Source organism: Oncorhynchus nerka, linkage group LG9a (assembly GCF_034236695.1).
Source record: "Oncorhynchus nerka isolate Pitt River linkage group LG9a, Oner_Uvic_2.0, whole genome shotgun sequence".
NCBI classification, from domain to species: domain Eukaryota; kingdom Metazoa; phylum Chordata; class Actinopteri; order Salmoniformes; family Salmonidae; genus Oncorhynchus; species Oncorhynchus nerka.
Genome location: NC_088404.1, coordinates 62,458,934 through 62,603,112, shown reverse-complemented (window position 1 = coordinate 62,603,112; position 144,179 = coordinate 62,458,934). Strand labels below are relative to the sequence as shown.

General features: G+C 41.3%; 1 protein-coding gene and 1 long non-coding RNA gene across 3 annotated transcripts; both read right to left on the bottom strand.

The window, feature by feature from the left end:
• Positions 1-47,380: 47,380 nt before the first annotated feature.
• On the bottom strand, positions 47,381-55,293 carry LOC115134822 (uncharacterized). 2 transcript variants are annotated; one of them, XR_003864391.2, is made up of 3 exons: positions 54,167-55,293; positions 52,511-52,671; positions 47,381-49,387 (listed from the first exon to the last, which is right to left on the bottom strand). It is a non-coding gene; the product is annotated as an uncharacterized LOC115134822 (long non-coding RNA). The 2 variants fall into 2 exon arrangements; XR_010464764.1 differs by having other exon boundaries at positions 54,474-55,293.
• Positions 55,294-65,343: 10,050 nt separating this feature from the next.
• On the bottom strand, positions 65,344-125,920 carry tmem86a (transmembrane protein 86A). The gene is made up of 3 exons (XM_029668827.2): positions 125,758-125,920; positions 94,597-94,861; positions 65,344-83,527 (listed from the first exon to the last, which is right to left on the bottom strand). The coding sequence occupies exons 1-3, from the start codon at positions 125,776-125,778 to the stop codon at positions 83,100-83,102; spliced, it is 714 nt and encodes a 237-aa protein (XP_029524687.1). The 5' UTR covers positions 125,779-125,920; the 3' UTR covers positions 65,344-83,099.
• Positions 125,921-144,179: the final 18,259 nt, after the last annotated feature.

Sequence of the window (144,179 nt, the reverse complement as noted above, 5' to 3'; positions counted from 1 at the left end):
CCACACTGTCTACATCCACAACTTCACCAATGCTGGTTGTCAGGTATCGTTCTGAGTGGTCCAGTTTCCTTTGAAGGCAAACTGACTGATGGTTGAGTCATGCACAGACACCAGGACCATATCCGCCTGCACTATGACAAAGAAAATACAACGTTTTCAGACACAGCAGTGGTAGAGCACAAGTTGAAACACCACAGGGAACAGTGTCTGAGAAGCAGGGGCATCACTGGCTCCAGGAAAGGGTGATGGACTTTCTCTTACAAACATCCGACCCACTCCTGTGCCCTCAGACACAGCTCCACTGGGGCAGGCCTCACTGTGCTAGACACCAGGTGTTCTGTGCAGATCACAGCATGATCACAAGGCTCCTGACAGACTGACTCTATAGTTGAGACTAGGAGACTCGTGGTGTTCGTTTTTGAACATAACAATTCAAAGAAAAATGTATGTTAACTTTGTTTGTTTACAGTAACACTGGCACAAGTACTAAAGTATCGTGAAGAAAAGAAGAGGAAACACTGTTGTTGATTTAAATTAAAGGGGGAGAAGTGTTATAGTGTGGGTATACATATCCCGAAAGAAAGAAATGATCTCAATACAATACATTTTTATAGAAAGTTACCAAAAATGTATAAGATCTTGCTACCATGGAAAGAAAAATACCTGTCTATTTGTGTAAAAATCACTCTGATAAACTCTTTAGTCACATCACAGTTTACCTATTTGCTTATGGTTTTGCCTACACCTAGTGACCTGCTTTTGAAATTATATGAACAAAAAATATTCAATTTTATTTGGAACGGCAAGCCAGACAAAATTAAAAGGGCCTATTTGTATAACAAATATGAATTCGGAGGGCAGAAATTATAAAATGTTAAAGCATTAGACCTCTCACTAAAGGTATCAGTCATACAAAAGTTTTACTTAAATCCAAACTGGTTCACTAGTAAATTGGTAATGTCTCATCCTATGTTTAGGAAGGGCCTTTTTCCCTTTATTCAGATTACAGGTGCTCACTTTCAGTTGTATTTTTTAAACAAGCCTTATATAAAGTTGGTTGTAAATTTCAGTTTAATCCACATGAAAAGACAGAACAAATAATACAACAAATATTGTGGTTAAACTCAAATATACTAATTGATTAAAAAGAAAACGTATTTTTCAAATAAATGTTTAAAAAATGTATAATTTTTGTGAATGATATCATACATAGGACTGGTGGAGTTATGCCACACATACAGCTAACACAGACATATGGAAATGTCTGCTCTACCCAAAATTACAACCAACTACTTGCAGCATTACCACAAAAAATGTAAGAGGCAAGTAGAAGGGAGAAAAAGTAAGGAACTTGTATGTCGGCCCTGTACTAAAGAACATAAATGGTTAAAGAAAAGTTGTGATACATATACCAATTTCATTTGAGGACCAAAAAACTGACACCTGTGCCATATATATTCCAAAGTAGTTGGGAAGAGATTTTTGATGTACCCATTCCATGGCACATGGTTTATGAATTGATACACAAAACAACAGACGCTATACAAACCATTCCTACTGAAAAGATGGTGTACTTAACTGCAGAGTAGTATTATTAATATTCATGGGAGCATTGTTATTATGGACACTGGTGTTGACCGTGACCGTGACCTTTATCCTCCTGTGATGTCATCACCCAGTATTAATGTATAGTATTAACATGACACTACCTCATGTTGAGTTGGGTATATCGCTCTCCTGTTTTCTACCGTTTGTATATGGCTGTACCCCTTTATTTTGTAGTTTGCAAATACAGGCAATGAACATTGAAACACTTGTGGATATTCCATGTAAAGTTACCACACTAGTGTGTGTGTGAGCCTGTTTGTGATGCAGGGCACAGAGTTGTTACGTATGCAGTACTCTCTTGGAAAATGCGAGCAGAAGTGAATGGGAACTAAGTACATGCTGTGCATCTCCATTGTGGGACTTGATGATATGTATACATACACCCTAACAGTCAGAGAGAAGAGCCTTTCAGCCAAGCTCACTGTCATTGGCAAGTTCATTACTCTCACTCTCACACACTAAATCAGGCTCATAACATCCTTATTAATTGGGTAATCGGGTAGTACTGTCAAGATCTGCGGTATGCTTTTATTTTGAAAGTCATACTTTTGGCACACCCTGCAATGTTGGACCCCATTATGAGGCCTCCCTAATATGTATTGGTTAATAAACAGGCAGTATAGTCTCTGTTGTTCATTTCTGAGCTGAAGCTAACATCAAAATAACCTTCAGATAAACATACTCTCTCCTCCTTCCCCTCTCATCGCTCTCTCTTTCTCTCATCCTTCTCGCAGACAAGTCTCTTAGGTTTGTTTCTGATCTGAAGCCCATGCATGTGAGAGAGCGCCAGACGGCTGTGTTCGAGGTGTTTCCCTCCGGAGGGAATTGGTCTCCTAACCAATTGTGCTATTATGTGTTTTAAATGATTTTGTACATTATGTTTCTGCAACCGTATCTTACAGGAGAAAAGAGTTTCTGGATATGAGGACAGCGATCACTCACCTCGGATTAGACAAAGATTTCTTCAACAACAACAACAAGCAGGAGACACACAACATTTTCCATGCACCCCACAAGGCAGACATCCCAATTATTCACAAAAGGAAGCGACGCAGAGGACGAAGAGCCGGATGCCTCGTCCGGAACCGCAGAAGGCAACTAGGAAAGCTGCCGTTACCGTCAATATTACTCGCCAACGTGCAATCATTGGACAATAAACTAGACGATGTACGATCACAAATATCCTACCAACGGGACATCAAAACTGTAATATCCTATGCTTCACGGAATCGTGGCTGAAAGACAACATGGATATTCAGCTAGCTGGATACACGCTGCACTGGCAGGATAGAACAGCACACTCCGGTAAGACGAGGGGGGCGGTCTGTGCATATTTGTAAACAACAGCTGGTGCACGAAATCTAAGGAAGTCTCTAGATTTTGCTCGCCTGAAGTAGAGTATATTGTGATAAATTACAGGCCACACTACTTGCCTAGAGAGTTCTCAGCTATACTTTTCATGGCTGTTAATTAACCACCGCATACAGATGCCGGCACTAAGACCGCACTCGGCCAGCTGTATAAGGAAATAAGCAAACAGGAAACCACTCACCCAGAGGCAGCGCTCCTAGTGGCTGGAGACTTTAATGCAGGGAAACTTAAATCAGTTCTACCAAATCTCTATCAACATGTTAAATGTCCACCAGAGGGGAAAAAAATCTAGATCACCTGTAGTCCACACAGAGAATTTACAAATACAAAGCATTTGGTAAATCCGACCACAACTCTATCCTCCTGATTCCTGTTTACAAGCGAAAATGAAGCAGGAAGCACCAGTGACTCGGTCTATAAAAAAATTGTCATTTGAAGCAGATGCTAAACTACAGGACTGCTTTGCTATCACAGACTGGAACATATTCCGGGATTCTTCCGATGACATTGAGGAATACACCACATCAGTCACTGGCTTTATCAATAAGTGCATTGAGGACGTCGTCCCCACAGTGACTGTACGTACATACCCCAACCAGAAGCCATGGATTACAGGCAACATTCGCACTGAGATAAAGAGTAGAGCTCCCACATTCAAGGTAACCCAGAAGCTTACAAGAAATCCCGCTATGCCCTGCTGCGAACCATCAAACAGGCAAAGCGTCAATACAGGGCTAAGATTGAATCATACTACACCGGCTCCGATGCTTGTCAGATGTGGCAGGGCTTGCAAACTATTACAGACTACAAAGGGAAGCACAGCCGCGAGCTGCCCAGTGACACGAGCCTACCAGACGAGCTAAATCACTCCTATGCTCTCTTCGAGGCAAGCAACACTGAGGCATGCATGAGAGCATCAGCTGTTCCGGATGACTGTGTGATCACGCTCTCCGTAGCCGACGTGAGTAAGACCTTTAAACAGGTCAACATATACAAGGCTGCGGGGCCAGACGGATTACCATGACGTGTGCTCCGGACATGTGCTGACCAACTGGTAGTTGTCTTCACTGATATTTTCAACATGTCCCTGATTGAGTCTGTAATACCAACATGCTTTAAGCAGACCACCATAGTCTCTGTGCCCAAGAACACAAAGGCAACCTGCCTAAATGACTACAGACCCGTAGCACTCACGTCCATAGCCATGAAGTGCTTTGAAAGGCTGGTAATGGCACACATCAACACCATTATCCCAGAAACCATAGACCCACTCCAATTTGCATACCGCCAAAACAGATCCACAGATGATGCAATCTCTATTGCACTCCACACTGCCCTTTCCCACCTGGACAAAAGGAACACCTATGTGAGAATGCTGTTCATTGACTACAGCTCAGCGTTCAACACCATAGTGCCCTCAAAGCTCATCTCCAAGCTAAGGAACCTGGGACTAAACACCTCCCTCTGCAACTGGATCCTGGACTTCCTGACAGGCCGCCCCCAGGTGGTGAGAGTAGGTAGCAACACATCTGCCACGCTGACCCTCAACACTGGAGATCCCCAGGGGTGCGTGCTCAGTCCTCTCCTGTACTCCCTGTTCACCCACGACTGCATGGCCAGGTATGACTCCAACACCATCATTAAGTTTGCTGACGACACAACAGTGGTAGGCCTGATCACAGATAACGACGAGACAGCCTATAGGGAGGAGGTCAGAGACCTGGCCGGGTGGTGCCAGAATAACAACCTATCCTTCAACATAACCAAGACTAAGGAGATGATTGTGGACTACAGGAAAAGGAGCACCGAGCACGTCCCCATTCTCATCGACGGGGCTGTAGTGGAGCAGGTTGAGAGCTTCAAAATACTTGGTGTCCACATGAACAACAAGCTAGATTGGTCCTAACACACCAAGACAGTCGTGAAGAGGGCACGACAAAGCCTATTCCCCCTCAGGAAACTAAAAAGATTTGGCATGGGTCCTGAGATCCTCAGAAGGTAGAGCTGCAACATCGAGAGCATCCTGACCAGTTGCATCACTGCCTGGTACGGCAATTGCTCGGCCTCCGACCGCAAGGCACTTCAGAGGGTAGTGAGTACAGCCCAGTACATCAGTGGGGCAAAGCTGCCTGCCATCCAGGACCTCTACACCAGGAGGTGTCAGAGCAAGGCCCTAAAAATTGTCAAAGACCCCAGCCACACCAGTCATAGACTGTTCTCTCTACTACCACATGGCAAGCGGTACCGGAGTGCCAAGTCTAGGACAAAAAGGCTTCTCAACAGTTTTTACCCCCAAGCCATAAGACTCCTGAACAGGTAACCACATGGTTACCCGGACTATTTGCATTGTGTGCCCCCAACCCCTCTTTTACGCTGCTGCTGCTCTCTGTTTATCATAGTCACTTTAACGATACCTACATGTACATACTACCTCAATGAGCCTGACTAACAGGTGTCTGTATATAGCCTTGCTACTCTTTTTTTCAAATGTCTTTTTACTGTTGTTTTATTTCTTTACTGACCTACACACACACACACACACACACACACACACACAACAAACCACTGGTTAGAGCCTGTAAGTAAGCATTTCACTGTAAGGTCTACATCTGTTGTATTCGGCGCACGTGACAAATACACTTTGATTTGATTTGATTTGATGCCCCGCTGGTCTGGAAGGTACAGGAACCACACAGTTCCACACAGTAGCCACACAAAGTATTGTCTAAATGTAACTGTGCATTCTGCAAAATGTAGTCTTTTTGACTGCGAGCATGAATGAAATAAATCAAATGAAAATTGAATCAAGTGTCATAAAAACCTTTTGTCCCGTGGTCAGAATCGCCATGATCACTGTGAAAATACCAGGATTGTTTTTCAACGTAAATGTTTTGCAAAGGAAAACAAAAATAAGCATTTCTTATTTGACACATCCAAGCGGTCCCTGATTCTCTGATTCAGTCAATTTTATTCAGTTTGGTGCCTAATGAACATGCCCCAGGTCTACTATCCTCAAAGGGTTAAGCTTCCAGTTTTCAGAATAAAAAACAAGCAATTGTTGCTACCTTGTACTCTTCGTGTGGTATCAGGTGAAGGGCAAGGAGGTGAAGAGGGGTGAAAAGTTTGACATGCCAGTGTCCAAGGATGGCCTGACCTATACCCTGAAGATAAAGGTTGTGAGGCCTAGCCATACAGGAGACTACACCATGAGCATCAAAGACCTCACCACTCTTTATAGAAAGTAGGTCTATATCTGGTGGCTGGTGGGTGGAAATATCTGAGGACGGGCTAATTGTAATAGCTGGAATGGAATAAATGGAAAGTCCTCAAACACATAGAGACCAATCCAGGAATTATGATGAGCCCGTCCTCCTATGTTTACCCTTACCAGCCTCCTCTGATATGGACTGGAGCAGGGTCACATGTACTTTTCTCAAAAACTTTTATGTATACTGACCAAAAAATATAAATGCAACGTGTAAAGTGTTGGTCCCATGTTTCATGAGCTGAAATAAAACATCTCAGACATTTTCCATTCTCACAAAAGCTTATTTAAATTAGTTTACATTCCTGTTAGTTAGCATTTATCCTTTATCAAGATAATTAATCCACCTAACAGGTGTGACATATCAAGAAGCTGATTAAACAGCATGATCATTATACAGATGCACCTTGTGCAGGGGACAATAAAAGGCCACTCTAAAGTGTGCAGTTTTGTCACACAACACAATGCCACATACTGTCTCAAGTTTTGAGGGAGCATGCAATTGGCCTGGTGACTGCAGGAATGTCCACCAGAGCTGTTGCCAGAGAATTGAATGTTAATTTCTCTTCCAACGTCGTTTTAGAGAATTTGGCAGTACATTCAGCCAGTCTCACAACCAGGGGTGTGTGCTGAGGAGTATTTCTGTCTGTAATAAAGCCTTTTTGATTAAGATCAGGTGTGGCGTAAAGATGGCGGACTGAACACAGCGGTGCAGCTCGCCCCAAGATAAAAATGTAATATTCAATATCTATAAGTTTGACTAAATATTAGCACTTCACTCCACATACTCGTGGGTAATAACCTTCAATCTGGGTAACAACACAAAACAAATGATAAGGCGAGAGAAATTTATCGACTAATATTACCGAAACAATCAACACCCAAACATGACGGAGAGTAAACATGGAGATTCAATCCCCAAAAGACAACGAGACTTCTCGACAGACATAGATGATTTATTATTTTCACCAACCGGAATGGTAAGGGTGAAAACCGATCTGTTGAAGTTGATAATGATAAACTGGGCATACTTGAATTAGTCAGTAAATATATAAAGGAGTTGAAGGCAAGCATCGAGATGAGTGATGAAAAAGCTGCGACAATGGAGAAAGAAATAAAGAAGTTTAAAGGTACAGTCAATAAGATGGAAACGGACGTTAATGAACTTAAGAAATAGAATATGTTTCTGAGAAGCCTTACTTGAAATACAGACTAGATCTATGAGAGAAAATATGGTACCTACTGGTATCAAAGAAAAAGAAGGCAAAAATCCTGAAATTAAATTCAAATTAAATTACAAAAAATATTTACTTTTCATGAACTCACAAGTGCAATATAGCAAAACACAGCTTAGCTTGTTGTTAATCCACCTGGCGTGTCAGATTTCAAAAAAGCTTTTCGGCGAAAGCATACCAAGCGTTTATGTAAGGACATCTCTCTTAGTAGACAAACCATTACAAACAGCTAGCAGCCAAGAAGATTTGGTCACGAAAGTCAGAAAAGCAATAAAAATGAATCACTTACCTTTGATGATCTTCGGATGTTTGCACTCACGAGACTCCCAGTTACACAATAAATGTTCCTTTTGTTTTATATCCAAAATACCTCCATTTGGTTGGCACGTTATGTTCAGAAATCCACAGGCTCGAGCGGTCACGACCAGGCAGATGAAGATTCCAAACAGTATCCGTAAAGTTTGTAGAAACATGTCAAACATTTTTTTATAATCAATCCTCAGGTTGTTTTTACAATATATAATCGATAATATTTGTAGCTTCTTCAATAGGAGAGAGAGAGAAAATGTCTGCTCCATGTCTGCTCGTTTTGCGCATGCAAAACGCTGCTGGCACCCAGCCATACAATGACGCGATGTGATCTTTCTCGCACATTTTTCAAAATAAAAGCCTAAAACTATGTCTGAAGACTGTTCACACTAAGGGGAAGCCATAGGATAAGGAATCTGGTTGATATCCCTTTAAATGGAGCGAAGGCAGGCAATGGAACAGAGAGCTTTCAGGAAAAACAGCACTTCCGGGTTGGATTTTCCTCAGGTTTTCGCCTGCAATATTAGTTCTGTTATACTCACAGACAATACTTTGACAGTTTTGGAAACTTTAGAATGTTTTCTATCCTAATCTGACAATTATATGCATATTCTAGATTCTGGGCAGTAATAGGCAGTTTCATTTGGGTACATTTTTCATCCAAACATCAAAATACTGCCCCGTAGAGAGAGGTTTTTAAAGATAAAATAATGTTTAAAAGCCTGGGTTAAAGACTTGCTGTCACGAAAATAGGAAATATTCAGTTCCCAAAAGAAATTGCAGAATGGTGCAACGTTCTGTACCCACTCTTCAAGGAGAATAGATTAAAAGGCAAACGTGTAGCTCTCGTAGTTGATAAACTGTATATTGAAAACCAAATGTTCCGAGACACCAAGACTACTCCATGGCTATTCTAAATATTACAAAGTTCCCATAATGGAGTCAAATAATGGAATACACAATACTATCCATGGTAGAGATTGTAATAAAAAATATATATTAAGGTATAAGAATATTTTGAAGATAAATACACAATGCAGAGGATGAGAGGACTAAAAAGTAGAGTACTAATGGTCAGTAGGGAATTGTAAATAGGAGTTCAGTTCAACAGCTGTTTAGAATCTGTGGAATGTCACTCCAGAACTCAGAGCAACGTGTGCTACGCGTGCTACGTTCTGAACATTGACTGCTAACATAGGAAAACAAAATACAACAATTGATAAAGAAATAAACTACATCTAGACTAAACGATTCAAGATAGGGAATGTTGTAAAATAATTAGTACTCGACTTTCTATAAAATTAGTATTTAGTATTTCATAAACAGATAATACAGCATTACAAGAAAGGATAATTAGCTAAATAGTACATCTTCAAATAAGAAGGAACTAGAACACAAAAGTACTCAGAATCAACATGGTAGGGACAAAAACACAGCAAACAGAGGACATAGAAGGCACAGTATGTGTTGGGGGGTGGGGGGTGTTGTATGGAAAAGTGTGGAGTTAAGTGAGTGAAAAAGGAAAATGGTTGTGAATACCAGAGCCCGTGTGTGTCTGCGAGCAGAGGCTGTGAGGGAGAGATTTCAATTTTGTGCAGATATGGGATATACATTTTAAAATAAATTATAAATATAGTTTATTTATTTATTGTCCAATCATGATGGATCTGTCCCCAACCCTATCCTCTAGACACTCACCTAAGCAACCCATGTGCTAAGGAGAAGTCCCTTATCTGTTTTATGGGCCTACTGTAAGTAGCCTATACGCATCCAAAAAAGAAAGATGAATGTGGTCAGAGACCCATTAAAGCAGCACCGCCCCTCAATATTCTGAGCCTGCCTGGCAGGGTTGGTCCTACAAAGCCAAAGCCCTCTGATGGGTGAGCATAATATGCAAGGAATTGTGGCATTGCTGGCAACACTAGCTGCAGTAACACATGGGGAGGGGTTCACACTCAAACAATCAGAGAGGGGGCAAATGACTGTGGCCCTGGTGGCATGAAATAATCAAAGGTCTGACTGCACAGAGATGCTTGGGTAAATGGTAACAATGGGGGACCAGCGTGTGTGTTTCAGGGGAAGGGGTTGTACCTGATCTCCATAATCTAGGACTTGACATTGGTTAATCAAATTTCCCAAATGTTGTCTATTTGCTCAATTTTACATGCCTTCTCAAACAGCTGCAGCAGTACAGCATATGCATTCACACATCAAGTCCTTTCTTTAGTTGGGGAGAATATACTTCTCCATTGGGTAAAGAAAGTCAAAAGGGGTGATTATATTAATGAACTATAATTTTGATCCGAATATGCAAATTGCAAAACAGATCCGCAAGGTAGATGGATGATTTTACATATGTTATTTGGCCATAAACATAAATGGCTCAATAATCTATACGGTCCAACTAATGATGATCCATTTATCTTTGAAAATATATATAATAATTTATCAAACCTACAAGCGAAACAACACTCTACCATACAAGCCTGATTGTTGGAGTGCTGCAGAGATGATTGTCCTTCTGGAATGTTCTCCCATCTCCACAGAGGAACTCTGGAGCTCTGTTAGAGTGACCATTGGGTTCTTGGTCACCTCCCTGACCACCTGACCAAGGCCCTCTCCCCAAGTTGCTCAGTTTAGCCAAGCGGTCAGCTCTAAGAAGAGTCTTGGTGATTCCGAACTTCTTCCATTTAATAATGGAAGGGGCAGGTGTGTGCCTTTCCAAATCAATCCATTTAATTTACCACAGGTGGACTCCAATCAAGTTGTAGAAACATCTCAAGGATGAATAATGGAAATATGATGCTGAGCTCAATTTCGAGTCTCATAGCAAAGGGTCGGAATACTTATGTCAAGGTATTTCTGGGGGGTTTTTATTCTAAAAACCTGTTTTCTCTTTGCCATTATGGGGTATTGTGTGTAGACTGATGAGGGAATAAAGCATTTGATCCAGCATAGCCTAGTGGTTAGAGCGTTGGACTAGTAAGCGGAAGGTTGCGAGTTCAAACCCCCGAGCTGACAAGGTACAAATCTGTCGTTCTGCAACCTGAACAGGCAGTTAACCCACTGTTCCCAGGCCGTCATTGAAAATAAGAATGTGTTCTTAACTGACTTGCCTGGTTAAATAAAGGTAAAATTAATTAAAATTTTAGAACAAGGCTGTAACGTAACAAAATGTGTGAAGAAGGAATGGGTCGGAATCCTTTCCAAATGCACTGTATGGAGGCTTAAATATCCTGACCTAGTGAGATATACACGGCAGAGGCTCAATCAAGCTAGACGACTTTCTTATGTCATTCTCACTGGCACCAAAAGTTTAAAAAGTGTTGATAGGTGACAGAATGCGGTCGGACCATCAAATAATTGGCGTATATTTTACTCTTACAGAATTTCCACATGGGCGAGGATATTGGAAATATAATCAAAGCCTATTGGATGATAAATTGTTTTTAACTAGGACAGAATAATTTATAACAGACTTTTTCCAACATAACATGGGTAGAGCAGATCCCCTTATTGTATGGAACACTTTTAAACGTGTCTTTAGAGGCCATGCAATTCAGTACTCATCTCTAAAACAAAAGCAATTTAGGTCAAAAGAGTCCATGTTAACAAAGGAAATGGGAGGACGAAGAGTACAGATAGATAGCAATGAAAACTGTACCATGGAGGCAAAGAATAAGTTAGAGGAAAAACAAAAAGAAATGGAGTCATTTATTCAAGAAAGATCAAGTGTAATGTATTATAGAAAATAAAGCGAACTGGATGGAATATGGGGAAAAACGCAGCAAATTATTTTTTAATCTTCAACATATAATTGCTACCAGAAATAATTTGCTGAAACTTGTTACAAATGATGAGGTCACCCATGATTCACCAAACTATATTTTGAAAGAGGAAGAAAAATACTTTAAGCATATGCTTGTTTCAGTCTCCCCCATCTCCACTAGCTGAAGTTAATTGTAAGGATTTTTTTCTACTAATAATGTAAAATTAACATCTGTACAGAAAGGCTCATGTGAAGACCAAATCACAGAGGAGGAATTTCTTGATGCAATAAAATCAAATAATATTAAATGTTATTTGTCACATGCACTGAATAAAACAGGTGTAGACCTTACAGTGAAATGCTTACTTACAAGCCCTTAACCAACAATGCAGTTTTAAGAAAATACCTAAAAAAAAGTAAGAGATAAGAAATACAAATAATTAAAGAGCAGCAGTAAATATCAATAGTGAGGCTATATACAGGGGGTACTGGTACAGAGTTCAATGTGTCAATGTGTGTGGGGCCCTGTGTCAAGGTAATTGAGGTAATTATGTACATGTAGGTAGAGTTATTGTGTCTATGCATAGTGTCTATGCATAGGGGGCGGGGCAATGCAAATAGTGGGTAGGCATTTGAAAAAATGGGTAGCCATTTGATTAGCTGTTCAGGAGTCTTATGGCTTAGGGGTAGAAGCTGTTTAGAAGCCTCATGGACCTAGACTTGGTGCTTCGGTACCGCTTGCCATGAAGTAGCAGAGAGAACATTAAAGGACAAGGGTAGCTGGAGTCTTTGACAGTTTTTAGGGCCTTCCTCTGACACAGCCTGGTAAAGAGGTCCTGGATGGTAGAAAGCTTGGCCCCGGTGATGTACTTGACCGTACGCACTACCCTCTGTAGTGTCTTGCGGGCAGAGGCCGAGCAGTTGCCATAACAGGCAGTGATTGCAACCCATCAGGATGCTCTCGATGGTGCAGCTGCAAAACCTTTTTGAGGATCTGAGGACCCATGCCAAATCTTTTCAGTCTCCTGAGGGGGAATAGGTTTTGTCGTGCCCTCTTCATGACTGTCTTGGTATGCTTGGACCATGTTAGTTTGTTGGTGATGTGGACGCCAAGGAACTTGAAGCTCTCAACCTGCTCCACTACAGATTTGTCGATGAGAATGGGGGCATGCTCGGTCCTCCTTTTCCGGTAGTCCACAATCATCTCCTTTGTCTTGATCACGTTAAGGGAGAGGTTGTTGTCCTTGCACTACATGGTCAGGTCTCTGACCTCCTCCCTACAGGCTGTCGCTGATCAGGCCTACCACTGTTGTGTCATCTGCAAACTTAATGATGGTGTTGGAGTCATGCCTGGCAGTGCAGTCATGAGTGAACAGGGAGTACAGGAGGGGACTGAGCACGCACCTCTGAGGGACCACAGTGTTGAGGATCAGCGTGGTGGATGTGTGGCTACCTACCTTTCAGGGAGTACAGGATCCAGTTGCAGGGGGAGGTGTTTAGTCCCAGGGTCCTTAGCTTAGTGAAAAGGTGTGAGGGCACTATAATGTTGAACACTGAGCTGTAAACAATGAATTGCATTCTCACATAGGTGTTCCTTTTGTCCAGGTGGGTAAGGGCAGTGTGGAGTGCAATAGACATAGCATAATCTGTGGATCTGTTGGTGCGGTATGCAAATTGGAGTGGGTCTAGTGTTTCTTGGATAATGTTGTTAATGTGTGCCACGCCCAGCCTTTCAAAGCATTTCATGGCTACAGACATGAGTGCTACGGGTTGGGACTATGGTGGTCTGCTTGAAACATGTTGGTATTAAAGACTCAGACAGGGAGAGGTTGAAAATGTCAGTGAACACACTTGCCAGACATTCAGCGCATGCTCGGAGTACACGTCCTGGTCATCTGTCTGGCCCAGCCGGGCTTGTGAATGTTGACCTGTTTAAAGGTCTTACTCACATCTGCTGCATGGAGCGTGATCACACAGTCGTCCGGAACAGCTGATACTCTCATGCATGTTTCAGTGTTACTTGCCTCAAAGCGAGCATAGAAGTTATTTAGCTCGTCTTTTAGGCTCATGTCACTGGGCAGCTCTCGGCTGTGCTTCCCTTTGTAGTTTGTAATAGTCTGCAATCCCTGCCACATCCTACGAGCATCGTAGCCGGTGTAGTACAATTCGATCTTATTCCTGTATTAACGGTTTGCCTGTTTGATAGTTCATCGGAGGGCATAGCAGGATTTCTTATAAGCTTCCGGGTTAGAGTCCCACACCTTGAAAGTGGCAGCTCTATAAATGTATCTTGTAAGCAGGAATCAGGAGGATAGAGTTATGGTCAGATTTGCCAAATGGAGGGCGAGGGAGAGCTTTGTACACGTCTCTGTACACAGCCAATCTGTAAATAGCACACTCAACTACCTCATCCCCATATTGTTATTTATCTTTTTGCTCTTTTGCACTCCAGTATCTCTACTCGCACATCATCATCTGCACATCTATCACTCCAGTGTTAATGCTAAATTGTAATTATTTCGCTTCTATGGCCTATTTATTGCCTTACCTCCTTAATCTTCTACATTTGCACACACTGTACATAGATTTTTCTGTTGTGTTATTGACTGTACATTTGTTTATGCGTAACTCTGTGTTTTTGTTTTTATTGCACTACTTGGCTTTATCTTGTCCAGGTCGCAGTTGTAATTGAAAACTTGTTCTCAACTGGCCTACCTGGCTAAATAAAGTTGAAATAAAAAAATAATAGTAAATAAATAAAAGAGCCGGTGTAGTACGATTTGATTTTAGTCCTGTATTGACGATTTGCCTTTTGATGGTTTGTCGAAGGGCATAGCGGGATTTCTTACAAGCTTCTGGGTTAGAGTCCCGCTCCTTGAAAGTGGCAGCTCTGGCCTTTAGCTCAGTGCGTATGTTGCCTGTAATCCATGGCTTCTGGTTGGGGTATGTACGTACAGTCACTGTGGGGATGACATCATCGATGCACTTATTGATGAAGCCAATAACTGATGTGGTGTACTCCTCATCTCATCTGTTTCATCTGACCACTTTTTTCTTGATCTAGTCACTGCTGCTTCCTGCTTTAATTTTTGCTTGTAAGCAGGAATCAGGAGGATAGAATTATGGTCAGATTTGCCAAATGGAGGGTGAAGGAGAGCTTTGTATGCATCTCTGTGTGTGGAGTAAAGGTGGTCCAGAGTTTTTTTCCCCTCTGGTTGCACATTTAACATGTTGATAGAAATTTGGTAAAATGGATTTAAGTTTCCCTGCATTAAAGTCCCCGGCCACTAGGAGCGTCACCTCTGGATGAGCGTTTTCCTGTTTTCTTATGGCGGAATAGAGCTCATTGAGTGCGGTTTTAGTGCCAGCCTCGGTCTGTGATGGTATGTAGACAGCTTTGAAAAACACAGATGAAAAATCTCTAGGTAGATAATGTGGTCTAAAGCAGTCCAAAGGGTCCCAGCTACAACATGCATGGTCGTTTTGTTAGATAAAATCCTTCTTTATATCCCAAGAAGTCAGTTTAGTTGGCACCATTGATTTGAGTAATCCGATTTGAGTAACGTGCAGACAAAGGAATCGAAAAAGATATCGCTAAACTTTGTAAAAACAAGTCAACCTGTGTTTCTATATAATCCTCAGGTACCCTAAAGTGTAATTGAACTATAATATTTAATACGGAATGAAGTATGTTCAATAGAAAAGTAAAATTAGCAAGTGCGCGTCCTCTTCGCCGCGTTCCCACAGACTGATTTCCAACTGTGACTCCCAGTACCAAAACTCCAAGTACCAAAAATTATTCCTCGTTTGACACAAGCCTGAAACCTTGAACAAAGACTGTTGACATCTAGTGGAAGCCATAGGAATTGCAATCTGGGAGCTGGAATTGCATAGGACCCATAGCTTTCTATTGTAAGAGCATGGGGTCTCAAAAAAGAAATGTCCGGTTAGTTTTTCTTTTGAATTTTTCCTACCATATCAATTGTGTTATAATCTCATACATTATTTTAACATTTCTACAAAAAAATCTAAGTGTTTTCTATCCAATGGTACCAATTATATGAATATCCTGGCTTCTGTGCCTTGTCACGGCTGGCTGAAGGACTGGAGCATGGTAAGCGTACATTTTCTTTTTATTAAAAATGACACCGACAAAACAAAGAACAAAACCAAACTGTGAAGCTTTGGGCTATGTGCCCTGAACAAAGTCAAAGTTAACTTCCCACAAAACAGGTGTGGTTCTCAATCAGAGGCAGCTGTCTATCGTTGTCTCTGATTGAGAACCACACCTGGCCAAACACATAGAAATAGAAAATCATAGAAAATAGGACATAGAATGCCCACCCTAGTCACACGCTGACCTAATCAAAATAGAGAATAAAAAGCCTATGGCCAGGGCGTGACAGGCCTGAGCAACAGGCAGTTTACTTTTGGGCATGTCAGTCAGGTGGAAATTCTGAAAAAAAGGTTTATTAAGAAGATTTATTAAGATATGTTAAAATGTTTCCACCATTCCTATAAAAATTGTATATTACCAGAAACTCAACAAAAAGGTCTGATTTCATTATTACTGAAACAGGATTCAAGTGGTAAATATAAAGATCCGGTCCATTTAAAACATTTGAGGCCATTTACACTTCAGTGTTGTGATGCGAAAATTCTAGCAAAATGCATAGTGCATAGAATAAAAAAGGTATTGTCGGATATTATTCATTCTAATCAGACAGGTTTTTTATATGGACGATACATTGGAGATAATATCAGACAAGTACTGAAACAATAGCAAACTCCCGCGCTCAGGTCTGTTCAACACCGTTCCGACCAATCTGATTCCACGCTTCAAGACTGCTTCGATCACGTGAACAACAACATTGACAAATACGCTGATTCGGTGAGCGAAGTTCATTAGAAAGTGCATTGATGATGTCATACCCATAGCAACGATTAAAACATTCCCAACAGCTCAGACATGGGAGGTATGTGGCAGGGTCTACAGTCAATCACGAATTACAAAAAGAAAACCAGCCCCGTCGCGGACCGGGATGTCTTGCTCTCAGACAGACAAAATAACTTTTTTGCCCACTTTGATGACAATACAGTGCCACTGACACAGCCCGCAACCAAAACCTGCTGACTCTCCTTCACTGCAGCCAATGTGAGCAAAACATTTTAACGTGTTAACCCTCGCAAGGCTGCAGGACCAGACGGCATCCCCAGCCACGTCCTCAGAGCAGGCGCAGACCAGCTGGCTGGTCGAACATATTCAATCAATCCTTATCCCAGTCTGCTGTTCCCACATGCTTCAAGAGGTCCACCATTGTCCCTGTTCCCAAGAAAGCTAAGGTAACTGATTTAAATGACTACTGCCCCGTAGCACTCACTTACGTCATCATGAAGTGCTTTGAGAGACTAGTCAAGGACCATATCACCTCCACCCTACCTGACACCCTAGACCCACTCCAATTTGCTTACTGCCCAAATAGGTCCACAGACGACACAATCGCAACCACACTGCACACTGCCCTAACCCATCTGGAAAAAGAGCAATACCTATGTGAGAATGCTGTTCATCGACTACAGCTTAGCATTTAACACCATAGTACCCTCCAAACTCGTCATCTTGATTACCAACAACGACGAGACGGCCTACAGGGAGGAGTTGAGGGCCCTCGGAGTGTGGTGTCAGGAAAATAACCTCACACTCAACGTCCACAAAACAAAGGAGATTATTGTGGACTTCAGGAAACAGCACAGGGAGCACCCCTCTATCCACATCGACGGGACAGTAGTGGAGAGTGTAGTACGTTTTAAGTTCCTCTGCGTACACATCACGGACAAACTGAATTGGTCCAACCACACAGACAGCATTGTGAAGAAGGCGAAGCAGCGCCTCTTCAACCTCAAGGAGGCTGAAGAAATTTGGCTTGTCACCAAAAACACTCACAAACTTCTACAGATGCACAATCGAGAGCATCCTGTCGGGCTGTATCACCGCCTGGTACGGCAACTGTCATCCAGAAGGCGGGGTCAGTGCAGGTGCATCAAAGCAGGGACCGAGAGACTGAAAAACAGCTTCTATCTCAAGGCCATCAGACTGTTAAACAGCCACCACTAACATTGAGTGGCTGCTGCCAACACACTGACTCAACTACAGCCACTTTAATAATGGAAATTGATGGAAATTGATGTAAAAGGTATCACTAGCCACTTTAAACAATGCTACTCAATATAATGTTTACATACCATACATTACTCATCTCATATGTATATGTATATACTGTACTCTATATCATCTACTGCATCTTTATGTAATACATGTATCACTAGCCACTTTAATTATGCCTCTTTTGTTTACATACCCTACATTACTCATCTCATGTGTATTTTCTGTACTCGATACCATCTACTGCATCTTGCCTATGCCGTTCTGTACCATCACTCATTCATATCTTTATGTACATATTCTTTATCCCTTTACACTTGTGTGTATAAGGTAGTAGTTTTGGAATTGTTAGGTTAGATTACTCGTTGGTTATTACTGCATTGTCGGAACTATATCTATTTATTGTCGCCATTTAAATGTTTGCTATTAAACTCAGGGGTTATAAATCAAGGGCTTAAAATCAAAGGTGTCGTTGTTATGCTGATAATATCCCTCCACAGCCTCATAGAGGATCTAGATACTTTTTCTAACCTCTTTGGATTACAACCAAATTATGTTAAGTGTACTAAATTACATCACTAAAAACTTTTACATTATCGTGTAGTTTACCAATAAAATGGTCTGACGGTGATGTGGACATACTCGGTATACATATCCCGAAAGAAAGAAATGATCCCAATACAATATATTTTAATAGAAAGTTATTAAAAATAGACACAATTTTGCTACCAAGGAAAGGAAAATACCCGTCTATTTGTGAGAAAAAAATCACCCTTATTAACTATTTAGTCATATCCCAGTTTATAGCCTGGTTCCTCTCTAGGTTTCTTCCTAGGTTCTGGCCTTTCTAGGGAGTTTTTCCTCGCCCCCGTGCTTCTATACCTGCATTGCTTGCTGTTTGGTGTTTTTGTCTGGGTTTCTGTTCAGCACTTTGTAACATCAGCTGATGTAAGAAGGGCTTTATAAATACATTTGATTGATTGATTGATTGATAAATATTTGCTTAGAGTCTTGCCTACACCTAGCGACCTGTTTTTCAAAAAATATAACTTTTTATTTAGAACTTCAAGCACTACAAAATTAACCTTTCTGAACCACCCATCCCGGACCCGGGATAATTGTCATCAGCAACGCTGAATAGCATAGCGCCACAGTCAAATAATATTACTAAAAAATATTCATATACATGAAATCACAAGTGCAATATTGCAAATCCACCTGTCGTCTCAGATTTTGAAATGATGCTTTACAGCGAAAGCAATACAAGCGTTCGTGTATATGTATCGATCGCTCGACAAAACAATAAGTACACTTAGCATCAGGTAACTTGGTCACGAAAATCAGAAAAGGAATCAAATTAATCGTTTACCTTTGATGATCTTCGGATGTTTTCACTCCCAGTTAGGCAACAAATGTTCCTTTTGTTCCATAAAGACATTTTTTATATCCAAATACCTCCGTTAGTTTGGTGCGTTATGCCCAGGAATCCACCAGAAAGAGCGGTCATGACAACGCAGACAAAAATTCCAAATGATATCCAATAATCCACAGAAACATGCATACATGGCGCCAACTTGCGGACATGCTGACTAACTTGTCATTTGTTTGATAACCTGTATAACAGTAGTTAAGAATAAACCTAAGAATATTCTAATGATTAATTAGCCTAATCTTGCAAGTAGTAATGTTAGTATATATTTTGTTATTTTACAATTGTTGTTTGGGTGTAATGAGATGTTATGTCAATCAAACCATGTTCTAAAAATACATTTTGCAGTTAGATAATTAACAGGTTTGCCGAGACAGCACTTATATCTTGAATTCCTAATCAGTTCTAGAATAATTTGTTAATAATTAATATATTAACTAAAGTGAATAAAAAATGTTAACGTAATCCAAAAGCACTATTCCTTCAATGGATGAAGTGGAACTGTAAGTACTGCAGATTTAGCACTCAAGAAGCATTTGACTCAACACCGAAGAAATGTTCATGAAACAGTTACTGCTTGTATAAAATGTGACCTGTGTATGTTCTCTGAGCCCTGTAATTTGAAGCAATACTTTTCTCATTTGAGAAGTAATTTCAACAATAAGGATTATATGTAAGAAGAGATTCAGAAAATAAGTCCTCAGTGGGTAACTGTTGATGCAGGAATGATGACTACTTTCTCATTAAGAAGAAAGGAGATTGTGGAAGATGAGCCCCTTGTGATTGACATCTAATCTAGATGGCCAGCGCTGTTCACAGACAACGTAAGTGCTTATTTAAAATCTGCAAAAGGTCCAAAAATATTTTCTGTGATTGTTGAAATTAATAATATACACAGTTTCTCATACCTCAAGAGCTTGTCTCCCTTCAGATCTTTGTACATTTTGATGTTTTTATTTTATTTATTTATTTCACCTTTATTTAACCAGGTAGGCAAGTTGAAACAAGTTCTCATCTACAATTGAAACCTGGCCAAGATAAAGCAAAGCAGTTCGACACATACAACAACACAGAGTTACACATAGAGTAAAACAAACATACAGTCAAAAATACAATAGAAAAATATGTATATATACAATGTGAACAAATGAGGTGAGAAAAGGGAGGTAAATGCAAAAAAAGGCCATGGTGACGAAGTAAATACAATATAGAAAGTAAAACACTGGTGGTAGATTGGTAGATTTGCAGTGGAATTGTAGATTTGCCGTGGAAGAATGTGCAAAGTAGAAATAGAAATAATGGGGTGCAAAGGAGCAAAATAAATACAGTAGGGGAAGGGGTAGTTGTTTGGGCAAAATTATAGATGGGCTATATACAGGTGCAGTAATCTGTGAGCTGCTCTGACAGCTGGTACTTAAAGCTAGTGAGGCAGATAAATGTTTGACCAGAGAGATATACCTGCTGGAGCGCGTGCTGCAGGTGGATGCTGCTATGGTGAGAAGCGAGCTGAGATAAGGGGGGACTTTACCTAGCAGAGACTTGTAGATGACCTGGAGCCAGTGGGTTTGGCGACGAGTACGAAGCGAGGGCCAGCCAACGAGACCGTACAGGTGGTGCACTGTGATAGACTGCATCCAATTTATTGAGTAGGGTATTGGAGGCTATTTTGTAGATGACATTGCTGAAATCGAGGATCGGTAGGATGGTCAGTTTTACTAGGGTATGTTTGGCAGCATGAGTGAAGGATGCTTTGTTGCGAAATAGGAAGCCAATTCTTGATTTAACTTTGGATTGGAGATGTTTGATGTGAGTCTGGAAGGAGAGTTTACAGTCTAACCAGACACCTAGGTATTTGTAGTTGTCCACATATTCTAAGTCAGAACCGTCCAAGAGAAGTGATGCTGGATGGGCGGGCAGGTGCAGGCAGTGATCGGTTGAAAAGCATGCATTTAGTTTTACTTAGTTTTACAAAGTAAATTTAGTTTTACTATTTAAGAGCAGTTGGAGGCCACAGAAGGAGAGCTGTATGGCATTGAAGCTTGTCTGGAGGTTAGTTAACACAGTGTCCAAAGAAGGGCCAGAAGTATACAGAATGGTGTCGCCTGCGTAGAGGTGGATCAGAGACTCACCAGCAGCAAGAGCGACATCATTGATGTATACAGAGAAGAGAGGAATTGAACCCTTTGGCACCCCCATAGAGACTGCCAGAGGCCAGGACAACAGGCCCTCCGATTTGACACACTGAACTCTATCAGATAAGTAGTTGGTGAACCAGGCGAGGCAATCATTTGAGAAACCAAGGCTATCGAGTCTGCCGATGAGGATGTGGTGATTGACAGAGTCAAAAGCCTTTGCCAGGTTGATGAATATGGCTGCACAGTAATGTCTCTTATCGATGGTGGTTATGATGTCGTTTAGGACCTTGAGCATGGCTGAGGTCTGAAACCAGATTGCATAGCGGAGAAGGTACGGTGGGATTCAAAATGGTCGGTAATCTGTTTGTTAACTTGGCTTTCGGCGACCTTAGAAAGACTGGGTAGGATAGATATAGGTCTGTAGCAGTTTGGGTCTAGAGTGTCACCCCCTTTGAAGAGGGGGATGACTGCGGCAGCTTTCCAATCTTTCGGAATCTCAGACGACACGAAAGAGAGGTTAAACAGGCTAGTAATAGGGGTTGCAACAATTTCGGCAGATAGTTTTAGAAAGAAAGGGTCCAGATTGTCTAGCCTGGCTGATTTGTAGGGTTCCCGATTTTGCAGCTCTTTCAGAACATCAGCTGACTGGATTTGGGAGAACGAGAAATGAGGAAGGCTTGGGCGAGTTGCTGTGGGGGGTACCGTGCTGTAGACCGGGGTAGGGGTAGCCAGGTGGAAAGCATGGCCAGCTGTAGAAAAAATGCTTATTGAAATTCTCAATTATAGTGGATTTATCGGTGGTGACAGAGTTTCCTATCCTCAGTGCAGTGGGCAGCTGGGAGGAGGTGTTCTTATTCTCCATGGACTTTACAGTGTACCAGAACTTTTTTGAGTTTGTGTTGCAGGAAGCAAATTTCTGCTTGAAAAAGCTAGCCTTGGCTTTTCTAACTGCCTGTGTATATTGGTTTCTAACTTTCCTGAAAAGTTGCATATCACGGGGGCTGTTCGATGCTAATGCAGAACACCATAGGATGTTTTTGTGTTGGTTAAGGGCAGTCAGGTCTGGAGAGAACCAAGGGCTATATCTGTTCCTGGTTCTACATTTCTTGAATGAGGAAGGCATTTTTTTAAATAACCAGGCATCCTCTACTGACGGGATTAGGTCAATATCCTTCCAGAATACCCGGGCCAGGTGGATTAGAAAGGCCTGCTCGCTGAAGTGTTTCAGGGAGCGTTTGACAGTGATGAGTGGAGGTCGTTTGACCGCTGACCCATTACGGATGCAGGCAATGAGGCAGTGATCGCTGAGATCTTGGTTGAAAACTGTCACGTTCTGACCTTTATTTCCTTTGTTTTGTCATTATTTAGTATGGTCAGGGCGTGAGTTGGGGTGGGCAGTCTATGTTTGTTTTTCTATGATTTGGGTATTTCTATGTTTCGGCCTAGTATGGTTCTCAATCAGAGGCAGGTGTCATTAGTTGTCTCTGATTGAGTATCATACTTAGGTAGCCTGGGTTGCACTTGTTTGTGGGTGATTGTCTATGTTGATGGCTTGTTTCAGCGCAGCTCGCATTAGCTTCACGGTTGTTATTTTGTTTACTGTTTTTGTATAATGTTTCAGTGTTCAGTGTTTTCTTTATTAAAATTCATGATGAACACATATCACGCCGCATTTTGGTCCTCCGATCCTTCTCGCCTCTCCTCTTCAAATGAAGAGGAGGACGACCGTGACAAAAACAGTCGAGGTGTATTTAGAGGACAAGTTGGTTAGGATGATATCTATGAGGGTGCCCATGTTTACTGCTTTGTGGTGGTACCTAGTAGGTGAATTGATCATTTGTGTGAGATTGAGGGCATCAAGCTTAGATTGTAGGATGAAGGTGATTAGAGGACACAAGGAACTACATACATTATGAATGTAATACGCTTTCCAAAAATGTATTCCTTTTATCTGTACTGCACTTAGGCTGAGTGTAAAAATCATAACTCTCTGACTGTTAATAGGTCACACAAATGCAGGGCTCTGTACAGTGTAAACATTTCACTCAACTTTTCTGAAGTCAATTATGGCTATAAACCACAGTTGTCTTCAAAGAATTTCTGTCATTTAGTTTCATAGCTTGACTCTGAATCCCTTAACTTTATTTAACAATGAGCGCAGTGGCAGTCACAGGCTGTCATAGACACATTTTATATTATCCCAACTGAGACTTAGCTAGTTTTCATGTTTCCTAGCTTTGTATATTTTAATCACAAGCTTCCTGGTTTTTCAGTGTTAGTTTCAGTTTAAACTAAAAAGTCTAGATGTATTCACCCCAAATCAGTATAAGTACTGTAGCTCCATTACCATGGTAACCCTTTGGTCTGAAAGTGGCAGCGGATCATTTGAATCACTTTCCTACATTAAATGCTTATAAGGGTTTTTTAACAAGTGTTTCTTTTGAGTTTTGTCACAATATAATTGGCTATTTTGCTTGATGGCCTTAGTGCCCTAGCTGATTTTGGTGCGCTGGCAGATTAGGCACCCCCTTAAGTCATGGTGGCCTTGTCCCTAAAATTCCTTCCCTGGTATGTTATGCTCTTCAAACAGGTTGCTCTGGAGTTCACAATACTGGTGTCTATGGACCTCAGGAATACATTTTATGAAGGCCTGGACAGTCATCTTTCCAAGCTTCTTGAATTCTACCGGGCCAAGAGTGGTGGAGGGATGGAGCTAAAACACCTTATGGATAGTCTTGACAAAGACGTAGGTTAGATTATATTGACGTAAAAATCTTCTGTACAGTTATTACCTACTTTTTATTAGGGATGAGACCTTATCATTGACAACCACATTAACAATGTTGTAAAACAGTCAATTGTGCTTTTGTTGTTAGAGTTCCAATCAACAGAAAAGAGGCTGTGCTCCGAGGCTTGCCATACTTCCTGCGAGAAGACCCTACCAATTTTATGATGACGTGAGGTATACAATCCTACAACATAACCTTATGCTTTCTCCCAGGACTGAAATTTCCTATGAATCATGAAGCCCTGCAATGTTCAATGGAGTCAAGTTAAATGTCTGTCGCCATCTGAAGTGATTATAACACACAGGCCAAATCAAATGTGAACCAACTACAGCATATAAGGATGTCTCTTTTAGCAATGTTTTATTTGTTTTACTCAACCTTTCTCCCTTGTTAGACATTCAGTTGAGAATAGTGATTTAGCATGCTTTTTGTCCAGAAGAAACTAAGTCTTTATCTTGGACAACTTCATCTTGGACTGCAAACCAAAAATCAGGACCATACATTAAACACAATACTAGGTTTGCCCAATAATACCTAACTACCAATGTAGACTACTTTCGATAGCTGTTGTCGACGGTTGTGAAATGTAAGTATGCCCAAGTTTTAGCATGTTTGAACGTATTGCTTCAAGATTGTTCGTCAGTGGGCTCGCGCCGGTCCGTCTTCAATATAAACTTAGCATTTTAGAATGTGCTTTTGTGTTACAAAGAGTTGCTTCTTGTAGGGAATCATTGTCCGATCTAAATAACTTTTTATATTTTTTTAAATATCTAGAAATATAGTTTTTACAGCTTTCGTAAGCTGGTCATTTAAAAAGAAAGTAGTAGAGGCAGAATTCTACACAGTGCACCTTTAATATAATGAAAGTTGTGGAAAGAGCTGATTGCCAAAACAGCACTGAATGATAGATGAGGCTTTACATGGTTTCCCACCCTCATTTTCAGTGTTGTATGACCATGGGCCTTTGAAGGCGCTATAGCGGACAATCAATAGTTTTTTGCATATAGGAAAAGAACAGACATATTTAACCTCAACTAAGAACACATTCTATCTAGACCTGAGAGCAATCATGGTTGACTGACGTGTTTAAAAGGACCATGCTTGTTTACTGGCGCAATTCTCTTAACCACTAGGCTACCTGCCACCACACTTGCCTGCAACAGTACATGTTCAGATAGTTTCACAGAAAAAGTGTATCAGAGGATGTTTTGTAGGGCAATGCCTCTAATCGTTGTCTATTTTTGTTCTGTTTTTCAGAAGACAACTGATTCTGAGGAAGTCACCCGCGGAGTGAAAATCGGTGTCGTTGTGGATGGAGCTGCAGCAGATGACCCAATGCCAGCTGACAATGTGGACGTTGCCCTTGTGATAGAAGAACAGGTACATGAGCTTCACAATGTCCCAAATGCCTTTTCCACTTTGATTGGACTTCTTTATTGTTTGTAGTGTGATTTCCTTTACGGTCCATAGATGTATTTAAAACTGTATTAAAATCCCCCACCATAACAATAAAGTCTAGTGTTGCTTGTAGAGTTGATAAATTCTTATATACATTTTCAAAGAAGCTTGGATCATCATTATTTGGACCATATAGGTTAATAAGCGATATCTGTTTATTGTCCAATAACATATTTAAAATAATCCATCTCCCTTGATGATCTGTTTGGACAATTTGCACATTTGGATCAAAATTACTGTTAATTAATATCATCACGCCTTTTGATTTTCTTTGCCCATCTTTGCCCCTCCCCCAGTCCTTTTTCACAAAACTTAATCGAAAAATGTTGAATGAATTTCCTGTAAACAATAGATTATATTATTATTATATTCCTTCTCTTTTAGCCAGGTAAATACTGATCGTCTTTTCTTATTATCTGCTAAGCCATTACAATTATAACTGGCTATACTTATTTCATCACTTACCATAATGAGACAAGTTTCAAATCTATTTATCAAAGATGTTTGTAAACGTACCACTAAAACGTAACATGATGATTGAGTGTCTATATAGCTGTACCATGATATTTGCATTGTTACTAAGTAAACCTTCCACCCGCTAAAAGCCCTCCTCATCCCAAGTTGGGTCGGCAGACCACCCCCGACCCCAAAGATCCCATAGCCCCGGAGAGACCGGGACCCATCCTTCGAAAAGAGCACACAGTGCCACCTACAGAACAGAAGTAGATCAACCGGCAAATGCATTTCCATCGCCCTCACCTCGATTTGTATTATATATCGCCATTAAATACTGTTTCTTATTTTCCATAATTAGCTATTAATATTTGTAGTTTGTAAAGAATTTTTACCTCTCACCAGTCTCGCCATTACCAAAATTACATTATGGCAAACAATTATTGTGAATCATCCTATATTGTCCCTAACATCTTTTACTCCTTGTGGAATAGTTGTGGGATACACACACACACCCACACACTCATACACACTCATTCACACTCATACACATTCAACTCATACACGAGTCAATCACCACCTTCCGGAGACACCTGAAACCCCACCTCTTTAAGGAATACCTAGGATAGGATAAAGTAATCCTTCTCCCCCCCTCCCTCCCCCCCCCCCTTAAAAGACCTAGATGCACTATTGTAAAGTGGCTGTTCCACTGGATGTCATAAGGTGAAAGCACCAATTTGTAAGTCGCTCTGGATAAGAGCGTCTGCTAAATGACTTAAATGTAATGTAAATGTAATTCAACCCCTTTCCCCCACAACAACCATAGATTCAGATTCTCAACCGTCTATTGTTAGTCAAAATAAATGTAATAAAAGCTAGGATAATGTGAAATGTGAAGTACTCTGAGCTTGAAAAAGCCACGCAACTAGGTCACTGGAAATAATAAATTCAAACAACAAATAATGTTTTACGGTACTGATTTGCATACAGCTACTACTGCTTTTTCCACTTCAAACAACCATTATCTGCTAATAAGTTACAAAATTCTTCTCCGAAGATGGTGAATCCTCACCGCAGTACATAAAAAAGGCAATCTAATAATTTGACCAGGTACATTTATTTATGTGCATATCATAAATTGACATAATGGTAGCCTACGTTTGGGGCTTTACATTAGAGATTAGCAATTTCTTCATGGTTGTAGGTCGATTTTCAAGCATTTTGAAGGAAGAGTCATTTGGGAGTCAAACGATGCAGCTGTTTTACGTAAACGGAGCCAAATGATGCAGCTTCATTTAATATAATCTATGCAAATCCCAAACACGACAACAGGCTCATTCATTACAGGCCTGATTAACAAGAGGTTTACTAGCCCAAGGAACACGCTAAAGCATGTAAATATCTGCACAAGGACATGAGCTGATCCTCTGGGTATTCAGCCACAGTGATTGGGGTGGTGTTAATTAAGTTATTCATCATTAGACTATCTGTGTTACACATAGACACTAGTGCGCACACATGCACACGCACACACACACAAGCACGGACACACACACAAGTGCCCGCACACATGCATGAAAGCACACACACACACACACACATGCATGTAAACACACACACTTGTTTTCTAGCTCCAAGTGCCACTTCAAAAGGAGAAGTGCTGTGTTCTTAACCATTTTAAATGGCATATTCTTGTCAGTCTTTCCCTCATAAGCATTCTTCTGAAAGGACTCCATATACTGTTGTTTGAACACTTTAGGCTTTCACATACATAGGAACACAGTTCCTCCAGTCATAAAAGAAAGGAGACAAAGGCCATATTTATGTAAGCCATGTTTATATCAAGATACTTGTGAGGTGGAACAGAAGGTAATTGTTTCATATTTAATTCAGTTAAATTCCATTCTATGCTGGCCCTTGGCCTTGTCCTTTTTGGTCCTTTTCTATCCTCCCTCTCTCCAAGGATCGCCATAAAATATGCAAGCCACCTGAAGAACTTGTGCGTGAAGGAGAAGGGCAAGGCCCGGCTGCAGTGCGAGATGAGCTCTAAGGACCACAGGAGGTTGGTAGCACCTTAATTGGGGAGAATGGGCTTGTGGTAATGGCTGGTGTGGAATTAGTGCACTCTAACAAATTGTTGTAGTTTTTACATAAAAAAAAAAAAAAAAAATCCCATTAACAATATACTATTGTAGACTGCAATGCATCTTGGGTTGCCAAACGATTACAGTTTGTAACAGTGAATGTCATGTACACAAAATACAGGCATGATGATTTACAGCTAGTAATGGTTAGTCCTACAGTAGGGACATTGGATTATGGGATTGCGAGGTCTTTTCAGGTGAATTTTTGTACAAGACCTCTACACTGAAGCATCCATCAGGTGGGTTAAATCATATTTTACATTCATCAGCCATACATTGAGAAGACAATTTCTCACTAGGTTACGGCTCCCGATGTAAAATAGCCTACAGAATCATATAGCCTATTGTAAAATAATTGGCCATTTGGGCACATCGCACTTTCCACATGCCTGGGCAGTCTCGTGATGGAAGCGAACATGGTCAGTAGCCTACATCAAATTTGTTGAAATTTGACAGGAGATTTTGCATCGGGAGCCAGTGAATTGGTTTGAAAACGTCCAGTGTCCCTGTGAGCCTTCAGTCTAAAACTGTTACAATGAATAACCTATTCCATGTTCTGTTTTCTCCAAATATGTTTGTACGTGAGCTAATAGCTAGCTGTGCCCTCCCTTAGCTAAATATTGGAACGTTCTTTGAATCAAGATGGAATAGATTCTAGATGTATTTTCGTTATGTCCATTATGGCTTGATGGTTCGAATGTGTAATCAATCTGTCAAGTTGGCGAGCTTGCTGCATTACAGCTGTCATTTGAGCTGAATTTAGGTGAGCTATTCTCAGCCACAAACGTTAGCTTGCTATTCTGAATTGAATTGTTTATATATATTTTGGTTTTGGATTCTAGAAGTAAGTACAGGCTACTGCAGCTTGAACTGAGACAGTTGATTTGTTTAGGTTTTTTTAATTATCCAGAATCAACCTTACACAGTTAAAATGTTTCATTGCAAATCATGTATGCATGAATATAATACAGTTCGTGCAGCACATGAAACTTCCTAGAAATGCACCCAATTTCTCTTTTAATTGTGGCGTGCCTAAATGTTCATGTGCATTCGGGCAATTTACTGCCTTTAAGTCTCACTAATACAGAGACCACAAAGGATATCAAAGGTCTGTGAAAAGTGCTCAATTTCAACAAGCCGATAAAATGTTGATTTGTCCTACAGACATTTGTCAGTTCAGATGTTTACATTTGACTGAATTTAGGGCAGATAAATTAGTTGTCCTTTTATGCGATGTGAAAAAACATGCTGTTAAATCTACATTTGCATCTCATATATCCATAACACACAAAAACAGCTCCGTCAAACATGCATATGAGACAGTGTTGGAAACACAAACTGAAAAAGTTACTGAGACCCCTGGTGTGTCTACAGAGAATGACTTTTCCGAGAACCTGGAGGCAGGCGGCCCCTTGGTCAGTGTTGATGAAGCTTTAAAAAAAATGTTTTAACCTGTGCCCTTGTATTTAGGCACTAATGAATCTGGGAAAGAGTGCTTTGCCCAGTATGTCCCTATGAATTAAACACTTGGTTCCCTTTTTGAATCAGAGACATTCAAGACGCAGTAAGAACTGTGCACACGCTCACATCTCTGATAAGGAAATCTTTCAAGATTCTTGGGAGGACAGAATATTGCAGACAATGCTTTATTTAAAACAGAAGCATCATCTTTAGCCTTAACACTATATCAAGATGCATTAGAGGTTGCAAATCATTTTGGATTCAGGGAAAAATAAACACAAGGTGCTTGCTTTCTATTTTACTCTAGGTAAAATGCTGTACAAAACTGGTGTCTGTTGAGAATACTTGGATCAAAAATCCACCAGATAAGTGTATGGCAGTTGATTTTGCGCCTAAAAGAAATCGTCTGATATATATGTGCATTAGCCATTACTGCTGACCAGGGGGCATATCTTCAAGTCCTCAATGATGAATATATCCATTTAATAACTAAGAATTTTCCCGACAAACCCCTCAAGCCAAAGCATCATTATCTCTGCCATTACCCCAAGCTTATCGTTAGGTTCGGGCCACTTATTCGCTTCTGGACGTTGAGGTTCGAAAGTAAGCATACTTACTTCAAGCAGTGTAACACGGAAATTAAACAACTTTAAGAAACTACATTATGTGGGACTCCAGCAGAGAGACACCAACTGTTCCAAGCCTATTTATGTGCTGGCAGTTTATTGCCGCATCTCATTCATGTAGAAAAGTTAACTGACTTTTGATTTTTGATTACAACAAGAAGATTGAGGATTTAGTCGCTGCATTTCACTTCAAATCTGACAAGACAGTTGCCGAAGCTGGAGTAACTACCGTGCAGCCTCTCTCCCGGACAATGGGGCATTGAAAACGTTATTTACCGCCACAAACTCCTCCAGACTGAAGCATATGGCCGACTGTTGTTCCCATACTGCCGTAGCCCAGGCAAGAGCCCTCTCGGACATCAGCTTGATGAGGTACTCTATCGTAGAGCGGTCAAGATGGAAGGAGGAGGGCTGCAGCTCGATGATGAGGAAACACTGAGCGAGAAATGGCAGACAGGTGTCCGACTCTCCATCGAAGCACAGCGGGGGAGGCAAGCTGGGTTTATGGTAGAGTGGCCAGACGAAAGCCAATCCTCAGTAAAAGACACATGACAACCCACTTGGAGTTTGCCAAAAGGCACCTAAAGGACACTCAGACCATGAGAAACAAGATTTTGTGGTCTGATGAAACCAAGATTGAACTCTCTGAATGACAAGCGTCACGTCTGGAAGAAACCTGGCACCATCCCTACGGTGAAGCATGGTGGTGGCAGCATCATGCTGTGGGAAGGTTTTTCAGCTGCAGGGACTGGGAGACTAGTCAGGATTGAGAGAAAGATGAACAGAGCAAAGTACAGAGAGATCCTTGATGAAAACATGATACAGAGTGATCAGGACCTTAGACTGGGGTGAAGGTTCACCTTCCAACAGGAAAACTACCCTAAGCACACAGCCAAGACAACGCAGATGTGGCTTCGGGACAAATACTGAATATTCTTGAGAAACAGAATGAACATCTCTGGAGAGACCTGAAAATAGTTGTGCAGCGACGTTCCCCATCTAACCTGACAAAGCTTGAGGTGATCTGCAGAGAAGAATGGGAGAAACTCCCCAAATACAGAGGTTTCAAGCTTGTAGCGTCATACCCAAGAAGACTAGAAGATGTAATAGCTGGCAAAGGTGCTTCAACAAAGTACTGAGTAAAGGGTCTGAATACTTATGTAAATGTAATATCTCAGTTTTTTATTTTTTATAAATTTGCAGACATTTCTGAAAAACAGTTTTTGCCTCGTCATTATAGGGTATTGTGTGTAGATTGATGAGGGGGAAAAACGATCTAATCAATTTTAGAATAAGGCTGTAACGTAACAAAATGTGGTAAAATTGAAGGGGTCTGAATACTTTCCGAATGCACTGTGCATGATACATCAGGCCGATGAGAGCGTTTGCACATGGGCAAGCTGTCGCCGAGACATCGGCATTAGATCGCGTTTGCCCTAGAGCCGCTGTTCGGATGACTCATGTCAAAGCTGCTCAATGATACTAGCACTAATAAAAAACAATATGATTTACATTTTAGTAGGTAAGACTTGCAGTAGTGAGTGCATATATTTTCACACTTTTTTTTCTTCTCATACTTGTCCACTGTGGGAAACGATCACACAGCCCTGTCATTGCAAATGCCATGATCCACCAACTGAGCTACATGGGACTATTCTAGACTATTAGTGATTTTGTTAGAGGTTAAAATGAGGGAGAAGGTTCAAATGAATGTCAAGTTTATTAGGCTATTGCTATACCATCACGTTCTTAAAAGAACTCCAGTACAGAGAAGAGAAAGAAGCCTTGAATAACTAAACAATAAATCAACCGCAACGTCGGCGAAAGCAATTGAATTCAGGAATTGATTCAACTGTTTTTAATCTTGGCTGTACTAAAGACTTTAAAACCTTTTTTGTTAGAACAGACTATATGGGCTAGATTGTTTTTGTAAATTATTCATTGTGTTTGTTGTGTTTACGCTGTTCGAAATGGTCCGAAAAAGATATGAATCACACATACTGTAATGAGCACGATCATGACTGGTCTGTTCAAGTCAGGTTACTGTGGACCACACTTCTACAAGAGATATCTCTCGCACCCGCCAGAGGGGGAGAGATCGAGAGGTATGGAGGTAGGGGGTTTTATGACACCTCACACCCATTGTAAATCTTAAGGCAGCAGACAATATCCCTTTGTCCTCTCACTGTGGAGGAATGGAATGTATGATGGGCCTATGGAGAACTTACCTCAGAACAGTAACATCCAATAAATTGACTTTGGGACAATTATTTTCGTCAGCCAAAATGGTGGTAATGTCGATAGATGGAATATGAAATTGAATGTGGTTTATTAAAAGATAAATGACGACGTTGTAACGAAAACATTGTAGTAGTTTTGACAATATGTGCCTGATGTTTGCATATTGTTCGTTGTGTGGAAAATGTCCAGATCAAAGGGAATGTTTTTGAAAAGATGAAATGTGAAGTTAGTTGTCTAAATTGGATCTGAGAAATCCAGACCTAGCCTCGTAACTCGTTACACCCAGAGAACTTGCCCTAAAGGAGGAAATGCCCATTTCTGACCCGAGGGTATAAAACATGTGAGTTTAGAATTAACATTATGACTAGTTGACCATGAGCTGCAGCAAAGGTCCAATTAGTTGCAAACCCAAAACGCAACACAAGTTTGAAGAAGACAAAGGAACCTTTCTATGCTAATCTATGCTACGGATGAGTAGTTGTGTCTAAGAGGGTGAATTCAAGCAGGACCAGCTGGTTACCACTCTCCAAGGAATCGTGTCTACACGGCTTTCATTTCCACGCTGGAGCCACCTATATGGCTGATTAGCTGTCCTCAGAAGACCCCTCTTTCAGAACAAGGGCGTGGAAACGGACCACTAAGAGAAAGGACACTTACATCGTGTGGACAGCCAGAGAGTTACACCCGGTAACAACAGAAGCGTCTCCATCAGTGGAGAAGCTGAAACTCGGCCCACAAGGAGATACCCCATCGGAGACCTTCGACACGTAGTTACATCATTATACTCTGAGCCATAATAGTGTGAGTACGGGACAAGGTTAGGGTTAAACTAACCATTTAGGGTTCAACTAAGCATAGTTTACAAATGTACCCAAGTGTGCTTTTCTCTCTTTCTCTCTCTTTTTAAATCCCCATTTTGTGTAACACGTGTCATATTGTGTTGGCCCGCTAGGGACCTGTTTCATTGTACTAAGTTCTAATCAATAGCCTAGAACGTGTGTTTGTGTATCTTATATTATAATTTTAGTTTGTTAGTAAATCAATAATTAACTAAATTGGTGTGGTACAGACTTATTTAGTGGGACTCGGGTTTGTGCAGATTCTCGGATTATGCAACGTTCAGAATGAGACTGTGGAGGAAATTCATTAGCGACGTTTGTTAAATCGATATTCTGATATTCTTTGAGTTAATTTGGGAAATAGAAACTCAATAAAGCCAAACTTTCCCATGGTGCCCCAGGTTACCGAGTTAATAATTACCTGATTCATTTAAACACGTAATTATAAACAGTTAATCATTCGATGAAGTTGTCACATTAATCAATACAACGTCCCGACAGCACGCAGAGCTTGCTCCTCCTACTCTCCTTTTTGATATCCTTATTCATGTCATTATCATTAGTAGGCAAACATCCATTAAACAACCATTAATACATTTAAAGTCCCTAAAAATCAACTTGGCAGGAGTCTATTGTCCTGCTAATAGCCAATCAATGGTGGATGGCTTCTTTTGTATTCCAATGCATTGAAAGAATGTATTAATTACAGTCATTACCGCTCTCATTCTCGGAGTGGAAACATTGTTTACAGAGTTCACAACCTGCTACCCTTGTAAAAACTGTTTGAAAACCTGTTTTCAAAATGCTCCAGCTCACATTGTAAAGTGGTGGGTGATGCACTGATAGCCTGTTGCCTGCACATGAATGGTGAATGAGCTTTAATTACAAGTGGGAAAATAAAATAAGTTATTATAAAGACCGCTAAGGATGACGGTCAAATGTATTTACACCCAGACATAAGAGCCAGAAATTGAGGGATTTTTGTAGGGTGGACAATGTGGATTCTAATACATTTTCATATTTGTAAGGATTGTACAGTATAGCCTACATATTCTACATGCCTAATTCCTTATATAAGGGAGAGCAGGCCATGTCCAGACTTTCTCGGCAACCTCAAGTACTCATTAACTCTTTAATGCTTTTTCGGGTTGCATCGCTTATGGACAGAAACCTTTGGGACACAGTATTCATTATGAACACTCGGAGGTTCACTGGTAAGCCAAATTTGCCTCGGAATCCATCCCAGTTGGTATTCTGTGTTCACTCGTGGCATCACTGGTGGTGAGCAGTTCGTCAAGTTCTGGTGTCAGAAGAGGAAGAGGAATGGAAATGGGAATGGGTGAACCGACAACCTAACTAACCCGCCACAATTGTTGTCTCTGCCTGTCAGAGGTGGAGTTCCAGAGCTCACATGTGTGCCTGACATAGATAGTGACTTCATCATCTCATCCCTCACCCTCTTCAATGTGTCATTCTCCGCCTGACTCTCCACCAATGCCGCCTGACTCTCCGTATCACCCGTATCTCGGGTAGCACCATAGAAAGAAGCTGGCTTGCTGAAAACTATGTCCATTCCGTCTCTCTTTGGTCTCAATGAAAACATTCTGAGATAAACAGATAATTTTTTAATGGTAACTGTGTTAAGGGCGGTGTTCAGGGTTGGGTGAGGAATACCGGAAAGGTGTGACTCCAGGTTACAACAGGCCATAAGTTAACAGCAGACCTCCCACTGTCCTTACTTCAATTATGCTGTAGCACATACTGTATCTATGACGATGAGCAATCTCTCTCAAATGCAGACAATGACCGAAACACCCTGCTGCCCGGTTTGACAGGCAAATGAGGACATAAACTGGGTCAAGATGTCAGCAGAGGAAGTAGACCTACAACACTTTTTCAAAGCACATTACTCAACACTAGTGAGACTCACCTTGCCTAAAGTAGGCCTACAATGTATCTAAAAAAAATGTATCTCTAGATGTAGGTCTGTCACACCCTGATCTGTTTCACCTGTCTTTGTGCTTGTCTCCACTCCCTTCCAGGTGTCGCCCATCTTCCCCATTATCTCCAGTGTACTTATACATGTGTTCTCTATTTGTCTGTTGCCAGTTCTTTTTTTTTCATCAAGCCTCAGCGGTTTTTCCCATGCTCCTGTCTGTCACTAGTTCCTGTTTTCTAGCTTTCCCGGTTTCTGACCATTCTGCCTGCCGTGACCCTGAGCCTGCCTGTCGTTCTGTACCTTGTAAAACCACCCTGGATTACTGGCCTATGCTTCCCTGACCCTGAGACTGCCTGCATTTCTGTTCCTTTTGGACTCTGCTCTGGACTATTGACCTCTGCCTGACCTTGACCTGTCATTTGCCTGCCACCCTGTTTTTGTAATAAACTGTTGTTACTTCGAATCTGTCTGCACCTGGGTATTCCCCTGAGCTTTGACAGTACGAACTGGCCCTGATGGACGCAGTAGACTCGGATCAGATATGCAATGCCGTCTCCTCCCAAAGAGCCACCATTGGAAGGCATGAGGAGTTGCTTCGTGGTCTTATGGAACGGTTCCAGACCTTGGCCGAACGCCATGACCGCGCATTGAACACTTTGCTGGAGCAATTCCGCGGGTTGTCTGTCAGGCAGCCAACCGCGGTGGTAACCTCCCAGAACCTCAGTAACCCCGCTGTTAGCAGTGCGGCCTCCCGGGCCACCCTGGTTCCCCAAAAGCCCCGCTTACCTCCCCCGAAACGCTTTGTTGGAGAGTCAGGAACCTGTTGGTCGTTTCTCGCGCAATGTTCTTTCATCATCAAGCTGCAGGTCTTCTCCTTCCCCTCGGACCGCTCGAAGATAGCGTACCTAGCCCGGGAGGGCTCTAGCCTGGGCTATGGCCGTGTGGGAACAACAGTCGGCCATATGCTTCAGTCTGGAGGAGTTCGTGGCGGAGGTGAAGAATGTTTTTGATTCTCCATTGTCCAGGAGAGAGGCTGCCCGGAAGCTAATCCAGCTTCGGCAAGACTCCCTCAGTGTGGCAGACTATGCGGTGGATTTCCGCACGTTGGAAGCTGAGAGTGCCTGGAACCCAGAATTGCTGTTCAACACGTTCCGGCATGGAGGAGGTTAAGGATGAACTAGCAGCCCGGGAACTACCGATGGATCTCGGCTTGGTCATTACCTTGACCATCCAGATCAATCAGCGGTTACAGGATCGTAGGAAGGAGAGGAGGTCCGATTCCACCTCTCCTCCGAGGCATCCCAGAAGTCCCCTACATCTCTGTTGCCGAGAGGACCCGAAGCTACCAAATTACTCAGAGAGTCTCCGAAGTCTGACGATTCACCTCAGCCGATGCAACTAGGCAGAGCTAGGCTGTCCCCAGTCGAACGTCTATACCGGCTTCACACGAAGAGATGCCGTATTGCGGGTCTACTGGTCATTTCATGTCCTACTGTCCAGGAGCAAGTACTCTGGTGGGCCATACGGAGAACGTTTCCTCTCCCTTTACTCGCACCCCTTTCCATGTCACCCTGTTGTGGGGGAACCAATCGAAATCTCTCTGGGTACTCATCGACTCTGGGGCCAATTAAGGTTTTATTGACGCTACCCTGGTGTCCAAGCTGGGCATCCCGACTCAGCCACTCTCCATTCCCATGGATGTTAAAGCGCTGGATGGGCACTCTATAGGCCGGTTCACCCACAATATACCACTCCCATCAACCTACGAGTGTCAGGGAACCACAGCGAGGCTATCCAATTTTTGCTGATTAAGTCTCCTCAGGTTCCCATGGTATTGGGATTCTCTTGGCTCCAGCGAAACAATCCCCTTATTGACTGGACTGCTGGTGCCATCATGGGCTGGAGCCCGTTCTGAAATGCCCATTGTCTGAAGCCCCGGGACGTCTTCCGGTGGGCTCTGAAGTTGCCCCGGACCTCTCCGCCATCCCTGCGGTTTACCAGGTCCTCCGGTAGGTTTTCAGTAAGGCCCGGGCCACTTCACTTCCTCCGCACCGACCCTATGACTGCGGGATCGTCCTTCTCCCAGGCACCACACCGCCCCAGGGATGACTGTATTCTCTGTCGGGTCCAGAGACCAAGGCTATGGAAGAACCGCTTCCCACTACCACTCATCGCCTCGGCCTTTGAGCCGCTCCAAGGGGCCACCGTTTTCTCCAAGTTGGACCTGTGGAACGCCTTCCGCATGGCGCGGATGGGGGTGGGAAGGGGGACGACGACGACGAGCCTTCAACATGGCCAGCGGTCACTATGAATATCTGGTCATGCCATTTGGCCTTACCAACGCGCTAGCTGTGTTCCAGGCTCTGGAAAATTATGTTCTCCTGAACATGTTGAACCGGTTCATCTTCGTCTACCTCAACGACATCCTCGTGTTCTCCCACTCAGCCCAAGGACACGTGCTACACGTCCGACAGGTTCTCCAGCGTCTCCTGGAGAACCAGCTTTTTGTGAAAGCGGAGAAATGCAAATTCCAATGCTCCACCATTACCTTTATTGGTTACATCATCTCTGCAGGGAATTTACAGATGGATCCCGGGAAGGTGAGAGTGGTGGTGGATTGGCTCCAGCCTACGTCCAAAGTGCAGCTGCAACGTTTCCTGGGATTTGCCAACTTTTATCAATACTTTATCTGGGGCTACAGCACCCTGTCCTCCCCCCTGTCTGCACTCACCTCTCCCAAGGTTCTGTTCACGAGGTCCTCAGCTGTTGACCGGGCGTTCCGGGACCTCAAGCACTGCTTCACCACAGTTCCCATATTGGTTCATCCTGACCCGTCTCGTCAGTTCATGGTGGAGGATGTGGGGGCTGTCCTGGACCTCAAGCTACATCCCTGCGTTCTGCCTGCCCTGACCCTGTGCCTGCCTGCCCCCCTGTTTTTGTAATAAAATGTTGTTACTTCAAAACTGTCTGCATCAAGTCTTCTCCTGGGCCTGGGCCTTGACAGGTCTCCTGATTTAAACCCAATCAAACTTTGGCATCAACTGAAAACATTCATTCATAACTCTGCCAAGCAAAGATGAGCTGTTGAAGGCCATCGAGACGCGTTGGCTTGAGAAACTGACGATACAACAATGCAACAAATACATTGATCATCTCAGCAAGGTTTTACCCATTGTTGTGGAACTGGGGGGAAGTGTAACTAAAATGTAGTTGAGATGTAGTTGAAATAAACATCTGCAATTTGAAAGTCTTTTTATCATTATTTTATTGATGAAAATATAAAGATGTTGATGAACAAATTCTGTATATGTGTCTTTCTTTTGGAAATATATAAATCATTACCAATTATAAGGTTGATTTGATTATTATGTGGATTATAATAAATTGACATATTTGTAGGGAGTTGATGCATTTTTTGTTAGGGCAAATCAGGTCTGTGATATTGATACATTTCTCCCTTTTATGAACTGTTGAACTGTTGTGTCCTCACATTTGGTCTGATAATTACCACATCTCCAAAGTGTTCTCTTTCAATTGCTACTTCAACATATATCATTCATTCGTTCAAGCATTTTTATTTATCAAACAAAAACAAAATAACAAAGGGAGCCTTGAATGAATGAAACAATGAATGAACCACAACACAATCTGAGGCCGTTTGGAGTTGCCTGTACTCTACGTGATTGGGGAAAGTAATAAGCTTACTCCTTACTTATTTAGGCTACATTATTCCACAGCCTAATTGTAACCTAACCAATATCCTAACAGAGATTCAGTGTACAGAAAAATCTGACATTGTCATCAAGGGTGGGTGGCTTCTTTTATATTCCAATTTATTGGAAAGGCTGCTAAACCATTTCCACCTGTCCCACAGCGTTGTAGGATACTTACAGTACAGCGCACTTTCATTCCATGCTATTGTTATTATCTATTTGGTAACATTCCACAAGTAATTAATCAAACTAATCAATTAAATAGCTTAGGTCTTGAAAATATGTGAAACTTTTTTTTTCTTTGTATTTTATCTGTGCCTAGTAGACGAGGCTATATGACTGCTCCATCAGCTTGTTTGTTTAACAGACATCACTTCCTGCTTATATTCAGTCAACACATATTTTAAGGATATCATTTTTGTTCGGTTATACTACAACAACAGTTTTAGTAAGTAATATGCCACAGTCCGGTTACAGATTCTTCTGACGAAGTACAAACCCAAAAATATTGTATTTTTTTCATGCAGGACAGAAATATCAATTCTTACATTATTGTGCATATATTCAATCACCCTCTTCTTCTTCATCCTCATCATTCAGTTCACATTAGCTCCTTGGGACCCAAAAGCCCAATCAGCGCTCTAACTCCCCTTCGGGGGGGGGGGGGGGGGTCCGGAGCAATGAAGCAGTGACGCAGGGTAATGTACTAAACCACAAATTACCTCTAAATCCCGCGCATTATCTCAACTTTTAATTGAGGAACCACTGTAGGGGTCTGCCTTCCTCCCTTAGCACTCGAGATGTTAACTTGTTTGTTGTCGTCTTTTACTATATCAGAAGTTATTATCCTGGGTGACCTAAATTATGATTGGGAAATGCAAGCTTCAGACAATCTAAAAGACGTATAATGATCTAAACCTTGCCTGCGTTTTTGGGCATGTGAGTATTTGCTTTTAGAGTATACGACGAGATGGAAAGTTTTTCCCACAAGGGCAACTACGAGGAGTTTGCAGAGGTAATTGCACGTTACGATGCTTTACTTGCTGAACATATCAAACTTTCGACTGTCTTTTCTTGGATGTCGAAAACAATTCCGAATGATTTGATAGCTTCCATCCATTTAAAAGATTAAAGAGAGAGTTTGACACAGAGCATTTATTCACATGCGCTTAAGTAGGCTTTCCACTTTCCTCAGATATTTATTTAGCAAAGATGATAACACATAATCACTCCGAACAGACACAAGCAGAAATGTATGATAGAAATGTTGCAGCAGCCTAGGCTACACCTAAACATTAGAAATCTGACGTGATGTAAAAGAGACCATTTTTTCAGTCTGATCAACTGTCGGCTACTAATAAGAGCAGCTGCATTCAGCCTATGCGCCCTGTCCATCTGGTCAGGGTAAACTAATTGGTAACGTTATGTATTTATAGTCCATTTGTGTGTCAGGAGAAAATGTGAATGTGATCAAATGTAGTTTCTATTCAGAATTGAGCTGGCTAGGCTGCCTATACGTTTTGAATCCATAATGAGTAACTGGAATGAATGAATCAACATAATAGTAATGACGGATGTGAGTAAATGTTCTGTAAGGCCTATAGTTGCATAGGCCTGCATGAAGCAAACATGGATAAAGAAAGCTCAGCCCTGTGAGTTCTATTGCCCATCAGTTTTTGTCTATGTGTCTACAGGAAATCCCCCACCTAATCTAGTCTAAATATCATTTATGTGAACAAGTATAAGATAGCTGCAGTTTGATAGGGTTTCCATCCCCACCAGGGCCAGGTTTTTTTTTTCAGAAGTAAAAAAATAAATAATGTGACCTGATTAGGAAAACCGGTCCCATCATAGCCCGTTTAAAACTTTTCACAACTCATCAATCACTGTCATACCTTATAGGGTCCAGAGTTTTCCTAGTTAGGTTAACATAAATTCAGCAAAAAAAGAAACGTCCTCTCACTGTTAACTGCGTTCATTTTCAGCAAACTTTAACATGTGTAAATATTTGTATGAACATAAGATTCAACAACTCAGATATAGACTGAACAATGTTTCTGACTCATATTATTTTAGAGGGGGCACGAAGTACGTAAGGATAGAGGGGGGTGGTTAGTTGGAGAATTTAGTATTTTTCAAACACCGGAAACAGCTTTTTCCTGCAATCTAGAGTCATAATAATTACACCTAATTACGCCAAAACATAGAAATAGAAAGTCATAGAAACACAAAACATAGAATGCCCACCCCAACTCACACCCTGACCAAACCAAAAATAGAGACATAAAAAGGATATCTAAGGTCAGGGCGTGACAGTACCCCTATAAATGTTTATCTAATTCCTGTATGTAGAGTCAATCACATACACAATCACATTGTTAAACATCAGTGATTTTACTCCTTGCTTGGACTAACTCATTCTTAGCACTTCTGTCTAACTGTGTAGTGTGTTGTGTTATTGTTTTTTGTCTTCCCAGTCAAATTCTGTACTACACTGGTCAAGCCTCTAAACACCTCAACTCATGCCTCATACCCTCATTCAATCACTGCTGTGATCCCTTTCCCACACGGTGTAAGTAGCCCTCATTCCCATTCCCCATAATATTCTACTATAAATGTCTTTTAAACGCTTTAGGGTGAAATAACACACTTTGTTGTCTCCATGCGTTACGGGCCTATACCATGGGTCTCCCATCCTCCTCAATTGTTTAAGTCACTCCACTGGTCTCCACCAATCTAGGTAAACATGCTTTTAGTTTTAATGCACAGTATTGCTGGAACAAAATAGTAAATATATATCATCTTAATGTTTAGAGTATTGATTGGGGAATTATTTGTGGAGGAAAGTAACTGTTTTTCTGGGTGATTTGTGGTGTTCTACTTGTTCTTCCCATGACTGTGTTTTCATCTTTCAATGTGTGTATATATACAGTACCAGTTAAAAGTTTGGACACGCCTACTCATTCAAGGGTTTTTCTTTATTTTGACTATTTTCTACATTGTAGAATAATAGTGAAGACATCAAAACTATGAAATAACACATATGGAATCATGTAGTAACCAAAAACGTGTTAAACAAATCTAAATCTATGGTATATTTTAGATTCTTCAAAGTAGCCACCCTTTGCCTTGATGACAGCTTTGCACACTCTTGGCATTCTCTCAACCAGCTTGATGAAGAATGCTTTTCAAACAGTCTTGAAGGAGTTCCCTCATATGTTGAGCACTTGTTGGCTACTTTTCCTTCACTCTGCTGTCCAACTCATTCCAAACCATCTCAATTGAGTTGAGGTCGGGTGATTATGGAGGCCAGGTTATCTGATGCACCACTCCATCACTCTCCTTCTCGGTCAAATAGCCCTTACACTAGAGGCGTGTTTTGGGTCATTGTGCAAGTTGCAAAACAAATTATAGTCCCACTAAGGGTTGCACATTTTGAGGAATATTCAGAGGTGGAAACTTTCCGTGGAAATTAACGCGAATATATGGGAATTAACGGAAATATATGCAAATTAATATTAATACCATTTAAATGTAGATGGTTTTTGCATTGGATATATATACCATATCATAAGGAGACAGAAACATAAACCTTTTACCTTATCATAAGTAGACATCATAGATAATTAAATCCTTCTAATGGAACAAAAACTATTTCGTTACGAATTGAACTTTAATTAAAGGAGTTGACTCTTCACATAGGAGGATTTCACTGAACAACAAAATAAAGGGAATATTGAATGATCCCAATGATCCATCGCATCTCCCAAAAATGTTTTCAACATACGTCTGTAAAAAGATAGTCTAGAAACTAAAGCTTTGGTGGTCTTCCTCTCAGGTTTCCTTGTCTTCTCCCTGGAACTCCTCAATGTCCACCTCTTGAATATCAGACTCTGAGGTCTCATCTTCACTGTCACTTTCCAACCTTGTTGAGGATGGCTCATTGTCAGGCTCAAACAGCCTCAAATTTGGCAGGATGGCCACCAATTCTTCAACCCTTGTATTGTTCAGCTTGATGCATACTATCAATACACCCAATCACTACAAAGATACAGGTGTCCTTATCTCAGATGCCGGACAGGAAGAAAACCGCTCAGGGATTTCACCATGAGGCCAATGGTGACCAAAGAGGCGCTGGTGAGCGTAATGATGGTGACACGTGTGCACAATGATGGGCAGCCTGGCGCCCTCAAGCGCCAGAGAGGAGGAGCGGAAAGCAGGCGTGACAGTACCCCCCCCCCCCCTCTAGGGGCACCACCTGGCATCCCTGACGGGCCAGCCAGGACACGGGAGCCAGACTAACCAACATAATGCTGACACGGGGATCAAACCGAGGAACAGACAGATATAGGAGGGGCAATCAACAAAGTAATGGAGTCCAGGTGAGTCCAAAGAGGCACTGGTGAGCGTAATGATGGACAGCTTGGTGCCCTCGAGTGCCAGGGAGGGGGAGCGGGGACAGGCGTGACATACTTGGTTCGACTCTCCATATTTTCAAGCAGAGTGGTGGCTGCATCAGGTTATGGGTATGCTTGTAATCATTAAGGACTGGGGAGTTTTTCAGGATTTAAAAAAAATGGAATGGAGCTAGGCACAGGCAAAATCCTAGAAGAAAACCTTGTTCAGTCTGCTTTCCACCAGACACTGGGAGATGAATGCCCCTTTCAGCAGGACAGTTACCTAAAATGCAAGGCCAAATTTACACTGAAGCTGCTTACCAAGAAGACATTGAATGTTCCTGTGTGGCTGAATTAGTTTGGACTTAAATCTGCTTGAAAATCTATGGCAAGACTTGAAAATGGTTGTCTATCAATGATCAATTTTGAAAGGAATAATGGGCAAATATTGTACAATCAAGGTGTGGAGCAAGTCTCACAGCTGTAATCAGAGCCAAGGGTGATTCTAACATATATTAACTCAGTAGTGTGAACACTTATGTAAATGAAATATTCTGTGTACACAATACCCTATAATGACTAAGTGAAAACGTTTTTACATTTGTTGGTACATTTTTGGAAAATGGTATGCTTTCTACTAAATGTTGGAATATTGCTACGGGGACTTTCATTCAGCCACAAGAGCATTAGTGAGGTTGGGCACTGATGTTGGGCGATTAAGCCTTGCTCACAGTCTGCGTTCCAATTCATCCCAAAGGTGTTCGACTGGGTTGAGGTCAGGGCTCTGTGCAGACCAGTCAAGTCCTTCTTCACCGATCTCGACAAACCATTTCTTAATGGACCTCACTTTCTGTACGGGGGCACTGTCATGTTGAAACAGGAAAGGGGCTTCCCCAAATTGTTGCCACAAAGTTGGAAGCACATAATCGTCTAGAATGTCATTGTATGCTGTTGCGTTAAGATGTCCCTTCACTGGAACTAAGGGGCCTAGCACGAAACATGAGAAACAGCCCCAGACCATTACTCTTCCTCCTCCAAACTTTACAGTTGGCACTATGCATTCGGGCAGGTAGTGATCTCCTGGCATCCGCCAAATCCAGAATTGTCTCGGACTGCCAGATTATGACGGGTGATTGATCACTCCAGAGAACATGTTTCCACTGCTCCAGAGTCCAAAGAGTACAGCCGACACTTGGCATTGCGCATGGTGATCTTAGGCTAGTGTGCGGCTTCTCAGCCATGGAAAGCCATTTCATTTCAATCACCAACGTTTCGGCATCATTGTGCATTCTTCAGGGTAATGTCATGAATACTGGAACCAAGTTATGTAGCGTGCAATTAGTGCAACCAATGACAATAGTGAGGGATGTGTTGTAATGATTTTAATTGATTTTAAGTTAATTAGAATGAATTGAGTGAAACTTAAAAAACAATAGTTTATGACATTAAATATATTAGGCTATTGTTATCATATGGAAACATAATTGAATATTGTACATAATATTACCATCAACATTCATTTTTGTTTAATTAAATTTCACATATTTAATTGCCTCCTATACCATTTTGTATTTGTTACATGTAATCTTTTGGTTAAAAAAAGGACATTTCTTTTTTTTGCTGGGTTTAGAATAGAATTAGGTGTAATTATTATTCCGCAAATCCGACCAAAACCCCTGGTGAGACAAGGAAAGGCATCTTCAGTGCCCTAAGTTTTCATAACTGTGACCTTAATTGCCTACCGTCTGTAAGCTGTCAGTGTCTTAATGACCGTTCCACAGGTGCATGTTCATTCATTGTTTATGGTTCATTGAACAAGCATGGGAAACAGTGTTTAAACCCTTTATGATGAAGATCTGTGAAGTTATTTGGATTTTTACGTATTATCTTTGAAAGGCAGCGTCCTGAAAAGGGGACGGTTATTTTTTCGCTGAATTTATATGTCTATTTTTCTGCATAGATTATCTAAGCATACCTCTTTACCTGTTCATTTGTAATTTAATGAGGATGTCATCCTGACCATTCTAAATCATACATCTGAATATACTGCACTTACAGTGGGGCAAAAAAGCATTTAGTCAGCCACCAATTGTGCAAGTTCTCCCACTTAAAAAGATGAGAGAGGCCTGTAATTTTCATCATAGGTACACTTCAACTATGACAGACAAAATGAGAAGAAAAAAATCCAGAAAATAACATTGTAGGATTTTTTATGAATTTATTTGCAAATTATGGTGGAAAATAAGTATTTGGTCACCTACAAACAAGCAGGATTTCTGGCTCTCACAGACCTGTAACTTCTTCTTTAAGAGGCTCCTCTGTCCTCCACTCGTTACCTGTATTAATGGCACCTGTTTGAACTTGTTATCAGTATAAAAGACACCTGTCCACAACCTCAAACAGTCACACTCCAAACTCCACTATGGCCAAGACCAAAGAGCTGTCAAAGGACACCAGAAACAAAATTGTAGACCTGCACCAGGCTGGGAAGACTGCATCTGCAATAGGTAAGCAGCTTGGTTTGAAGAAATCAACTGTGGGAGCAATTATTAGGAAATGGAAGACATACAAGACCACTGATAATCTCCCTCGATCTGGGGCTCCACGCAAGATCTCACCCCGTGGGGTCAAAATGATCACATGAACGGTGAGCAAAAATATCAGAACTACACGGGGGGACCTAGTGAATGACCTGCAGAGAGCTGGGACCAAAGTAACAAAGCCTACCATCAGTAACACACTATGCCGCCAGGGAATCAAATCCTGCAGTGCCAGACGTGTCCCCCTGCTTAAGCCAGTACATGTCCAGGCCCGTCTGAAGTTTACTAGAGAGCATTTGGATGATCCAGAAGAAGATTGGGAGAATGTCATATGGTCAGATGAAACCAAAATATAACTTTTTGGTAAAAACTCAACTCGTCGTGTTTGGAGGACAAAGAATGCTGAGTTGCATCCAAAGAACACCATACCTACTGTGAAGCATGGGGGTGGAAACATCATGCTTTGGGGCTGTTTTTCTGCAAAGGGACCAGGTCGACTGATCCGTGTAAAGGAAAGAATGAATGGGGCCATGTATCATGAGATTTTGAGTGAAAACCTCCTTCCATCAGCAAGGGCATTGGGTCTGGGTCTTTCAGCATGACAATGATCTCAAACACACCGCCCGGGCAACGAAGGAGTGGCTTCGTAAGAAGCATTTCAAGGTCCTGGAGTGGCCTAGCCAGTCTCCAGATCTCAACCCCATAGAAAATATTTGGAGGGAGTTGAAAGTCTGTGTTGCCCAGCAACAGCCCCAAAACATCACTGCTCTATAGGAGATCTGCATGGAGGAATGGGCCAAAATACCAGCAACAGTGTGTAAAAACCTTGTGAAGACTTACAGAAAATGTTTGACCTCTGTCATTGCCAACAAAGGGTATATAACAAAGTATTGAGATAAACTTTTGTTATTGACCAAATACTTATTTTCAACCATATTTTGCTAATAAATTCATTAAAAATCCTACAATGTGATTTTCTGGATTTGTTTTCTCTCATTTTGTCTGTCATAGATGAAGTGTACCTATGATGAAAATTACAGGCCTCTCTCGTCTTTTTAAGTGGGAGAACGTACACAATTGGTGGCTGACTAAATACTTTTTTGCCCCACTGTACATGCCTAGGATATTACATCCAAATTACAACACAGTACATAACACACATCATCAATACAGGCAAATGTCATAGCATTATAATTGAAGCACAAATATCATGATATTATTATAAGGTGCCAGATTACATTTAAGTATTTGTCTGCATATATAAGCTTACCTCTTGAGCTGTCTGCATGCTCCTTTTATTTCTTTCAGAAATGAAATATGCTTCTCTGCATCTCTGCTATAATGTGAGTCTTATTCAGTACATTTAGTAAGGCATGCCAGCTAAGATAGTTAGACAAGCAACTCTAAGTTGATTGATACCCTGAAATGGCTTGGAACCTATCTAGCTGGCTAGCTAAAGCCAACCTCATAAAATTGCTAGGTGGCTAGTAACAAAATATTTTTGTGCTATTTATTCATCAAGAAGAAATAATAGCTTGATCAAATTAATTGACAAACATACCTCCGGCGAGTCCTGCCCATCACCGGCAGTTAATATCTAACTGAACATTATGTGTCACTCTACATCAGGGGTGTCAAACTCATTCCATGGAGGGCCTAATGTCTGCAGGTTTTTGGTTTCCTTTTCAATTAACACCTTGACAACCAGGGAGGAGTGAAAACCCGCAGACACTCGGGCCCCTCCATTGAATTAGTTTGACACGTGCTGTACACTCTCTTTCTTCCTTCACAAACGACACTGATTGCATGCACTAGAGCAGGGTATCACAAATTCAGTCCTTTGTCCCCCTCCTGGAGGCACATTTTAGTTTTGGGCCTAGCACTACACAGCTGATTCAAATAACCAACTCATCATCTAGCTTTGATTGTTTGAATCAGCTGTGTAGTGCTAGAGCAAGAAACAAATTGTGCACCCGCGGGAGTGAGGCCCAGTACTCTTTGCCCGGTCCAGTCAGTGTGCCCCCTCTGCAAAATACCACTGGCATATGTTTTTATAAATAAATATGATAAAATGTGGGCTTAAAAATGAAGTTTAGTCATTCATTTAACATCTGCCCTGTTTTAAAATGGGGCATGACGACTCTGATATGCTTTAAGATCAAATGAAATTGCAAGTTTAAGATTTATAAATCACACTGTTGTCATGGATTTCGTTATATGCACAATTTACAATCACATTTGTACATACAAATATTTTATAAACGAGGACCCTTGAATCAGAGCTAAATGAGCTACATGGAAGAAGCTTTACCGTAGTAAATAACAAAATAATCGTAGAAGAACACTTAAAGCCTAGACAGACGTCAATGTGAGCATAAATACTTTTGGGACAAGACATCTTCTAAACAAAGGAATTGCATAGCACATTAGACTGCCAAGAAGAAAGTTATAAAAGTTCAAATCAATTTGAGTTATAAGCTAACTGTATTAACCATAAAACAGTCATTAGTGTCACTTGCAATCATTAAAAGATGACAGACAGTGGTGTTGACTGCTTGTCCTTCCAGCAGAGCACTGTGATCATGGTATAGAGAACCTCTTTATCATGTTGGTCAAAGTTAGCGCTTCCTTGGTTCAAAGACCAGCGAGGAACCTGGAGTTTCACTTCTCTATTTAGCCCTTCAATTATTGATTGTATTTGTCTCTGGACTCTGTGCATTACAATTTTTCTGGACAGAATCCAATTATCTCTTTAACATCAAAAATGGTGTTCCACTGGGATCATGATGATCCTCTATGTCTTGTGATGTAATATGTAAGTTTGCAATGCTATGGGTTACTTTATTAGTTATATAGATGAGATAGATATAGATTTTACTGGGTGACATTCACTTTTACTTGAGTCATTTTCTATTAAGGTATCTTTACTTTTACTCAAGTATGACAATTGAGTACTTTTCCCACCAAATCAAATTAAATGTATTTATATAGCCCTTCTTACATCAGCTGATATCTCAAAGTGCTGTACAGAAACCCAGCCTAAAACCCCAAACAGCAAGCAATGCAGGTGTAGAAGCACGGCTAGGAAAAACTCCCTAGAAAGGCCAAAACCTAGGAAGAAACCTAGAGAGGAACCAGGCTATGAGGGGTGGCCAGTCCTCTGCTGGCTGTACCGGGTGGAAATTATAACAGAACATGGCCAAGATGTTCAAATGTTCATAAATGACCAGCATGGTCAAATAATAATAATCACAGTAGTTGTCGAGGGTGCAACAAGTCAGCACCTCAGGAGTAAATGTCAGTTGGCTTTTCATAGCCGATCATTGAGAGTATCTCTACCACTCCTGCGGTCTCTAGAGAGTTGAAAACAGCAGGTCTGGGACAGGTAGTACGTCCAGTGAACAGGTCAGGGTTCCATAGCTGCAGGCAGAACAGTTCAAACTGGGGACAGCAAGGAGTCATCATGCCAGGTAGTCCTGAGGCAAGGTCCTAGGGCTCAGGTCCTCCGGGAGAGAGAAAGAAAGAATTAGAGAGAGCATACTTAAATTCACACAGGACTCCGGATAAGACAGGGGAAATACTCCAGATATAACAGACTGACCCTAGCCCCCCGACACATAAACTACTGCAGCATAAATACTGGAGGCTGAGACAGGAGGGGTCAGGAGACACTGTGGCCCCATCCGATGATACCCCCAGACAGGGCCAAACAGGCAGGATATAACCCCACCCACTTTGCCAAAGCACAGCCCCCACACCACTTATTGATAACTACATAAGGAAATAATTGTATCACATAAGGTAATGGTAAATAGACTAGACAGCTCTCTCTCTGTGTTCTTCTCGTGGTCCGAATCAAACATAGGACTATTGATCAATTATAAACTTCTTCTTAATTATTTGTTTTTACATAGCCCATAAAAAACTGCTGTCTGCTGTCTTCCTCATGAGGGTGATCAGGTCTCACCAGGAAGTTAGAACAGAGGTCAAAGGTCAGTCAGCCCTATTAAGTGAGTGTTTTGTTTTCCTGTACCTCAGACATTATTTAAAGATATTTCAAACATTTTATGTATCAGGTTTACATTAGGTTTTTCAGTACATTTCTTCTCATTTTGATAAGTCCTAAAAATTCTTAATTATTAGTCGAGTTTACTGTATCTTGGGCAGGAAGTATCAATAAACCCATGCATAGACAGAATTATACTTCTGACACATTTATACTTAAAATTGGGCACCTTCTAAAGTAAACATCTCTGTTGTAATCTTAATATCCCAAATTTCCCCACTGTGTCTCTCAAGGCTTGTTTGAGTTCAGTGTGTACTGGTGACTATCTATTGTTCCACAGGAGGTTATCTCTAACTCAAACAACAGATGACTTAAACATGAGTGCAGTGGACCAGGCCTTGAAGAGTGAGCAGCCTCTAATTTAATATCAGTCCCAATACTCAATCCCAATCTTATTCCTTCAAATTACTAAAATATAGCATTGTTAGATTGCTATCTGAAAGCCAATTACCATTCAGTTTGTTGCTTTCACTAGTCTCCATAATCTAAAACCCTTCTATTCTTTCCAGTAGAAAAAAAACATTCTCAATCAATCTTCTCCTAATATACACGGATCACTCTCAAACAATGTTCTACTTTATCCCCCATTGCAAGTTTTAAAACAAAACAAAGAAACATGATAACTTTCTCCATATTGGAAGGCATTATTTTCATCTTAGTATACCTTCAAAAAGGGAATCTACATGTTCATTACCAATCTCTGTTGGATATTCACTTTCTGCTTCAATGTTCTATTAAAGGTCTATTATTTTAAGATTCATACGTAATGCTTTGGAGGGATCAATATGTATTAACTGGGTTGGCACTGCCTCAGTCCCCAGTAGATTTCACTCCCCATTTTTACTCACGAATTGGTTTAGAACGTCATCATTTGGGATATCAATGAAAACTCCATGGGGAGTACGATAAATTGTAGCCTTTTAAGTTTAGTTAAACAGAAAATCATGTTCAACATTCATTGGTTCTATTTAACAGTGTATGGGCTTATTTCATAATGCATTACCAGGGTGGGGGAAATCTTCTAAGCTTTCATTAGTTCTATTGGTTAGGGGTAAGTCAAGTCTCGTACAATGCTTTAACCTCAAATTATCCATAAATTACCCATCCACTCTGAACATTTCCCAGAATACTTTTTCACCACTTAAGTACGTCAACGTGTGGGCGGGCTGGTTGTATATTATTATTATTATCAGATCATAATAAGAACACATTATACAAATATATGTTACTTTATCTAGTAACGCATTATGCATTTGTGTTACATCACAAATTCCTCATCTACATTGGTGTTCTATTCATGCAGGGGTTTAGATATTTACACTAGCTCTATTTAACAGCATATTCTTCTTTCTTAACTCCGTACATAATAACATTGTACATCAAACTCCACTGATGAGACATGGTATCCTCATATAATCTAAAGTCATGTTAACCTCAGAGACATGCTATCCTCGTTATTAATGAGACATGTTATCCTTGTTACTAACAAGACATGTTATCCTTGTTACTAACAAGACATGCTATCCTCATATAATCTAAAGTCATGTTAACCTCAGAGACATGTTATCCTCATTACTAACGAGACACGTAATCCTCTGAGAAATGTTCATATCTGATTTCTGAGACATGTTATCCTCTACCTGTAGATCCAACGGTGGTGATGGACAGACCCCTAGATAACGGTACAGATCAGCTCGCACAGAACTGGAAAACTCAGCTCACACAGAACTGAAATACTCAGCTCACACAGAACTGGAATAGTCAGCTCACACAGAACTGGAATAGTCAGCTCACACAGAACTGGAATAGTCAGCTCACACAGAACTGGAATAGTCAGCTCACACAGTACTGGAATAGTCAGCTCACACAGAACTGGAATAGTCAGCTCACACAGTACTGGAATAGTCAGCTCACACAGAACTGGAATACTCAGCTCACACAGAACTGGAATAGTCAGCTCACACAGTACTGGAATACTCAGCTCACACAGAACTGGAATAGTCAGCTCACACAGTACTGGAATACTCAGCTCACACAGAACTGGAATACTCAGCTCACACAGAACTGGAATAGTCAGCTCACACAGAACTGGAATACTCAGCTCACACATAGCTGGAATACTCAGCTCACACATAGCTGGAATACTCAGCTCACACAGAACTGGAATACTCAGCTCACACAGAACTGGAATACTTAGCTCACACAGAACTGGAATACTCAGCTCACACAGAACTGGAATAATCAGCTCACACAGAACTGGAATACTCAGCTCACACAGAACTGGAATAGTCAGCTCACACAGAACTGGAATAGTCAGCTCACACAGAACTGGAATACTCAGCTCACACAGAACTGGAATACTTAGCTCACACAGAACTGGAATAGTTAGCTCACACAGAACTGGAATAGTCAGCTCACACAGAACTGGAATACTCAGCTCACACAGAACTGGAATACTCAGCTCAGACAGAACTGGAATACTCAGCTCACACAGATCTGGAATACTCAGCTCACACAGAACTGGAATACTCAATACACAGATTCATTTAAATTGACTTACTGAAATCAGTTGCCATTCCTCCATTGTTTTGTGGATGATGTGTCTCCTCCTGGGCAGCTCACAGTAAGGGTCTGTTCTGGGCGGACCTCCGTCCTCTTTTGTATAGCAGGAATTTCCCTTGCGCTTCATGAATGCGCCACTGGTTTTCCTCACAGAAAGCTCTGCAGGCAGAATCAATCATCCTCTGTGTGACGCCAATTGTTATGGAAATTCTTACACGGGACACTCAAAGTCAATATTAAATGAATCTCTCTTTATTGTCAGCAAGCTGGAGCACAGTCAAACTTAAATGCATAAGTGCCGGTCTGAAGTGAACTCTCCTTGGGCAGTCCCAGCAGTTGACTTATACACGGCGATACACAGACAAGTTATATTTGCATGATTTGGCATAATGAATGAATGATTACAGTGTTGTTTCATTCACGTGACTGACCAACACCTCGTGAGGCTTCTTCGCTCTAAGCTGAGAACTTCAAACCGAGATATCTTTCGTTCATTCTCAAAAGAAGGTCTGAGCGTACTGCCACATTGCAGATATTGATAAATGAGGAGTCGTTAAATCAGTCACTTGCATGAACACAGAAATGAGTTATTAGAACAGCACATGAATAGAACACAGAAATGAGTTATTAGAACAGCACATGAATAGAACACAGAAATGAGTTATTAGAACAGCACATGAATAGAACACAGAAATGAGTTATTAGAACAGCACATGAATAGAACACAGAAATGAGTTATTAGAACAGCACATGAATAGAACACAGAAATGAGTTATTAGAACAGCACATGAATAGAACACAGAAATGAGTTATTAGAACAGCACATGAATAGAACACAGAAATGAGTTATTAGAACAGCACATGAATAGAACACAGAAATTAGTTATTAGAACAGCACATGAATAGAACACAGAAATTAGTTATTAGAACAGCACATGAATAGAACACAGAAATGAGTTATTAGAACAGCACATGAATAGAACACAGAAATGAGTTATTAGAACAGCACATGAATAGAACACAGAAATTAGTTATTAGAACAGCACATGAATAGAACACAGAAATGAGTTATTAGAAAAGCACATGAATAGAACACAGAATTTAGTTATTAGAACAGCACATGAATAGAACACAGAAATGAGTTATTAGAACAGCACATGAATAGAACACAGAAATGAGTTATTAGAACAGCACATGAATAGAACACAGAAATGAGTTATTAGAACAGCACATGAATAGAACACAGAAATGAGTTATTAGAACAGCACATGAATAGAACACAGAAATGAGTTATTAGAACAGCACATGAATAGAACACAGAAATGAGTTATTAGAACAGCACATGAATAGAACACAGAAATGAGTTATAAGAAAAGCACAAGCATTCAAATTCCCATTACAAGTTGGTGTACAAAACCGAAAGTAAAAGACACAAAAACAAAAGAAGAAAGGCAAGCATAGATAGGGCACACATACTGTATAACAGATCTACCGCTTCTTAGACTTGCTTTCAATGAGAATGACAGCTCTATAACTCACATGTTTTGTGGATTTGATCAGTGTCCAAAAGGTTACATTATTTTTTTGCAGATTTAAGCCAACAAAGTATATAAAACTTCAGCTACCTTAGCACCAAATTTATCACATGATTTACCTAACAAAAGGTGCATTTCAATAGGTGGAGCAGGTTTCCACATGTTCCAAAATTGCTGGGTCTTGGGTGATCAACTTCACATTACTCCCTGCTTAATAAATAAAAGATAAATACAACTATTTGTATTGCAAAGGCAAACTTCAATACACACACAATATTATTATTATTTTTCCAATTCAACTCACAGTATAAATTTTGGGTCAATTGAGAATTCCATGTCAGTTCAACAATTTCTAAAAAAAAATTGTCACATTCTTTACAGGTTAGGTCTACTTCCTCGATCATCCTCAGTTATCCTTTACTTTACCTCTCTTCCTTTCTCCATTTTCAATTGTATCGCTCTCCTTTTCTCTCTCTTTTTCGCTGTCTCCCCCTTCCTCGCTCTCCCCATACCTCTCACTCCTCCCCCTCCCTGATTCCTATCTGACTCATCTCTTTCCTCTCTTAGCAACACCATTCTCTTTTTAAAAAGTCTCATTTGTTCTACACATCAGCCTCCTTCCGCTTACCAGACACCCTACCGGAAATGGAGAGTTCCTTCCCTAACAGAGGACTGCCAGTCTCTCTCTGTGCCGACGTCATTGGGCTGCTGGCTCCAACACGCTGGCTGTGTCCCAATGGCACCCTATTCCCTATATAGTGCAGTACCTTTGACATGGACCCATAGGGCTCTAGACAAAAGTAGTGCACTACATAGGAATTAGGGTGTCATTTGGGATGCAGTCAGTCTTTATTTCTATACAGCCACCTCTTGACCAAGCAACAAACTCGTTGGCACAACACATGGACTGCCAGGGTAAAACTAATTAAGGAGCATTGGACTAAACCCCCACGTCATTTGCTTTCTCTTCTCTTCTCCTCTGTGCTCCTTTCCTTTCCCCCCTATTTTCTCTCCTCCATCTCTCCTCTCCTTCGTTCTCCTCTCTACTTCTCTTTCACTCCTCCTTACTGTCAGGTCACACTCTCTTTCATCCCCTCTTTCTTCTTTATTTCTTCTCTCTCGCATTCCACCAAATCTCTGGAAGTCTCATCATGCAGTGATGGGCATAAAGATCTACTGAAGCGACCTCAATAACATCCAATACAATACAATATAATCTATATAGTCATCTATTTGATTCATGCAATCACAGACACTTTATTGAAGGGGAAGAGTGGGATCCGTTGATGTGGAATCTTGGCTGTGTTTGAATGAGCTTCTTGCCAGAGGACTGGTCGAGTTCCAACAGGAGTAAACCCCCTGTGTGTGTGTGTGTGTGTGTGTGTGTGTGTGTGTGTGTGTGTGTGTGTGTGTGTGTGTGTGTGTGTGTGTGTGTGTGTGTGTGTGTGTGTGTGTGTGCGTGCGTGCGTGTTTACCACAGCAATAAGCCCCTTTTAAAGGAAATTTTCCACCACAGCCTGAGAGTGTAATAGACCAGCCACTAGAATAAAACTCATCATTGTTCTCTGCTAGTGGCTGCAGTTATGGCCCTCCAGCACTTTAAAGTTTGAACTTTACTCATGAAGAATCGCAATTAGTCAGGATCATTATGAGATGATAATTAGACATTACAAGGGGTCATGCATGCACATTACACCTGCAGGCTTTAAGGAAGTGTTACCAAAATGTTCCCCTTTACCAAAACATTATATGGTTATGAACCATTGTCTTCGGAAAGGTGGTGTAAGACAATGGTGTTGAAGATGACAAAGATGTAATCCTGTGTGAGATGCATGCTGTGTTTAATCAGCTAAAGTTCAGTCAGTAAACTACAGGTGCATGGAGCGCTGTGGGATTATTTAAGATACTCTTTGCAGAGGTAGGGTTTCAGATGTTTTAAGAAGATGGACAGGTACTCTGCTGTCCTAGCTTCAGGAGGAAGTTGGTTCTACCATTGGGGTGCCAGGACAGAGAAGAGCTTGGACTGGGCTGAGCGGGAGCTGCACTCAAGTAGGAGTGGGAGAGCCAAGAGACCAGAGGTGGCAGAACGGAGTCTTTGGGTTGGGATGTTGGGTTTGAGCATAGCCTGAAGGTAGGGAGGGGCAGTTCCTCTTGCTGCTCCGTAGTCAAGTACCATGGTCTTGTGGTGGATGCGAGCTTCGACTGGAAGCAAGTGGAGTGTGCAGAGGAGCGGGGTAACATAGGAGAACATAGGAAGGTTGAACACCAGGCGGGCTGCAACGTTCTATATCATTTGCAGGGGTTTGATAGCACAAGCGGTGAGAGCAGCCAACAGGGAGTTGCAGTAGTCCAGAAAAGGAGATGACAAGTGCCTGGGTTAGGACCTGTGCCGCTTCCTGTGTGAGGTAGGGTCGTTCTCTATGGATGTTGTTTAGCATGAACCTGCAAGAGAAAGTGCCTGCTTTGATGTTTGCAGAGAATGACAGGTTGTTGTCCAGGGTCATGCAAAGATTCTTTGCACCTCTGGGAGGGGGATACCATGGAGTTGTCAATCGTGATCGAGAGGTCTTGGAGCGGGCAGGCCTTCCCCGGGAGGAAAAGCATCTCTCTCTTGTCGAGGTTGAGCTTAAAGTGGTGGGCCGACCATCCCATGCCACAGAGTAGTCATTCGAGCATCTAGGTGGTAAAATGCTAAATAAATCAAAACAATGATTTAATTGTATTATTTATTATAAAATCACCACAAAGAAGAAGAGACTGTTATGAGGTTGCATTGTACTTGCATTTATTTCTCATTTAGATGTAGTCACAGTTCAACTACAGGAAGGAACAATATAGTCCTTTATCTCTACATATCATTAAAAATAAATCAATACTCATTATACACAAAATGAGTATAAAATGAGTACAAAATATTGCAAATAGAATCAAACCCCCTTTCATCGAAGGTGAAAAGACAACAACAAACCAACTCTGCATTCATTCACAGCAAAATGTCAGCTTAAAGGAGAAGTTTACTTTTTACAACCAAATCTGTATTTCCGATGTAAATGGCATGTTATAAAAGTGTCCAGACAGTTTTTAAAATTTAAGCCCCTATACCGTCACACCCTGATCTGTTTCACCTGTCTTGTGCTGGTCTCCACCCACCACCAGGTGTCTCCCATTATCCCCTCTGCATTTATACCTGTGTTTTCTGTGTGTCCGTTGCCAGTTTGTCTTGTCTCGTCAAGCCTACCAGCATGTTTGTTTCCGCCGTACTCCTGTTTGCTTTAGTCCCTGTTCTTCTGGTTTTTACCTTTCCTCCTGCCCTGACCCTGAGCCTGCCTGCCGTTCTGTACCCTACTTACTCTGCCCTGGATGACTGACCTCTGCCTGCCCTGGACCTGCCTTTGGCCTACCCATGTGTAATCAATACATCTCTGAGACTTGAACCATCTGCCTCACTTGTCTGCATCTGGGTCTCACCCTAAGTCATGATAGATATTGCAGAACAAGGATGAGGAAGTTTATCACTGGTTGGAGTTAGTTTCTCAAAAACACCAAACAAAAAAAACAAGTGTCTGGACACTTCTATAATGTGCCATTAACATCCAAAATACAGATTTGGTTGTAAAAAAAGTTAACTTCTCCTTTAAAGAATATACAGCCTATCTTTAAAATGAAAAAAGTGAATTCTCAAAATATAACATATCTCAATAAAAGCCTGAATTTACGCATTCCAGGCAATTTTCTCTTGATAGAAGGACAACACTTCCGGCGCCGACAGAGATGGCCGCCTCGCTTCGCATTCTTAGGAAACTATGCAGTATTTTGTTTTTTTAATGTATTATTTCTTACACTGTTACCCCAGGAAATCTTAAGTCTTATTACATACAGCCGGGAGGAACTATTGGATATAAGAGCAACGTCAACTTACCAATATTATGACCAGGAATACAACTTTCCCGAAGAGGATCCTATGTTTGTTCCACCACCAAGGACAATGGATCGGATCCGAGCAGGCGACCCAAAACAACGGCGCCGCAGAAGGGGCTCCGTAGACGGGCACATCGCCCACCGCTCCCGAGTATACTACTCGCCAATGTCCAGTCTATTGACAAGAAGGTAGACGAAATCCGAACAAGGGTTGCCTTCCAGAGAGACATCAGAGATTGTAACATTCTCTGTTTCACGGAAACATGGCTCACTCGGGATACGTTATCAGAGTAGGTACAGCCACCTGGGTTCATCACGCATCGTGCCGACAGAAACAAACATCTCTCTGGTAAGAAGAAGGGCGGGGTTGTATGCCTCACGATTAATGAGTCGTGGTGTAATCATAACAACATACAGGAACTCAAGTCCTTTTGTTCACCTGACCCCCCCCCCCCCCCCCCCCCCCCAAGCAGACACCTCGACAGCCCTGAAAGAACTTCATTGGACTCTATGTAAACTGGAAACCACATATCCTGAGGCTGCATTTATTGTAGCTGGGGATTTTAACAAGGCTAATCTGAAAACAAGGCTCTCTAAATTTTATCAGCATATCGAATGCGCGACCCGGGCTGGCAAAATCCTGGATCATTGTTACTCTAACTTCAGCGACACATACAAAGCCCTCCCTCACCCCCATTCGGAAAATTTGACCACAACCTCATTTTGTTGCTCCCAGCCTATAGACAGAAACTAAAACAGGAAACGCCTCAGGTCTGTTCAATGCTGGTCCGACCAATCTGATTCCACGCTTCAATATTGCGTTGATCACGTGGACTGGGATATGTTCCAGATGGCATCGAATAACAACATTGATGTATACACTGATTCGGTGAGTGAATTTATTAGCATATGTGCATCAGTGATGTTGTACCCATGGCGACTATTAAAACCTTCCCCAACGAGAAACCGTGGATTGATGGCAGCATTCGCGCAAAACTGAAAGTGCCAACCACTGCTTTTAATCAGGGCAAGGCGACCGGAAACATGACTGAATACAAACAGTGTAGCTACTCCCTTCACAAGGCAATCAAACAAGCTAAGAATCAGTATAGAGACAAAGTAGAGTCGCAATTCAACGGCTCAGACATGGGAGGTATGTGGCAGGGTCTACAGTCAATCACGGACTACAAAAAGAAAACCAGCCCCGTCGCGCACGCCGATGTCTTGCTCCCAGACAAACTAAACAGCTTTTTTGCTCGCTTTGAGGACAACACAGTGCCACCGACACGGCCTGCTACCAAAACCTGCTGGCTCTCCTTTACCGCAGCCAACGTCAGTAAAATATTTGAAAGTGTTAACCCTCGCAAGGCTGCCGACCCAGACGGCATCCCTAGCCGCATCCTCAGAGCATGCGCAAACCAGCTGGCTGGTGTGTTTACGGACATATTCAATCAATCCCTATCCCAGTCTGCTATTCCCACATGCTTCAAGAGGGCCACCACTGTTCCTCTTCCCAAGAAAGTTAAGGTAACTGAGCTAAATGACTATCGCCCCGTAGCACTCACTTCCGTCATCATGAAGTGCTTTGAGAGACTAGTCAAGGATCATATCACCTCCACCCTACCTGACACCCTAGACCCACTCCAATTTGCTTACCTCCCCAATAGGTCCACAGACAACGCAATCACAATCACACTGCCCTAACCCATCTGGACAAGAGGAATACCTATGTAAGAATGCTGTTCATCGACTACAGCTCAGCATTTAACGCCATAGTACCCGCCGAACTCGTCATTAAGCTCGAGACCCTGGGTCTCGACACCACCCTGTGCAACTGGGTCCTGGACTTTCTGACGGGACGCCCCCGGGTGCTGAGGGTAGGAAACAATATCTCCACCCCGCTGATCCTCAACACTGGGGCCCCACAAGGGCGTGTTCTCAGCCCTCTCCTGTACTCCCTGTTCACCCATGACTGCATGGCCCTGCACGCCTCAACTCAATCATCAAGTTTGCAGACGACACTACAGTGGTAGGCTTGATCACCAACAACGACGAGACGGCCTACAGGGAGAAGGTGAGGGCTCTCGGAGTGTGGTGTCAGGAAAATAACCTCACACTCAATGTCAACAAAACAAAGGAGATGATCGTGGACTTCAGGAAACAGCAGAGGGAGCACCCCCCCTATCCACAACAATGGGACAGTAGTGGAGAAGGTGGAAATGGTCCACCCACACAGACAGTGTGGTGAAGGCGCAACAGCCCCTCTTCAACCTCAGGAGGCTGAAGAAATTTGGCATGTCACCAAGAACACTCACAAACTTTTATAGATGCACAATCGAGAGCATCCTGTCAGGCTGTATCACCGCCTGGTATGGCAACTGCTCTGCCCACAACCATAAGGCTCTCCAGAGGGTAGTGAGGTCTGCACAACGCATCACCGGAGGCAAACTACCTGCCCCCCAGGACACCTACATCACCCGAAGTCACAGGAAGGCTAAAAAGATCATCAAGGACAACAACCACCCGAGCCACTGCCTGTTCTATCATCCAGAAGGCAAGGTCAGTACAGGTGCATCAAAGCTAGGACAGAGAGACTGAAAAACAGCTTCTATCTCAAGGCCATCAGACTGTTAAACAGAACATCACTACATTGAGTGGCTGCTGCCAACACACTGACTCAAATCTCTAGCCACTTTAAGAATTAAAAATTGGATGTAATAAATGTAACACTAGTCACTTTAAACAATGCCACTTTATATAATGTTTACATACCCTACATTACTCATCTCATATGTATATACTGTACTCTATACCATCTACTGCATCTTGCCTATGCCGTTCGGCCATCGCTCATCCATATATTTATATGGACATATTCTTATTTATTCTTTTACACTTGTGTGTAAAAGCTAGTTGTTGTGAAATTGTTAGATTGCGTGATATATATTACTGCATGGTCTGAACTAGAAGCATTTCGCTACACTCAGATTAACATCTGCTAACCATGTTCATGTGACCAATAAACTTTCATTTGATTTGATTTTGGATAACACTTTCTAGGAACAGCTCTACTATGGGCTAAGTAACACCTTCAGAATCAATGGAATAATGCCATCAAAAGAAACACAAAGACACTTTGTAAATATATCTCTGAGAATAAGCATACATTGTGTATCAAAGTGGGAAGTATATTTCATAGTGATTTTTGGGGAGGCATTGATCTACACGAAATACTCCATAATGTCAAAGTGAAAATAATTCTACAAATGTTTGTTTTTTTAAATAATTATATGTATTAACCACCTTTGTTTAGGGAAGCTTAAATTAGTTCAGGAGTAAAATGTAGCTTAACAAATCACATTATACTGTAACTTACATGGACCTTAGAATAATAATTATCGAATTTGACATGATTTTTTCATGACTACCCCTTCCTCTTTCCCCCATGCATAAAACATAGGTAAGGTACCTCAGTGAAGTGTTGAATTTCAAGCATACCTTTCAACTGCAAAGACCAGGGAACTTTTTGAAAGCCTCATAAAGAAGGGCAGTGATCGGTTGCAACAATAACAAATAAGACATTGAATAACTCTTGAAACATGGTCAAAGTTAATTATTATGCTATGCTGTGGCTGATGTATTATTAATGGGTTAAATCACCCAGACACATCAAATACACAGTCATCCTTCTGAACTAATCTGCAGGACAGGAAGGAAACTGCGTAGGGATGTCACCATGAGGCAATTTTTTATTGGTGATTTTAAAACAGCTACAGAGTTCAATGAATATGATGGGAGAAAACTGAGGATGGATCATGACTCTACAATAATTACCTAAATGACAATGTGAAAAGAAAAAGAAAAGTATACAGAATAAAACATTTCCAGAACATGCATACTGTATGCAACAAGGCACTAAAGTAATACTGAAGAAAAACATGGCAAAGAAATACACTTTTTGTGTTTGGGCCAAATCCAACACAACACATCACTGAGTACCAGTCTCCTTATTTACAAGCATGGTGGTGGCTGCATCCTGATAAGCTTACTTTTAACATCGGCCAAGACTGGGCAGTTTTTTGGATAAAAAGAAATGGGATGGAGCTACCCACATAAAAAAATACTACAGTTTACTATAGAATAGTATTTACAGTAGTATATAATTCTGTAGTATACTGTAGAATCCTATACTGCACAGAGCAGTATCCCTTGATTGTGTAGTACTGACTATAGAATGTTGTAGTATACTGTAGAATACTATACTACACACTGTAGTATCCATTGATCATGTAGTGCTTACTTTAGAATGTTGGGGTATACTGTGTAGAATACTATACTACAGACTGTTGTATCCCTCGATCACATTAAGCTTACTTTAGAATGTTTTTATCAAATCAAATCAAATTTATTTATATAGCCCTTCGTACATCAGCTGATATCTCAAAGTGCTGGGAGGATTGTATTTATCATCATTAGTCATTTAGGTCAACATTGGATCATTCAGAGATCCTCACTGAACTTCTGGAGAGAGTTTGCTGCACTGAAAGTAAAGGGGCTGAATAATTTTGCACGCCCAATTTTTCAGTTTTTGACTTGTTAAAAAAGTTTGAAATATCCAATAAATGTCGTTCCACTTCATGATTGTGTCCCACTTGTTGTGGATTCTTCACAGAAAAATACAGTTTTATATCTTTATGTTTGAAGCCTGAAATGTGGCAAAAGGTCGCAAAGTTCAAGGGGGGCGAATACTTTCGCAAGGCACTGTAGTTAACCAATAGTTACCAGGACCACAATGCCTTCAGGAAATATTCACACCCACTTGCCTTTTTACAAATGTTGTGTTAAAATGTATTAAATTGAGATTGATTGTAAAAAAAGATGTAATGTCTTGAGTCAATAAATATTCAACCCCTTTATTTATGGCAAACCTAAATAAGTTCAGGAGTAAAAATGTGCTTACCCCCTAATCGATGTCCGCGCCCATGCGGGAATCTAATTTGCACAATAAAACAATCCCCATAAATATCCATCAGTTTAAGCTAGATATATCTATTTTTGCATTGGATGCATCTCAATCCACCGCATCCATCAACTTCAGCTTCTGCGGTGAAAGGTGGTAGAGCTAGAGCGATGTTCGTCAGACCATGAGACATCCCGAAAATCAGTCTTCTCACAAAAGTATCTGTAGCACTCAAACAGTTTGGCCTACAAACTATTATGACTCCTCTATGGAAAGATGAGACTCTCACGAACACGATCATGTCAGTTATTTCAGAAAAGACTAATCTTAAGATCCAAGGTACCAGTTGAAAAAATGGAATGGAAGTACTGTATATATGGAGACTGTTGCCAAAAATAAGAGGTTAAATACATGTTAAATACATTTTTCGATTAAATCCATTTTAATCTCACTTTGTAACACAACAAAATGTGGAAAAGGTAAGAGGTTATGAATCATTTCTGAAGGCACTGTATCTGCATTGACCTTTTTTGCACTAACTCTTTGGACTCACATATACTGCCGCTACTGTTTATCTAGCCTGTTGCCTAGTCAATTTACCCCTACCTACAGTGCCTTCGGGAAGTACTCAGACCCCTTGACTTTTTCCACATTTTGTTACTTTACAGCCTTATTCAAAAATGGATTCAATTGTTTTTCCCCTCATCAATACCACATGATGACAAAGCAAAAACAGGTTTTTAGACATTTTTGCAAATATATGAAAATAAACAACTAAATCACATTTACATAAGTATTCAGACCCTTTACTCAGTACTTTGTTAAAGCACCTTTGGCAGCGATTACAGCCTTGAGTCTTCTTGGGTATGATGCTACCAGCTTTGCACGCCTGTATTTTGGAAGTTTCTCCCATTCTTCTATGCAGATCCTCTCAAGCTCTGTCGGACTGGATGGGGAGAGCTGCACAAATATTTTCAGGTCTCTTCAGAGATGTTCGATCGGGTTCTGGCTTGGCCACTCAAGGACATTCAGAGACTGGTACCGAAGCCCCTCCTGCGGTGTCTTGGCTGTGTGCTTAGGGTTGTTGTTCTGTTGGAAGGTGAACTTTCACCCCCAGTCTGAGGTCCTGAGCGCTCTGGAACAGGTTTTCATCAAGGATCTCTCTGTACTTTGCTCCGTTCATCTTTGCTTCGATCCGGACTAGTCTCCCAGTCTCTGCCGGTGATGCTGCCACCACCATGCTTCACCGTAAGGATGGTGCCAGGTTTCCTCCAGATGTGACGTTTGGCATTCAGGCCAAAGAGTTCAATTTTGGTTTCATCAGACCAGAGAATCTTGTTTCTCATGGCCTGACAGTCTTTAGGTGCCTTTTGGCAAACTCCAAGCAGGCTGTCATGTGCCTTTTACTGAGGCGTGGCTTCTGTCTGGCCACTCTACCTTACAGGCCTGATTGGTGGAGTGCTGCAGAGATGGTTGTCCTTCTGGAAGGCCCTTCTCCCCGATTGCTCAGTTTGGCCGGGCGGACAGCTCTAGAAAGAGTCTTGGTGGTTCCAAGCTTCTTCCATTTAAGAATGATGAATGAGGCCACTGTGTTCTTGGGGACTTTCAATGCTGCAGAATTATTTTGGTACCTTTCCCCAGATCTGTGCCTCAACACAATCCTGTCTCTGAGCTCTACGGACAATTCCTTCGACCTCATGGCTTCTTTTGTTTCTCTGACATGCACTGTCAACTTTGGGACCTTATATAGACAGGTGTGTGCCTTTCCAAATCATGTCCAATTCATTTAATTTACCACAGGTGGACTTCAATCAAGTTGTAGAAACATCTCAAGGATGATCAATGGAAACAGGATGCACCTGAGCTCAATTTCGAGTCTCATAGCCAAGGGTCTGAACACTTAAGTGAATAAGGTATTTCTGTTTTATGTTTAATAAATTAACAAACATTTCTAAACCTGTTTTCGTTTTGTCATTATGGGTTTTTGTGTAGATTGCTGAGGACATTTTTTTATTTAATCAATTTTGGAATAAGGCTGTAATCTAACAAAATGTGGAAAAAGTCAAGCAGTCTGAATACTTTCCGAAGGCGCTGTATATGTAAATCACTTCCTCAATTACCTCGTACCCCTGCACATTGACTTGGTACTCTCTGTATTTAGCCAGGTTATCGTTACTCCTTGGGTCTTGTCATGTGTTATTGTTATTCTATTATTTATCTTTTTGTCTCTCTGCATTGTTGGGAAGGACCCCTAAATAAGCATTTGACAGATCGTCTACACCTGTCCACAAAGCATGTGACAAATACAATGAGGTTGATTGAATTCTGAGCAATGCAACAGACCATATTGCAATTGTTACATCTAAACGTTAAAACAGGTTCTAGGCCCTTTATATGGAAACAGTACAGAGACAGATATGAAGAACAAGCAATGTTTATTAAAGCTTAAAAGATTAGGTTTGCTTGTTTGATGCAGATAAGTAACACACATTAACAAGAGTACAACTCAATTATTTCTTAGATCTGTTACTTCCACTAGGTAGCTTTCTGAAATAGTGCTTTCACAGAGATTCGGCTGACCATGTTCACATTTACATAAACAATAGATATTTTAGAAATACAAATGACTTTACTTAGACAGTCACCATATCGGAGGGATGATGCAAATAAAATGCCTGGACCTCAAACCAGCAAAGCCTCTCCAAACAAACCAACTGAAAACAAAAGGACATTATTGCAGTGACTTTACATAATGAACATCTTGAATATTGTCAGAAGTGAATAAATTCACTGATGGTCAAACTCAACACATACCATTCAGAACAACCGACCACACCCGCAAACATTTCTTCAAGACAGCTTGGACACAAAATGGTTGCTCACAGAAATAATCCAATAGCACCAACACAGTACAGCCTATACACACAAAGGACCTTCCAGGTACAAAGCTCTCACCTGAACATGACCAAGGGGTGCCTTTATACATTTCCTGCATGTCCTCCCCTAATAAGGAAAACTACAGGCAGGTCAACAAAAACACTACAGTGAAAACTACAGTATACTATAGTCAAGTCTGCAAAAAAAAACTACAGTGAATACTACAGTAAAGACAGCAAAAATACTAAAGTCAATATCAATCAATCAATCAACCAATCAAATGTATTTATAAAGCACTTTTTACATCAGCCGATGTCACAAAGTGCTATACAGAAACTCAGCCTAAAACCCCAAACAGCAAGCAATGCAGATGTAGAAGCACGAATACTATAGCCTATAAATGTACTAACACTACAGTATTTAGACCATAGTATCCTATTGTATTTTCCCCATGTGGATAAGCACTGGCAAAATCATAGAGGAAAATCAGCTTCAGTCTGCTTTACACAGAGAGGACATTACTTTTCAGCAGGACAATAAACTACAACACAAGGCCAAATCTAACTGTTGATTACCAAGTAGACAGTGAATGTTCCTGAGTGGCCAAGTTACAGCGTTGACATAAATCTGCTTTCAAATCTGTGGCAAAATGTGTTTGTGTGTCACAGGAGGTTGGTGGCACCTTAATTGGGGAGGCCGGGCTCAATTAAGGTATAAATACATCAAACACATGGTTTCCAGGCAGTTCCAGACATTATTATGAGTCGTCCTCCCTTCAGCAGCCTTCACTGGTGTGTGTTTCAGTCATCAAATCTCAACCAGTTGAACACTTATGGGAGATTGGAGCAGCGCCTGAGACAGAGTTTTCCCCCACCATCACCATAATCTAATGTAACAGGCGTAGAAGAAACGCCTGAAACTAGATCCCCTACATACTGGCCTTGGCCCAACACCCTATTAAGACCTTTTATGTTGGTGTATAGTTACTTGTACCCATGCATTGTTTAATCATGACAATTGTCCATAGTAGAAGATACATGTTTATATTTGAAGCAGAACACACACTGGTTGAATCAAAATTGTTTCAATAAAATTAATTTAAAATTAAAAGTAATTTCAATAAAATTGTGTTAGACAACCTTGGAATAGATGTTCAATTGATGTCTGTGTCCAGTGGGAAGCCTCTTATCATCCAACATAACGCCACTGGTCAGAGTGGTGCATTATTGGCATTAAGTGGAGAACAGAAAATTCATTAGGCACCAAATGGAATAAAACTGACTCAAACAGGGAGGGACTACCTGGACTTATCCAGGTAAAATGTTTTGCTGTTTAACCCAAAATCCTGTTCTGAACATGTGAGTTTGTGGTTCCCTTAAAAGGAGTCACATTGTGTTAGTGTATAGAGTCAATGAACATCCAGATACACAACAACAAATGTGCATACAGCCAAATGATTTGAGGCAGCCATTGAGAGATCATCAAAACTTTAGAGGTGACACTAAATATTATGATCAGGTCAATGTGCATTCTATCTCCACTCAGACACAAACCAAACAAAGATAATGTTAGCTTCAATAGACAGCAAGTGAATGAGAAAGTGATAAAGGAACTCTAAACAAAAGTAGAAAAGTGCTTAGTAGGGAATAGCATTTTCATAGACCTCTCCTCTCTCCAACGCCTACTCACTCATTCCACCTCATCACTCACACATCACAGCCCAAACATTGTCTGTCTCTACCACCTCCCAGATGACTCTCACCTACCTTTGTCTAAGTCTCACATAGGCAGAGAACAACAGGGTTGTTGATAGGGAAGGTAAAGTGGTGCTCTACAGCCTGCCATCTGTGGTGCGCTGGGTATTAGTAGCTAGCTACTGTAACAGGCAATTTTACCCATGTGTCATATTTCACCACCTAACCTGCTTGGAGATACTGTATATCTCATGTAGGGTGACCAGATGTTCTGAATTGTGAGAGACTATCCCACATTTTGGCCCATTGTCCCGCAACCAAACAATCATGTCCCGCATTTTATCAACAAATTCAAATTTGGAAAAAAAGGTTGATTTGTCAGTCACTCATTCTGACCAGTGGAGGAAGGGGAAGACCATCCTCCTCAGTACATTTTAAAAAAAGTTGTACTTTTTAGATACGACTATACTAAATATATTCATACAGTGTATGTCATCAAATAATTGTGCATAAGTTGTTTGTTGTTCTCCCGTGTACATTTCATCTTTTTTGTCTTTTTTGTATATATTTCAATTCATTTTCAATGTCTTTTTTTTTCATTTTTAGATTAAATATGCCTTCCAGCAACCCACCTCACCCAATGTGATAACGGATCTGGTATTTTTAGACCTGATAGCCAGAACCTCCAACAGAAGCTAGCCATTAGAAGCTAAACAGCTAATTAGCTACTAGCTATTTAGTCATTGTTTGCCACTGCTAGAAGCCTTTACCTTTTGCACAGACACCAGACGCTTTTAGCCTGGATAATACTTGCCAGCCTGCCTGTATATGACTGTTTTCTCCACTATAACACCGGATTCCTCCCGTAAGCCCTGGACCATTACCCCTGATCATCACAGCTAGCTAGCTGCCACCGAGTGGCCAAGCTCCGAAGCTAGCTTTGAGCCAGGCCCACCTCCCGGCCTGCTCAGTGATCACTTGGCTATACAGCTGATGCCTCCTGGACTCTTCACTAACACGACTAGAATCCACTACTCCACTGAATTCTTGCATCGGATCATCGCTGCTAGCTAGCTGCTACCGAGTGGCTATAGTCGCTAACACTCTTGTCCCAAAGCTAGCACCAGTTAGCCGCGAGCCAGGCGCATCTCCCGGCTAGCAAACTAAATTACTCCAGCTACAATACCTCTTTTGCCAACTGGCCCGGACCCTTTGTCGACACGGAGCCCTGCTGTTCCATCACAACCGGTCTGCCGACGTAATCTATCTTTGACGGACATCGGAGCAGACGCTTCTACTAGCCCTGGCCTGCTAACTGTTTATTTTTTTGAACGCCGTGTCTGCCGCTTGCTAGCGTAGTAACGACTACCCAGCGGCTTCCATGTCTCGTCTATTGCTGTTCACTGGACCCTATGATCACTTGGCTACATAGCTGATGCCTGCTGGACTGTTCATTAATCACGGAACTTTATTTTTGTTTATCTGTCGGCCCCAGCCTCAAACTCAGGCCCTGTGTGTAGTTAACTGACCCTCTCTGCCCATTCATCGCCATTTTACCTGTTGTTGTTGTCTTAGCTGATTAGCTGTTGTTGTCTTACCCGTTGTTGTCTTAGCTAGCTCTCCCAATCAACACCTGTGATTGCTTTATGCCTCACTTTATGTCTCTTTCTAATGTCAATATGCCTTGTATACTGTTGTTTAGGATAGTTATTATTGTTTTAGTTTACTGTGGAGCCCCTAGTCCCACTCAACATGCCTCAGATACCTCTTTTGTCCCACCTCCCACACATGCAGTGACCTCACCCACCATAACTAGTGCATCCAGAGATGCAACCTCTCTTATCGTCACTCAATGCCTAGGTTTTCCTCCACTGTACCCACACCCTACCATACCCCTGTCTGTACACTATGCCCTGAAGCTATCCTACCACGCCCAGAAATCTTCTCCTCTTATTCTCTGTCCCCAACGCATTCGACGACCAGTTTTGATAGCCTTTAGCCGTACCCTCATCCTACTCCTCCTCTGTTCCTCGGGTGATGTGGAGGTTAACCCAGGACCTGTGCGCTCTTATTTGTTCACTTCTGTAACCGTAAAAGCCTTGGTTTCATGCATGTTAACATCAGAGGCCTCCTCGCTAAGTTTTTTACTCACTGCTTTAGCACACTCCGCCAACCCTGATGTCCTAGCCGTGTCTGAATTCTGGCTTAGGAAGGCCACCAAAAATTTGGAGATATCCATCCCAAACTTCCACATTTTCCGTCAAGATAGAACTGCCAAAGGGGGAGGAGTTGCAATCTACTGCAGAGATAGCCTGCAAAGTTCTGTCATACTTTCCAGGTCATGCCCAAACAGTTAGAACTTCTAATTTAAAAAATGAATCTCTCCAGAAATAAGTCTCTCACTGTTGCCGCCTGTTATAGACACCCCTCAGCTCCCAGCTGTGCCCTGGACACCATATGTGAATTGATTGCCCCCCATCTATCTTCAGAGTTCCTTCTGTTAGGTGACCTAAACTGGGATATGCTTAACACCCCGGCAGTCCTACAATCTAAGCTAGATGCCCTCAATCTCACACAAATGATCAAGGAACCCACCAGGTACAGCCCTAAATCCGTAAACATGGGCATCCTCATAGATTTTATCCTGACCAACTTGTCCTCCAAATTCAACTCTGCTGTTTTCAATCAGGATCTCAGCGATCACTGCCTCATTGCCTGCATCCACTATGGATCCGCGTTCAAACGGCCACCCCTCATCATTGTCAAACGCTCCCTAAAACACTTCTGCGAGCAGGCCTTTCTAATCGACCTGGCCCGGGTATCCTGGAAGGATATTGAACTCATCCTGTCGGTAGAGCATGCCTGGTCATTCTTTAAAAGTAATTTCCTCACCATCTTAAATAAGCACGTCCCTTTCAAAAAATTTAGAACTAAGAACAGATTTTGCCCATGGTTCACTCTAGACCTGATTGCCCTCGACCAGCACAAAAACATCCTGTGGCAGACTGCACTAGCATCGAATAGTCCCCGCGATATGCAACTTTTCAGGGAAGTCAGGAACCAATACACGCAGTCAGTCAGGAAAGCAAAGGCTAGCTTTATCAAACCGAAATTTGCATCCTGTAGCTAACTCCAAAACGTTTTGGGACACTGTAAAGTCCATGGAGAATAAGAGCACCTCCTTCCAGCTGCCCAATGCACTGAGGATAGGAAACACTGTCACCACCGATAAATCCACGATAATCGAGAATTTCAATAAGCATTTCTCTACAGCTGGCCATGACTTCCTACTGGCTACCCCAACCCCGCCCAACAGCTCTGCACCCCCCATAGCTACTTGCCCAAGCCTCCCCAGCTTCTCCTTCACCCAAATCCAGATAGCAGATGTTCTGAAAGAGCTGCAAAACCTGGACCCGTACAAATCAGCTGGGTCCTCTCTTTCTAAAATTATTTGCCGCCATTGTTGCAACCCCTATTACCAGTCTGTTCAACCTCTCTTTTGTATCGTCCGAGATCCCTAAAGATCGGAAAGCTGCCGCAGTCATCCCCCTTTTCAAACTCTAGACCAAAACTGTTAAAGACCTATATCCATCCTGCTCTGCATTTCTAAAGTCTTTGAAAGCCAAGTTAATAAACACATCACTAACCCTTTCGAATCCCACTGTACCTTCTCCGCTGTGCAATCCGGTCTCCAAGCTGGTCACAGGTGCACCTCAGCCACGCTCAACGTATTAAACGATATCATAACCGCCATCGATAAAAGACAGTACTGTGCAGCCGTCTTCATCGATCTGGCCAAGGCTTTCGACTCTGTCAATCACCGTATTCTTATCGGCAGACTCAACAGCCTTGGTTTCTCAAATGACTGCCTCGCCTGGTTCACCAACTACTTCTCAGATAGAGTTCAGTGTGTCAAATTGGAGGGCCTGTTGTCCGGACCTCTGGCAGTCTCTATGGGGGTACCACAGGGTTCAATTCTCGGGCTGACTCTTTTCTCTGTATATATCAACGAGGTCGCTCTAGCTGCGGGTGATTCCCTGATCCACCTCTATGCAGACGACACCATTCTGTAAACATCTGGCCCTTCTTTGGACACTGTGTTAACAAACCTCCAAACGAACTTGAATGCCATACAACACTCCTTCCGTGGCCTCCAATTGCTCTTAAACGCTAGTAAAACTAAATGCATGCTTTTCAACCGATCGCTGCCCGCACCCGCCTGCCCGACTAGCATCACTATTCTGGACGGTTCTGACTTAGAATATGTGGACAACTACAAATACCTAGGTGTCTGGCTAGACTGTAAACTCTCCTTCCAGACTCACATTAAGCATCTCCAATACAAAATGAAATCTAGAATCGGCTTCCTATTTCACAACAAAAACTCCTCAACCCACGGCGCCAAACATACCCTCGTAAAACTGACTATCCTACCGATCCTCGACTTCAGCGATGTAATTTACAAAATAGCCTCCAACACTCTACTCAGCAATCTGAATGCAGTCTATCACAGTGCCATCCGTTTTGTCACCAAAGCCACATACACCACCCACCACTGCGACCTGTATGCTCTCGTCAGCTGGCCCTCGCTACTTATTCGTCGCCAGACCCACTGACCCCAGGTCATCTATAAGTCTTTGCTAGGTAAAGCTCTGCCTTATCTAAGCTCACTGGTCACGATAAAAACACCCACCTGTGGCACGTGCTCCAGCAGGTATATCTCACTGGTCATCCCTAAAGCCAATACCTCCTTTGGACACCTTTCCTTCCAGTTCTCTGCTGCCAATGACATGAACGAATTGCAAAAATTGCTGAAGTTGGAGACTTATATCTCCCTCACTAACTTTAAACATCAGCTATCTGAGAAGCTAACCGATCGCTGCAGCTGTACCCAGCCCATCTGTAAATAGTCCATCCAATCTACCTACCTCATCCCCATATTGCTTTTATTTACTTTTTGCTCTTTTGCACTCCAGTATTTCTACTTGCACATCATTATCTGCACATCTATCACTCCCGTGTTAATTTGATAAATTGTAATTACTTCGCTATTATGGCCTATTTATTGCCTTACCTCCTCACGCCATTTGCACACACTGTATATCAATTTTTTTTTGTGTTATTAACTGTACGTTTGTTTATTCCATGTGTAACTCTGTGTTGTTGTTTGTGTCGCAGTGCTTTGCTTTATCTTGGCCAGGTCGCAGTTGAGAATGAGAACTTGTTCTCAACTGGCCTATCTGGATAAATAAAGGTGAAATAATATTTATTTTAAATCAGATTCAAGCATCTGGGAAAAAAACGCATCGATCATGTAATGGATGAAGGTCTGTGTATTCAAACTGTGTAACAACGAGAAAGTAAAACGAAAAAGGGATGTTATGAAGCAGCTTATCGACACCACCACATTTTTGGGCATGCACGAATTGTCTTTTAGAGAACACGAAGAGAGAGGAAGTTCCGCTAATTGCGCGTTGCGATGCTTTACTTGCTTAACATATGGAACTTTCGACTGTCTTTTCTGGCATGTTGAAATCAATTCAGAATGTTTTGATGGCTTCCTTCAGATCATCCATTAAAAGTGAGATTTAAAGAGAGAGGTTGACGCAGAGCATTTTTTTGCGCTCGCTGAAGTAGGCTTTCCACTTTCCTTCTGTATTTATTTAGCAAAGGTCATCAATAACACAATCACTCCGGACTGACACAAGCAAAAACTCATTACATAAATGTTGCAGCAGCCTAGGTTACACCTAAACATTAGAGATTGGACATGCTGTATCGGATGAAACGAGACGATGTTTCAGTCTGATCAACTGTAGGCACCTAATAATAGCAGCTGCCCATCTGGTCAGGGTAAACAAATTGGTAACGTTTTGTCAGGAGAAAATGTGAATGTGATCAAATTTGGTTTATATTCAAACTTGGGCTGGCTACATATTCAGTTCAAAATGATTAACTGGAATTAAATCAATCAACATAATAGTGATGACAAATGTGAGATAATGTTTATTAGGCCTACACATACATAAAGCAAACATGCATGAAGCAAGCTCAGCCCTGTGAGTTCAGTTGTCTCTGTGTCTGGGTAGAGGAAATCCCCCTCTGAATCTAGTCTAAATATAATTAATATGAACAATTATAAGGTTGCTGCAGTTTGACAGGGTTTTCACCCCCCCTAGGGCCTGGAGTTTTTTTCAGGAGTTTAAAAAAAACCCGTGTGACCTAATTAGGACAACTGGTCCCATCATAGCCCATATAAAACCATTTTACAAGTGATTAATGGCTGTCATACATTATAGGGTCCAGAGTTTTCCTGGTTAGGTTAACAGATAAGGAAAAACACCAGGCTCCACGGGGTAAAAATTGCCCCACCGCTCTGGGACCTATGGTGGCACCGGTCTGTTGCAGTTGTCAGTTATCGTCAGGTATGTGGATGATCAGGGCTTTATTCAGGAACGTTTCTTGGGCTACTTTGTGTCAAGTTGGCGAGATAAGCAGTCTGTTTGACTTTTTGAATTCTGAGATGTCTAAAATTAACTTAACCTTTTTGGGATAGGGGGCAGCATTTTCACTTTTGGATGAATAGCGTGCCCAGACTGAACTGCCACCTACTCTGTCCCAGATGCACTCTAAAGTTTCCAAAACGGTCAAAATATTGTCTGTGAGTATAACATAACTGATATTGCAGGCGAAACCCTGAGAAAAATCTAACCAGGAAGTGGCTGCTATTTTGAAAACTCCCATTGCTCCATTTAAAGGGATATCAACCAGATTCATTTTCCTATTGCTTCCTCAAGGTGTAAACAGTCTTCAGACAGTTTCAGGCTTTTATTTGGAAAAATGAGCCAGAACGATAACATCGCGTCAAGTGGTCACATGAGTTTTGCTCGCGCAACAGAATTTGGACATCTATTGTTTTTCCCTCTCCTACTGTGAAAGACATTTGCGGTTGATATATTATTGATTATATATTTTAAAAACAACCTGAGGTATGATTATAAAAAACGTTTGACATGTTTCTGTGGACATTATGGAAACTATTTGGAATTTTCGTCTGCGTTGTCGTGACCGCTCTTTCCTGTGGATTTCTCAACATAATGCGCCAAACAAACGGAGGTATTTTGGATATAAAAATCATCTTTATGGAACAAAAGGAACATTTGTTGTGTAACTGGGAGTCTCGTGTGTGAAAACATCCAAAGATCATCAAAGGTAAACGATTCATTTGATTGCTTTTCTGATTTTCGTGACCGAGCTACCTGATGCTAAGTGTACTTAATGTTTTGTTGTGCGATCGATAAACTTACACAAACGCTTGGATTGCTTTCGCTGTAAAGCATAATTTCAAAATCTGAGACGACAGGTGGATTAACAAAAGGCTAAGCTGTGTTTTGCAATATTGCACTTGTGATTTCATGAATATGAATATTTTTAGTAATATTATTTGACTGAGGCACTATGCTATTTAGCAGTTGCTGATGACAATTATCCTGCTTAAGGGATGGGTAGCGTCAAGAAGATAACATGAGCTGGTCAGTATGTGTAGGTAATCCTTTCTAACGCTGCTTTTTTGAAAAATATCACGTAGTAGAACTGTATAAGTGTTTCTCTCCACTTTCTAGAGGACCGAGTTTTGAAATCAGTGCAATGCCTGGTGGAATTAGAGTATGATAGCTAAAGAGATCGAGAAAATTCTGGCTTTTATTCCAAATATGTAGAGGCAGTTGAAAAAAGAACACACAGAAGGCTGACAGAAATGGAGTTGCGTCCATCCATGTATACAGGTAGGATAGTCTAGCTAGCTACATGTTCAGATATTATACATTTCAAATAGTAAGAAAGTAATTTCAAGTTAAAGCGTACTGTTAGCTAGCTAACGTTACATGTGTGATCTGTGTAGTAATATTATTCGTATCTCAGAGCCATTTGCATGGCTAGTTATAGTCTAATGTTAACTAGCTAGCTAACATTGAACCTGGTTGGTTAGCTACCTGCAGATTCATGCAGGGTAGTGATGTTATGAGGTGGGATTATGGTTCATTGTTTAGCTAGCTAGCTACATGTCTAAACAAAAGACTTCACTATGCAAGTAACCATTTCACTACACCTTCTGTATCCTGTGCATGTGACAAATACACTTTTATTTGATATATAATGTGCGTTTACTAGAGACGGTAATGTGAAGAACATGACCTGCACCAAAGTCAAATTAGGATATAACGTTAGGCCAACAAGACGGTCTCCAAGTTTAAAAATTATCCGGTAGAATGCCCTGCTTTTATTTCATCACACTCACAACCGTAACCTGTTTTCTGTTGGCTCTAGTTTTTGTGTTTATACTATTTCATAACGACAACGACAAGTTTGATGTCGGACAACAATATAATGTTCATGATGTCACTGCGAGAACTGTCAATAGACGTAGTATAAACCAGCCTTTAGTCTTGAAATCTTTGGTTGTTTAGTACATGGCATCATGTGAATCCTTAAAGAGATGGGTGAGGCTAAGGCTTAAGAGGATGTGAATGATGCTGAATGGGGGTAGACAAAGAAGAGCTCTCCAGTAGGTGTACCAAAACATTCAAGGGCCATTTACTCAAAAGTGACATTATAAGTTTATCAACTTTCAAAGCAGAATTACTTTCCCATTGTTCCTAAACTGTAGTGTTTGATATAGCATTTTCTAGCTCTGAGTCTCTACTTTTATCCAATGTAAAAAACACAAGTCAAATTTTGCTACATAAGACCGAATTCGAGCTGGTCGGCCACATATTTGCTGCTACTTCACTCAATCCTGTTTTGCATTCCCTGAGACCAACCAGATATGTCCTTGGCCAAATATTCCCAGATTTTCATAAAAGAGCCACACATGCTGTCTCTCATTTCTGCATCACTAAATTTATCATGAGGCAACAGAGTAGGATAGGTGCGCTTTAATTGCTCATTCGGTGCTGCGGACTGCAGGGATGGATCGCTCCTCCACTGAATCAATGTCTTGGAAGATCACATAATGATTCATTAGTATTCTACATAAGATTACCAAATTAGCATAGTATAACGTTACATAAAAAACACCACCTCATTCCGTATTTTAACACCATCTGCTCTCATTTGCTCACGAATGTTTGAGATCAAATGATTGGCATGCAGACGCATTTGGGACATTTCACTGGTAAAACATTAAGAATGATTGTTCACGATTGACAGTGATGATGCCATGGCCTATTGTGAAATTAGGTATGCCTTACTTGGTGTTTGAGGGAATTAAAAATATGAAATGTTCTTGAGATAATGCATATTCAATAGACTTCATGCATATTCTCAAATGATATGCAATAGGCTATCTATCTGTAGGCTATTTATCGGTACAAACTTTGAGAAATGATGGTGTCATTTACATTGTGTGGCTGCCAAATGTTTTTATTCGAATATCCTGCTCGTTGTCCCTCATCTCATGATTGTTTTGAAGTGGAAATCCCATAGAATACTTATTGTGTGGGGCCACCATGGCTGCATCTGAAATGGCATCCTATTCCCTATATGGTGCAATACATTTCCAGACGCATCCTGTGTAGTGCACTACAACAAAGGGCTGACTGTACAAAGAGAGGTTTTCCAGATGTCTAGAACTCTAGAGAATTTTCTACACATAGACTTAGAACTCCAATTATGTGGTTCCACAGCTCTTTGGTTACTAGTTACATGATAGAGATCCAAGGAGATACATACGGGTTATCCTTTTAGATACCTACCAACCCAAACTGCGAAATCATCTTAATTGGCATCAATACCCATGATTCGTTGACCCAGGTTGTGTCCCAAATGGCAAATGGTACCCTATCCCCTATATAGTGCACTATTTTTGACCAGAATCCAATGGGCAAAAGTAGTGCACTAAATAGGGAACAGGGTGCCATTTAGGATGCAGACCTAGGTTTGTTTATAGTTTGCCTTGCTGCTATCATACATTTGCCACTCAAATAAATCCAACAAAAATACTCCCAAAATCCAGAGTTACATAATCTGACATGGATCCGGATCAGAGTGCGAATTATAACACAACATTTCACGGGACCTCCTATTTAAAAATGTTTTAAAAAACTAATATGGGCCTAATAGTAAAGAAATGTATGCCTATTTTAACAGGAAACATGTACTACCTTTTAATGTGGCATAAACATAACCAGTCATGATGTTGTCATTAGGCCTACACTCTTATAGCCTGAATTAATTGATACATCTTGATGGCAAATGGACCTTTTGGAACAAAAGTGGCTGAAATAAGGGACGTAAAAACTAACACGCTAACACAGTGACACGTCAGAGTTAGACGTTCATCCGTGTTTCTCAAACTTCAAATTTTGAAGTTGTTCCAAGGGTCAAATTTCTAAATGTTTGGTTACTTCTCTATCATGCCTAGGTTAAGTTTAGGCATGAACTCCAAATGGTTAAGGTAAGGGTTAAGGATTGGGATAGGCTTAAAACAAAAATTTAAAAAAATACTTTATATCACTGGATTTGAACATGAAACCAGAGGCAGATGCTTGTGCCCATCCACCATCCCTGTCCACAACACCTACTTGAAGGTAACAGCACTCACTGTTGTCCCTAGTTAGTGGCCAGTTTTTATGTCACCAACCAACGTCCTCAGACATGGATGGACATCGAATACTGACTTGTAACATGGGTGACCTGCCTGTCATTGCCGTGGGAAACTGAGGGCTCAGTTGAAACAATGTTGCAAGTTTGATAGCTGGCTGGACCCAGTCGATACAATGTTGCAAGTTTGCTAGCGAAAGCTCAAGACAGACAGAGAGAGCAGCAGACAGGCCGAGTAGTATGAATGCGGTTGAAAGAACCTGAACTGTCACTGGTTTAAACAATGACAGAGATCGTTCGTTTAAGCTTTTATTTAAAAATGTTCAACTGTAACAGTACAAAATTGCATTTTAAACAAATAGGAGAATGGTTTAATTAAAGTTGGACTTTTGTTGCATTAAGGGGAGCTCATGCTTCCCCTCATTTAGAATCTTGATCTATCAGTAATCCCTTCTGCAGCTTAGACTGTTATTTTATTTAGGTTAAAAGTTGGTTGACAAAAAAAATCCAAAATTCCTGTACGTTGATGAGTTTTTGCAAATCCAATTAATCTTCTACATTGATTCAACATAATCAAAAGGAAAAACATTGCATTTCTTTGTGGAAATGTTGTAGAAACAACGTTGATTCAACCAGTTGGTGCCCAGTGGGACAGAACAGTACGATATATTTGGATACTCTATCTGTGTATCCACAAGTATTCAAATACTCCCTATACACAATATTTAAAACTATTAAAGGTCAAATAAATATATGTTACAATATACTGTTTGTATGCATCTTTAAGTAGTTCCTCTACTTATTCCAGTAAACTGTCAGTTAGTTTCTTATACTGTAGCTGAATAGATATCAATAAACAACAATAGCCAACAGATAGATGTCTTCAATACCAATAGAACACATCAATTCTTAGCATCCTTCTTCATGCTACATTAGACTCTGTGGGCGCTATACAACAACCACTCTCTATAGAAAAGTGTAATCAAAAGAACATCCTTTAGCGGGATGCAGGGCTGAAAAAAGTCGGTATAAAAGAAATAGTGACTACACACTCATAAGCTATACAACGTGCCTTTAATAACCACACAATGTTTATGTTTGAGAAGAGACCCCAGCTAGTACATTTGGTTCCTTGGAAGTTGTGGTAAAGTATGTTTTTGGTTTCACATTGGTTGTGGGAATTAAGTCATACGTTTCCTGACCGGTAAACGTTACGAGAACAGAAGTGAAGTGAAGGTTTATTTTGGGGTTTCAGGAGGTTCTGAGAATGTTTTACTCTGGTTCCTTGAAAGTATTCCTGGGAGGTTTCTTTAACGCTCTGAGAATGGCCAGGGACGCACCCTGTACGGTTTCGGCGGTTAAACGCACTCTTCTCTGTTCCACTGGATGTCATAAGGTGAATGCACCAATTTGTAAGTCGCTCTGGATAAGAGCGTCTGCTAAATGACTTAAATGTAATGTAATGTAATGGAAATTATAGGTTATTTCAAGGTTTTTAATAACTTCCTTAAAACGTTCACTGGATGTGACTTTTCCTACTGGGCAGAAACTTGTTGAATCAATGATGTTTCCATGTGATGATGTTGAATCAACGTGGGAAACCAATTGGATTTTCAAAAAGTCAACAGAAGGGAATTTCGTTTTTTTCCCCACCAAACTTTTAACCTAAATCCAATGACATTGTGAATTGTTTTGTTGATTTTGCGATAGTTGACAAGTGGGTTACTTGCACAGATAGGACACATGGAAATACATTTCCTTACGCATTAATCATGCAAACACATTTCTTTTTCATTGTGACAAGGCATCAGTGAGATTCTAACCTATAATCTATCCATGGAATTAGTCCACCACACCACCAGAATGGAGCTAGCATGCCATATTTTCTACGCTTACAAATCTGTTAATTTGAGTTTATTCAAACAGACCCCATTTCAATTGAAACGAACGCTCATTAAGACCAGGTGGGGCCAATTAGTGGGTGCAGGCAACACACCTGAACACACTTAACAAGATTGAGGATAGAGATAATTTTGGTGATGCTGAGAATGGAATGTAATGTTATTAAATAATATTCCTAGAACGTTCTCTGAACATTACAAAAGTTTTGTGGTTTCTATGAAAAGTTTTTTTAACGTTCTCGGAACAATTTGAGAACGTGACTTTAAATGGAACCAGGAGGAAACCTGTAGTAAAAAGTTATGCCTGAAGTACTGAAATTCCCAACGAAGAACGTTGTTTCTTAACGAAGTTGAACAATTTTGAACATTCCCAATGCCAAACCAGTTGGAGAACATTCCTAGAACATGACCAAAATTGAAATGAAATGTAACCATGTTTGAACTTTTAGGATGAAGTAATGAAGTACCAAGAAAATATCATTTTCTTGTCAAGTTCCTTAAAGGTGCTGAGAATGTTCCAAATTATCCTGCACCATTCCCAGAAAGTTGTGGAAAAGTTGAATGCAAAATAAACATAGGATAATCACCAATTCTCACCAAGGTCTAAGAATGTTCTCAGAACATTATGTGCTAGTTGGGAAAACGTTACATAAAAATGGCCTGGCATTAATCAGTCATCCCTGATTATGGTGTCATAGAAAGGAAAGAGACAGCAAGGGAAAAGGTAATAGCAGGTGAAAATACTATGGACAATATCCATTAATAGGAAGATGGGGGACTGAAGAGAAAATGCCAAAGGATTTTGAGAAAATATCACGAAATAGGAATACGCCGGTATGATGTACATTCAGCCAATGTTCAAGCAAAATGATAGTTCACAGCAATTCTGCCACGGCCCTAGAGGGAGCTCGACACACACCTACACGCACACACATACAGTACACACAAACACACTAAAATAACATGCAACAAGTATAACAATGTATCTGTTTTCTAAAATTTCTTAAATACACACAGACATTTTTTCAGTCAATATGCTTCAAACAGACAGCACAATAACTCAGCAAAGATGGCCCTATAGCTGGTGCAACAGAGAAAAATACTATCACAGATAAGTGTCATAGCTGCATATCTATCTAGGGGGATATAACCAATCGGGATTGAGTGGTATAATTGTTCCCTTGTGCTAATGAAACCATTGGCCAGTCTTCTCTCTCTTTTTTGGCTGTGTTTGGACCCTAAGGGACCAGGGTGTCCTAGGGCTGTGTTCTTCTCTGAAGGCCCAAACACTGCAGACAAAACAAGGACTGGCTTCAGCCAACATGTCCTTTTCGTAACACTTTATATGGCCATAGGCACACAGTTGGTAGCTGAAAATGTTCCAGCAATAAGGGCACCACCAGCCTTCTTCTAATAACCAAACCAGCAGGAGCTGGGGGTAATGAAGTGTGACCTGAAGGAAGCGTGTATATGTGGTATGTGTTTGTGCGTGTTCAGGGTAACATAAACAGTAAAGGAGGAACCCTGTGAGATGCCTCAGGTACAGAGGGTACACACACACACACACACCTAAGAAAAATGTTCCCCTTAGGGACCAGCCTTTTGAGTGATCAGTATGACTGTGGTAAAATACTAGAGCAGGCGCTCTCAAATGATCTCTCACATGCTGACCAAACCGGCCACATTGCGTGCGCGAGTGTTGAAAAAAATTAATGTAGACATACATGTTATTCAATAATGTCATCGAAACTGCTCACGCACGTCATCTGCATAGCCAGGCACTAAAATAGAACTTGGTTCTATTTGGCGCGGCAAGTCATGCCTCTCCCATCTCCGCCTTGGTTTTTAGGATCATACAAACCCACGTGAGTGATTGAAAGATGAAGCAGGTCCACACTCCGGCCTAGTTGATGGAGGTCATGAGCCTTAATGCCGGTTGCCAACAGTCATATAAAATCCAAAGAGGAATGAATGAGGAGAGATGAATCAAAGAAAACATACTAGGTTTTCCCTTTTACCTTTCGATTCATTGTCGGAGTAGAGAACACACGATTTTGTGGGACTCAAAATGGGTACAAAATTCTACAAAGATCCAGCAGATAGAAGGACCATATGGATTTCAGTTACAATAGCAACCCAATGTTCATATTCCAGGACAAATGATTTAGCAACAGCTAGCTAGGTAAAAGTCCACGAATTCTCTCTCTCTCTCTGTGTGTGTGCGTAGACATTCACAGCAATTTTCATAGGCTCATAGACACAGGAGAGAGGTTGTATTCTAATAGGAGTGTGGCGAGCAGAAGTACAAAAGGCAGTTTGTCTTAAGTGAAAGTGAAAAGACTAAAATCAGTAAAAAAGGAGGGTGGATGTGCTCCAGACTTTGAGAACAGCACCTAAATACATGAGAACAGACAGTAGTTACGGGACACAACCTCCCGTTGAAAGTCGAGATGTGCAAACTTATTCACTATAAACACTCCCTTTTCAGAGATAAATTAAATAATGGTGATAAAATGCAAAGACAATATGCCACAGGAAATACATCCATTTGAATTTGCAATATTGGACCACATTATACTGTAAATGGGGTGGAGAGGGCAGCCAATGACTGGGGGGCAGAAGGAAGATGTGCTATTATTGTAGCAGGCCATGAGAATTCACACTCATCTGTAGGTTATATAGTATGAATCCTCTAACCTAATACGCACGCACACGCACCCACACCCACACACAAACCTTGACATGGTGATCTGTATGGTTATCTGTACCAACATCCTAGGCAGTGAGGTGGGGGAGTTGTCGTGCACTACTCTCTAGTAACTAGGACGTATCTACGAGAACTGTACGGCAGTAGTTGAGGGTTAAAAGTAGTGCACTTGTCTCCATGGTAACTAGGGTATTTGACTGTCCCACTAGCCATGGGGCAGGCTGGTGGTAGTACACTAGTTTCCATGGTAACAAGGGTGTGCGAATGCCACGCTACAACCAAAGTAGGGGGTTTGTGGGTAACTGTCTCTGGAATATGTCCATGACAAAAACAAGGGGGATTGGCTGCCCCTATCACATCTTCTTGATCACGTGACGCGACCTCGCTCTCTCCTCTTCATGCCATCTTCCTTGCAGTCTCCACATCCTGGCACTCGACGGCGGAGAGCGCGATCAGCATCTGCGCGGCGTAGTAGGTGGCCATGATAACGGCGCGTGAGTGCGGCACAGGGAAGCAGAACTTGTTAACGGCAATAGTGAGGTCGGAGACCATGAAGAGTACAGCGCCCAGACATGCCGACATCTTGGTCCAGGTCCACAGGTCATTGGCCAACTGGAGGCCGGCCACGGCCCGCCAGCCCATGAAGCCGATCAGGGCGATATAGACCCCCACCAGGTAGGTGAAGGGGCCTGAGAGGTAGGGGTAGAGCAGGGCGTAGCTCACGGCCGAAATGGCGCCGATCACCAGGCCGGCAAGCGGGTTCAGGGGCTTCATACCGAAGGCCGAGGAGTAGAGGATGTGGGAGATGGCAAACATCAGCAAACCTGTGGGATACAGAAAATAGTATATATAACTTACTGTTATATTGCCTTTTCTGTTATAAAATCTGAGCTTGGAGCTCCAGAGTACTGATGATGGTTTTCTGTTATACCTGACAATTAATTGCAACCACCTGGTGTCCAAGGTATAAATCAGTCCTTGATTAGAGGGAAATAATGTGGATCAGGCTTCGAGGCCCAGATTAGAATTTGCCTGATATAGTATATACACACACATTAAGGTATACACAGGAGGTAGGGAAATGACAAGTAGGGAAGACATTAAGCATGGGGCATGCCTAAATTGTCTAAAGTACCTTCCTCTCCTCCATCTGCGCTGATCTAAACAAACTGGATAGCTGAGAGTAGCAAGAGGGAAAGGAGACCCTATATCTGCTTCTGAAATGGCACCCTTTTCTCTGTATAATGTACTATTACAAGGGAATAGGGTGCCATTTTATATGCAACCCAGTAGAGGAAGCCACCTTCAATTGCTGTAAAGGACTGTAGGCATCAGTGGTCGAGTTCCTGCCCGACTACATTGCAGTCAGGGACGGCTCTAGAATTTCGTAATTTGGTTAGAGGCCACCACCCATACTAAACATTTTAGTGACCTCCCTCTTTGCAGTATACAGAAAATTCGATGATTTAAAGTAAATTTCCTGTAATCCAACCAGGGTTTGGGCTCAATTCAGAAATTAATTCAGAATTGCCTCATAAATTCTAATTCAATTCTTGAATTTAAATTGAAGTAGTAACATTGCAAAAAATCTGAAACATTTTATCCAAATTTGATGCAGAAAAGCTCATCCATGCTTTTGTCACTTCTAGATTAGACTACTGCACTCACTCTACTATGCCGTTCGGCCATTGCTCATCCATATATTTATATGTATATATTCTTATTCATTCCTTTACACTTGTGTGTATAAGGTAGTTGTTGTGAAATTGTTAGATTACTTGTTAGATATTACTACATGGTTGGAACTAGAAGCACAAGCATTTTGCGACACTCGCATTAACATCTGCTAACCATATGTGTGTGACCAATAAAATTAGATTTGATTTGAAATGAAAACTGCAAAAAATGTGAAAGAAATTACATTTATGTCCTGAATACAAAGCATTATGTTTGGGGCAAATCCAATACAACACATCAATCATGATGGTGGCTGTATTATGTTATGGGTATGCTTGTCATCGGCAAGAATGAAAAAGAATAGAGATAAACACATCAAAATCCTAGAGGAAAACTTTCCAACAGACACTGGGAGACAAATTCAACTTTCTGCATGACAATAACCTGAAACACAAGGCAGAATATACACTGGAGTTGCTTATCAAGACGACATGGAATGTTCCTGTTACAGTTTTGACTTAAATCAACTTGAAAATCTATGGCAAGACTTGAAAATAGCAATCTAGAGATCTAGTGATCATCAACAACCAGCCTGACAGAGCATGAAGAATTGAAAAAATGATAATGGGCAAATGTAGCACAATCCAGGTGTGTTAAGTTCTTAGCGACTTAACCAGAAAGACTTGTAGCTGTAATCGCTGCCAAAGGTGATTCTAACATACATTGACTCAGGGGTGTGAATACTTATGTAAATGAGATATTTCTGTATTTCATTTCCAATATATTTGCAAAAATGTCAACAACAAAAAAAAAGTAATTTGTCATCATTGGGGTATTGCTTTTAGATGGGTGAGAAAAGGTATACATTTAATCAATTTTGAATTCAGGCTATAACACCATTTTTTGGGGAATAAATCAAGGGGTATGAAAACTTTCTGAAGGCACTGAACATGCTGGCAAATGTTCTGATCAGTGCTAATGAATTAGACACTTGACAAGATGATCATGAGCAGCACTCACCTCAACATAGCGAACATGTCCACACCCTAATTGTAGCCTAACCAATATCCAAATGGAGATTCAGTGAAAGTAAAAATTTGACATTGATTGAGTCCCCACGCTTGTCTCAAAGCTGCGAGAAACAACACTGAAATAGTTGAACACACGCGGGTTGGCCATTACTTCAAATGTATTAAAACAATTAGATGTCTTTGGGAGTTTCAGTAAGCAACCAATTGATGCTTTCAATTACATTAGTGTAGTTTATTCCAATATTTTCATCATTCGGTGATATTTATTCCCACAGTAATTCTTTATGGATCCATCCAGTTGTGTTTAAGAAAACAGTGCATGTGGTGGGATATGCGAAGACATGGGTGAAGTGACATGCCTCGCAAAGTTTCTAACTGTCAGGAATGGTAATGGTAGTGGTAATGGGCGCTGCCTAGCAACCATCAAGAGCTTAAGAGCGTAGTGCGTGCCAATGCCGCCTCAGCATCAGGGCTACATTTCATTCTAAGCCGTAGGCAGAACTTTACCATAAACATGACTAAGTCATGACTAAGTCGGTTGGCGGAAATGTAGAGGCTTTGTCACCGGCAATACATTTCATATAAAGAAAAGCCTGCAAAAAGTTGGAGAAATGCTAAATTTGTCAGAAAAACATCTTGGTTTGAAAGGTGTAGATGTAAGGCTAAAACTTCCTCCCACCAAAACAGGCAAAAATTTCAGGCTGTCTTTTCAAACAGTTGTTACAATAAAAGGGCATTATCATTATTTTCACAATTTCACAGTATTATTCCAAACTCATAGTGTGGAAATATATATAAAACACAGGGAAAAACCACATTTGACTGTACTGGGCCCTTAAATAAGTGCATGGGACGTGAAAATTTCACATGCTCCCAAATATTCAAATGAGCCCCTGCCTCTAGCTGGGCTTGGTCTGGGCTAGCCTGTGTTGGGCTGGCATGGGATTAGTGTGGGCTAGCCTGTGTTGGGCTGGCATGGGATTAGTGTGGGCTAGCCTGTGCCCACCTTGCCCACTGAATACCTACATGGGGCCAATTGGGGTCCTGTTTGCTGGGTCTTTACCCTATTTGTTAAATTTGTTAAATTTGTACCTTTGAAACAAAGTCAGATATACAACGTTATATCCACCATCGGAAAAGACAATAGGCTGGCCAGTACCTCCCGCTGGAAAGTACACTGAACTAAAATATAAACGCAACATGCAACAATTTCAAAGATTTTCCTGAGTTACAGTTCATATAAGGAAATCAGTCAATTTAATTTAAATGTAAATGTATACATTCATTAGGCCCTAAACTATGGATTTCACATGACTGGGAATACTTTATTTTTTGGATCAGAAAACCAGTCAGTATCTGGTGTGACCACCATTTGCCTCATGCAGTGCGACACATCTCCTTCACATAGAGTTGATCTGGCTGTTGATTGTCGCCTGTGGGATGTTGTCCCACTCCTCTTCATTATCTGTCTTCGCAGCTGACATATGGAACTGTTTTAAGATGGTCATACCATGGATCATTTAGCTATTTGTTTTTTAATTTTAGGGCCCCTTCATCTGTCCCAAACCTGTTTTATAAAATGTATTTGACAAAATATTGAATTTGGCATTTACTACTATAGCCCATAGAAACGCATTGAATAACGTATTGGTGAAATGGCAAAAAAGAGAGTGAAAAAACCCATAAGGAATAAGGTTTTGAAGTGTCTGTCCTATATCTAGAAGATACAGTGCATTCGGAAAGTATTCAGACCCCTTCACTATTTCCAAATTTTGTTATGTTACAGCCTTATTCTAAAATTGATTAAGTAAAACATTTTCCTCATCAATATCCCAAAATGACAAAACGAAAACATTTTTGTACATTTCTTAATAAAAAATGTAAAAGATAAATATCTTATTTAAGTAATCAGACCCTTTGCTATGAGACTCGAAAGGGAGCTCAAGTGCATCCTGTTACCATTGATCAATTGATTGGAAATTATTTGGAAAGACACGCACCTGTCCATATAAAGGTCTCACAGATGATAGTGCATGTCAGAGCAAAAACTAAGCCATGAGGTCGAAGGAATTGTCCGTAGAGCTCCGAGACAGGATTGTGTCGAGGCACAGATCTGGGGAAGGGTACCAAAACATTTCTGCAGCATTGAAGGTGCCCAAGAACACAGTGGCCTCCATCATTCTTAAATGGAAGAAGTTTGGAACCACCAAGACTCTTACAAGAGCTGGCAGCCTGGCCAAATTGAGCAATTGGGGGTGAAGGGCTTTGGTCAGGGAGGTGACCAAGAACCTAATGGTCACTCTGACAGAGCTCCAGAGTTCCTCTGTGGAGATAGGAGAACCTTCCAGAAGGACAACCATCTCTGCAGCACTCCACCAATCGGGCCTTGATGGTAGAGTGGCCAAACAGAAGCCACTCCTTAGTAAAAGGCAAATGACAGCCCGCTTGGACTTTGCCAGAAGGCACCTAAAGAACTCTGACCATGAGAAACAAAATGCTCTGGTCTGATTAAACCAATATTGAACTCTTTGGCCTGAATGCCAAGTGTCACATTTGGAGGAAACGAAGCACCACTCATCACCTGGCCAATAACATCCCTACAGTGAAACATGGTGACAGCATTATGATATGGGGATGTTTTTCAGGGGCAGGGACTGGGAGACTAGTCAGGATTGAGGGAAAGCCAAGACAACGCAGGAGTGGCTTCAGGACAAGTCTTTGAATGTTCTTGAGTGGCCCAACCTTTAATCGCTGCAAAAGGTGCTTCAACAAAGTACTGAGTAAAGGGTCTGAATACTTATGTTCATGTAATATTTGATATAATAAATTAGCAAAAAATGTCTAAAAACCTGTTTTTGCTTAGTCATTATGGGGTATTGTGTGTAGATTGAGGGGGAAAAAATGGAATCAATTTTAGAATAAGGCTGTAATGTAACAAAATGGAAAAAAGTGAAGCGGTCTGAATAGTTTCCGAATGCACTGTATAAGAAAGCTCAGGAAATGATTATTATTTTTTTTTTAAATGTACACATATTGAACCACTTTATTGGGTAGGCACAAAACTTCCGCCATACTTTTTTTTAACCGGTACCGGTTACCTTCAGATGAGTCCAGGGACACTTGTGGGAGGTCATAGACCCAAACGGAGAACACCATGCATGGTGTTCGTGAGGCTCTCCCCTTTCCTCAGTGGGTTCACATTAGTTTGTAACCCAAATCCTCCGGATGCTACAAAACACAAGTTGGCACACTGAGGGTAACCAATTTTGGACGAGTCCCCTGACACTTGTGGTGGTCGTAGAGTAAAATGGAGACCAACCTTGATGTTTGTGAGAGTGGTCATGGTTTTTTGTAGGCCAAACGGTTCGGACGCTACAGACGTTTTGGTGAGAAGGCCAAATTTCAGGATGTCTCATGGTTTGACAAACACCACTCTAGTTCTGCAACCTTCCACCACAGATGAGGAAGTGTGTTGGATTGAGACGCATCCAATTAAGAAAAACTGATATCTCTAGTTTAAACTGACTGATTTTGATGGGGATGTTTTTAAATGTTACTTAGATTGTCGCATCGGTGCGCCAATTGACTCTAGGGGGTTGATAAACTTCTTGATATGCCACACACACCTGTCAGGTGGATGGATAATTTTGGCAAAGGTGAAATGCTTACTAACAGAGATGTAAACACATTTTGTGTGTATGGAAAATCTCTAATTTCAGCTCATTTCACATGTTGTGTAAAGATAGGTGAGATTTTTTTTTATTTTTAAGAAAGTTGGTAACTCAAACTAAACGTTGAGGTGACGTACAGGTATGTGCCCAGAGGGTAATGTGCTATCTTAATAATTATTATCGAGGGATCTCCACTTTAAAACTAAATGGGTTAACTATTGCCATATTTATTCCAAAGGGTAGGTTTAACACAGAAAATTTGACCACATTTGTATCAATGTAATCCTATTTCATCAATGATGCTATTTAGACCTACAGTTGAAGTCTGAAGTTAACATACACCTTAGCCAAATACATTTAAACTCAGTTTTTCACAATTCCTGACATTTAAGTCAAAAATCCCTGTCTTAGGTCAGTTAGGATCACCACTTTATTTAAAAAATGTGAAATGTCAGAATAATTCTTTCTTTCAGCTTTTATTTCTTTCATCACATTCCCAGTGGGTCAGAAGTTTACATACACTCAATTAGCATTTGGTAGCATTGCCTTTAAATGGTTTAACTTGGGTCAAATGTTTTGGGTAGCCTTCCGCAAGCTTTCCACAATAAGTTGGGTGAATGTTGGCCCATTCCTCCTGACAGAGCTGGTGTAAATGAGTCAGATTTGTAGGCCTCCTTGCTTGCACACGCCTTTTCAGTTCTGTCCACAAATTTTCTACAGGATTGAGGTCAGGGCTTTGTGATGGCCACTCCAAAACCTTGACTTTGTTGTCCTTAAGCCATTTTGCCACAACTTTGGAAGTATGCTTGAGGTCATTGTCCATTTGGAAGATCCATTTGGGACCAAGCTTTAAATTCCTGACTGATGTCTTGAGATGTTGCTTCAATATATCCACATAATTTTCCTGCCTCATGTTGCCATCTATTTTGTGAGGTGCACCAGTCCCTCCTGCAGCAAAGCACCCCAACAACATGATGCTGCCACCCCTGTGCTTCACGGTTGGGATGGTGTTCTTCGGCTTGCAAGCCTCCCCCTTTTTCCTCCAAGCATAACAATGGTCATTATGGCCGAACAGTTCATTTTTGTTTCATCAGACCACAGGACATTTCCCAAAAAAGTATGATCTTCGTCCCCATGTGCAGTTGCAAACCGTAGTCTGGCTTTTTATGGCGGTTTTGGAGCAGTGGCTTCTTCCTTGCTGAGCAGCCTTTCAGGTTATGTTGATATAGAACTCGCTTTAATGTGGATATAGATACTTTTGTACCTGTTTCCTCCAGCATCTTCACAAGGTGCTTTGCTGTTGTTCTAAGATTGATTTGCACTTTTCACACCAAAGTACTTTCATCTCTAGGATACAGAACGCATCTCCTTCCTGAGCAGTCTGACGGCTGAGTGTTCCCATGGTGTGTATACTTGCGTACTATTGTTTGTACAGATGAACGTGGTACCTTCAGGCATTTGGAAATTGCTCCCAAGGATGAACCAGACTTGTGGAGGTCTATAATTTTCTTTCAGAGGTCTTGGCTGATTTCTTTTGAATTTCCCACTTCCACTTTATATAGGAGTTGCAAAAAGTAATCAACAGCTATTGTTTCAATTTAACCAAGGATTCAACTAAAAAGAGACAATACTTATAGGCTTCGGTTCATTTCAAATTTAATTCCAGTATGTCTACAAGTTAATGAGATACTTCCGGAATGTGGCCAAAATGCCCTTTATCTACTTCCCCCAGAGCCAGATGAACTTGTGGATACCATTTTTATCCCTCTATGTCCAGTATGAAGGCAGTTAGAGGTAGTTTTGCAACCCAATGCTAACTAGCATTAGCGCAATGAATGGAATTCTATGGTATCTGCTTGCATGCTAGCAAATACTATAGACTTCCAGTCATTATGCTAATGCTATTATACACTAGCTACCAACTTCCTTCAATCTGCACGCAGAGACATAAAAATGGTATCCACGATTGCCAAAATCCCGAAGTATCCCTTTAGTAATTGATATGTTGTGTTGACGTCGCCATCTGAAAACTATCAAAATAAAGAAAGTCACACACTCCACATATAAACTCCCAGTAATTTAATGTGTATTTACCAAGGTTTGGGCATCACTGTGCCTTCTTCAGGGAAATGTCATGAATACTTGAACCAGGTTATGTAAGCAAACAGTGCAATTAGTGCAACCAATGACAATAGTGTTGTGTCATAATGATTAAGTTCATTCGAATGAATTAGTGAAACTTGAAAAATAAAATAAAAATTGTTTATGGCATATTAAATATATTAGGCTATTGTTATCATATAGAAACAGAATTGAATATTGTACATACATTATTCTTTAATTCAATTTCACATATTTAATGGTTTCGTATTTCATTTCATATTTGTTACAGGTAATCTTTTGGTTCAACTTCATGAGCATCATCAACAGGGGGAACATATTAGATGTACGCTAATAAGCTGTAGAAAGAATATATCAATTTATAAGACTTGTTCATGAAATAAATAATTGTTCATAAGAAGGACCTGAGACCAAAGTCAATATTCAGACCGCTAGGGGTCAATGTTTTTAGATAGGATATCCAGTAAGCCTCCCTTTCTAGTAGTAGGATCTCAATGTTACCTCCTTTCCTTGGTAGAGCAACATGCTCAATTCCTGTTTATTTGAGGGAGGAGATTGGAGGGTTAGCTTCAACAAAGTGAGCTGCTACTGGATAGTCAATGTTCTTACACCTGATTGAGCTGCGATGTTCAGCTATGCGTTGTTTTAATTGTCTTTTGTTTGTCCTACGTAGGCTTTTCCACATGAACAGGTGATGAGATAGATTACTCCCTTGGTGTTGCATGAGATGATAACCCAAACAGGGATTTTTCAACCTGTATGTGGGTGCCTGAAGAAATATGTTTTTATAGTGCTATTTCACTGGGTGCATGAGCCACATTTGTAGTTCCCATTTGGGATAGGTGTCAAGAGTGTCTGAGTGGGCTCAGGGGGCAGGTCAGGTCTCTCCAATATGGCGACCACGCATATAGAACACCAGTGGGAGTTCCTTGAAGAGTTGTGCAATTTTTGTCTGATTGCAGAATATGCCCGTGCTTTTTCAGGATTGCTTTAATTTTCTCCGAAGCCTTGGTGTACTTAGTGCAAAAGACAGTTGCATTGTTTTTCTTCTTAGGCTGAGTTTTTAGTAATTCCTCTCTTGGTTTTTTAGCATTGCTGTCAAAATCTGTCTGGTGGCCGCAGATTCATTAAACCCTGCATAACTGGCTATATGGTAGACCATTCTTGAGTTGAAGGGGATGCATACTATCCATACATAGCAGGGTATTGCATGCTAGCAGATACTATAGACTTCCAGTCATTATGCTAACGCTATAATGCACTAGCTACCAACTTCCTTCAAACTGCACGCAGGCATAAAAATGGTATCCACGATTGCCAAAATCCCAAAGTCTCCCTTTAGAAATTGATATGTTGTGTTGACGTCTCCATCTGAATCAAAAATCGAACTTAAAAAATAGGACTACGCCAGTATCACAAATGGAACTATCCAGGTAGTTGATATATCTCCTTTCAATGCTGATATTTGGTTGTGTTGAAAATGTTGTATTGAAACACATTTCAATACAACATTCAATACAACATTTTATTACAGTAAATAGCCTATTAACTATTATTTTATTACAGTAAATAGCCTATTAACTATTATTTTATTACAGTAAATAGCCTATTAACTATTATTTTATTACAGTAAATAGCCTATTAACTATTATTTTATTACAGTAAATAGCCTATTAACTATTATTTTATTACAGTAAATAGCCTATTAACTATTATTTTATTACAGTAAATAGCCTATTAACTATTATTTTATTACAGTAAATAGCCTATTAACTATGATTTTATTACAGTAAATAGCCTATTAACTATGATTTTATTACAGTAAATAGCCTATGAACTATTATTTTATTACAGTAAATAGCCTATTAACTATTATTTTATTACAGTAAATAGCCTATTAACTATTATTTTATTACAGTAAATAGCCTATTAACTATTATTTTATTACAGTAAATAGCCTATTAACTATTATTTTATTACAGTAAATAGTATATTAACTATTATTTTATTACAGTAAATAGCCTATTAACTTGTTTACCGCCAGTATTTATGCTGCAGTAGTTTAGGTGTCGGGGGGCTAGGGTCAGTTTGTTATATCTGGAGTACTTCTCCTGTCCTATCCGGTGTCCTGTGTGAATTTAAGTATGCTCTCTCTAATTCTCTCTTTCTTTTTCTCTCTCGGAGGACCTGAGCCCTAGGACTATGCCTCAGGACTACCTGACATGATGACTCTTTGCTGTCCCCAGTCCACCTGGCTGTGCTGCTGCTCCAGTTTCAACTGTTCAGCCTGTGATTATTATTATTTGACCATGCTGGTGATTTATGAACATTTGAACTTCTTGGCCATGTTCTGTTATAATCTCCACCCGGCACAGCCAGAAGAGGACAGGCCACCCCTCATAGCCTGCTTCCTCTCTAGGTTTCTTCCTAGGTTTTGGCCTTTCTAGGGAGTTTTTCCTAGCCACCGTGCTTCTACACCTGCATTGCTTGCTGTTTGGGGTTTTAGGCTGGGTTTCTGTACAGCACTTTGAGATATCAGCTGATGTACGAAGGACTATATAAATACATTTGATTTGATTTGACCAATTAAATGTTGGATTCACGTCTCCAACTCAACCAGAAATCAAAGTTAAAGAATAGGACTAAGCCAGTGGCACAGTCAGAACTATCTAAGCAGTAGATACATCTCCTTCAAATGTTGAAAACGCAATTCAATATAACTTCAATAAAGTGAAGGTTATCATACAAAATTAATATAACAGTATTTATTCAACCCTGAAATGAGTGGCCACATTTTGGGGTTACACTTACTAAGTTATATGTATTCATAGAAAGTGTGCATGCTAAGGACAGCAATTCAGGCCATTTGGTTGTGCTATTAGATGAAGCACAGTTGTATAAATAAACACAAATCTGACATTGTTTTTCCATTGGAATTGGGTTGTGCTTTTAGATGGTTGAAAGCATAGTGATAACATTGATCAACTGCTCAACCAAATATGACCAAATTGTCCACGTTGAAATGACGTGGTGTGTCTAGTACGCATTCGGCTGTCTCAACTTTCCCCCTCGCCTCCGGTGAGTTTCTGCTATGTAGGTCCATATCCAGTTTTAGATGTTTATGTTGTACGGAAAATTGTGTCTTGTCAGTATATCAGATATTGATTAATTACCATCTGTTTTTTTTGTTTTGCTCAGGGCCCCCTAGCGGCCGTTCGCTTATTGGCTGCTTGCATGATCAACCAATGGTTGTGTGCCGACTGGACGGCAGTCGGGCATATTGCTTTATCATGTGATGTGGTTAGCTGGTAAGTTGAACATCTATCCAGGGGTTGTGAGATCTGGCAGGTGTCTGAAATCTAGTCAGGCAGGAGTGCCACCAGTATCACTCACCGTGGCTAAAGTAGCCATCCTCCTGCCAGATGAGAAAGGCATCTCCCAGGCTAGAGAAGATGAGACCGGCCAGGATCTTGCGAGCACTGGAGTGGGCACCTAAGAAGCTGAAGCCGTGGGCCAGCATGAAGAGCCACAGGCAGAAGATGGGTAGACACTTGATGAGGGCGCTGAACCAAGAAGGGCTTGAGGTTGGTAGCCACAGGACGAAGTAGACACAGGTAGACTTGAAGAAGGGCACCAGTTTAGGGCCTTCGCTCTTCACCTGGAACACAACATAAAACCCAAGTGAATGAGTGAATGAGCAGGAGAAGCTATAGCATTCCCTCGCGAGTGAGTGAGTGATTGGCTATATCTGGTTCTCTACCCTTGTCCCGAAGTGTGCGTCTGTACTGTACACTCCCCCTCATGGATTTAGGAATGGGGAGATTCTCCAATAGACTGGTGTAAGGAATAAGGTGGAAACTTTTTCCAGCCATGCCTGCACCAATCCAATGCTTTTAAATGCAGGGGGAGTGAACGACTGAACACTTCTGGAGAAAGGTATTTGAATGCAGCCAGTGAGTGAGTGAGTGAGTGAGTGAGTGAGTGTTCACAGTTTGTTACACATTAATCAATCAGTTAATCAGTTGTTGTGAAGACAAATTCAACATAATCATAGCAAAAGCAGACGATTGGGAGTAATTTCAATGAAACGCTATTCATCCCCTCAGGGGGAATTAAGAAAGACAAGTCAGGTACAAGTATCATCATGACATTCTACTGCAAAGAACTGGGAATAAGGAATTCCTCTAATTCCTCTAATATTCCTAGAGAAGATCAACAACAAATGTAGGAACATTTTTTGGTTGAATAATAACGACTCTCCTGAACAATAACATCACATTTGAAGGGATCAGTTTAAGCAAGGCAAAGCACATGATTGCTAATCTTTATCACATAATGAGTAGTTATTTGGTATGGAAGGTCATGTAGATCAGTCATTCTGCACAATCTAGTATAACGTTACAACAGACTATACACTGTGTGTATAGCCTCCTTGTCTGAAGTGCCCTCTTCTCTCTCTCTTTTCTTCTATGGCTCGCTGATAACTGGTAAACACTTCCTACAGGTCAAAGGTCATGTGGTCATGCTTTGTTGTGAATCTGGTGTAGTGCGTCGTACATTTGCAGGGGTCAAAATCTAAACTGCAGAGGTGAGGTGGTGAGGGCAACTGCAGGGTAGGGCTGTTACGGTGACCGTATAACCGCAACACCTGCAGTCACGAGTCATGAAGGCAGTCAAATTCCACGTAGCCGTGTAGTCATGGTATTTAGTCTTCTCCAAGCTCTGATGCTAATGATGGTCGTTAGTAGCCTACCAAACGTTCTAACTGCCTGGTATTCAGCACGCTACTGTCCATCTAAACACTCTGACATCAATGCAAATGTTATCGAAAATCAAACACTACATGAGGCCATGAGCTCATGTTGCGCAACATTTCTATAGGCTATGCAATTGCGTGAGTAAAGAGGGTGATGGCCTCTATTAAAAAGAGGAGGATCCCATCAGCTTTCTAGGCCTACTATATTTATTTCTCAACTTTACTAATATTAAGCACATTACTTCTCTTTACCATAGGAGTATTGCCTACCTGACTGGCATGAAAATTAACCACGGGCAAAGTGTCTCCCATTCGCTATTTAAGTGCATAGATGACATGTATTTTTTACCCTGCCCGTTTCGAAACAGGTGTATGATAATAGAACATTCTAAATCAAAACCAATTTCACACATTTATTATATCTAAGGCAAGATTAAATCAAGAATAGTCTGATGGGTGTGCTATTGTGCTATTTTGTTAGTTTTTTTGCATAACTTATTTTTTTACTTACTGTGTACATAATGTTGCTGCTACCGTCCCTTATGACCGAAAATAACTTCTGGAAATCAGAACAGCGATTACTCACCGTGGACTGGAAGAAACTTTTTCCTTTAACGAATCCGACGAGAAGGATATCCTGCTTTCACTGGAGCAGGCCCAGACCCCCGCCATTTGCGTGAAGAAAAGACGCAGAAAAAGGGGCCACAGATCGGGCAGCCTTCTGAGAATCTGTAGGCAAGCGAGTAAACTCTCACTGCCATCTGTTCCTCTTGCTAACGTGCAATCATTGGAAAATAAAGTTGATGACATACGATTAAGATTATCCTACCAACGGGACATTAAAAACTGTAACATCTTATGTTTCACCAAGATGTGGCTTAACAATGATACAGACAATATTGAGCTAGCGGGATTTTCCATGCACCGGCAGAACAGAGACGCTACCTCTGGTAAGATGAGGGGGTGGGTGTCTATTTGTCAATAACAGCTGGTGCGCAATGTTTAATATTAAAGAAGTCTCAAGGTATTGCTCACCTGAGGTAGAGTACCTTATGATAAGCTGTAGCCCACACTATATACCAAGAGAGTTGACATCTATATTATTCACAGCTGTCTATTTACCACCACAGAACAAAGCTGGCACTAAGACCACTCTCAACCAACTCTATAAGGCCATAAGTAAAGAAGAAAATGCTCACCCAGAAGCAGCACTCCTAGTGGTTGGAGACTTTAATGCAGGCAAACTTAAATCAGTTTTACCTAATTATTACCAGCAAGTCACATGTACAACCAGAGAAATAAAATCCTAGACCACCTTTACTCCACACACAGAGATGCATACAAATCTTACCCCTGCCCTCCATTTGGCAAATCTGACCATAATTCTATCCTCCTGATTCTGCTTACAAGCAGAAACGAAAGCAGGAAGTACCAGTGACTCGCTCAATACGGAAGTGGACAGATGACGCGGATGCTACACCACCTGGTACGGAAACTGCTTGGCAGAAATAGCCTAATATACAAAAAGTAAAATGTGGACAGTTCTTCCAATATCTTCAATTTACACATCGGAAGAATGTGAAAAAACCCGATCACATGATGGAGAGCCATGTGAGTGAGAGGTGCTTCGGAGCACACAGCACTCAGGGAGAAGGGAATTATAATTATTATATTTAGCCCAAACGCACAACTGTCACTAGCCGCAAAAGGCATGGATTTTTTTAAGGAGCATTACGGCCACACAAAGGAGATGCCGTTGGGAAATTTGAGGCATTATCAATTGCTTGTCAAATTTTGAATGAGAGACTGATGAAGTGTGTACAGCCTGAGCAAAAAAAACAAAGCAGAGCTCATGCCTTTCAAGTTACTTTTTTCAAATGATCATTAGAGTTGAATCATGCAACCTGACAATGTATGATCCTTTTCACATGTACCAACAAACATTCCACAGTGGTCCCTGCAGCTTACGCTCAAACCGGTGTGATTAGAACGCTTATTTAAAAAGTCTAGTTTTGATTGATGCAACAATCAGCATTTGAGATGGCCACACTTTTTTTTTTACAGAAACATTTTGCACAAACACAGTCCTTACAAAGTTATGTCCAGAATGTGACCAGTTTATTTTTGGATGCAATGTTCAGACTTTCACAGAAGTAGCAACAGCATAACATAGTCATCCAAACCAGAAAATGTAGGCTACAGTAGTCCTAACGCTAACTGAGGAAAGATTGACGTAACACAAGCAATCATATTTTTAGAACTCTCGGCTGACAGAAACTACAATGTGAATTAGCTAATAGATATTACTATTTATAATTAATCACATCATGGATGAGCTCACCATTGATCAAAATAATTGAGTAAAACACTTTCTAGAAATCGAAAGTAATCCGATGATAGGTAGGTGGTGCGCGCCACCATGTTTGTTTTTTCGCATCAACGAAAGATAATAAGATGAGACATGATGAGTTTGGTCTATTATAGTATGCATGTTGAAGAGGGTGTGTCGTCTACGATCATTCACTTCCCTTCATTCACTTCCTGAAGTTTACCCAAAAGATGAGTGAACCATTCCTTCACCTCATTATAACATCAAGTGCTTGTCAAATTGTGAATTTTACACAGCTTGTACACACAGGTCTGAGAGATGTTTGGTCTGGCAGATGTTTACGTGACACCCAGAATGCATTGTATAATGTCAACAAACATGGCGCCACACATACACATAGCTGGCAAATAGCTTAGCAATTAGCTCATTATAATCAGTACAAACTTCAAAAAAGTATTTTACACACATCATATGTGTCCATTACAATCTATGCAATAATCGGAATGCATTATTTGTCACCAGTACTTGAAAACATGTGAATAAAACTGTAAATACATTATGCTCCATACTGTATGCGCCTACAGTAGAAACGACAACACGATATACAGATAATTATTATTTGTAAGGAAAACAACAAGACAATGCGAGTGCCAGCCAGAAGATTTTCCAATTCGTGCAAGACAGCGCAAATATCTGCATACTTGATCTGCGTTGGTGAAGTGCGTGGGCTCTCCTCAAAGAGAGAAGTTTGTCCGGCTCAGTAAAGCCTCAAACTTAAATGGTCAGCAACGCTAAAATGGCCTCCTTCTATGTGAATTAGGATTCAAACTGTTGCTTGAAAATACTTGTTCGAAAATCATTTGAAATTGACACGTTGAAACATAGCCTATAGATAATTAGCAGGCTGCACGTGTTAACTGTCCTGTGCGTAATAATCACATTTTGGAACAGTGAGTGCATTCTGACATCACGTGCATAAAACAACTCACACCTGGTAGAGATATTTGGAACTCAAGTATGAAAAGCTTAAAAATCTAAAGATATAGCCCGATGTTTGTAGAACTAAAGTTACATTAATAACTATAAATTAAGTATATAGGAGTACCTGTTTCTTTGTTAACCGCTCAACACAGAACAGGCACGTGTGTGCACTCCCTCAAATCGCTTGGAGAAAATACCCTTTCTATTTTATTCAGCTTTGTTCAATTGCATTCTTAATAATATAAAATAATGCCACAGAATTCTAAGCATATCTTGTCTGCTAAATGAACTAGCCATAAGGCATAGCCAGATCAGGACCTAACGTAAGGACAACTCAGAGTATGCTATTCTGTTCTTCTGAAATAGACAACATGTTTCTTTAGACCGGTCTAAATAATGGATTTATTGTGAAGGTGTAAGCTATATTACATGGATTTATTAGACTTTTTAAATGTAGATGTCCCAATGGTCTGCATCAGTGGCTTGTAGGCTATGTGTTGAAGCCAGGAGATGCTAAATGTTTTTATGTTAATTAACGCCCAATTACCGTGAGACCGGCAGTTATTTGCTTGACAATCACTGACCGCCACAGCCCCTACTGCAGGGATACGGATGGAGGAGGGGTGAGGCTGGAGGGGTGAGGGAGGAGAATGGGTGAGGAAGAAGGGTTATCTGTAAAGTCAGAACACTGTAGTCTTATTTCAGGTCAAATGTATATCAATGTTCTCCTTTTACTCTGGGGTCTTTTTTTATGTTGCATTGCATTTCTGGTCTTCCTCTAGTCCTGACAAAGCAAAAAAGCGGAACCGTCAGCAGTTTTGGCAGCTGAGGTTTTTGTACATCAATCAATTAAATCTTTCATAAAAAAATGGATGTGCATTTTCTCTGTAGATTCTATCAATTGGCATGAGAATAAGGTGTCACGGACAGTTTTGACAGGTGAACCAAAAGATAGTAAAAGAATAGGGAGGAAATGTGCTGTGTGCTGTTAACCCTGATGTTCACGTGCTCTCTGACCCATGTGAAAGTCAGACGGACACAAACCACTTGTGCTTGCACGGAACATGAAAGCAGAAGTGGGGAAGATGCTTCCAAACAATGGTGCCTTCTCTCTCACACTTCTCCCCCAACCTTCAGTCAGTCTGTCACCCCTCTCACAGAAAGAGGGGGGGGGGGTAGAAAATAAGGACGATAGAAAGGTCAGTTTTGGTATATGAAACAATCTGGAAAGATATCTATACAGTACCAGTCAAAAGTTGACATCTACTCATTCCACGGTTTTTCTTTATTTTTACTAAACAGTTTTAAACAAATCAAAGTAAATGTAATATTTGAGCTACTTCAAAGTAGCCACCCTTTGCCTTGATGACAGCTTTGCACACTCTTGGCATTCTCTCAGCCAGTTTCATTAGGTAGTGTCACGACGTCGATGCCTCTCCTTGTTCGGTCGGTGCTCGGCACCGATCTTCTAGCCATCCTTGATCCATTTTTCATTTCCATTGGTTTTGTCTTGTCTTCCTACACACCTGGTTTCAATCCCTTTCATTACCTGTTATGTATTTAACCCTCGGTTTCCCTTCATGTCTTTGTCAGAGATTGTTTGTTCAGATTTCGTGTTTGTATTGGTGCGCGACAGGTCCTCTTACCCACTTTGTATTATATTATTCATAGTTTTGGAGTTATGTTTTGTTTAAAATCGTTATTTTTTATTTTTTTATTTTACCTTTATTTAACCAGGCAAGTCAGTTAAGAACAAATTCTTATTTTCAATGACGGCCTAGGAACAGCGGGTTAACTGCCTGTTCAGGGGCAGAACGACAGATTTGTACCTTGTCAGCTCGGGGGTTTGAACTTGCAACCTTCCGGTTACTAGTCCAACGCTCTAACCACTAGGCTACCCTGCCGCCCTTGACGACAGTTAAACAACTCCATTCAACTAAGTTTGATTCTCCTGCGCCTGACTTCCCTGCCACCTATACACACGTCTCTGACAGGTAGTCACCTGAAATGCATTTCAATTAACAGGTGTGCCTTGGTAAAAGTTATTTTGTGGAATTTCTTTCCTTCTTAATGCGTTTGAGCCAATCAGTTGTGTTGTGACAAGGTAGGGGTGGTATACAGAAGATAACGCTATTGGTAAAAGTCCATATTATGGCAAGAACAGCTCAAATAAGCAAAGAGAAACAACGGTCAGATCAAATCAAATTGTATTGGTCACATACACATGGTTAGCAGATGTTATCGCTAGTGTAGCGAAATGCTTACGCGTCTAGATCCGACAGTGCAGCAATATCTAACAGGTAATATCTAACAATTCCACAACAAAACCTAATAAACACAATCTAGTAAAGGAATGGGATGAGAATATATAAGTATAACACATGGATGAGCAGTGACAGAGCGGCTAAGATGCAATAGATAGTGAAGGATACAGTATATACACTACCGTTCAAAAGTTTGGGGTCACTTAGAAATCTTCTTGAAAGAAAAGCACATTTTTTTGTCCATTGAAATAACATCATATTGATCAGAAATACAGTGTAGATGTCACGCCCTGGTCGAAGTATTTTGTGTTTATCTTCATGTATTGGGTCAGGCCAGGGTGTGGCATGGGGTTTTTGTATTGTGGTGTGTTTTGTCTTGGGGTTTTGGTGTTGGTATTGGGATTGTAGCTTAGTGGGGTATCTAGCAAAGTCTATGGCTGTCTGGAGTGGTTCTCAATCAGAGGCAGGTGTTTATCGTTGTCTCTGATTGGGAACCATATTTAGGCAGCCATATTCTTTGAGTTTGTCGTGGGTGATTGTCCTTAGTGTCTTTGTTCCTGTCGCTGTGTTAGTAGACAAGTATAGGCGGTTTCGGTTTTCGTTACGTTTATTGTTTTGTAGTGTTTGTTATTTCGTGTTTACGTTTGTTTGATTAAACATGGATCGCAATCTACACGCTGCATTTTGGTCCGACTCTCCTTCACACCTAGAAAACCGTTACAGTAGACAATACTGTTAATGTTGTAAATGACTATTGTAGATTGAAATAGCTGATTGAAGGTCGACCGATTAATCGGAATGGCCGATTTAATTAGGGCCGATTTCAAGTTTTCATAACAATCGAAAATCGGTATTTTTGGAAACCGATTTGGCCCGATCTTGTAATTTTTAAAAATCATTTACAAAAAAAAATTAACTAGGCAAGTCGGTTAAGAAGACATTCTTATTTTCAATGACGGCCTACGAACGGTGGGTTAACTAACTGCCTCGTTCAGGGGCAGAACGACAGATTTTTACCTTGTCAGCTCGGGGGATTCAATCTTGCAACCTTACAGTTAACTAATCCAACGCTCTAACCACCTGCCTCATTGCACTCCACGAGGAGCCTGCCTGTTATGCGAATGCAGTAAGCCAAGGTAAGTTGCTAGCTAGCATTAAACTTATCTTATAATAAACAATCAATCAATCATAATCACTAGTTAACTACACATGGTTGATGATATTACTAGTTTATCTAGCGTGTGCTGCATTGCATATAATCGATGCGGTCCGTATCGTTGCTCCAATAACCATAAACATCAATGCCTTTCTTAAAATCAATACACAGAAGTATATATTTTTAAACCTGCATATTTAGCTAAAATAAATCCAGGTTAGCAGGCAATATTAACCAGGTGAAATTGTGTCACTTCTCTTGTGTTCATTGCACGCAGAGTCAGTGTATATGCAACAGTTTGGTCCGTCTAAATTGCCAGAATTTTACGCAATTGTGACATAACATTGAAGGTTGTGCAATGTAACAGGAATATTTAGACTTACGGAACGGTTCCGTATTTCACTGAAAGAATAAACATTTGTTTTCGAGATGATAGTTTCCGGATTCGACCATATTAATGACCTAAGGCTCATATTTCTGTGTGTTATCATGTTATAACTAAGTCTATGATTTGATGGAGCAGTCTGACTGAGCGATGGTAGGCACCAGCAGGCTCGTAAGCATTCCTTCAAACAGCACTTTCGTGTGTTTACCAGCAGCTATTTATGACTTCAAGCCCATCAACTCCCGAGATTAGGCTCGTGTAACTGATGTGAAATAGCTAGCTAGTTAGTGGGGAGCGCGCTAATAGCGTTTCAAACGTCACTCGCTCTGAGACATGGAGTAGTTGTTCCCCTTGTTCTGCAAGGGCCGCGGCTTTTGTGGAGCAACAGGGTGGCTGTTGTCGTTGTGTTCCTGGTTCGAGCCCAGGTAGGAGCGAGGAAAGGGACGGACGCTATACTGTTACACTGGCAATACTAAAGTGCCTATAAGAACATCCAATAGTCAAAGGTTAATGAAATACAAATGGTATAGAGAGAAATAGTCCTATAATTCCTATAATAACTACAACCTAAAACTTCTTACCTGGGAATATTGAAGACTCACGTTAAAAGGAACCACCAGCCTTCATATGTTCTCATGTTCTGAGCAAGGAACATAGATGTTAGCTGTTTCCCATGGCACATATTGCACTTTTACTTTCTTCTCCAACACTTTGTTTTTGCATTATTTAAACCAAATTGAACATGTTTCATTATTTATTTGAGGCTAAATTGATTTTATTTATGTATTATTTTAAGTTAAAATAAGTGTTCATTCAGTATTGTTGTAATTGTCATTATTACAAATAAATAAAAATCGTCCGATTAATCGGTATCTGCTTATTTTGGTCTTCCAATAATCAGTATCGTTGTTGAAAAATCATAAACGGTCGACCTCTAGTACAGAGGCCGATTATCAGCAACCATCACTCCTGTGTTCGAATGGCATGTTGTGTTAATTAAGTTTAAAAGGCTAATTGATCATTAGAAAACCCTTTTGCAATTATGTTAGCACAGCTGAAAACTTATGCAGATTAAAGAAGCAATAAACTGGCCTTCTTTAGACTAGTTAAGCATCAGCATTTGTGGGTTCGACTACAGGCTCAAAATGGCCAAAAATAAAGACCTTTCTTCTGAAACTCGACAGTCAAGTCTTGTTCTGAGAAATGAAGGCTATTCCATGCGAGAAATTGCCAAGAAACTGAAGATCTGGTACGCTGTGTACTAACAGCGCAAACTGTCTCTAACCAGAAAAGAAAGAGGAGTGGGAGGCCCCGATGCACAACTGAGCAAGAGGACAAGAACATTAGAGTGTCTAGTTTGAGAAACAGATGCCTCACAAGTCCTCAACTGGCACCTTCATTAAATAGTTCCTGCAAAACACCAATCTCAACGTCAACAGTGAAGAGGTGAATCCGGGATGCTGGCCTTCTAGGCAGAGTTCCTCTGTCCAGTGTCTGTGTTCTTTTTCCCATATTAATCTTTTATTTTTATTGGCCAGTCCAAAATATGGCTTTTTCTTTGCAACTCTGCCTAGAAGGCCAGCATACCGGAGTCGCCTCTTAACTCTAGCCTTTTAAAATGATAAACTTGGATTAGCTAACACAACGTGCCATTGGAACACAGGAGTGATGGTTGCTGATTATGGGCCTATGTACGCCTATGTAGATATTCCATAAAACTCATCCGTTTCCAGCTACAATAGTCATTTACAACATTAAACAATGTCTACACTGTATTTCTAATGAATTGTATGTTATTTTAATGGACATAAAATTAGCTTTTCTTTCAAAAGCCAGGACATTTCTAAGTGACCCCAAACTTTTGAACAGTAGTATACATATGAGATGAGTAATGCGAGATATGTAAACATTCTTAGAGGCATTATTAAAGTGACTAATGATATCAAGTCTGTAGGTAGGCAGCCGCCTCTCTGTGCTAGTGGTGGCTGTTTAACAATCTGATGGCCTTGCGATAGAAAGTCCATCATTAAATTTCAAGAAAAAAACATGAAGCGCTATGACGAAACTGGCTCTCATGAGGACAGTCACAGGAAAGGAAGACCCAGAGTTACCTCTGCTGCAGAGGATAAGTTCATTAAAGTTACCAGTCTCAGAAATTGCAGTAACAGACATCTCAACATCAACTATTGAGAGGAGACTGTGTGAATCAGACCGTCATGGTCTAATTGCTGCAAAGAAACCACCAATAATAAGAAGAGATTTGTTTGGGCCAAGAAACACGAGCAATGGACATTAGAAATCTGTCCTTTGGTCTGATGAGTCCAAATTGGCACCATCCCTCATTAAAATGCAAATCAATTTATACAATTTTTAGCATGCATATTTCTGGATTTTTTGTTGTTGTTATTCTGGTCTCTCACTGTTCAAATAAACCTACCATTAGAATTATAGACTGATCATTTCTTTGTCAGTGGGCAAACGTACAAAATCTGCAGGGGATCAAATACTTTTTTCCCTCACTGTGTAAATATATATATATATATACACACACACAGTGGGGCAAAAAAGTATTTAGTCAGCCACCAATTGTGCAAGTTCTCCCACTTAAAAAGATGAGAGAGGCCTGTCATTTTCGTCATAGGTACACTTCAACTATGACAGACAAAATTAGAAAAAAAAATCCAGAAAATCACATTGTAGATTTTTAATGAATTTATTTGCCGATTATGGTGGAAAATAAGTATTTGGTCAATAACAAAAGTTTATCTCAATACTTTGTTATATACCCTTTGTTGGCAATGACAGAGGTCAAACGTTTTCTGTAAGTCTTCACAAGGTTTTCACACACTGTTGCTGGTATTTTGGCCCATTCCTCCATGCAGATCTCCTCTAGAGCAGTGATGTTTTGGGGCTGTTGCTGGGCAACACAGACTTTCAACTCCCTCCAAAGATTTTCTATGGGTTGAGATCTGGAGACTGGCTAGGCCACTCCAGGACCTTGAAATGCTTCTTACGAAGCCACTCCTTCGTTGCCCGGGCGGTGTGTTTGGGATCATTGTCATGCTGAAAGACCCAGCCACGTTTCATCTTCAATGCCCTTGCTGATGGAAGGAGGTTTTCACTCAAAATCTCACGATACATGGCCCCATTCATTCTTTCCTTTACGCGGGTCAGCCGTCCTGGTCACTTTGCAGAAAAACAGCCCCAAAGCATGATGTTTCCACCCCCATGCTTCATAGTAGGTATGGTGTTCTTTGGATGCAACTCAGCATTCTTTGTCCTCCAAACACAACGAGTTGAGTTTTTACCAAAAAGTTCTATTTTGGTTTCATCTGACCATATGACATTCTCCCAATCTTCTTCTGGATCATCCAAATGCTCTCTAGCAAACATCAGACGGGCCTGGACATGTACTGGCTTAAGCAGGGGGACACGTCTGGCACTGCAGGATTTGATTCCCTGGCGGCGTAGTGTGTTACTGATGGTAGACTTTGTTACTTTGGTCCCAGCTCTCTGCAGGTCATTCACTAGGTCCCCCCGTGTGGTTCTGGGATTTTTGCTCACCGTTCTTGTGATCATTTTGACCCCACGAGGTGAGATCTTGCGTGGAGCCCCAGATCGAGGAAGATTATCAGCGGTCTTGTATGTCTTCCATTTCCTAATAATTGCTCTCACAGTTGATTTCTTCAAACCAAGCTGCTTGCCTATTGCAGATTCAGTCTTCCCAGCCTGGTGCAGGTCTACAATTTTGTTTCTGGTGTCCTTTGACAGCTCTTTGGTCTTGGCCATAGTGGAGTTTGGAGTGTGACTGTTTGAGGTTGTGGACAGGTGTCTTTTATACTGATAACAAGTTCAAACAGGTGCCATTAATACAGGTAATGAGTGGAGGACAGATGAGCCTCTTAAAGAAGAAGTTACAGGTCTGTGAGAGCCAGAAATCTTGACGTAGGTGACCAAATACTTATTTTCCACCATAATTTGCAAATAAATTCATTAAAAATCCTACAATGTGATTTTCTGGAGAAAAAAAATCTCATTTTGTCTGTCATAATTGAAGTGTACCTATGATGAAAATTACAGGCCTCTCTCATCTTTTTAAGTGGGAGAACTTGCACAATTGGTGGCTGACTAAATAATAGTTTGCCCCACTGTGTGTGTATATATATAATATATAATATATGAAGAGTCCCATGACAGTTATGGGGGTCGTAAAGCAAAATGGGGAACACCATCGTATTATTAAGATGATACAAACGATACAGACGTTTCGGGATGCCTCATGTTCTGACAAACACTGCTCTAGCTCTGCCACCCATCACCGCAGATGTGGAAGTGCAACACTGGCATATGCGGTGGATGCATCCAATGCTAAAAAACTGATATCTCTAGCTTAAACTGACAAATTCTGATGGGGATTTCTTTATGCAACTTATATTGACACACCGGTGCGCCAATAGACTCTACGGGGTTAAAAACAAACTGAAACAACAAAGCCTTGCTTAATCAACCCCTGACCTGTGCTGCAGCTAGCAAAGATATCCGTAAGAAATAAAAGGTGAGGCGAACATACTTTTGGTCATGTAGTGTATGTCAACACCTTCTCTTCGAACACCTCATTCCAAAATCATGGGCATTAATATAGAGTTGGTGCCCCCTTTGCTGCTATAACAGCCTCCACTCTTCTGGGAAGGCTTTCCACTAGATGTTGGAACATTGCTGCGGGGACTTGCTTCCATTCAGCCACGAGAGCATTAGTGAGATCGGGCACTGATGTTGGGCGATTAGGCCTGGCTTGCAGTCTACGTTCAAATGTTTTATTTAACTTTTATTTAACAGTGTTCCAATTCATCACAAAGGTGTTCGATGGGGTTGAGGTCAGGGTTCTGTGCAGGCCAGTCAAGTTCTTCCACACCGATCTCGACAAACCATTTCTGTATGGACCTCGTTTTGTGCATGTTGAAACAGGAAAGGGCCTTTCCCAAACTGTTGAAAGCATAGAATCGTCTAGAATGTCAATGTATGCTGTAAGTGTTAAGATTTCCCTTCACTGGGGGAAAGGGGCCTAGCCCAAACCATGAAAAACAGCCAGAGAGCATTATTCCTCCACCAAAACTCTACAGTTGGCACTATGCATTTGGCCAAGTAGCATTTTCTTGGCATCCGCCAAACCCAGATTAGTCTGTCGGAATCCCAGATGGTGAAGCGTGATTCATCACTCCAGAGAACGCGTTTCCACTGCTCCAGAGTCCAACCGAGGACAGGCGATTTTTACACGCTACACGCTTCAGCATTCGCCGGTCCCATTCTGTGAGCTTGTGTGGCCTACCACTTCGCTGCAGAGCCGTTGTTGCTCGTAGACGTTTCCACTTTACAATATCAGCACTTACAGTTGACCAGGGCAGTTCCAGTAGGGCAGAAATTGGATGCACTGACTTGTTCGAAAGATGGCATCCTATGACGGTGCCACATTGAAAGTCACAGAGCTCTTCAAGTAAGGCCATTCTACTGTCAATTTTTTCTATGGAGATTGCATGGCTGTGTGCTCAATTTTATACACCGGTCAGCAACGGGTGAGGCTGAAATAGCCGAATCCACTCATTTGAAGGGGTGTCCACATACCTTTGTATATTTCGTGTAGATAACAGTACAGTGCCCCATGTTCTCATTGTGCTGATATTATGTTTCAACGTGAAGCAACTGAAAGGGAAACTCCCGTCAAACAATTGCTCTGAGAATGATTGCTAAAACACAGCATGAAAAGAGCAGGAGGGTCACAAACCTTCAACCACATGGCCTCTGCTTCACACACACATATATTTGATTTTCTCATCTTTCACCAATCCAACCTTTTGGGTAAGCTGACTAATAATACTGGGCACAGGGCCGTAACTACATATGAGGACATTGAGGTCCGAAACTCAATTTTTTTTCTAATTAATAAAAAATGACATTTTAATACAAATATATATTTTGTACACAATAAAGAACTCAATTACGGGTGAACATCAGCTCAGAACCCTCATATTCTTGATCTGACTGAGTTATAATTGTTATTTTATTGTGTTCCTTTGTATCATTTTTTTAAACTTTAGTTTATTTAGTAAATATTTGATTAACTCTATTACTTGAACTGCATTGTTGGTTAAAGGGTTTGTATGTAAGCATTTCACGGTAAGGTCTACTACACCTGTTGTATTCGGCACGTGTAACAAATAAAATTGTATTTGATTTTAATGTTTTTTTGTGAGGAGATGGTATCTACAGTATGTATGCTGTGTTCCATTAATCAAGGAAAGTTATGCTTTTTACACGGACAATTGAGGTTAGGATTTGGGTGGGCTATGTCTTCCTCGTGCTCGAACATCCTCAGAACTTGAAAAACAAGGAAGAATGAAGAAACTAAATTAGGAAAGAACGGTTGGAGGCCTCTGTAATCTGTTATGTCACTGTTATGATAATGTTATGAAGGCCTTTTGATGGAAAGTGTAAGTGACGTGCTACTGAATGTTGCATCTACTGAATGCTTACCCTCTCAAATGTCTACCATCTGGCTATCTGCCTTAACCTCAATAATGTCTCCTTTCAAAGCTCAGTTTCTTAGCCTTTTCTTCCTCCCGGGTGGCTTGCCAGCCCTGTCAAGTTTATAACGGCATGTCTCAAAATATATCTGTCTCTTTTTTATTTCTCACACTTGGTTCTCTCCAGCCTTACTGTATCATAAGAAGCATTTTATGAATGCATGTCTCCTTTTCAAATGGCCTACTTTCAATGTTTCAATATATCTGTCTTTCTCGTCCAACATTCAGTAGCACGTCACTTAAACTCCATCAATAGGCCTTCATAACATTATCATAACAGTGACATAACAGATCACAGAGGCCTCCTTCTCTTCCACGCATCAATATTTTCTCTGTCCCATGGAGATTAAAACAGCAGGTGGTGAGATCAACCCAGACAACACTAACAAATTAATCTACATCTTCTTATTTCATGGTTGGCACACTTAGTAGCATCTGTCAAAATGTTGAATTGACGGACTCCTTTCAGTATTCTGTTAATCTGTCTTTCTTTCTCAGACGGCTACCGAGCCATACTTGAGAGTTTGAAGCGGAATGTGTCAAAACATTGCATTGATTGTCTCCTTTCCACCGGCCTTTCTTTCTCACAGACAGATACTGAAGCATGTGTCAAAATGTAGCATGGAATGACTCACTTCATTTTGGCTCTGCCACCAGTGTGTGCCCGAGGGAGACTGAAAGAGATGCAGGAGACCAAATGGCACACTATTCCCTATATAATACATTACTTTTGCCTGGAGCCCTATGTGCCTTGGTTAAAGGTAGTGCACTATATAGGGAGTAGGGTGGCATTGGGGACGGCAGCCTGAGACTAAGGGAGTCTGAAGATAACATCCGTCAGTAGTGACTAACAGTCACTCTTAGAGTGCCTTCAGAAAGTATTCAAACCTTTGACTTTTTCCACATTTTGTTTTGTTAAAGCCTGAATTTAAATTGGATTATATTTCGATTTGTTTTGTCACTGGCCTACACAATGTCAAAGTGGAATTATGTTTTTGGACATTTTTACAAATTAATCAATAATGAAAAGCTGAAATGTCTTGAGCAAATAAGTATTCAACCCCTTTGTTATGGCAAGCATAAATAAGTTCAGGAGTAAATATATGATTAAATCGAATATCGTGATATTTGACTGAAAATATATTGTGAAGTGCAAGACAATATATGACGATGGTCAAGACCATAATCTATTTGAAGTTTACAAATCAAAACTGTGCAGTTTTATCAGATGTATCGATATGTTAAATGAAGTCACAGTATTTGGAGTAGCATATCGTAGGTCTGCCCAAATGTCACCCAACCCTAACACTCTGTGTGCAATAATTGTGTTTAAACATGATTTTTAAATGACTACCTAATCTCTGTAACCCACACATACATTTATCTGTAAATTCCCTCAGTCTAGCAGTGAATTTCAAACACAGATTCAACCACAAAGACCAGGGTGGTTTTCCAATGCCTTGCAAAGAAGGGCAGCTATTGGTAAAACAAAAAAAGTAGACATTGAATATCCCTTTGAGCATGGTGATGTTATTAATTACACTTTGGATGGTGTATCAATATATCCAGTCACTACAAAGATACAGGCGTCCTTCCTAACTCAGTTGCCAGAGAGGAAGAAAACCACTTAGGGATTAACACCATGAGGACAATGGTGACGTTAAAACAGTTACAGAGTTTAATGGCTGTGACAGTTGTCTCCTGAGGATGGATCAACAACGTTGCAGTTACTCCACAATACTAACCTAATAGACAGAGTGAAAAGAAGGAAGCCTGTACAAAAAACAAATATTCCAAAACATGCATGCTATTTGCAAAAAGGCACTAAAGTAATACTGCAAAAAATGTGGCAAAACAATTAACTTTTTGTCCGGGAATACAAAGTGTTATGTTTGGGACAAATCCAATACAACACATTACTTAGTACCACTCTCCATATTTTCAAGCATGTTATGGGTATGCTTATTTTATAAAGAAGAAACGGAATGGAGCTAAGCACAGGCAAAATCCTAGAGAAAAATCTGGTTCAGTCTGCTTTCCAACAAACACTGTGTCACGTGTGCTCCCTCTCCGGCCTCTAGGTCACCAGGCTGCTCGTTATGGAGCACGCCTGTCACCATCATTACGCACATCAGCGCATTATGACACTCACCTGGACTCCATCATCTCCTTGATTACCTGCCCTATATATGTCACTCCCTCTGGTTCCTTCCCCAGGTGTCATTTTTTCTGTTTCTTGTCTGTGTGTGGTTTCTTGTTTTGGATTATGTTTTATTTATTTATTAAAACACTCACTCCCTGAAGTTGCTTCCCGACTCTTAGAGCACATCGTTACACACTGGGAGATGAATTCACCTTTCAGCAGGACAATAACCTAAAACACAAGGCCAAATCTACACTGGAGTTGTTTACCAAGACAGTGAATGTTCCTGAGTAGCCAAGTTACAGTTTTGACTTAAATCTACTTGGAAATCTATGGCAAGACCTGAAAATGGTTGTCTAGCAATGATCAACAACCGATTTGATAGTGCTTGAAGAATTTGGAAAATAATAATGGTAAATGTTGCACAATCCAGGTGTGGAAAGTTCTTAAAGACTTACCCAGAAAGGTGCTTATACAAAGTATTGACTATGGTGTGAATACTTATGCAAATAGATATTTCTGTATATCATTTTCAATACATTTCTAAAACCATGTTAAAACTTGGTCATTATGGGGTATTGTGTGTAGATCAACTGGCGTAGCAGCAAGACGTGTTTGTTTTGTCCCGTGTTTTAACCCGTGCAAATATGCAGCTTTTTCCTTTTTTTGTATACATTTCAATCTCTTTTTCCATTTTCGAATTAAATATACCTTCCTGCAACCCGCCTCACCCAACACGCTATAGATCTGCTATTTTTCTAGACCTTATAACTGGAATCTCCATCAGAAGCTAGCCTTCAGAAGCTAGCCAGCTAATTATCTCAATACTGTATATAGCCTGTTTTTTTTACTCTACTAGCTATTTAGTCATTGTAGACACTGCTAGCAGTCTTTACCTTTAGCACAGACACCAGCCGCTGTAGCCCGGAGGGTCCGGATAATATCTGCCAGTCTGCATAGCGTGATATCAGCCCTGAGCATATCAGACTGCTTTTTTCCCCCACTACTTCCTGCCGCAAGCTCTGGACCATTACCCCAGATCATCGCGGCTAGCTAGCTGCTACAGAGTGGCTATCATGGCTAATGCCCCTGTCCAGAAGGAACCACCAGTTAGCCTCGAGCTAGGCCCATTCCTCCGGCTAGCAAACGAAATAAACCAACTACAACACCTCTCTTGTCAATTGGCCTGCACACTTTGTCGACACGGAGCTCTGCTGATCTATCACGACTGGTCTGCTGACGTATTTCGGCCGATGTGCCCTCAACCGGTCTCTGCGTCGTTGATGTCGGTGAGGACCCAGCTACTAGCCCCGGCCCGCTAACTCTCTGAGCACCGTGTCTCCCGCTCGCCTAGCGTAGTGACGACTGCCGAGTGGCTCCATGTTTCGTCCATTGCTGCTTATTGGACCCTATGATCCCACGGCTACACAGCTGATGCCTACTGGACTGTTCATTAACACAGGGACATCATTTTGTTTATCTGTCGGCCCCAGCCTCAAACTCAGGCCTTGTGCATAACTAACTGACCCCTCTCTGCCCATTCATCACCATTTACCCATTGTTGTTGTCTTAGCTGTTTACCCGTTGTTGTCTTAGCCCTCCCAATCAACACCTGTGATACCTTTGTCTTCTTCAAATGTCAATATGCCTTGTATACGGTTGTTTAGGGTAACTCTCATTGTTTTGTTTTACTGCGGAGCCCTTAGTCCTGTTCTGCATGCCTCGGTTAGCTCCCTTGCCCACCCCCTACACATGCGGCGACCGCACCTAGTTTAACTGCCGTTTCTAGAGATGCAGCCTCTCTCATCGTCACTCAATGCCTAGGTATAACTCCACTGTACTCGCACCCTACCACGCCATTGTCTGTGCATTACGCCCTGAATCTATCCTACCATGCCCAGAAGTTTTGTCCTTTTACTCTCTGTTCTGAAAGCACTAGATGACCAGTTCTTATAGCCTTTAGCTGTACCCTCATCCTACTCCTCCTCTGTTCCTCTAGTGATGTAGAGGTTAACCCAGGCCCTGTGTCCCCCCAGGCGCTTTCATTTGTTGACTTTTGTTACCGTAAAAGCCTTGGGTTCATGCATGTTAACATCAGAAGCCTCCTCCTTAAATTTGCTTTATTCACTGCTTTAGCACACTCCGCCAACCCTGATGTCCTAGCCATGTCTGAATCCTGGCTTAGGAAGGCCACCAAAAGTCTGAAATTTCCATCCCCAATTACAACATTTTCTGTCAAGATAGAACTGCCAAAGGGGGAGGAGTTGCAATCTAATCTACTGTAGAGATAGCCTGCGGAGTTCTGTCCTACTATGCAGGTCTAGAAGCTCAGTTTGAGCTTCTACTTTTAAAAATCCATCTCGCCAGAAATAAGTCTCTCACTGTTGCCGCTCGTTATAGACTCCCCTCAGCTCCCAGCTGTGCCCTGGACACCATATGTGAATTGATTTAGATTTATTTATTTTATATTTCACCTTTATTTAACCAGGTGGCTAGTTGAGAACAAGTTCTCATTTACAACTGCGACCTGGCCAAAATAAAGTAAAGCAGTTCGACACATACAACAACGCAGAGTTACAAATGGAGTACACAAACATATAGTCAATAATACAGTAGAAAAGGTCTATATGTGTGTGAAATGAGGTAGGATAAGGGAGGTAAGGCAATAAATAGGCCATGGTGGTGAAGTAATTACAATATAGCAATTAAACACTGAAATGGTAGATGTGCAGAAGATGAATGTGCAAGTAGAGATACTGGGGTGCAAAGGAGCAAGATAAATAAATAAATAATTACAGTATGGGGATGAGGTAGTTGGATGGTCTATTTACAGATGGGCTATGTACAGGTGCAATGGTCTGTGAGCTGCTCTGACAGCTGGTGCTTAAAGCTAGTGAGGGAGATATGGGTCTCCAGCTTCAGTGATGTTTGCAGTTCATTCCAGTCATTGGCAGCAGAGAACTGGAAGGAAAGGAGGCCAAAGGAAGAATTGGCTTTGGGGGTGACTAGTGAGATATACCTGTGTGTTACGGGTGGGTGCTGCTATGGTGACCAGTAAGCTGAGATAAGGCGGGGCTTTACCTAGCAGAGACTTGTAGATGACCTGGAGCCAGTGGGTTTGGCGACGATTATGAAGCGAGGGCCAGCCAACGAGAGCGTACAGGTCGCAGTGGTGGGTAGTATATGATGCTTTGGTGACAGAATGGATGGCACTGTGATAGACTGCATCCAATTTGCTGAGTAGAGTGTTGGAGGCTAATTTGTAAATTACATCACCGAAGTCGAGGATCGGTAGGATGGTCAGTTTTACAAGGGTATGTTTGGCAGCATGAGTGAAGGAACACCCACGCGTAGCACGCACTCCAGCAGATATATTTCACTGGTCATCCCCAAAGCAAACATCTCCTTTGGCCGCCTTTCCTTCCAGTTCTCTGCTGCCAATGAACCGAACGAATTGCAAAAATCACTGGAAGTTGGAGTCTTATCTCCCTCGCTAACTTCAAGCATCGGCTGTTAGAGCAGCTTACCGATCGCTGCAGCTGTACACAGCCCATCTGTAAATAGTCCATCCAACCAACTACCTAACTCGTTCCCATATTTGTTTTTTGTTTTTTTCTGCTCTTTTGCACACCAGAATTTCTACACGCATATCCTCATCTGCACATCTATCACTCCAGTGTTAATTGCTAAATTGTAATTACTGCGACACTATGGCCTATTTATTGCCTTACCACCTTACTTTGGACACACAGTATACAGATTTTCTATTGTGTTATTAACTATACGTTTGTTTATCCCATGTGTAACTCTGTGTTGTTGTTTTTGTTGCACTGCTTTGCTTTATCTTGGTCAGGTCGCAGTTGTAAATGAGAACTTGTTCTCAACTGGCCTGCCGGCTTAAATAAAGGTGAAATTTTAAAAACTATTTTGAAGTCAAGGGGTATGAATACTTTCTGAAGGCATTGTGTCCAGAGCGATTTACAGACATTCAACTAAGGTAGAGAAGACAAACACAATAAACGTATTTCTTCATTTGGGATGCAAATGATGTGAACCACCGTACCATCACCACCCCCCGTTTCCATGATCGAAATGCAAACAAAAGCCATTTCCCGATACAACATTGAAAGCATCTTACTGCATGGTTTATTGGTAATCTAGACTAGCTCTTGTTTCCCATTGAAGAATCATACGGTTAATGAAAAACAGGAATAGGCTTGAGATTTGAGATACAGTATTTATGCCGCATGAAAGTGTAGTGGCACATTTGTTGTGCTGGGAGACCCATCTAAAGCTCTTCAAATGCTCTTGTGACCAACCAAATTAACACCAAAACCAATGTCTCTACCTTCAGACTTCAACCTAAGAGTAAGCTTGCTGAAACCCACCATTTGGGAAAACACATTACTTTTGTGATGTGAAAGCAATGTTTCAAGCTCAGCAAGATAGTACAAACTAATCTGGGTCCAGTTTACCACTTTTACACCGCGACCCAAAAGGAATCAGCATTGGCTCCGGATCCATTATTAGGAAATACTACAACCGCGTGCATGTTGGTGCAGTCGTAATAAAGTCCCATCATGCCATCTTAGCATTCTGGTTCATCTGGCACTATGGTGATGAGTATCAGAAACATGACACACACACACACACAGACACTCTCTTTCTCTCTTTCTTTCATCATACTCATCTTGGCAAAGGGACAACAGATGTACAAATATGGCCAGTGGGTCATATTACTACCATGTTTATTATGATACCCTATACTGAATTAGATCTTTACATAACACAGTGCACACCCAGGGGTCACATTAGTATGAGAGCAGGGGGACAACACTACAATTTAAAATGCTCTGCTTTCAGCAACCAAAAGACAAAAACTTTGAAAGTGATTCCAAAGAAAACACTGTATATGTAATTATAATAAGTTACTTGTATGCATTCTGTAGCCTAACAACACTATTAAATACTTGTAATACACATAATATAACTTGTTACCGTATTAACACTTGACTAGTATTGCACTGTTCATAGGTGCAAAGAAAAGAGAGGGATGGCGCTGCATGGCATCGGAGGAGATGGCTGCCATTTTACCAATTATTTTGTAAATAATGTTTCTGTCACCATCTCTTATGACCGAAAAGAGCTTCTGGATATCAGGACAGTGATTACTCACTTCGTACTGGATTTTTTTCTTGAATGAGTCGGACACAAAGGATTTACTTCAGACACCCGACAAGGCCCAAATCCCCGTCATTCGCATGAAGAAGAAACAGAGATATTGGGGACGTAGGTCGGGGGTGCCTTGTAAGGATCCGACGGGGAGTGCGTAATCCACCTCTACCATCAGTTCATTTAGCCAACGTGCAATCATTGGATAATAAAATGGATGACCTCCGATCAAGAATATCCTACCAATGGGACATTAAAAAAATGTAATATCTTATGTTTCACCGAGTCGTGGCAGAACGACAACATGGATAACATACAGCTGGCTGGGATTTCGGTGCATCAGCAAGACAGAACAACTGCCTCCCGTAAGACAAGGGGTGGTGGTCTGTGTCAATTTGTAAATAACAGCTGGTGCACAAAATCTAATATTAAGGAAGTTTCAAGGTTTTGCTCACCTGAGGTAGAGTATCTCATGAAAAGCTGTAGACCACAGCTTGGACTGGAATATGTTCCGGGATTCTTCCGATGGTATTGAGGAGTACACCACCTCAGCCACTGGCTTCATCAATAAGTGCATCGAGGACGTCTCCCACACAGTGACCGTACGTACATACCCCAACCAGAAGCCATGGATTACAGGCAACATCAGCACTGAGCTAAATTGTAGAGTTGCCGCTTTCAAAGAGCAGGACTCGAACCCGGATGCTGATAAGAAATCCCGCTTCAGACAAACCATCAAACAGGCAAAGCGTCAATACAGGACTCGTACTACACCGGCTCCAACGCTCGTCGGATGTAGCAGGGCTTGCAAACAAATACAGGATACAAAGGGAAACACATCCGCGAGCTGCCCAGTGACACGAGTAGTTCTCACGTTTGTAGCCATGAAGTGCTTTGAAAGGCTGGTCATGGCTCACATCAACACCATTATCCCAGAAACCCTAGAACCACTCCAATTTGCATACCGCCCAAACAGATGATGCGATCTCTATTGCACTCTACACTTCCCGTTCCCACCTGGACAAAAGGAACACCTACTGAGAATGCTTTTCATTGACTACAGCTCAGCGTTCAACACCATAGTATCCTCAAAGCTCATTACTAAGCTAAGGACACTGAAACTAAACACCTCCCTGTGCCACTGGATCCTGGACTTCCTGACGGCCGCCCCCAGGTGGTAAGGGTAGGTAACAACACAACTGACACACTGATCCTCAACACGGGGGCACCTCAGGGGTGTCTGCTCAGTCCCCTCCTGTACTACCTGTTCACCCATGACTGCGTGGCCTAGCACAACTCCAACACCATCATTAAGTTTGCAGATAACACAAGTGGTAGGCCTGATCACCGACAACGATGAGACAGCCTATAGGGAGGAGGTCAGAGACGTGGCAGTGTGGTGCTAGGATAACAACCTCTCCCTCATCGTGATCAAGACAAAGGAGATGATTGTGGACTAAAGGAAAAGGAGGACCGAGCACTCCCCCATTCTCATTGACAGGGCTGTAGTGGAGCAGGTTGAGAGCTTCAAGTTCCTTGGTGTCCACATAACCAATGAACTATCATGGTCCAAACACACCAAGACAGTCGTGAAGAGAGCATGACAATGCCTATTCCTCCTCAGGAGACTGAAAAGACTTGGCATGGGTCCTCAGATCCTGAAAAAGTTCTACAGCTGCACCATCGAGAGTATGGTTGGTTGCATCAACGCCTGGTATGGCAACTGCTCTGCACTACAGAGGGTAGTGCGTATGGCCCAGTACATCACTGGGGCCAAGCTTCCTGCCATCCAAGACCTCTATACCAAGCGGTGTCAGAGGAAAGCCCTAAAAATTGTCAGACTCCAGCCACCCTAGTCATAGACCGTTATCTCTGCTACTGCACGGCAAGCGGTACCGGAGTGCCAAGTCTAGGTCCAAGAGGCTTCCAAACAGCTTCTACCCCCAAGCCATAAGACTCATGAACAGCTAATCAAACGGCTACCCGGACTGTTTGCATTGTCCCTCCCCCATTTTTACACTGCTACTACTCTCTGTTTATTATCTCTGCATAGTCACTTTACCTCGACCTACATGTACATATTACCTCAATTACCTCAACTAAACTGTGCCCCCGCACATTGACTCTGTACCAGTACCCACTGTATATAACCTTGTTCCTGTTTTTTTATTGTTGCTCTTTAATTATAGATTTTTCTTTTTTCTTCTTTTATACTTCAGTTTATTTTAGTAAATACTTTCTTAAAAACTTTTTCTTAACTGCATTATTGGTTAAGGGCTTATAAGTAAGCATTTCATTAAGGTTAACAACTGTTGTATTCAGCACATGTGACAAATACAATTTTATTTGTATTGCTGTTACAATAATGTGCAATAACACTTTACACACTTGTAATACACTTCATGTAATATGTTACTGTTTTAACACTTACAGACTAGTATAGCACAGTTAATAGGTTCACAGAAAGGGGTATTCACTTAAACCACTTAAACCGTTGGACTCGTCAAGACAAATAACATTTTGACAAGAGGATGATCTCACCCATATGCCAAATGTCCACGGGGAAAAGGGCAGCGATACACTACATTCTATCTCTCCTGGTAACTTAAGGCATAACAACAGGTTCACAATCAGTGCCAGCTTTGGTGCTTGGCCCGTAATTTATAGGCGTTAGGACAACATGAGGTAAGGGTAGCTGATCCTAGATCATTCATAAAGGGCAAGATGAGCAGAAGCATTGGTTTCTTTCTTTGACAGTTGTTTTTGTTCAGGGAAAGTATGCAGCCTCGGCCAGAGACCAATCAGAGACCAATCAAGGTGCATTAATTGAGGAATAAACTGAATGCGCAAGAAACAGCTGCCATTTGAGGAAAATGGAAGTTCAACAACAAGGCTTTAATGCCAAATGAAGCACTATCAGGGTCCTTCAGTAAGACTAAGTCTGTTCATCTAGTCATCTTATATGCTAAAGCAGGTCATGCTATTCTATCTGCCCACCACCCCAAGCTGTCACCAGCTGAGACTGGGAGTGGGGGAGTAGGCCTAACCACACACACACAGTGCTAATACAATGATACTGTACATGAGGAGTGTAGCAGTAGCATGGCAGTATAGCATGTAGTGATTAGATATTTTAAAATTAAACTTAGGGGTTAGGGGAATATTGTTGTTTAATTCATTCTCTACAATAACAATCATATAAAATCAAATGTTATTGGTCACATACACATGGTTAGCAGATGTTATTGAAAGTGTAGTGAAATGCTTGTTCTTTTTGTTCCGACAGTGCAGCAATATCTAACAAGTAATCTAACAATTCCACAACAACTACCTAATACACACAAATCCAAGTAAAGGGATGGAATAAGGATATGTACATATAAGAATATGTACATATACATATAAATGGAAGAGCAATGACAGACCGGCATAGGCAAGATGCAATAGACGGTATAAAATACAGTATATACAGTGGGGCAAAAAAGTATTTAGTCAGCCACCAATTGTGCAAGTTCTCCCACTTAAAAAGATGAGAGAGGCCTGTAATTTTCATCATAGGTACACTTCAACTATGACAGGCAAAATGAGAAAAAAAATCCAGAAAATCACATTGTAGGATTTTTTTATTTTTTTATTTGCACATTATGGTGGAAAATAAGTATTTGGTCACCTACAAACAAGCTAGATTTCTGGCTCTCACAGACCTGTAACTTCTTCTTTAAGAGGCTCCTCTGTCCTCCACTCTTTACCTGTATTAATGGCACCTGTTTGAACTTGTTATCAGTATAAAAGACACCTGTCCACAACCTCAAACAGTCACACTCCAAACTCCACTATGGCCAAGACCAAAGAGCTGTCAAAGGACACCAGAAACAAAATTGTAGACCTGCACCAGGCTGGGAAGACTGAATCTGCAATAGGTAAGCAGCTTGGTTTGAAGAAATCAACTGTGGGAGCAATTATTAGGAAATGGAAGACATACAAGACCACTGATAGTCTCCCTCGATCTGGGGCTCCACGCAAGATCTCACCCCGTGGGGTCAAAATGATCACAAGAACGGTGAGCAAAAATCCCAGAACCACACGGGGGGACATAGTGAAAGACCTGCAGAGAGCTGGGACCAAAGTAACAAAGCCTACCATCAGTAACACACTACGCCGCCAGGGACTCAAATCCTGCAGTGCCAGACGTGTCCCCCTTCTTAAGCCAGTACATGTCCAGGCCCGTCTGAAGTTTGCTAGAGAGCATTTGGATGATCCAGAAGAAGATTGGGAGAATGTCATATGGTCAGATGAAACCAAAATAGAACTTTTTGGTAAAAACTCAACTCGTCGTGTTTGGAGGACAAAGAATGCTGAGTTGCATCCAAAGAACACCATACCTACTGTGAAGCATGGGGGTGGATACATCATGCTTTAGGGCTGTTTTTCTGCACAGGGACCAGGACGACCGATCCGTGTAAAGGAAAGAATGAATGGGGCCATGTATCGTGAGATTTTGAGTGAAAACCTCCTTCCATCAGCAAGGGCATTGAAGATGAAACATGGCTGGGTCTTTCAGCATGACAATGATCCCAAACACACCGCCCGGGCAACGAAGGAGTGGCTTCGTAAGAAGCATTTCAAGGTCCTGGAGTGGCCTAGCCAGTCTCCAGATCTCAACCCCATAGAAAATCTTTGGAGGGAGTTGAAAGTCTGTGTTGCCCAGCAACAGCCCCAAAACATCACTGCTCTAGAGGAGATCTGCATGGAGGAATGGGCCAAAATACCAGCAACAGTGTGTGAAAACCTTGTGAAAACTTACAGAAAACATTTGACCACTGTCATTGCCAACAAAGGGTATATAACAAAGTATTGAGATAAACTTTTGTTATTGACCAAATACTTATTTTCCACCATAATTTGCAAATAAATTCATTAAAAATCCTACAATGTGATTTTCGGGAAAATCGTTTCTCTCATTTTGTCTCTTACAGGCCTCTCTCATCTTTTTAAGTGGGAGAACTTGCACAATTGGTGGCTGACTAAATTCCTTTTTGCCCCACTGTACATATGGGATGAGTAATGCAAGATGTGTAAACATCATCATTAAAGTGGCATTAATCAAGTGACTAGTGATCCATTGTATGTAGTCTTTATGTAGGCAGCAGCCTCTCTGTGTTAGTGATGGCTCAATATCAATTATATGAAATCAGCTTGTTCCTTTCAACTGTTTTTAAATGCAGACGATTCAGCTCTTTTGGTCTCTCACAAAGTATGGATGAGAGCCAGCTTAGTGCAGAACTGACGAGTATCAGTAACTGGCTGTCAGACAACATGCTGTTTTTTCATTTGGGGAAAATAGATTCAATTTTATTTGGATCTAATATCAGGCTAGGTAGATCACCAGGCTTTAGAGTTGCGGTTGGTGACACAGAGGTTACAGCCAAGAACTGTGTTAAATACTTAGGCTGTGAACTAGACAGGTTCCTCACAGGGGAGAGTATGGGGCAGAAAGTGATTGCCAAAGTCAACTAGGAAGTGACATTTCTGGCCAGAAAAGCCACATTTGTACATAAAGGAACTTGAAAACACTTGCAGCAGTTAGTGCAACCTCACTTTGACTGTGTGCACTACCTGGTACAGTAGTTCCCCAAGTTCATCAAGATCCAGCTACAGACATCTCAAAATAAAATGTCATGGGTCATTCTGAATCTTAGCCCTCTGGGTCATGTTGGAAAAGGGGGAAACCTAGTCAGTTGTCCAACTGAATGTATTCAACTGAAATGTGTCTTCCGCATTTAACCCAACCCCTCTGAATCTGTGAGGTGTGGGAGGCTGCCTTAAATCGACATCCACAAGTTCAGCGCCCAGGGAAAAGTGGGTTAACTGCCTTGCTCAGGGGCAGAACAACAGATTTGTACCTTTTCAGCTCAGCCCTTCTCAGTGCAGTGAACTACAGTGACTATCAGTTAATAAAAGGGTAATTTAGCTGTAGCTGGGAGCTGAGATTGGCCCATAAAATCGTGTATGTTACAGTCCCCCAGTATCTAAAGAACTATCTTACTACTGTCCTTCCTACGCCATGAGAGGCAGTGCCAGAGATTTTGAACCACCACGATTCAAGAGCGGTACGGGCCAGAGCACGTTTTTATATACAGCAGTGGTGGAGTGGAACAAACTCCCGGCTGAGATAAAAGCTGTTTTTGCAAGTCTTAGGTTCAAACACTCCTGCAAGGCTTGGTTAATGTTGAGATAGCCTCCTAGCCAAGTATAAATACACTCTGCGCTAGTGGAGTGATTTGTTAAATTCACTTTTTTGTATATATCTTAATATGTGGACATTTTATATTATTGAATCTATGGCACAGAGTGCCCAGGTCCATTGTTTTGCCCTGCTGCCACTTGCCTCCATTGTGGATGTCCCCATTGAAATGCATGACATAATTTTCAATGGAGCAGTCCACAACACTACGTTGGGGGTGCAGCATTAGGCTGCAGTGCATTCTCTTTACCGCATGTGTTCGATATTTTCTAATTGTGTGTTGCTTTACCATGCGGTGGTACAAACGGAAGTACACACACAGACTCAAACTAGCTAGCTTTTAGCAAGTTGAAAAGCAAATTACATGTGCGTCAAATATGGAAAACGCAGGCTAGACATGCGGCAAAAAAACTCATATGCATCTGGTGGACCTCGGACAGGATGTGAACGAGGCTTGAGCCAGCTAAAGATAGCCGCTAAACTAATAGTGACCAGTATAGGCTTGACCCGCTAGCGATTGCAGTTAGCTTAGCGTTAGCGTATACCGTTTTACTCTAAAAATAATACTCTGTAATATGTAACACTTGGGTTGGGAGATGGACCTTAGACCATATAAACGGAGTAGAAAATAAACCACATTATTACCTTAGAGGAGCTATAAATCAATAAGTTTAAACCAGAATATTAGCTGGCACCCTTTTGTCTTATATTATTCCATGGGCTAGCCTGTTTAAGCAGCAAACCCAGGCATCTCCAAGGCAAAATTGCTAACAGTTTTCACTCAATCAATTTACACATTTTAACTGTACAATTTCAACATAAAAGGTACTCAGATTTCGACTAAAATTGTCTATAGATAATGTGCTTGTGTAAAAGGCATACTTGTTTTAACAGAACAATGAAAAAGGAGGCAGGAGAAATGTTTAACGTTCACAGTTTCTCCTTGAGTGTTGAGGGGAGACACAAAACGCTGTTCTCGCGCCCCTACAACGCCCACTGCTGGTGGCAACAGGCATAAACAATTCCCAATTGAAATCCTTGGGAGGACTCAGCCCAAATAAGTGTATTATTACAACAATATCAAAATATCAAAAACGTGTGAGATTTATGTATGGTTCTTAAATTACATTTTCATTTTAGTGATTGAGCAGAGCGACTTACATTATTGCATTCCTCTTAAAATAGCTAGGTGAGACAACAGCATATCACCATCGTAGAAGGCATCTTTTACCTCGACAAAGTAGGTATCGGTAAAGCCAGTGATAGCAGGAAAAAAGACAAGCACATTTTTTAAAAGTATATATATATATATATATATATATATATATATATATATATATATATATATATATATATATACCATGCAAAACAAATAATAATTCTGTAATACATTTTGAAAGCAATACATGCATTGAACAAAACAAATATGTTCCGAACACATTTTGCATGATGAAAGTACATAGGCCTATCAATATAATATATCATTTTTTTATAATTTTTGGTATGGAGCTGTGCCATTTATATAGGTTATTAAAATATATGACAATATTATTTCAAATGTATGTCACTTTATATGAGTTAAAAATATATACATACGTCACGTTTTTTTCGTATGGGCACACGAGCCCTTGTCAACAGAATATATTTATGTCTCTATTTTAAATATATTTACAGTAATTATAAGGTTTACTGAAATAGGGATTTAGGATGGAAAGCTGAGAGGCTCGGTAGAGTGGTGAAAATGTATAGCAAAGCCACAACGGGACAGCTCTTCAGTGCAGCCGTCACTGGAGGGTACAGGAAAAAAAGACAAAAAGTTCAGTCACATGATAGGTTTCGGTTTTGGAACAGTTTAGAAAGGACCAAGACAAAGGAAAATTCGAGACAAAAAAATACGATCGCGCATGTCTGTCGAAAAATATTCATGGGCTTATTAGGCTATTTAAGTTTATGCTTAGAAAAGTTATGATTTGCCTCTACAATCAAGGCAGATTTGTTTTGAAGTGGTAGCTACTACAACAACTGATCATCACATCGTCAAAGAGATACCGCATAGCATCAATAGACCACCGCCAATGAATTGCGTCTGGTCTAGTATTACCGAAACCCTCAAATGCATGCCCAGAAACCCTCAAATGCATGCCCGGTTCATTGTATGGATCATTATCAACCTCTGCACATCCATAGAGGCAGAATGAATAACGAACGTTTTGTGGGTGACAATCGCGAAATAAACACGGACATGCTTTCATGATCACGTGCTGTACTGTAGGCCTATTTAGGGTAAACTCGGTCCTATGTGCGCCTGTGGTATTATCATGCCCGTCATTGGAGGAAAAACGAAATTGACAAGACAGGCCTATAACCTTCCCGTCACACCGACAAGCAAGACATACAGTCCCTGTAGAGCTAACGAGCCTTCCTTTATCTCTATTAGCCCTTCAAATCAACGCTGTGACAATGATAAAAATTGAATATATTCTTAATGGCACATTTTGATTTAAATTTCCATATTTCTACGTGTGACGTCAAATAGCCAAACTTACCACTGTCACTGGCGAAACCATCTCTCAATCGATCACTGTAGTATATATTCGCAAAGCAACTGGAGATTGCGACACTGAGCTGCGGCCGTTTTCCCGCACTGTACGGTTCACTAAAATTGCTGTAGTCTTTGTGATGCGTATTGTTTTGGTCCCTTTTCGGGGCAGCCTGGCATAAGGGGGAGGAGGCAAACCGACCATAATTGTAGGTGGAGATAGACTTTAGGCACCGATAGGGTGCCGTTAAAATATCCGACCAATTAACAGACAGGAACAAAAAAAGAGGCAAGGTTAAGAGAATATAACGCCCCTTTTAATACGAGGTCTTTTGACTGCTGTTTACCTATCGAAGCAGATGGCCTGTATTTACATCTAGTCTTATTACACATTTCACTTTGTTACACTGTATCTCTGTACATTTACATTGTGGTAACATTGTTCCATTGTAGACAATGATGAACAACACACTCGTCCTTTTGTCTCGCGCGCTGTGCATCAAACTATTTTTAAAACAGTCTTTTCTGCATTAGTAACCAAGTGGGAACTGGGACTTTACCACCATTGTAGCGCCATTGAGACCACCTGTATTTACGAAGTAGTCAATTTTATTTTTCTACTATTTCTATGAGTTGGCAGACAAGTTGAAAGGGTGCATAGCTAGTGACAGCTAGTGTGTTGTTTGAACAGGTTTAAAGCCAAGTGGTTGGTGATTTACTGCCATCTACAGTTATTCAGTGTTTGCTCACGAGTATAATTCATTGGCTGATACCCCTGATGGAATTATGTGATCCTTCCTTCGCCCATAGGAATGCTCACACAGTTGACTTTAAAATGGTTCAAGCCCTCAATGTCCATGCCGTAACGTGTTTTCTCCATCCTCTATTTAACTCTAAAGGTGGTAAATTCTCACTTCACACTTGGTTACCAACGCAGCATATGGGCACGTTCCTATGCCCAGACGTTGCTGACGCATGCTAGATTTTATGTGCATGGATAGGTATTTGACATATCAGCTAACTACATCATATGTTATAGCAACCCGGTGCCGGGCATTGATCCCGTATTACACGAATTCAAGCATTTGTTTTACGGACATTTTGTTCTGAAATATGTTGACTGTGGTCATACACTAACTAGCTAGCTACACCGCACCTCTTAGAAGCCAGCAACAATAAGCAAGACCTAGCAATAAATAAGGTCGTGAGTGCGGAAATTTTCCTTCAGAATAAAAGTCCTGTAATGAATATGGTGAAAATTATACGGTCGGGATTTTCCTTCAGAATAAAAGTCTTGTAATGAATATGGTAGAAATTATACAAATGGCAATGTTCAAAATTCGTAAGATTTTATGAAGCAATGTTAGCTGACTTAGAATTTTGTTTAACAACATCAAAAAAGGAAATAAGTTAAAAGGTGTGATAATATTATAGCATTGACAATATTGTTAACAGCATACAAGGGAAACTTCACCGCTAGACATTATTTGTGTTGTGTTTTTCCAGTTTGCCTACATAATTATGAGTAATGAGAGGGTGTTTCAGACATAATTATGCAGTGTAGCAGTATTGTTTTTATTTTTGGGCTGGGAGAGTTCAACCAATGGCATCATTGGTTGATTGAGCCTGCTGTCTGATCTTAAAAGGAATGGACTTATGTTTTCTAGCAATTATTGTGGCTTTTGTGTTTTGCATATTGCACACTCACTTGAGTAGATATGGTTGTCCTTGTTCAATAAAGCCATTGGACTTGTCTCAACGATGTTCCTATCTGCCACAACATTGCAGGATATCTAGGTTGACTCATTTTCCCTAGCTTTCTAAAGACAACAGCCTGATGAGAGCCATACTTCCTTGTTCCCACCCTCGAACACAGGTGTTTCAAAACGGGGGTGGTACAAGTTTACAGGTTCACTGTCTATCCAAGACTGCTAAATAATTAGCTACAATGGCTGTTTATGATGATTCCTGTTTCCAAGAAGAGCTGGGTGACATTTTTTTTAAATTTATGTTCTTTTAGATAGGAACATAAAGCCATATTTATTTGAGCTGGAATACACTGAAGAGACAGCGAGAAAAATTATTTGCGAGACCAGCAAGCAGCAGTGGCAGCCGAGACCAGCTGGGCCAGGCCTCAGGGGGATAAATGACAAACGAGTAAGTTGTTTTGCTGTCAGCAGCTAGCTAGCAAGATAATCTCTCTTTTAACCGAGACAGTGTTGTTCAGTACAGTACAATTTGGGGATCGATTCCGCCATAACGGGGCTTGCAAGAACCCCTACAAGCCAATTTTAGAGAACTGTGTTTTTTGCTATACCTAAAAGTTACTGTAGTATAACGTTATAGCTAGCTAACTAGCCTAGCTAGCCTCAGTGCTTCTCATTATGAGCAAAACTGTATAAATGTTTTGATTATGATGGTGGATAGTAAAGGAATTACTTTGGCTTGATGACTCATATTATTCTTAGAGTAACTATACCCGTGTGTTGTAGTTAGCTAGCTAGGGAGCGGTCGAAATTGACTCAATTGTTACCCAGAGGAAAATGGGGGAGGGTCATGCTTTTTCAATTTCATTCAGGGAGGGTTTAGTATTTAAAAATGTAGTCCAGGGGAGGGTCATGTAATTTTGTTTATCCGTTAAATGTAATATTGCTCAGTGTTTCAGAATGAGTTATTATTATGTCTCATTTGTGCCCGATGCTCCCCCTCATACCTGATTCTCTGCTGGACGCGCAAAATATCAACTGCGTCTAGTGTGGTCTCAATCAAATGATCCATAGCCTATACTATTGGCTATAGACCTAGGATATACAAAGAGCATGCTTGGAGAAGCACAAGGCAAAGTTACTCCCCCAAAAAAAGGTCATATCTGTGCACGCGATCTAGGCCTACTAATGTCCTCTTTAGTTTTAGAGGGAAAGTGCGATGATGAGAGGGATGTAAGCTTGATGGCACCGAGAGAGGGTCGCCTTGCTACTAATCCTGAGAAAACTATGCAGTATTTTATTTTTTTATGTATTATTTCTTACATTGTTAGCCCAGAAAATCTTAAGTGTTATTACATACAGCCGGGAAGAACTATTGGATATCAGAGCGACATCAACTTACCAACATTACGACCAGGAATACGACTTTCCCGAAGTGGATCCTTTGTTCGCACCACCACCCAGAGCATTTGATCTGATTCCAGAGGCCGACCCAAAACAATGTCGCTGCAGAAGACGTAGATGGAGTGTGATTCTGGTCAGACTTCAGAGGCGTGCACACCACCCACCGCTTCCGAGTATATTACTCGCCAATGTCCAGTCTCTAGATAGCAAGGTAGGTGAAATTAGGGCAAGGGTTGCTTTCTAGATGGACATCAGGGATTGTAACATACTCTGTTTCACAGAAACATGGCTCTCTCGGGATATGTTGTTGGAGTCGGTACAGCCACCGGGATTCTTTACGCGTTGCACCAACAGAAATATACATCTCTCTGTGAAGAAGGGTGGGGGTGTGTGCTTCATGATTAACAATTCATGGTGTAATCGAAACAACATATAGGAACTCAAGTCCTTTTGTTCACCTGACCTATAATTCCTCACAATCAAATGCTGACCATATCTCCCAAGATAATTCCAGGATGATGCCAAAGTTGCGTGCATGGAGGGAGGGACAGACAGTGGTGTTGTCAATGGTCAGGATGAGGTTGCCAGCTTTGGTGAGGGTGGATTTGGTGCCTATGAGGAGGAGTTCCGTTTTATCACTGTTGAGCTTGAGGATGTTTTGTTGCATCCATGTTTTTATTGCAGAGCGGCAGGATTCAATGCGCATCAGAGGTGGGTTGAGGAGGGTTTTGCTGCCAAGGGAGATCTGGGTGTCATCGGTGGACGTCAAGGTTGAAGTGAATGAGGAGCTGACCAAGGTGGAAGATGTAGATTATGAAGAGTAAGGGACCCAGCACTCCATGGGGGACACTCTTTTGGGGCGGCAGGTAGCCTAGTGGTTAGAGCATTGGTCCAGTAACCAAAAGGTTGCTGGATCGAATCCCCGAGCTGACAAGGTAAAAATCAGTCTTTCTACCCCTGAACAAGGCAGTTAACCCACTGTTCCTTGGTAGGCCGTCATTGTAAAGTAAGAATGTGTTCTTAACTGACTTGCCTAATTAAATAAAGGTTCAATTAAAATATATATATATATAAAACTGCCGCTGAGTCTGAGGTGTGGCCATTGAGCCAGATGTAGTGGATCTGCTTTGTGAGGTATGATTGTAGCCAGGACAGTGCGGTACACCCAAACCCTCATGCCTGATGAGGAGAATCTGATGGCTTACTGTGTCAAAAGCGACACTTGGGTCAAGGAGAATCAGAATGTTGACAGCATCAGCAGAAGTGAGGAGATCTAACTTTGAGGAGTGCAGTTTCAGTACTATCAAGGGTGTGGAAACCAGACTGAAGGGGCTCTAACAGGTTGTTGATTAACAAGTGGGTATCTAATTGGGATGCAACAGTACGTTCCAGAGTCTTGGCAAGGAAGAGAAGGTTTGAAATGAGGTGGAAGTTATAGAGGATGGTGGTGTCCAATCCTGGCTCTTTTAAGATGGGGGTGACTAGAGCTGTTTTGTAATTGGAGGGGACAGTTCCGTGGGAGAGGTTGAGAATGTGTGTGATACCGTATATGGACAGAGAGTAGGCAGGCAAGCTTTGATAAGAACAGTGGGGAGAGGATCCAGGGAGCAATTTGTAGTCTTGGAAATGACATGATAAGATTTGAGAGATAGGGAGAGTCAATGGAGGCAAATTCGGAGAGCTGGGTTACATTTGACTGGGAGGAGTGGCTGAGATAGATTGATCAGTCAGTAATTACTTTATTTTGGTGATCTTGTCCTTGAAAAACGGAAGGATGGAGTTGCAGAGTTCAGTGGAGGGAATAGAGTAGGTGTTATCAAGGCGGCTGAAGTAGTTTGCTGACAGTGGAGAACATTGTCTGGGAGTTCTTATTAGAGCTGTTGGTGATGTTGGAGAAGTAAGTGGACCTGGCAGCACCAAGGGCATCTCTGTAGATGGAGAGGTGGAGTTTGTAGGCCTCAGCGTGGACAGTGGGGTGAGTATGAGGTAAGAGAGAAATTAAGGATCTTGTGGTCAGTCAATGGGAACAGGGAAGAGGTGGAAATACCGTTAGGTTGAGGACAACAGAGCAGACGAGGTCAAGTATGTGTTCCTTGATGTGAGTGGGAAAATGTACATGTTGGGTAATATTGAAACAGTCCAGAACAGCAATGAAATCATAGGCAAGTTTTGAGTCTGAGTCCATGTGAATATTCATATCGCCAAGCAACATTAAGCGAGGGGAGAGTGGAACTGCAATGCTGAGTAGTTCAGATAGTTCAGACAGGAATGATTCATTAGCTTCAGGAGGATGGTACACAAGGATAGTGGTCATGGAGTAAGATGATTTGTAGGTGTAACAGTGTTGCTTCCGTCCCTGTCCTCGCCTCAACCTGGTTTTGAACCAGAGACACTCTGCACACATCGACAACAGTCACCCTTGAAGCATCGTTACCTATCGCTCCACAAAAGCTGTGGCCCTTGCAGAGCGAGGAAAACAACTACTTCAAGGTCTCGGGGCCAATGACATCACCAATTGAAACTGTCGTGTCTTTGGCATCATTAAACTGAAGACTTTTTTTTATCAAATAACTCTCTGTAATTATTATTACGAGATTAAACTGATTAATCATGTAACTGTAATTGACTAGGAAGTCGGGGCACCAAGGAAAATATTCAGATAATAAAGTTATAAATTTCCTACCATAACTTTCAGATATTTGAATGAAGGAGTGGCTTCCTAAGAAGCATTTCAAGGTCCTGGAGTGGCCTAGCCAGTCTCCAGATCTCAACCCCATAGAAAATCTTTGGAGGGAGTTGAAAGTCTGTGTTGCCCAGCAACAGCCCCAAAACATCACTGCTCTAGAGGAGATCTGCATGGAGAAATGGGCCAAAATACCAGCAACAGTGTGTGAAAACCTTGTGAAGACCTCTGTCATTGCCAACAAAGGGTATATAACAAAGTATTGAGATAAACCTTTGTTATTGACCAAATACTTATTTTCCACAATAATTTGCAAATAAATTCCTTAAAAATTCTACAATGTGATTTTCTGGATTTTTTTTCTCATTTTGTCTATCATAGTTGAAGTGTATCTATGATGAAAATTACAGGCCTCTCTCATCTTTTTAAGTGGGAGAACTTGCACAATTGGTGGCTGACTAAATACTTTTTTGGCCCACTGTAGATGTTTCGGCAGTTGTCAGTCTTCGCGTTCAATGATACCGAATTCCTAGCTGCAGACTAGTAATTCATATCAAAGACTTGTTCTTATTCTGTCGGTATCAATAGTCTAAAAGTTTAACCACGTGGGATGGTTAAAAGATTCAGCAATCGTCTGCAACCTTTGTCCTCTCGTATTTGAGAGAAACATGGTCTGTTGAGAAATTCTCACGGTGGTGGTTTTATTCGGAAGAGCCAGGTCCTAACTGTGTTCATGGGGGCGTGCCAGTGACTTCAGTGAAACTTTACACAGGAATACAATTCTCTCACATTAAATCATTACATAGCATGCCATAATTTCACAAATAGTTTAATCTTTCCTCATTCATCCTGTACAGCAATTAGATGTAAGCCTCATATCTGAGGCTATTATATAAACAGTGTTATGGTAATGTGGCCGTATTGTCTCCCATGAGTTTTACAAAATTGTACCAAACGGACCAGTTCGTAGCTGGATTCTTCACCGATCCTTTATACCTTCTCCAGAACATAAATGTTGTTTGGACCTCAAGTTCTGTGAGGTGGAAGAAATTCCTTTGTTCTCTCTATGAAAACTCACTCTGTCTCTATACTGTGGCCATGAGGAGATAATCTCCTTGAGGAATTTACGACCTGAGGTTGCAGCAGCCTCTGTAGGAGACAGAGAGAGGGGGATGGGGCTTGCTGTACCCAAAGAGGGCAACGTCATGACAAAACGCTACTAGCGCACATCGCTTACTACCTAGCCATTTCACACCAGTTACATAGGGAATGTAATTCAAATGAGGAGACAATAGGGAGAGACAGTTCAGTTATTTTGATTTTGGAGTTGTACAGTACAACGAGGCCACCAACACGGCCGCTGGAGCAGGGGTGACACAGGTAACCATAACCAACAGGAGTAGCATGGTTAAGAGAAAAGAAATTGTGCTTCCCAAGTGGCACAGCGGTCTAATGCACTGCGATGAGTCAAGATCGAAAAAGGAAGGTAATATACAACTTTTAAAAATGAAGACAATAAATCACCAGGTTGTTGCCAAGTTTCAGTGGGGAGGAGGGAGGCTTTGTTGTTCATTGATCCAGTGTTGAGAAGAGCAGTTAGTATTGTGAGGCTGAGAGGTGAGTTTATGGATAGTTGAAGGGAGCACTTTCGTCATGGTTTACAATACGAGAGGATGGATTGGGAGCAGGACGCGAGTGAAAGCAGAGAGACTTAATGTTGCTACCAGTAGTATAGTTGACGACCAGTTGTGAAGTGAGCCAAATGCAGGTAGCGGCGTCTACATAGGATGCAAGATGAGCAGGCAATCAACAAGGATAATCCGATTTCCAGAGAGAGGTATGGCGAGGGAAATCCAAAATAGATCAATTCCCAAAGTGATAATCCAGGGAACCAGGAGGCCAGCTATCAAAGGAAGAATCCAGGCAGTTGAAGGTGACCAGAGCAGCACAGTCCAGACTCAGATATAGCTAGCACTCATAAGCCAAGGTTGTAAAAGTCACACCTCTAGTAGGCCTAAAATTGGACCAAAACAACAGGCCGAAAAGTAGAGAAAAACAAACACAAGTTTGATGTGTTCGTTTTTCGTTAAAGAGTCAACACTGTTACTAAACAGGTACCAGGGAGAAGTGGCAGTCAAACATGGTGCCAGCAGATACTCTTACCCAGAAATGACACCACTGACTCACGAATGACGTACCACATGCACTTTCCTGCAGTAGTCTGGGAATCCACAACCTTCTGGCTACTTTGCAATGTAATTTTTAGGCTACAAAACAAAGAACAGTTTCTAAAACTGCATATCTAAGGATCTTGTCTGTCCTAGGAGTGAGGGTAAATTATCTCTGTATGTGTAGTTCCCAACGTGAAGCATGGAGGAGGAGGTGTGATGGTGTGGGGGTGCTTTGCTGGTGACACTGTCAGTGATCTATTTAGAATTCAAGGCACACTTAACCAGCATGGCTACCACAGCATTCTGCAGTGATAAGCCATCCCATCTGGTTTGGGCTTAGTTGTACTATAATTTGTTTTTCAACAGGACAATGACCCAACACACCTCCAGGCTATGTGAGGGCTATTTGACCAAGAAGGAGAGCAATTTAGTGCTGCATCAGATGACCTGGCCTCCACAATCCCCCCGACCTCAACCCAATTGAGATGGTTTGGGATGAGTTGGACCACAGAGTGAAGGAAAAGCAGCCAACAAGTGCTCAGCATATGTGGGAACTCCTTCAAGACTGTTGGAAAATAAAATGGTCTGACAGGGATGTGGACATACTCGGTACACAAATCCCACAAGAAAGAAATTATCTCACTCCAATAAATCTTTATAGAAAGTTAGCAAAAATAGATAAGATCTTGCTACCATGGAATGGAAAATACCTGTCTATTTGTGGAATGTCACGTTCTGACCTTTATTTCCTTTGTTTTGTCTTTATTTAGCATGGTCAGGGCGTGAGTTGGGGTGGGCAGTCTATGTTTGTGTTTCTATGTTTTTTCTATTTCTGTGTTTGGCCTGATATGGTTCTCAATCAGAGGCAGCTGTTTATCGTTGTCCCTGATTGAGAACCATATTTAGGTAGCCTGGGTTGCACTGTTGGTTTGTGGGTGTTTGTTTCCGTGTGTGTGTTTGTCGCCACACGGTACTGTTTCGGTTTGGTTAATGTTCACATTTATTGTTTTTTTATTAAATTCGTCATGAACACTTAGCACGCCGCATCTTGGTCCGATCCTTAGTCCTCTTCAGACGAAGAGGAGATCTGCCGTTACATGGAAAAATCACCCTGATTTATCTTTTTAGTCATTTCAGTTTACCTATTTGCTTATGGTTTTGCCTACACCTAGTGACCTGCTTTTTAAATTATATGAACAAAAAAATATTCAATTTTATTTGGATTGGCAAGCCAGACAAAAATTAAAGGGCCTATTTATATAACAAATATGAATTCGGAGGGCAGAAATTATTAAATATTAAAGCATTAAACCTCTCACTAAAGGCATCAGTCATACAAAAGTTATACTTAAATCCAAACGGGATCTCTAGTAAATTGGTAAGAATGTCTCTCCCCATGTTCAAGAAAGTCCTTTTACCCTTTATTCGGGTTACAGCTGCTCACTTTTAGGTTGTTTGAAAGGGAAATCACCTCCAAAATATCATTATTTTTTTTAAACAAGCCTTAGGAAGTTGGTTGCAATTTCAGTTTAATCGACCTGAAAAGACAGAACAAATAATACAACAAATATTGTGGTTTAACTCCAAATATACTAATTGAAAAATATATATATATTTTTTGATGAAATGTTTAAAAAATATATACTTTTTTGGAATGATATCACAAATAGGACTGGTGGAGTTATATCACACCCACATATGGAAATGTCTGCTCTACCCAAAATTACAACCAACTAATTGCAGCATTACCACAAAAATGGAAGAGGCAAGTAGAAGGGGGAAAAAGTAAGGAACTTGTCTGTCGGCCCTGCATTAAAGAACATAAATGGTTAAAGAAAAGTGTGATAAATGAACATTTCATTTGAGGACCAAAAAATTGACAGCTGTGCCATATAAATTGCAAAATAGTTGGGAAGAGATTTTCAATGTACCCATTCCATGGCACATGGTTTATGAATTAACACGCAAAACAACGCCGGATTCAAAACTTCAAATGTTTCTATTTAAATGACTATACAAAATTCTTGCAACCGATAGAATGTTATATGGATATGGGGGATACAATCTTCCCAGCTCTGCAGATTTTGCTGTGAGGAGGCAGAGTCATTAGATTATTTATTTTGGTACTGTCCAAATGTATCTTGTTTTTGGTCACAGATCCAGGAATGGCTGAAGACTTGCAACATTTGCCTAAAACTAACTCTGCAGTAGCAATACTGGGTGATTTGAAAAGCCATAGTCAATCAATCAATAATATAATAATTATTTTAGCAAAAATGTTTATCTTTAATTTACAATCTGTAGAAGCTATGAGAATAGAAAGGTTCAGTACTTTTGTGAAGCATCACAGCACAGTTGAAAAATATATGGCAAATAGAAATCCAAAATGGATGGGATAGGATAGATGGGATGGGTTGAATGGAGCTGAAGGGTGGGACTAATATCAAGATAACCAATGTAAAACATACGGGGTCTGTAAAATGTATATAGGTTCAGAAATGTTGTGAAATAGCACAATTATAAATATAAATCAAACTGGATGGACATCAGAAATAGAGGAAGGACTAAAAAAATAAAACTATTGTAAAATACACTGCTCAAAAAAATAAAGGGAACACTAAAATAACACATCCTAGATCTGAATTAATTAAATATTCTTATTAAATACTTTTTTCTTTACATAGTTGAATGTGCTGACAACAAAATCACACAAAAATGATCAATGGAAATCAAATTTATCAACCCATATGGAGGTCTGGATTTGGAGTCACACAAAATGAAAGTGGAAAACCACACTACAGGCTGATCCAACTTTGTTGTAATGTCCTTAAAACAAGTCAAAATGAGGCTCAGTAGTGTGTGTGGCCTCCACGTGCCTGTATGACCTCCCTACAACGCCTGGGCATGCTCCTGATGAGGTGGCGGAAGGTCTCCTGAGGGATCTCCTCCCAGACCTGGACTGACCCACCGCCAAACCGTTCATGCTGGAGGATGTTGCAGGCAGCAGAACGTTCTCCACGGCATCTGCAGACTCTGTCACCTCTGTCACATGTGCTCAGTGTGAACCTGCTTTCATCTGTGAAGAACACAGGGCGCCAGTGGCGAATTTGCCAATCTTGGTGTTCTCTGGCAAATGCCAAATGTCCTGCACGGTGTTGGGCTGTAGTAAGCACAACCCCCACCTGTGGATGTCGGGCCCTCATACCACCCTCCGGGGCGACAGGGTAGCCTAGTGGTTAGAGTGTTGGACTAATAACCGAAAGGTTGCAAGTTCAAATCCCCGAGCTGACAAGTCACAAATCTGTCGTTCTGCCCATGAACAGGCAGTTAACCCACTGATCCTAGGCCGTCATTGAAAATAAGAATTTGTTCTTAACTGACTTGCCTAGTTAAATAAAGGTACAAAAAAAAATGGAGTCTGTTTCTGACCGTTTGAGCAGACACATTCACATTTGTGGCTTGCTGGAGGTCCTTTTGCAGGGCTCTGGCAGTGCTCCGCCTGCTCCTCCTTGCACAAAGGCGGAGGTAGCGGTCCTGCTGCTGGGTTGTTACCCTCCTACGGCCTCCTCCACGTCTCCTGATGTACTGGCCTGTCTCCTGGTAGCACATCCATGCTCTGGACACTACGCTGACAGACACAGCAAACCTTCTTGCCACAGCTCGCATTGATGTGCCATCCTGGATGAGCTGCACTACCTGAGCCACTTGTGTGGGTTGTAGACTCCGTCTCATGCTACCACTAGAGTGAAAGCACCGCCAGCACTCAAAAGTGACCAAAACATCAGCCAGGAAGCATAGGAACTGAGAAGTGGTCTGTGGTCACCACCTGCAGAACCACTCCTTTATTGGGGGTGTCTTGCTAATTGCCTATAATTTCCACCTGTTGTCTATTCCATTTGCACAACAGCATGTGAAATGTATTGTCAATCAGTGTTGCTTCCTAAGTGGACAGTTTGATTTCACAGAAGTGTGATTGACTTGGAGTTACATTGTGTTGTTTAAGTGTTCCCTTTATTCTTTTGAGCAGTGTAGTTTGTGTCTGTAAAATGTGTATACGATATATAAACTGAAGGTAGAACCCTAAGTGTTTATTGGTTTACTCTAATTGCGGGAAGGGTGGTACACGGACAAGTTCTGGCCTGGTTTAGATCTTATCTGTCGGAATGATATCAGTTTATCTCTGTGAATGGTTTGTCCTCTGATAAATCAACTGTACATTTCGGTGTTCCTCAAGGTTCCGTTTTAGGAACACTATTGTTTTCACTATATATTTTACCTCTTGGGGATGACATTCGAAAACATCATGTTAACTTTCACTGCTATGCGGATGACACACAGCTGTAGATTTCAATGAAACATGGCGAAGCCCCAAAATGTACCTCGCTAGAAGCATATGTTTCAGACATAAGGAAGTGGATGGCTGCAAACGTTCTACTTTTAAACTCGGACAAAACAGAGATGCTTGTTCTAGGTCCCAAGAAACAAAGAGATCCTCTGTTGAATCTGACAATTAATCTTAATGGTTGTACAGTCGTCTCAAATAAAACTGTGAAGGACCTCGGCGTAACTCTGGACCCTGATCTCTCTTTTGAAGAACATATCAAGACTGTTTCAAGGACACCTTTTTTCCACCTACGTAACATTGCAAAAATCAGAAACTTTCTGTCCAAAAATGATGCAGAAAAATTAATCCATGCTTTTGTCGCTTCTAGGTTAGACTACTGCAATGCTCTACTTTCCGGCTACCTGGATAAAGCACTAAATAAACTTCAGTTAGTGCTAAATACGGCTGCTAGAATCCTGACTAGAACCAAAAAATGTGATCATATAACTCCAGTGCTAGCCTCCCTAAACTGGCTTTCTGTCAAGGCAAGGGCTGATTTCAAGGTTTTACTGCTAACCTACAAAGCATTACATGGGCTTGCTCCCACCTATCTCTCTGATTTGGTCCTGCCGTACATACCTACACGTATGCTACGGTCACAAGACGCAGGCCTCCTAATTGTCCCTAGAATTTCTAAGCAAACAGCTGGAGGCAGGGCTTTCTCCTATTGAGCTCCATTTTTATGGAATGGTCTGCCTACCCATGTGAGAGACGCAAACTCGGTCTCAACCTTTAAGTCTTTACTGAAGACTCATCTCTTCAGTGGGTCATATGATTGAGTGTAGTCTGGCCCAGGAGTGTGAAGGTCAACGGAAAGGCTCTGGAGCAACGAACCGCCCTTGCTGTCTCTGCCTGGCCGGTTCCCCTCTTTCCACTGGGATTCTCTGCCTCTAACCCTATTACAGGGGCTGAGTCACTGGCTTACTAGGGCTCTTTCATACTGTCCCTAGGAGGGGTGCGTCACTTGAGTGGGTTGAGTCACTGATGTGATCTTCCTGTCTGGGTTGGCGCCCCCCCTTGGGTTGTGCCGTGTCAGAGATCTTTGTGGGCTATACTCGGCCTTGTCTCAGGATGGTAAGTTGGTGGTTGAAGATATCCCTCTAGTGGTGTGGGGGCTGTGCTTTGGCAAAGTGGGTGGGGTTATATCCTTCCTGTTTGGCCCTGTCCGGGGGTGTCCTCGGATGGGGCCACAGTGTCTCCTGACCCCTCCTGTCTCAGCCTCCAGTATTTATGCTGCAGTAGTTTATGTGTTGGGGGGCTAGTGTCAGTTTGTTATATCTGGAGTACTTCTCCTGTCCTATCCGGTGTCCTGTGTGAATTTAAGTATGCTCTCTCTAATTCTCTCTTTCCCTCTTTCTTTCTCTCTCTCGGAGGACCTGAACCCTAGGACCATGCCTCAGGACTACCTGACATGATGACTCCTTGCTGTCCCCAGTCCACCTGGCTGTGCTGCTGCTCCAGTTTCAACTGTTCTGCCTGTGATTATTATTATTTGACCATGCTGGTCATTTATAAACATTTGAACATCTTGGCCATGTTCTGTTATAATCTCCACCCGGCACAGCCAGAAGAGGACTGGCCACCCCACATAGCCTGGTTCCTCTCTAGGTTTCTTCCTTTTGGCCTTTCTAGTGAGTTTTTCCTAGCCACCGTGCTTCTACACCTGCATTGCTTGCTGTTTGGGGTTTTAGGCTGGGTTTCTGTACAGCACTTTGAGATATCAGCTGATGTACGAAGGGCTATATAAATGAATTTGATTTGATTTGATATGCTACAGCAGTCTCTGCGCCGCCTTTTAGGCCCTGTCCTCCTTCGTGGACGGACATGTACAACACAGCTGCCCTCAGCCAGTGATGGCCCGACCAGAAAAAAATCCACCAGTTTGCGTTGCAAGACAGATAGTTTATGCCACAGGGAAGATACCACCAGGTTGATGATTACCAGCACCCTCCCTCTATATGACACTTGTGACAGGAGCCACCTACACCTGGCCAGTCTTGACACAAACTGCCTGTGACAGCCCCTCCCAGTTCTTCCTGACCTACCTCTCAGAGCCCAGGTCGTCCCCCCTAAAATGTTAAGCTCTTCACAACCCCACTTGCAAACCCCCTGGAAGCAGAGGGGCATGGAGGAGGGAGGGGGAAAGAGCTTTGCTCTTGTCCCAGTTCACCTTAGCTGACGAAGGGGCGGTAGGTAGCCTAGTTGTTAGAGCAATGGGCCAGTAACTGAAAGGTTTCTGGATCGAATCCTGGAGTTCACAAGGTAAAAATCTGTTGTTCTGCCTCTGAATAAGGTTGTTAACACTGTTCCCCAGTAGGCCATCATTGTAAATAAGAATTTGTTCTTAACTGACTTACCTAGTTAAATAATAGGTCAAATATATTTTTTTAAATGTGTAAAAAGACTATTCTGTAGTGCCTGCATATCCTGCCCATCCCTGCCCATCACAGAAACGTCCTCAGCATCAGTATACGATGAGCCTTTTACGCCTGTCAACACACCCATTCCTGTCCAGCACTCTCTCTGCAGTCTCCAAAAAAGGCTAATTAGCTAGTGTATATAACTGCCCTGATAGAGGGCATCGTTGTCTAATGCCCCACCGCTGGCTTACTGAGCCCTCCACCCACCTTGACCATACATGACGCTTCAGCATTCAACATCCTCACACAGGCCAAAAACCTTTCCCCAAACACAGACATCACATTAAACAGATACTCATGGCCCACTCTATCAAAAGCCTTCTCTTGATCTAGTGTGACCAGTCGAAAGTTCACATTAGAACCTCTCTGATCAAAAATAATGTTTTTGTAAAGATTGTGAATTTAGTTGTCTAAACTAGATCAGAGTCAAATCCGTACCTTGCCTCGTAACTAGATACGCCCCAGAGAACTTGCCATGAAAACGGAAACATCCCTTTGTGACCCGGGGGTATAAAACATGTGAGTTAAGAATTTGACTGTGACTGAGTAGCTGTATCTGTATCTAAGAAGTTGAATTCAAGCAGGACCACCTGGTTATTCTCTCCAAGGAATCGTGTGTCTACACTGCTTTCATTCCTATGCTGGAACCATCTACACGGCTGATTAGCCATCCTCAGAAGACCCCTCTTACAGAACAAGGCCAGGGAAACAGACAACTAAGGTGGACAATCAGAGACTTACACCCGCAAACGAAGTAGATGACCACCCAGAGAACGGGACGTCGGCCAGACATCTCTTACTAAGTGGAACTCGGCCCATGAAGCCCTGGGCCCAACAGAGATACCCAACAGAGATACCTGACAAAGACCTTCAACAAGTAATTACATCATTATAATTCTGACCCATAAGAGCAGCAGTTCGGGCACGGTGTTAGGGCTAAACTAAGCATAGCTTACAAATGTATCCAAGTGCGATTTCCTCTCATGCACTCTCTCTCTCTTTCTCTCTTTCTCTCGCTCTCTTTCTAAATTCCCATCTTGTGTAATACGTGTCATATTGTGTTGGTCCACTAGGGACCTGTATCATTGTATGAAGTTCTAATCATAAGCCTAGACTGTGTGTTTGTGTATGTGTATGTTATATTATAATTTAGCTAGTTAGTAAATAAATAATCAACTCAATTGGTGTGGTACAGTATGATTTAGTAAGACCCGGGTTTGTGCAGGTTTAAGAATTATGCGACGTTTAGGATGAGACTGTAGCGGAAATGTATTAATTAGCGACTGCTGTCAAATCGATATTCTGATATTCCTTTAGTTAATTTGGGAAACGGAAACTCATTAAACAAACTTTTCCCATGGTGCCCCAGGTTACTGAGTTAATGATTTACCTGATTAATTTAATCACTTAATTATAAACATGGTTAATTTTTCTCTGAATAGCATTCGTCACATTAATGATACAATGTTACGACAAAAAGAAAGAGCAAACGGGATACAAACCTTTTGCAAATGAAGTTCTACAACAAGACTCACATTCAACATGGTTATTTGTTCTTTGGTCCATTGCCCTGTCAAAGACATTCCACAGGGCAGGCGGAAAGGTAGACCCAAGTTTGATCCAGGTGTTCCTGATATAGGCGAGGAAGTCTTCCACCTCAGGATAGAGTCTCACAACTGGCCTGGTACGGCTGCCATTAACAAGCGTGTTAAAGTTCATCTGAGGCAGGTAACCCAGGGCCATGATCTTGCGGATGACAGCCAGGTGACGAAAGGGAACAGTCCTTCACTGTTTCCAACCATTAAACTTCCTTGCATGGCTGCCATTTTGGCTAAGTTTGGAAAGAGTTATAAGACAATGACTAAATTATATGTAGAGAATGTTTGAACAAACTTTTATTCGCACCATTTTAACATTAATGGGAATATTAATAAGCATTTCGCTACACTACAAGCATTTCGCTACACTACAAGCATTTCGCTACACTACAAGCATTTCGCTACACTCGCATTAACATCTGCTAACCATGTGTATGTGACAAATAAGATTTGATTTGATTTGATCAGACAACTTTGAGTGACGTGCTGTGACACATCCACAAAGTCAACGTGAGTTTAGAACAGGAATAGTTTTGAAAGTTTGTGAAACAAGGAAAACCAAAATGTAAAGGTAAATATAAACACTTATTAAGCACACTTGGTATTATTCTAATGAGCTCTGCCCCAAATAATTTGTATTGTAATACAATTTTGCCTTGTTTGAGGACAGAGATCATTAGAATAATACCCAGTTTGCTTTGCAAGTGTTAATTTTCACAAAACATTTTGGTAATTTAGCAGATGCTTTTATCACACCATAGTGCCATCACACTTCTGATCAGGGGTGAAAGTACATTTAATTTCTTGCCGGTAGGGGGACCTAATCATAGTTGTAGAACTTAACATTTTTATTAGTCTACCTTTTTAATGTCTGGTAAATACAACCAGTCATGATGTTTTCATCTGATTGTCAAACAATTACTTCAAAAGGCTCATGTAAGCTACTGGCACACTTTACTCAGGGCCGGCTGAACTACAGAGGGTGCAGCAACAAAAAAAATTCAAGCCTCTTTTAGATATTTTTCTGCTTCTAATTTCCGATATTTGGTCAACTATTTATGAGTAAACTTGTCTGGTTTACCACAAATTTCATAAAATAATAGAATGGTCAATGGTTAATAATCTCGTTGACATCAGTAAAATGTTCTCTTTCATTTCTGCTTCTCTCGCAGAGCAAGGACGTTTAGGGACCAGGGAGATTTCCAAATAACATCAGTTTGACCGGTTTAAAGGAGATGAAAAGCTGTGAAAACGATTCAACATATTTCTGATAGTACTTCAGTTTGTTTTGGATGGATGTCTGATGTGGTTAAAAATGTAATACTGTCAGCTTTTATGTTGCTGAAAGCAATGTCATGTTTAGGCTACACAACAGGTTCCTAAGGACATTCTCTCAAGATGCTGAAAGAAAGAAATCATATTTCTAAACTCCTGTTCCCGAGACAAAATAAAAATTTGATCTATCATTTTACTGTGAGGAACACTTCATTCTGCAGGTGTTCATATTATAATAGGCTACATGTGAGGCATACAGTCAGTTTCCAGACTTTAGTTACTATTTCAACTATTAGGCTAGCATCCATATAGTGCCAGTTGACAAATGCAAAGAGACATCACTTACAAAAACATACAAAAAAGTGTTATGAATGACATTCAGTATAAGGGCACAAGGCGAGACCCAAATGCAGACACAGGAGGCAGATGGTTGAGCTCCGATATTTTTTACACCAAAATGGGAAGGCAAAAGGCAGGTAGACGAATAAAAATGTTAAGTTCAGTTGATAGGCAGTTCCAGTTGATAGGCAGGCTTGTGGACAGGACAGACAGGGGTTCAGTGAACAGGTCCGGGTCCAAACAGTACAAGGGGATAGACAGGCTCTAGGTCAGAACAGGCAGAGTGTTCAGACAGACTGATTCGGCGTCAGGACAGTCAAGGGTCAAAACCAGGAAGGGCTAGGGAAAAACAGAGACTGGGAAAAAATAGGAGCTAGGAGAAACACTGGTTGACTTGGCAAAACAAGACGAACTGGCACAGAGAGACAGGAAACACAGACATAAATACA

Bases quoted from the DNA above. Each gene is read 5' to 3' on its own strand.
- tmem86a (XM_029668827.2), bottom strand. From the start codon at position 125,778: ATGGTTTCGCCAGTGACAGTG. The intron at 94,862-125,757 runs GTAAGTTTGGCT...GTTGTGTTCCAG, and splicing joins TGGTTTCGCCAGTGACAGTG to GTGAAGAGCGAAGGCCCTAA. The intron at 83,528-94,596 runs GTGAGTGATACT...TGTATCCCACAG, and splicing joins GGATGGCTACTTTAGCCACG to GTTTGCTGATGTTTGCCATC.